Consider the following 142,053-nt stretch of genomic DNA (forward strand, 5'->3'; position numbering starts at 1 on the left):
CTTTTTGCGTGTCTGGGGTGATTCTTCTCAAGGAAGAGACATCCTCGTCTGCATACATTTTAGCATTCCATGGTGGCCTGGATAAGACATTTTTGCATTAAACCCGGCACAATCAAAGGACAACAAAACAAATTTAGATGGCAGAACAAATCATACCTTCGAGGAATACGGAGACTGCTGGCGTGCAAAGCTTCCTCCCTTTTCTGTTGCTCTTTTCTTTTTTCTGGTGTCATATCAATTGTGCTGAAAGTAGAATCCCTGAAAGAAGGCACATACATAATTAAAAAGCACAAACATATAAGAGAAGAAAAGAAAAAACACAAAAAAAATGACCAAACACAATTAGTGACTGAAAGACATGAATATTAACGCAACCAACAATGCAACTACTAATTAATTCACTTTGAAGTTTTTGTCAAAATTCAACGGCAGTAATTTTAATTACCTACTCGACAAAATTAACAATTGAAACAAACTAAATCAAATTATAGTCCTTTTATGGACAAACGTTTAACCGTCTTACCATATTCCATGATTACCTACTCGACAAAGTTAACAATTTGATTAGTATAGATTTGATTTTGCAGAATAATCCGTGAGATTACATGTTACGTGTTACATGTATGTATGTTGTAATTTGTTTTTCTCCCAATGTAAGTTTCCAAAGCTATAATTATTGAGTATTTTAAAATTAATTTTGTGTGTTTTTAGTATTAATTTATTTACTTTTAGAATAGATAATTATAGTTGGTTGTAAAAAAAAAAAAAAAAAAATCAACTGTAATATATTTTATTTCAATAAAAAAGCTATTGATTTTTTGAGTTGTTTAATTATTTATGTTTGTAAATTCCTATATTTTTGAGCATTTAATAGTTAAAGCTAACAAAATGCGTGTACTAATACAACTAATATTCCTTATTTGAAAATGTTAAATACTAAATTGGAATTGCATTAGACAAAGCCACGTATATGTAAACATCGACATTAAAAGAGGTAGAGAGCAACGCTTAATAGAATTAATTATATCAGTTATATGATATAACATAAGATCAGCATCTAAGAACTCTTCAATTTATTGCATTAATTAATAGAAACGTAAATTATAAAGTGGATCGCTAATGAGTTTAATTTTTTTAATGATAACCTATTTAGTCTAGGAAAAATATTTTAGCAGCTGAACAACATTTGGTTTCAAACTTTTCTTTAATTTGATTTGGATGGATTTTATTATGATGTATTAACCTTCATTTAATTTAATTAAATTAATCTTTCTAATTTATATTGTTGAAACTCAACAGTAGAATCCCAAGTTGGCATTTCTTTGATCTATAATATTACTATAAACATCCATCGCTTACAGTGACGAAACCAGAAAATCAAATAAGCCGGGGCTAAAATTTTTAAAATAATAATAATAATATTATTCAATTTTACATGTATTGTCTGTACGACTTTTACGACATACTATTGTTTTCGACAAGTCACCATATATTGAAACAGCCGAAGAATAGTCTCATTTCCAATTTTTTATGAAAATTTTTCTCTCAATGTGTACGACTATGAGAACAACTAAAATATCACTCATCCATTCGTTTTTCATTCTATCACAGATATGTCTTATTAAGTTGAAATGCTACTATTATTTGAAGCACTTGCAGTTAATCATTCCTAAGTTTTTGTGGAAAAATACGGATGCATAACTATAATCGACAACAACAAGATTTCTTAGATAATATATAATACATGTACTACTAAATTTACTAATCAATGTATTTGTGTACGTTTTTTTATTTCGAAAGTTATTTGCTTTTATATTACTATAATAAATTTTTATTACATATATTTATGATTTTAGGTTTCATATAATGATACCGTTTATTATTTTATAAAATTATTTTGGTGTAACATATGTGTGAAGAAAATAAAATAGATCGTGCATCGCACGAGGGTGATACTAGTGTGTATAATAATGAAGTTGATATATAGTGTGTATAATAATGAAGTTGATATAGAAATTATTGTTATTGTTTTAGTTAATTTTGAATAAATAAATTAAATGTGTGTAGATTGTTACTCTATTTACCGATCATTCTTATTCATTCCTACATAATTGCACATACTGTAAATCTACTACAATAATGTCATAAATATGTGTATAATAATGAAGTTGATATTGTTTTAGTTAATTTTGAATAAATAAATTAATGTATTTAGATTATTACTATGTTTACCGATCTCTCCTTCATAAGTGCAAATCCTGTAATACTACTACTATAATAATGTCATAAATATGTGTATAAAAATGTTGATATTGCTTTAGTTAATTTTGAATAAATAAATTAAATGTGTTAAGATTTTTACCTCCATAAGTGCCGAGCTAAAATAGTAAGAAAATTATTTTTCTCTTGAAGGAGGAAAAATGAAACGGAAAGAAATGTTTAATGCAAAAGACTCCACCCCTTTAGAGAAAAATTTTCCAATCCTGCCGAATACTATAAAATACTGCCGCCCCGGCTTATTTTAAAACCATAAAAAATCCTCTACTCATAGCACCGGCAAGTTCAGATGTCAGATTTTAGGAAAAAGGAAAACCGAATAAAGTAAAATAAATCAACGAACGTAGTCCCTAATATTCTCGTGTTGGATATCAGAATTACTAGACAACAATGTCGGTTGAAGCATCTCTAGGTAGTTCTGTGGCGTCTCCGTCGGCAAAGAAGGTTAAATAAATCGGAAAATTGGATGGCAGTAGCCAAGTAAGTCAATCTAGTGATGGGGTACACTGCCGGCAGGTAAGTCCTACTCATACCAAAAACTTTTGATTCTTGTGTACCCCGTCACCAATTCACTAACTTGGCTACCGACAGCCGGTTTTCTGGTTGATTTAACCTTCTTTGCCGACGGAGATGCCACAGAACTACCTAGGGATGTTTCAACCGTCATTTCTGTCTAGTAGTTCTTATATCTAGCAACAGAATATTAGGAATTGCGTTAATTGTTTTATTTTACTTTTATTCGGTTTTCTTTCTTCTGAAATCTGAACTTGTCGGTGCTATAAATGAAGGATTTTGATGGTTTTGAAATAAGCTGTGGCGACAAAATTCAATAATATTCGGCTAAAGTGGAAAATTTTGCCCTAAATCTTTGGAGGAGTAGAGTCTTCTGCACTAAATATTTTTTTCCCGATTCCTTTTCTCGTCTTTATGAGAAAAATAGTTTTCTTACTATCTTCATTTTTATTACTATGTTTACCAATCATTCCTACATAAGTGCCGAGCTAAAATAGTAAGAAAATTATTTTTCACTTAATGGCGGAAAAAGGAATCGGAAAAAAATATTTAATTCAAAAGACTCCACCCCTTCAAAGATTTAGAGCGAAATTTTCCAATTTTGCCGAATACTATTAAATACTGTCGTCGCGGCTTATTTCAAAATCATAAAAAATCCTCCACTCATAGCACCGGCAAGTTCAGATGTAAGAATTTAGAAGAAGGAAACCCGAATAAGTAAAATAAATCAACGAACATAGTCCCTAATATTCTCGTGTTGGATATCAGAATTACTAGACAGCAGTGGCGGTTGAAACATCTCTAGGTAGTTCTGTGGCGTCTCCGTCGGCAAAGAAGGTTAAATCAATCGGAAAATCGGATGGCGGTAGCCAAGTAAGTGAAGTCCTACTCATACCAAAAACTCTTGATTCTTGTGTATCCCGTCACCAATTCACTAACTTGGCTACCGATAGTCGGTTTTTCTTAATTGGAATTGCATTAGACAAAGCCACGTATATGTAAACATCGACATTAAAAGAGGTAGAGAGCAACGCTTAATATAATTAATTATATCAGTTATATGATATAACATAAGATCAGCATCTAAAAACTCTTCAATTTATTGCATTAATTAATAGAAACGTAAATTATAAAGTAGATCGCTAATGAGTTTAATTTTTTTTAATGATAACCTATTCAGTCTACGAAAAAATATTTTAATTAGACATTAAAATATAACAGTTACAAAAACTCCTTGAATTCTCAGCCATTTTTCCTTCTCAAATATTTATTGGCCCTATTAATTTTTTATACTGCTCTTAACTTTTTTTCTCGCTATAAACATTCTTATTTATCGAATCATACATCATCAAACAATTCTACTTTCGTGAATAAAAATATCAACAGAAAAACTCAAGAACTTTCTCCAGTAAATGGTTGTTGTGCTAGCATCATCCACCATGATTTCGGCAAGAAAACTAGAGTTGAGATCGCCTGAAAGTACGACTCAAAATGACGATGAAATGTTAGGAAAAATATCTTGAACAGCACCAGCGGCGTGCCGTTGTAGAACGTCGGTGGCGGCGGCCTTACATGTAGAAGGACTGAGATGGTGGTGTTGTGGCAACTAGGGCATCCATTTCCCACTTTTATATGTACTATTCCCTCCGTCCCAAGATATTAGAACTCTTTCTTTTGAGCACAAGAATTTAGGAGATAGTGTAAAGTGGTGCAGTGTAAATGGAGTTGATAGTAAAATAAATTTTTATCATAAATAAAAATGACTCAAATATGTTGGGACAACCAAAAAGGAATAAGGGTCTAATATCGTGGGATGGAGAGAGTATTATAAAGTATAATGAGTAAGGTATTAAATGTGGTAATTGACATTAAAATAATATTGTGATTGACTAATTAGCGTGGCCGTAATTGATACTCCACTAAATAAGAAATTGTGATTGATTTACTTTTCACACTAATGACTTACCCTTCTTATTGATTTAATTAGTATAGATTTAAGGATTTGATTAGTATAGATTTGATTTTGCAGAATAATCCGTGAGATTACATGTTACGTGTTACATGTATGTATGTTGTAATTTGTTTTTCTCCCAATGTAAGTTTCCGAAGCTATAATTATTGAGTATTTTAAAATTAATTTTGTGTGTTTTTAGTATTAATTTATTTACTTTTAGAATAGATAATTATAGTTGGTTGTAAAAACAAAAAAAAAAAAAATCAACTGTAATATATTTTATTTCAATAAAAAAGCTATTGATTTTTTGAGTTGTTTAATTATTTATGTTTGTAAATTCCTATATTTTTGAGCATTTAATAGTTAAAGCTAACAAAATGCGTGTACTAATACAACTAATATTCCTTATTTGAAAATGTTAAATACTAAATTGGAATTGCATTAGACAAAGCCACGTATATGTAAACATCGACATTAAAAGAGATAGAGAGCAACGCTTAATAGAATTAATTATATCAGTTATATGATATAACATAAGATCAGCATCTAAGAACTCTTCAATTTATTGCATTAATTAATAGAAACGTAAATTATAAAGTGGATTGCTAATGAGTTTAATTTTTTTAATGATAACCTATTTAGTCGAGGAAAAATATTTTAGCAGGCTGAACAACATTTGGTTTCAAACTTTTCTTTAATTTGATTTGGATGGATTTTATTATGATGTATTAACCTTCATTTAATTTAATTAAATTAATCTTTCTAATTTATATTGTTGAAACTCAACAGTAGAATCCCAAGTTGGCATTTCTTTGATCTATAATATTACTATAAACATCCATCGCTTACAGTGACGAAACCAGAAAATCAAATAAGCCGGGGCTGAAATTTTTAATAAAATAATAATAATATTATTCAATTTTACATGTATTGTCTGTACAACTTTTACGACATACTATTGTTTTCGACAAGTCACCATATATTGAAACAGCCGAAGAATAGTCTCATTTCCAATTTTTTATGAAAATTTTTCTCTCAATGTGTACGACTATGAGAACAATTAAAATATCACTCATTCATTCGTTTTTCATTCTATCACAGATATGTCTTAATAAGTTGAAATGCTACTATTATTTGAAGCACTTGCAGTTAATCATTCCTATGTTTTTGTGGAAAAATACGGATGCACAACTATAATCAACAACAACAAGATTTCTTACATAATATATAATACATGTACTACTAAATTTACTAACTACAGCTTGCACAATACAAATAATTTTATACTAATTCTAGTTTCACCAAACTACCAAGTGGGCCAAATCCAATTACCAAATAAATTAAGACGAATTGAGGAAAACAAAATTAAGGAACATGAGATGAACTAACTGCCATAACTAAGATTATTTTATATGATATAATTAACTTCATAATTTTACAAAATAGTCAACATTTACATACCCTGCTATCCATCAAAATAATTACCTTAATCGGCGACGGAGCACAGCTTTAAAACTCCGGCAGCAGGCAAGCGTGCTCTCCTGCCAGGCATGAACTTGTGAGGTGCAATTTTGAAACTCCATCCGTGATTAATGATTTGGCAATTAGGCTAATTTATAAGAGCATCATTAGTTAATTATGTCAAAATGCCCAAAATAAAAAGTAGCCCAATAATAAAATTAATAGCCCAAAATTAGTAAGCCCTAGTCTTTGTCTTCTTCTTAATTCAAATTTCAATTCCAGAACAGTGGTGCGGCGGCATGTGGAGTTGGAGACTTGGAGTGCAGGGCTCGCTCTGGGGCAGAGACTAGTCGGAGTTGGGCTGTATAAGAGGGGGTCGGAGTCTGGTGCCGGCGAAGCCCCCGCTCCTACGTGGTTCCGTCAATGATCGCTTATTATATACTATAATTCACACAATGGCATATCCAGGACATGAAATCCGTGGGATCGAATATAATAATAATAAATACTTCCTCCATTATAAATGAGTTATTTTCATTTTTGGGATATCCCTCTTAAAACAAAAAATCTGTTCTCTTACTTTATTTTCTCAGATATTTTATTATTTTCACTTCTCTATATTAACTTTTAAAAAATTAATTCATTAAATCATATGTCCAAACGAAATGGCTCGTTTATGACAGATGAAGGAAGTATAATATATAAATAATTATTTAAAAATTATTATATTTTAAGTAGTCACTGAATATTTGTATATACAATAGCCATTAAAATTCTTAGTACCAAATATTTTAATAATAGTTTCAAAATTTGAGTAAACAAAAAATATAATGAAATTGTAGCTGATGAAACGAAAATTATAAAAATAATTATGCTTAGTTAATCCACAAAATGAGCCAACCTATTTAGTTAATACTAGCTGCAAACATTTTGGTGGCCCAGCAAATAAGAATAAAATAGGCCCAAATAATTCAATTATTTTTTACCTTATTAAAGAAACCATCGTCTTTTTCATCCTTCCAACATTAGATCTCTGAAATTTCTGCAACCCCTCCTGTATAAATCGGAGAATGATCGATTGAGCAAGAACAAAGGAAAAACAACACACAAGGATTTTACATGGTTCGATCGAATCGATCTACGTCCACGGGCGAGGAAGGAAGTGATGTTATTGATGATAATTTATAGAGATTACAAAATAGAATCCAAGATCAGAACTCAACTCTCACTTCTAATCTAGCTTCTCTCTAAGCTTAATCAAGTGATGATAAAACCCTCTAACTGAATCTTGATTCTAATGAGAATGAACACACGCATACATTGTGAGCTGTTGAGCTCCTAATCTTATACATTGACGTGGCAGCTTTCCCTCTCAACTTGGGGTCCCAGCTGAGGCGCGCATCAACGTAATCCGTTCAGCTCAAGTCGACCGTTGCACTTGAATGTAAGCCGTTGATCTCGGTTGATCAACAAAACCGACGGCTCACACACCTTGATGCATGACTACTTTTATCAATCTCCACCTTAGTCATGACATCAACAACCATCCCTTCCCAGCCTTAATTTCTTCACATCACTCTCAGAGCCCCACCAGCTCTAGACAATACTTGAAGTTCTGAGCTGGCAACGCCTTAGTTAGCATGTCTGCTGCAGTGTGATCTGTTGACACTTTTAACATCTTGATCTCTCCTTTCTGGATCTCATCCCTCACAAAATGCAACTTCACATCTATGTGTTTGGATCTCTCATGGAAGATTGGATGCTTAGTGAGTGCCAAAGCAGTGCTACTGTCACGATCTCCACAGCATCTTGCCTTTCACCAAAATCTTCCAGAATACCTTTCAACCATTTTGCTTCTTTCACTGCTTCTGTGATAGCAATGTACTCCGCCTCTGTAGTAGATAATGCCACAATGTGTTGTAGTCCAAACTTCTAGCTTATGGCGGTTCCATACAATTTAAACACATAACCAGTTTGAGACCTTCAGTTGTCTCTATTTGAAGCAAAATATGAGTCGCAGAAACCAATCAGACCTCCACCTTGCTGATGATCACTCCCACCATATATCAGACCATACTTGGATGCTCCTTTGAGATACCTTAGAAACCATGCGTCTTCAAGGAATTTTTATTGGAAGAATTGTTTTGTTAAGAGTATTTATAGATATTTTATTTTGTTTCTTCTCTTTGATTCATAACTCTTCACCTTTCGTATTCCTATATTAATTTCTATGTTAATGAGATCGATCAATATTCTCATGCCAGATTTGCAAAGAATTCCAAACCAGTAAAAAGTTAGAAGAGGAACAGGCGACTACTCCACTATTTTTACTCAGCCGTTTAGTCGACCCCATCTTTTCCATTTTTTTTTTGCAGCAAAGGTGGTTTGGTCTTGGCCTCTTAAAATGGTTTCTGCTGTCAACTAGTATTATTCATCTGATATTTTTTATTTTATAACTACTGGTTTTTACTAATTTAGGACTATCATTTTGTTGTTAATATTTCATTTAGGATCAGTGGAAACAAATCGAAGATTTTGTATATGTTTTAACATATATTATTAGTTGTATTTATTTTTTGTTTGAAGTTCATACCGATAAATGGAGGCAAACTAGCGCGATGTGGGATGTGGAAATTGTAGAGACCATGATCCGAGGAGGTGAATACTGGAGATAGATAGATGGTCAGAAAAAGTAGGGAGAAGATCAGATGAAGGCATATTGGACTTTATAAGAGCCGATGAAGCCAGATTCATTCTAAATTAGTAATGACTTTTATAAATTAATTCTAATTTGTTTGCCCAATTATTTTATTGAGTATTTTTTGCTAAATTCACTAATCAATGTATTTGTGTACGTTTTTTTATTTCGAAAGTTATTTGCTTTTATATTACTATAATAAATTTTTATTACATATATTTATGATTTTAGGTTTCATATAATGATACCGTTTATTATTTCATAAAATTATTTTGGTGTAACATATGTGTGAAGAAAATAAAATGAATTGTGCATCGCACGAGAGTGATACTAGTGTGTATAATAATGAAGTTGATATAGAAATTATTGTTATTGTTTAAGTTAATTTTGAATAAATAAATTAAATGTGTGTAGATTGTTACTCTATTTACCGATCATTCTTATTCATTCCTACATAATTGCACATACGGTAAATCTACTACAATAATGTCATAAATATGTGTATAATAATGAAGTTGATATTGTTTTAGTTAATTTTGAATAAATAAATTAAATGTATTTAGATTATTACTCCCTCCGTCCCGGCTAAGATGACACGTTTTACTTTTTAGTTTGTCCCAACTAAGATGACACATTTCCTTTCTTAGAAACTTTCTCTCTCCAATTAATACACTCAACCACTTTTTCTCACCCCTATTAAAATATTCATCTTCCTTTCTCTCTCTATTTTAATACTTTCATCCACTTTTTCTCTCTCCAATTAAACACATTAACCAATAACTCCTAAAATCCCGTGCCGGCTAAGGAATGTGTCATCTTAGCCGGGACGGAGGGAGTACTATGTTTACCGATCTCTCCTTCATAATTACACATACTGTAAATCTACTACAATAATGTCATAAATATGTGTATAATAATGAAGTTGGTATTGTTTTAGTTAATTTTGAATAAATAAATTAAATGTATTTAGATTATTACTATGTTTACCGATCTCTCCTTCATAAGTGCAAATCCTGTAATACTACTATAATAATGTCATAAATATGTGTATAGTAATGAAGTTGATATTGCTTTAGTTAATTTTGAATAAATAAATTAAATGTGTTAAGATTTTTATTCTGTTTACCGATCATTCCTCCATAAATGACGAGTTAAAATAGTAAGAAAATTAAATTTCTCTTGAAGTAGGAAAAATGAAACGGCAAGCAATATTTAAGGCAAAAGACTCCACCCCTCCTATAGATTTAGAGCAAAATTTTCCAATCCTTCCGAATACTATAAAATATTGTCACCCCAGCTTATTTCAAAATCATAAAAAATCCTCCACTCATAGCACCGGTAAGTTCAGATGTCAGATTTTAGAAAAAAGGAAAACCGAATAAAGTAAAATAAATCAACGAACGTAGTCCCTAATATTCTCGAGTTGGATATCAGAATTACTAGACAACAATGGCGGTTGAAGCATCTCTAGGTAGTTCTGTGGCGTCTCCGTCGGCAAAGAAGGTTAAATCAATCGGAAAATCGGATGACGGTAGCCAAGTAAGTGAATCTAGTGACGAGGTACACTGCCATCAGGTAAGTCCTACTCATACCAAAAACTCTTGATTCTTGTGTACCCCGTCACCAATTCACTAACTTGGCTAACGACAGCCGGTTTTCCGGTTGATTTAACCTTCTTTGCCGACGGAGACGCCACAGAACTACCTAGGGATGCTTCAACCGCCATTTCTGTCTAGTAGTTCTTATATCTAGCAACAGATTATTAGGAATTGCGTTAATTGTTTTATTTTACTTTTATTCAGTTTTCTTTCTTCTGAAATCTGAACTTGCCGGTGCTATGAATGGAGGATTTTGATGGTTTTGAAATAAGTTATGACAAAATTCAATAATATTCGGCTGAACTGGAAAATTTTGCCCTAAATCTTTGGAGGAGTAGAGTCTTCTGCACTAAATATTTTTTTTCCCGATTCCTTTTCTCTTCTTTATGAGAAAAATAGTTTTCTTACTATCTTCATTTTTATTACTATGTTTACCAATCATTCCTACATAAGTGCCGAGCTAAAATAGTAAGAAAATTATTTTTCACTTGATGGCGGAAAAAGGAATCGGAAAAAAATATTTAATGCAAAAGACTCCACCCCTTCAAAGATTTAGAGCGAAATTTTCCAATTTTGCCGAATACTATTAAATACTGTCGTCGCGGCTTATTTCAAAATCATAAAAAATCCTCCACTCATAGCACCGACTTATTTCAAAACCATAAAAAAATCCTCCACTCATTGCACCGGCAAGTTCAGATGTCAGATTTTAGAAGAAGGAAACCCGAATAAAGTAAAATAAATCAACGAACATAGTCCCTAATATTCTCGTGTTGGATATCAGAATTACTAGACAACAACGGCGGTTGAAGCATCTCTAGGTAGTTCTGTGGCGTCTTCGTCGGCAAAGAAGGTTACATCAATCGGAAAATCGGATGGCGGTAGCCAAGTAAGTGAATCTAGTGACGGGGTACACTGCCATCAGGTAAGTCCTACTCATACCAAAAACTCTTGATTCTTGTGTACCCCGTCACCAATTCACTAACTTGGCTACCGACAGTCGGTTTTCCTAAATTGGAATTGCATTAGACAAAGCCACGTATATGTAAACATCGACATTAAAAGAAGTAGAGAGCAACGCTTAATATAATTAATTATATCAGTTATATGATATAACATAAGATCAGCATCTAATAACTCTTCAATTTATTGCATTAATTAATAGAAACGTAAATTATAAAGTGGATCGCTAATGAGTTTAATTTTTTTTAATGATAACCTAATTCAGTCTAGGAAAAATATTTTAATTAGACATTAAAATATAGCAGTTACAAAAACTCCCTGAATTCTCAGCCATTTTTTCTTCTCAATTAGCCCTATTAATTTTTTATACTGCTCGTAGCTTTTTTTCTCGCTCTAAATATTCTTATTTATCGAATCATACATCATCAAACAATTCTACTTTCGCGAATAAAAATATCAACAGAAAAACTCAAGAACTTTCTCCAATAAATGGTTTTTGTGCTAGCATCATCCACCATGATTTCGGCAAGAAAACTAGAGTTGAGATCGCCTGAAAGTACGACTCAAAATGACGATGAAATGTTAGGAAAAATATCTTGAATAGCACCAGCGTCGTGGGCGGCGGCCTTACATGTAGAAGGACTGAGATGGTGGTGCTGTGGCAACTAGGGCATCCATTTCCCACTTTTATATGTACTATTCCCTCCGTCCTAAGATATTAGAATCCTTTCTTTTGGGCACAGGAATTTAAGAGATAGTGTAAAGTGGTGTAAATGGAGTTGGTAACAAATTAAATTTTTACTATAAATAGAAATGATTTAAATATGTTGGGACACTCCAAAAAGGAATAAGGGTCTAATATCTTGGGACGGGGGGAGTATTATAAAGTATAATGAGTAAGGTATTAAATGTGGTAATTGACATTAAAAAAATATTATGATTGACTAATTAGCGTGGCCGTAATTGATACTCCACTAAATAAGAAATTGTGATTGATTTAGTTTTCACACTAATGATTTACCCTTCTTATTGATTTAATTAGTATAGATTTAAGGATTTGATTAGTATAGATTTGAATTTGAGAATAATCCGTGAGATTACATGTTAAGTGTTACATGTATGTATGTTGTATTTTATTTTTCTCCCAATGTAAGTTTCCAAAGCTATAATTATTGAGTATTTTAAAATTAATTTTGTGTGTTTTTAGTATTAATTTATTTACTTTTAGAATAGATAATTATAGTTGGTTGTAAAAACAAAAAAAAAAATCAACTGTAATATATTTTATTTCAATAAAAAAGCTATTGATTTTTTGAGTTGTTTAATTATTTATGTTTGTAAATTCCTATATTTTTGAGCATTTAATAGTTAAAGCTAACAAAATGCGTGTACTAATACAACTAATATTCCTTATTTGAAAATGTTAAATACTAAATTGGAATTGCATTAGACAAAGCCACGTATATGTAAACATTGACATTAAAAGAGGCAGAGAGCAACGCTTAATATAATTAATTATATCAGTTATATGATATAAAAACTCTTTAATTTATTGTATTAATTAATAGAAACGTAAATTATAAAGTGGATCGTTAATGAGTTTAATTTTTTTTTAATGATAACCTATTTAGTCTAGGGAAAATATTTTAGCAGCTGAACAACATTTGGTTTCTAACTTTTCTTTAATTTGATTTGGATGGTTTTCATTATGATGTATTAACCTTCATTTAATTTAATTAAATTGATCTTTCTAATTGTATATCGTTGAAACTCAACGTAGAATCCCAATTGGCATTTCTTTGATCTATAATATTACTATAAACATTCATCGCTTATTATAGCACTATAATTCACACAATGGCGGATCCTAGATATGAAATCTGCTCCCTCCGTTATAAACAGAGTTATTTTCATTTTTGGAATAAAGAGAAATCTAGTATCCCTTGGAATTCTTGAAGCAAATGGATATGGTTTCAAGTCTGAAGATATATTTTGGTTCAAGAAATATGATGAGTGCAGTTAGAAATAAAAGTCTATACTATCTTGAAGCTCATGCACACTTCCAAAGTTGAATTGGAGAATGTTCATAGTGACATTTGGGGTCAATCACAACCCTCTTTAATGAATGGAGGCAGATACTTCATCACCATCAAGGAAGCTATGGTTTGCATTTTAAAAGAAAAGTCAGATGCTTTCAAGCTTTTTAAGGAGTGGCATGCTATGGTTGAAAGGGAAAAGGGAGTCAGTCTGAAGTGTCTCAGAACAGTTAAAGGATTGGAGTATTTGTCTTCTGAATTGATGAATATTGTAAGGGCAAAGGCATCAAGAGACATAGAACAGCTCCAATGAATCCCCAACAAAATAGAGAGGCCGAAAGAATAAATAGGACCATTCTGAAAAGGGTAAGATGCATGTTGCAAAGTTCTGAGATGGACAAGAGATTCTGGGGAGAAGCTGTCACCATAACATCTCATCTTATCAACTTGAGCCACTCATCTGGTATCAATTTTGAGCAGCCAGACACCCTATGGTATGGAAGAGTTCCAGATTTTGTATTACTTAAACCTTTTGGTTGTAGAGCATATGCTCATGAGAAGCAAGGAAAATTGGATTCAAGGGCATTAAAATGCGTTTTCTTGTGCTACTGACCTGGCTCTAAGGCTTTCAGACTCTGGTGTACTGACTCAGGAAAGGGAAAATTTGTAGTGAGTAGAGATGTGGTATTTGATGAAAAGTTGATGCATTTTCTGATGCAGAAAGATAGTAAATCAGAGACTCTATTAGAAATGGGCCACTCACCCCTTAAAAGGCCTCATAAGGGGAAGGGTTATCCACACTTATATAGAGAAGCTAGGATCATCACCAAGCCGATGTGGGACAAGATATTAGAATTTTAACAGACTCAAGTGGAGCCATCAAGACTAAATGATTCTGAGCCAAGAGAGATTCAAGAGGATGGATCCACATCAGATCCAATATCAGAGCCTCAACCTCAGAAAGAGAGAACACCAAGGCATAAGTTCTCGAATTATGAAATGACTTATTTTGCCTTGTTGTCAAGCACACATCTATTAGAGTGTTGCTAGTAATAGTAGCTCAAAGGTTGCTCCATTTTTATGGAGCAACCTACTGGTTTTGTGATTCCTGGTCAAGAGAACAAAGTCTGCTTATTAAAAAGGAGCTTATATGGATTGAAGCAGAGCAGCCGTCAATGGTACAAGAGGTTTGATGCATGTTTGAGTTCAATTGGTTTCATTAAATCAGCCTATGATAGCTGTGTGTATATAAGATCGGATGGAAGAAAAGCTTCAGCCTATCTGGTTTTGTATGTTGATGGCATGTTGGTACAGCAACCGCCAGTTTAGATGAGATTAACTCTGTGAAGCAACAGCTAAGTAGGGAGTTTGAGATGAAGGATCTTGATTCTTAGATAAGCTAGAAGAATTTTGGGGATGGACATAAAGAGAGACAGAGACAGTAATGAGCTTTAGCTCAATCAGGCAGATTACTTAAACGAAATAATCTAGAGATATTTGTCATCGTAGTTCAACACTCCAAGCTTAGTCTCCAGGAATCACCAGGGGAAAAAGAGATGGAGAATGTGCCCTATGCCAATATAATTGGTAACATCATGTACAACATGATTTGTACAAGACCGGACTTAGCTCATGGAATAAGTGTGAAATAGCATATACATGAAAGACTATGGGAGAGAGCATTGGTTAGCATTAAAATGGATCCTAAGGTACATTAAAGGGAGCAGCTATTGACATTTTCGTCAAGAAGCAAGATGTTGGAAGAAGAGAACAGCTATACTGGCATTTTCGTCAAGAAGCAAAATGTTGGAGAAAATGAAGCACTAGTAGGGTATTTGGGACTCAGATTATACCAGTACAAATCGGTGACCCCTTTGAAAATGTGTTATTTTTACTGGCATTTTCGTCAAGAAGCAAGATGTTGGAGAAAAGGAAAGCAAGATGTTGGAGAAAACGGAGCAGCTATACTATCTTTTCGTCAAGATAATGGACGAAAAGGCAAGATGTTGGAGAAAAGGGAACAACTATACTATCATTTTCGCTTTTCACTGGCATATTCTTTTCGTCAAGAAGTAAGATGTTGGAGAAAAGGGAACAACTATACTATCTTTTCGTCAAGATAATGAAGCAAGATGTTGGAGAAAAGGGAACAACTATACTATCATTTTCGCTTTTCGACTGGCATATTCTTTATATTCTTTTCGTCAAGAAGCAATTGGAAGAAAAGGGAGAAAATGAACACTGGTACTTGCACTGGTACTTCAGGTGTTCCGCTGGCATATTCTTTATATTCTTTTCGTTATTTATAGTATACTATCTTTTCGTCAAAATAATGAAGCAAGATGTTGGAGAAAACGCTTTCTTTATATTCTTTTTGTCAAGAAGCAATTGGAAGAAAAGGGAGAAAATGAAGAAGCAATTGGAATTTATATTCTTTCGTCAAGATAATGAAGCAAGATGTTGGAGAAAAGGGAACAACTATACTATCATTTTCGCTTTTCGACTGGCATATTCTTTATATTCTTTTCGTCAAGAAGCAATTGGAAGAAAAGGGAGAAAATGAACACTGGTACTTGCACTGGTACTTCAGGTGTTCCGCTGGCATATTCTTTATATTCTTTTCGTTATTTATAGCTATACTATCTTTTCGTCAAAATAATGAAGCAAGATGTTGGAGAAAACGCTTTCTTTATATTCTTTTTGTCAAGAAGCAATTGGAAGAAAAGGGAGAAAATGAAGAAGCAATTGGAATTTATATTCTTTTCGTCAAGAAGCAAAGGGAACAACTATAGTACTTCATGTGTTCCGCTCGAATATTCTTTATATTCTTTTCGTTATCCTTCTGGCATATTGGGTTTGAACTCGTGACCTCAAGGTCACCACAGCTCCGTGCTGCCATCTGCGCTACAATCCGTTGGTTGAAAATGTGTTATTTAAGAGGATGTAAGTTTGTTCTTCTAGCAATTTTTCCCAACCAACTACCTACCCTATCACCTTTATTGTTATTTCTGAATTTATAAGTACAGGAAAAGAGACTCAAAAGGGTATTTCCTTATTCAAAGATTTTGGTTGAGGATTCCACAATATTAATGGAGATTTTGCATTGTAAGACTTAATATATACACTATGTATTTGTTCTAAAGTTTTTGTTCTATTTTTTCTTCTCTATTTAAGAATTTTCTATATTTTTCTATATATTCTATTTTTTCTAGATATTTCTATTACAATCTATCTTTAATTTTTAATTATAAAAACAGGCTTATTGTTTATTCAAACACGTTCCGTACAATGAATATAGTAAAATAAGAAGGCGATGAGGCACGACTCTATTAATACAATGTTTTTTCTCCATCCAATAAGTTAAAAATTTCAAGTAATCACGGAAATTGAAAGGAACCATTATTGATCTTCCTTTTTTACATCTTTTTGGAAAATAAAAAATAAAACCTTATAAATTAAGTAGGTTTACAAAAGTATACAAATTTAAGAAGGTTTCTCCCTCAAATGTACGTACCTATCACTTCAATGTTATAAAATTTAACTTTCATCTCATATTTTGGATCCACCTAAAATTTTGGATTTTCATAATGAAAACAGTGACATCTTTAATTATAAATAAAAGGCAATGTAGTAACAAAAATGTAATTAACAATAAAATCAATATAAATAAAACCGGTATAGTATTTAAATCAAAGGGCTTTGTAATACAAATCTTAAGTAGAATGAATGATTATTGAAAACAAGTACTCCTCAAGACATATTCCCTTCCGTCCCATAAAAATATGTGCATTTTCCATTTTTGTCCGTCCCATAAAAATTTGTGCATTCCTTTTTTAGAAATTTATATCAATTTAATAATGTAGGTCTCACTATCCACTAATAGTCTAACACTACTTTAACTAACATTTTATTCCTCTCTCTTACTTTACTATACCATTCTCCTCTCTTTCTCTCTCTCTCTCACTCTCTCTCTCTATTACTTTACCAATTTTTTTTTAATTCTCATGCTATATCCACTGCACTTATTTTTATGGGACGAAGGGAATATTTCATGTATCAGAAAACATTTCAACTCAAAGGAACAATATGAAATTCAAGACTCCAAAGGATAAACATCACAAAGCATAATCGGTAATATGCATAATATTAACTTATCAAATTACTTAATCAAATTTTTTAATAGTGTTATTTTCGAACATTATACTAAGAATTGATTGTCAGTATACTAATATGACCCAACATGACCATTTAAAAGTTGTATACATTAATGACTATCTATTGAAAATGATCTAAAGTTAAATAAATAGTACTCCCTACGTCTTTAAAGGATATTCACTTTAGGTTCGACATGATTTTTAATGCGAAATTATTAAACTAGGTACATGAAAATAGAATACACACATATAGTATTAAAGTTACAACAAATATTGAGTTATTAAAATAAATTTTTATTGAGCTAGAATCTGCTAAATTGATTTTGTTTAGTTTTATCAAATATACTTATCCCCAAAAAAAATATTCAATAAGTCAATAGAAAAGTCAATATTGATGGAGACATTTTGCGGTATCTGACACATTGAAAAAGGTTGTTTCTTGTATAGGGAAGGTAGCATGGCTGCCATTGCTCACAATGGAATTCGATAGAGTTAGTGGCGGACGCAAGATTTTGAAGTTGAGGGGTCCAATTTCCTAATAACAATTGTAAGGTATTTTTTCATGTTGGCGTAGCCAAAAATTGCGACATTATTATGATGCGAAGGAAATGAGTAATGAGATAGATTTAATTAAATGATACAGAAACTAGATATATGTATGTATTTAATATTAAATATGAATAAATTTTAAAATAAGTTAATTAAAAACATGACCTTTTAGTGTATAATTGATGTAAGAGTATAAAAAACATCATAAAAAATAGTAAAAACACAATAAAATGATAAAATCCCAAATGATCTGGTTGGGAATCAAACACAGTTTAGGCAGATGCTAGGCCACGAAACTTACCATTTATGCTGAGTGACTATTTAATTATTTTGAATATAATATACATAATAAAGGTTCGAATTGTTTGGGGTTCTATGGGACCTCCAACCGCCTATGTAGGTCCGCCCCTGGATAGAGCCATTATTATTAATTACTCTATTATTTTTTTGAAAAAAAGAAGTAGACTGTATGATCATATATTACGAATAATGGTGTTTTTAATGGATATCAAAATTAAAAAATTGGTGTCAGGATTACTATTTTTTATGGATGGAGGGAGAAATAAATATTACTCCAGATAAAAAAAACAAGTAATCTTCATTAATCAACAACCTTAATACCTTATCAAGTACTACAAGCAAACACTGTAGCAGACCATATAATGTAACAAAATAGAAATTCATGTAAGAAAATCTAAACCCTAATCCAAATTGAAGACAATATATACCCAAACCTTAGTAAGAGAACTTGGTGGTCAAATCTTCATACTTGAAGCCATCCTGATTTCTCATCATCAATTCATCTTGATTAGCCAAATACTGCAGCTGCGGTTGCACCATCGCCTGGAGCAAGTAAGGACGGGGCAGCAGCGGCGGCACCATGTACTGCTGATAATACCCTGTGGCAGACTCGTAGTAAAATTCGCGCTTGAGCTGCACATTAGAATTGCTAGATGATCCAGCCATCATCATGGAGTTATGAAGCACTCTTCGATGATCGATCACCATTTCGACCTTCGGATTCATGATCCGGTGGTCTTGTTGGTTCATCCTCAGCAGTTGGATTCTAGATCTGACGTAGTTGGCCTTGGCGGTGAGAAAGGCGTGGAGCTGGCGGAGATGGGCCTCGTTGAGGGCGTTGAGCAGATCCGGGCGGGTCGGGTATTTGGCTTCTAGATTCTTGCGGCGCAGCTTTTCGAGTTCCTCCTCGATCTGCTTCTTGCGGCCGTGGAACAAGTCGACGACGCCGAAGGACTTGGTTCCGGCGGCGTCGGTGTTTTTGGACTTGTAGAGGTCGATGATGCGGCGGACTTGGTCCGGGTCGTGGGGCGGCCAGAGGTCGGGGCGGGTTTGGTTGGGGCCGTAGATGATCATGCAGGCGTTGACGTCGCAGAGGGTTGTGAATTCGGTGAGTTTGCGGATTAGGCCTTCCTTTCTTTTTTTGAAGGTTGTGTTTCGTGCTTTCTCATTCTCGATCAGTTCCATCTTCAACTTTGCCCTCCCCATTTTGCTTTGCTTAATAATGTGTTTGTTATTTCTGGTTTTATAAGCATGGGAATTGGGAAGGACACTCGGTGGAAATTTTCCTTATTCAAAGAAAAAGATTTTGGAAGATGATTCTGTGCCTAAATTATGGAGATTTTGTCTTGTCTAAATAATCTTTATTGACAATTACTTCAAACTATTCATGGCACTAACACGTTAATTGATTTACTAATTAATAAGTATTAGTTGTTAGTTCGATTGCTTTGAGTCATTAGCATATAATTATCCATCTAAGATTACGTTGTAAAATTATTTTAGTTATATGATTATCCATCTATGAATGTGTTGTGAGATTATTATATTTGGATGGGTGACTAGCTATATGACTCATTATAATACATATTTAATTGTGAGATATAATCTTTCAAATTGAACGAGCTCTTAAAAGATTGAACTAGACTAATTACTTTACTAAACGTGAACTATGTTAATAGTGCATCCGGACTTGAACTTCTTTTATTCGCGGCCTGTCGCAAATTCCCATTACTAGTTCAAATACATTGCTAATCAGTAGGAATTAGGAAAGGCAGGAAAATAAATACTCCTCCAATAATAATTGTTCTTCAGTTTTAATTCCCAAATAAAAGAGAGAGAGAGAGAGCGCCCAAAAGGACAAATTAAATGAGATTGAGAAAAATGACAAAATCTATGTAGGCCATTTCATAATCGCCAATTCACCATTGAGATCCAAGTTGGTTTAATTACTTTCTAAGGTTTTTATAGTGGTAACAACTTTAAATTAACAAACTATTCATTGTCCAAGTAATTTCAAGCCGCCATGATTAAAAACTATGCATTTTTAGGAAAAGGCAATTGCACATGTTATATGTTTCATGTTGCACGCAATAGTGTGTTTAAAATTTTCGAATAATTAATATTCTCCATAGTGTGGGAAATGTATGCAAAGACTGCAGTGTTTGATGTGTCTATGAAATATACGTAGGGTGTGAAATGTGTGTCGTAGATATATAGTTAAACTATCTAATTTATGACTATTTGAAATTTCAATTTTCTATTTTTAATATAAAATCAAAAGTTAAATAATTTTATAGTACCAAATACTAAATTTGAAATTAAAGCTACAATTCAAATTTCACACTCTAATCCTACGTACCAAACACAACCTAAGTCTTTTTTAAGGTTGACTCATTTTTTGAGCTTAGACAAGTATTGGGAACAAAATGCAAACGCTTGAAATAAGGAACATTCTTGAAACTTTAACAATGATATAAATCATAATATATTACTCCATCCGTCCGTCAATAAATATTCCATTCTACTTTTAGGAGTACTATAAATATTTTGTAAATGAATCATGCATTTCACTAATTCATTCTTTTATATTTTATTATAAAATTAATATATAAAAGTAGATCTCACATTCTACACATTTTTCCACATAAAGTCAAACAATTTCTTAAAATTTGTACTGATCAAATATGAGACATTCAATCACGGACTGGAGGGAGTATTGACTATTAGTATTAGCAACTAATAGCATGTGTCCAGCCAATTAACATAATCAAATAAATATTCTTTCCTTTTTTTGTTCCTTTTCCTATTGTGAATGATTAATCACGCCACGTAATTATATTTCCGAATCATTAAATTTTGGAAACATTACAAGGATTGTTACTTGCAGATTTATGGATATTTTTACACCTAATTAAGTTAGCGTGAATAATATGAGGAGAGAGGGCCTCAAAACGAAGTGAGAGGAGAAAGATTTACTGAAATAATCTTATATTCAAAATTATGAAGACATGACTATATATAGGTCTACCTAAACCGATTATTGGGCATTTCTTTAATTTCTTTTCCATAACCCCTCAACCAAAAAAACAAGAAAACAAAAAAAAAACAAAAAAAAAGATGTTGAATTTAGATCCGATTCATCAGCTTCATTGTTAATTTCCTCTACCAGCAATTCCGTCTTACCCCTCGAATGTGGTGGATCATTAACAGAAACAAAAAAGAAAAAGAAAAAAATATCTGTTGTGGAAGATTGACAATTTGTTGGATCATCTGCTGCATCAAAAAAATTTAAATACATCCAATCTGCATGATTTGTAGAGATCAACCGATTCTTTTCCAACCCTAATTCCTCTCTTCATCCATCCAAACATTTCCTACGCTTTTTCATTCTTTTGTTTTTTTAATTTTGGAGGGAAAATTGAGATGAACTGTAAAGCTCCGGCCGTGAAATTGGACGACGAGCAGTTGGCAGAGCTGCGGGAGATATTCCGATCATTCGACCGGAACAATGACGGTAGCCTGACGGAGCTGGAGCTCGGCTCGCTGCTGCGGTCGCTCGGTTTGAAGCCGAGCCCCGATCAGATCGACGCGCTGATCCATAAGGCCGACACCAACAGCAACGGATTGATCGAGTTCTCGGAGTTCGTGTCGCTGGTGGCGCCGGAGCTCCTGCCGTCGAAGTCGCCTTACACGGAGGAGCAGCTCAGGCACCTCTTCGAGATGTTTGATCGGGACGGCAACGGTTACATCACGGCGGCGGAGCTGGCCCACTCCATGGCCAAGCTCGGCCACGCCCTGACTGCGGAAGAGCTCACCGGGATGATCAGGGAGGCCGACACCGACGGCGACGGCAGGATCAATTTTCAGGAGTTCTCGCAAGCGATCACCTCTGCCGCCTTTGACAATTCTTGGGCTTGATTATTCCATTTTCTCTCGTACAGGTATAAAATCCCTTAGGTCTGAGTGTTGATTTTGGGGGAAATTATTTCTCTAGTAGAAACTCTATACTTATAAGGAGATTCTATGTTTTTGAAGGGTATTTCACTATGCATCTATATTGAAAATATGCATCTATATATGCTTTAGTTGCTGGACTACTTTCTATGTTCTGTGTTGCAGGAATTCCAACTGCTAGATTCTTGTTGGTGGTAGTCTTTTAGACAGTAATTGTAAGTAGAATTTGTTTCCCTTAACGTTTTGTACTCCAGTAAAATATACTACTATTAGTATATATGCAGAACAATGGACAAAGGTTGTGCTAATACTAGTTAATGGAGTAGTACTTATTGCTGTCATTATGTTGTGAAAGAGTCGAACGTGGTTATAACTGCGGACGAGCTAAGCCAAAAATTAGAAAATGAATAACCTGGTTGTCCATCTCGGCTGTGCAGGGCATAATGAAGACCGACGAATTCTAGTTTAGTCCTTTGTGCACACGTGTAGTTGAATCTAGCATTAGCTTTTGTAAAAACTGATTTGCGTAAATTTTATACTTCAATCTGGCTTTAGCATATGATGTATTTTAACCAATGAATGGCTCAAAGATCTGTAGGTCTGATCTATGTGAGTAGAAATACTATGATTCTACCCCTTCACACCTCTAACTATATGAGTTATGTGAAAAAGATGTCTGTAAAGATAATCCAAGATATGATAGCATACTATACCATATTCTATACAAGGGCATTGCTGAGAGTTCCTTAGCTTTGCTATGGTTGTATGGTAGGACTCTTAACCGGACTTCCCATCTGAGATTTTTGTAGTGGCCTTTTTCATCTTCTTGGGGGGTTGAAGGGGAAGGGGATAGGACAGGGGACATGTTTCAACTAAGTGCATTCTACAGCTGCTGCAGTTCAGAATAACCTGTGCAACTGATAAGGGAGGCTGGTAAATAGATTCGACTACACAAATAGTCTAACTACTAACTAGTAATGCCATAAGCTAATGGATGAGTGCTACTTTTATACTACCTCCGTCCACGAAAATTCGTCCCGGTTTGACCGGGCACGGGTTTTAAGAAATGTTATGGAAAGTGAGTTGAAAAAGTTTAGTGGATTGTGGGTCCTACTTTTATATATTAGTTTTATAATAAAATGTGAGTAGGAATGAGTTAGTGGAATATAGGATCCACTATACCAAAAATGGTAAAAGTGAAATGTGACAAATTTTGGGGGACGGACGGAAATGGAAAAATGGGACAAATTTTCGTAGACGGAGGTAGTAATAACTATTGTGATTCAGGAAACTATGCTGACGAGCTCTGTTTTCTCTGATTTTGCTCGACCACAAATTAAATTTGTTTTGTAGAAAGAGTAGGTTTATCCTGAATGAGTGCAGCATATGTAGTTAGGTAGTTGATCAAATATTCAGACATACAAATATCTTATTGTTGGCAAGCGACAACGTGCAGCAGGTCTCATGTTGGGTTCGTTTAGAGCATGTATGATTTGATTTGGGCTGCACTAATATGTAGTGTTTTTGGCTTAAACCAGGGGAGCACTTGTTAGTTGAAGAACAACACCCCCACCACTATTCTTGTTTTAGAAATGACAAACGTGATTACCTCAAATCTCCACTAACATAAAAAAATAAAAAAAATAAAAAAAATAAAAAAAAAAACTAATTGCATACTCAACAATTTTCAAAATTTTGATGTGCAAAGAAATTTTTTCCATAATCTTGGGAGCTATGGTTTTGGCTCTTGATATATGAAGTTTCGAGTGGATCATACCCGTCGATGATTTTCTGATTGTTGCACATGTATTAAAAGACGCTTAGGGCATCCACAATGGTGGCCCTCTTGGGCATGCCCAAGCCACCATTTCTTGGGCATGCCCAACAAACTTGGCCCTTGCCTCAAAACTTGGCCACCACAATGGTGGCCCTCCGGGCCACCATTTTTGTTTCTATTTCAACAATTAAAATTGTTTTTATACATTTTTGGTATATTTTAATATTCCTCTGCGGCTGAAAGGAGGACTGACCCCGGAGTTGGGGTGTCTGTTGCCACGGCGGCGGCGATTGTGGACTCCACAGGTTCGTTGGAGGGGGGGTCGGACTCGATCTCCACGGTTGGGAAGACGAAAATGCGCCAAATCCCGATTCTCCATAGCCGGGAGAATCATCTCCACCTTGCATTTTGTAGACTTTGAAAATGGTAGAAATTTTTGGGGTTTAGAATGGAGGAAGATAAAAAAAATGGAATGAATATAGTATTTATAAATATAATTTTCGAATTTTAAAAAAAAAAAAAAAAAAATGGAAATTCGGTGGGCAGGGCCGCGGCTCTCGGCCCTTGCAGTGGCGGGCCGAGCCGCCTGCCCAAGAGCCTCGGCCCGGCCGAGCGCTCAGCTCTCTCTCGTCCACCCCCCCGAGCCGCGGGCTGCCCTCGCCTCAGTAGTGGGGGGCCGCGGGCTGCCCAAGCCCGGGCCGAGAGCCGCGGCTACCCCACTGTGGATGCTCTTAGGGCATCCACAATGGTGGCCCTCTTGGGCATGCCCAAGCCACCATTTCTTGGGCATGCCCAACAAACTTGGCCCTTGCCCTCAAAACTTGGCCACCATTTTTTTTTCTATTTCAACAATTAAAATTGTTTTTATACATTTTTGGTATATTTTAATATTCCTATAATAAAAATTATATGCATATAATAAGTAAAAAATGCATACTTTAAAAATTACTAAAAACATTTGAAACCAGATTGTCGTAGTATTATAGATAGGGTAAAATTATACAACGACAATGTTTTAAATACAAAAAAAAAATGACGCACACCGCCCGACTACTCGGTGTCGTCATCGTCATCCATCACATCATCGGCACCGCCTCCACCGCCGCCACTGCCACTTGCACCGACCCCACTGCCGCTGGCACCACCCGACTGCGACCATTCCGACCATCCCAACTTCGACCTCAGTCGAATAATGAGGTCGTAGTAGAATCTCTTGGTCTCCGGATCAGTTGACTTCTCGTACAAGGCCAAATTATCCTGAAGTTGCTTCATCATCTGCACCTCTAGGGTATGAGCCAAAGCCGCCCGCGGTGTTGCGGGCATTGCTGTAGAGGTCACAGCGGAGAACTGAGAGCCGGTTCTAGATTCCCGGATTGCGGCACGCTGGCCCTGCGGACGTGAGCGCCGAGAGAGTCTGGAGGGGGGCTCCTCCTCCGAAGCATCATCGTTCAGGTCGAAGGCGCGTGAGTCACTACTACTGCTGTAGTTGCCGGCGACGCCCAGTCTAGTCCGCTTCGGCCCAGAGACAGGATCTTTGTCGATGAGGACCCTGAATTTCGGGCAGTCACGCAGCACGAGGTATTCGTCCCAGTAGGTAAACTTCGGCCACGATTCAGTATTGAACAACTGATGCGACAACGCTCGTACGTCGGCTTCGGTGCGGCCGCTCTCAGCAAGGCGGAGTTGGGTCTCGTATATGCCACTGAACCTCTTCAACACTTTAGTAATCCTTCCGAACTTCTTCCGGACCTGGCTAGCCGTACGCTCGACGCTCCCATCTGGTTTGAATTCGTTGTACACATCGAGAACGCGATTCCAAAAGCAAACGTCGGTCTGATCCGTACCGACTATAGAATCGGTCGTGACCGCATACCAGGCTCTGGCTACAACAATGGATTCTTTATTGCTATAGTAGGTCGACCGCCGGTTTCCACCGCCACCGCCACCGCCATCGCCGCCGCCACCGCCGCCACCGTCACCGCCGCCGCGTCCGCCGCCTCGCCGACCACTTCGGCCGCCACCTCCTCCGGTGCCCTGCTCTCCACGGCGGCCGGCGGTTCGACCACCGCCGCCGCTTCGCCCCCCACCATTTCCGCCATTTCGCCCACCTCCGTCGCCGTTTCGCCCCCCAACGCCTTGATTTCGCCCGCGACCGCCTTGAGTACCGGACACCGGAGTATCTGGTGGTGTTCCCATCAACTGTTCCCACGTGAATCTATCAGATTCAGATAGAGGGGATTGGGTGTATTGGAATTGGGAGGATTGGAATTGCTGAGAAGGGTTGTTTATCGCATCCATATTGGGCCGGTAGTCGCCGAACCCCGATTGGGGACGACCCACGTTCCTCTGCGGCTGAGAGGAAGACTGACCCTGGAGTTGGGGTGTCTGTTGCCACGGCGGCGGCGATTTTGGACTCCACAGGTTCGTTGGAGGGGGGGTCGGACTCGATCTCCACGGTTGGGAAGACGAAAATGCGCCAAATCCCGATTCTCCATAGCCGGGAGAATCATCTCCACCTTGCATTTTGTAGACTTTGAAAATGGTAGAAATTTTTAGGGTTTAGAATGGAGGAAGATAAAAAAAATGGAATGAATATAGTATTTATAAATATAATTTTCGAATTTAAAAAAAAAAAAAAAAATGGAAATTCGGTGGGCAGGGCCGCGGCTCTCGGCCCTTGCAGTGGCGGGCCGAGCCGCCTGCCCAAGAGCCTCGGCCTAGCCGAGCGCTCGGCTCTCTCTCGTCCACCCCCCCGAGCCGCGGGCATGGCTCGCCTCAGTAGTGGGGGGCCGCGGGCTGCCCAAGCCCGGGCCGAGAGCCGCGGCTCCCCCACTGTGGATGCTCTTATAATCAAGTCCAAATTATGTATGGAAACTAAAATATCAATGCATACTGGTATAAAATTTAATGTCTGGATACATACACCGGCTGTCAATTTAATGTAGCCGAATCCATTGCCGGAGGGAAATAATAACCACGGATAAAATTTGCAATATTATTTCCCAAGTTGAAAGTCTTGGGAAAAAATATTTTTTTTTAAAATTTCGTGACAATAGAAGCCAATATCTCAGATAAAAAAATTCCAATACTAAGGATAAAAGATATTTGGTAGAAAAAAAGTTGAGAGGTGTAAATGAGGAAAGCTTTAAGATATATGTATTTATTTATTTATCTGTTTATTATTACTACCAACGAAATTAATACCCCACGGAAATAGCTTATTTCTATGATTCTATCTATCTTTTACAGTACTGTATTTTATATTTGGAGAAAAAAAATATATGTACATAATGAAGCGAACTCTTATCCTTTAATTGATAAATACTACATGTTTACTATTTATAACGACAATCGAATCATTCATGGTGAGACTTTTTTTTCAAAATAGTGCTAATATACATTCACGGTGAGACTTAACCTTGTGCTAATTCTAAGAACTTAATCCAACTAAAAGATGACGTCTTTACAAAATTATAGCGATCTAAATTCTCAAAAGTTAATCAAATAAACAAGTTTATCTTATCAATTAGATTTGGATCGAGAACTAAAGAATTTGGCAAGAGATCAATTTTTCAAGGCAATGAGAATAAAGTAAAGAACAAATTATAGTCACCATTCTTATTTCCTTATTTTTTTGTGTGTGTTTGACTCACTGATGTCAAATAGTATTTATAAATACTAGACTAAAGGCTAAAACTGGTTTTGAATATTATATTCATTTTATAATTTTGGTTCTTTATTTTGTCTTTTGAATTTTTTCATCCTGAACATTTCAACTCGGATTACAATTGGTACTACACTAACAATTTTGTCAATTTTTAAACGGTTTTAACTCGATTTTGACTAATTTTAAACTGTTAAAACCATCAAAATCAGTCAAAATCGGATTAAAACGTTTAAAAATTGACGGAATTGTTAATGTAGGACCAATTGTGATCCAAGTTGAAATGTTCAAGATGCAAAAATTCAAAAAATAAAATATAAGGCCAAAATCATAAAATGGGTATATATTCAGGACCGATTTTGATCTTTACTCTACTCCACTATTATTATTTTTTAAAATAAAGGGATACGAAGAGAACAGAAATGGGCTATGTTTAGAATTAGCCATATAAAATGAGAAAATGGGCCTACAAAAAATTGAAATACAAAATGGGCTTTGGTTTGGACATTGCAGATTTCATATCTTCCACTCAAGATTTATGCTGGGTTTTTAACTTCATTGTGTTGAGGAAGAAAGCAGAAGTATCTGCTTGTGTGTTGTGATTTGGAAAACTGATCAAGGATGTGGAACGGCAACGGAAATGCGGTGATGCAGACGGCGATGAGGTATTTCTCCACGAGCTCGCGGAAGCGTGCCCCCAATTTGAGGAAGATAAACCCTAGGGTTCCATTTCAGGAGGCCGCCTACATTGCCGAAGGTCTCTACGACGTCATCAAGGCTAATGGCCCTCTCACCATCGGAAATGCATGGAATCACGTCAAGGTCTGCTGTTTTCTTGCTCCTCGTCTTCTAATTTTGCGTTGAATCATTAATTTGTTGATCGATTAGGAGGTTTAAATGGCTAGATTTTGTTGGTGGGGAGTGTGTGGAGGCTGAACATCGAAATCTAGCTTCTATTTGGTTTTGGTTTTGGTTTTGAGCTGATATCCTAATATTTGTAGATTTAAAGAATTGAATGTAGACTTAGAGCACTCCCAATGCACTCGGCGTTAAATCCGGCGTTTTATCGCCGATTATCGCCGAAAATTCACCGGCAATGGGGAGGAATCGGCTATAATCCGGCGTTAATTCGGTTAACGCCGAATCCCGAAAATTCGCCGGATTATCGCCGACCACTGTGGGCGATAATCCGGCAATAAAAATAGTTTTTTTTTTTTTAATTTCCCCCCCTATAAATTTAAAATTTAATAATTAATTTAAAATAATTTCCCCCCTATTTTTTTTTTTAATTTTCGTCGTTGTAATTTTTTACTCGTGTTTAATACAACGAACTTTATTACTATTATTTGTCTTGTCTTATAAATTAGCTAGCTTTATTATATACAAAAATAAAACAATTAAATTAGTAATGATGTAAAAATGAAATGTTGAGTTAGGGAGAAATAAGGGAGAAACCATTGGAGCAGTTGGCTAAAAGTTGGCTAAAAACTGGGGATAAATTTTGGCGCTGATGTGGCAGGAGTTAGGGAGAAATAAGGGAGAAATAAGGGAGAGCATTGGGAGTGCTCTTAGTCCCCTACTATTTCTGATGCAACTCTGGAGTCTTAACCACATTTACTGGTGATCTAGTTTTTTGGGAATGAATCAAACATTTGACAATTGTCCATAGGGTTTGGTATGTCAGATGAGCATACATCCCCACTCTTCAGGCTTTTGGCTTGACCTGTGCTGCTTCAGCCATCACTCAAATAAGTAAAAGATTGAGCTGAACTGGAATATGTTTTCAGAAAACCTAAGTTCTAGTTTCACTTACACCTATTCTCTCTGTAATTTGGCAGTATATGAAACATTTACATGGCTTCAGCGCCATACAAGAAAGATTATCCAGATTTAAGTCGTGATTGTTCCTCATTTTTTCTTGTTGAAATAAATTTCTATCCTTCTGTTATTTTGCCTTCCCTCTTGGGACTCTTGTATTGTGGGAAATGATGGGATACGTGTTTAGACCTTATTGTGTAGGATTCTCCTCAATTACTAATTTACTATGCTCTTTTTCGTTATTTCTTTCACTACCACATACGTCTTGGGGGTTTTTAGTATGAGTTTTTACTTAGCTGTTTACAGTATGAGCTCTTTCCCAAATAAAGAATTGTTTTTTAGGCTTGGCATTTGGCAGATCTGGTATGTTTATTAAGACTTAAGAGTTTACCATGTTATAGAAAAATCTCTCTCATCTAAAGTTTTTTCTCCTTTCTTTTAATAAGTTTGATAAGTAGAATAATACTTGTGAAATTTTCTAGAACTAAGATAAGGTCAGTTAAAATCTGCCTTCACAGGAGGCTCTGTGTATCAAGTACATGAGATTGCAGTAAAGATGTTAATTTCACTATTTGGACAGCCTAAAGTAATTGGATGGCTTGAACTAATGTGATCAAGATGTTATTGTCATCATCAGCATCATTAAATTTCAGTATCTATGGTCGCTCACTTAAATGTTCTCATTGAAATCACCATGATCATCAATTAAAACGAGTGGCTACCCAGTTCGTATAGTGATAATTATAAGAAGAATTGAATTAGTTGCCATTAGGTTTAGCTTGTCAAACCAACAGTCTCGTGCTCCTTTCCTTTCAAATGACATAGCCCACGCCAACAAATAAGATAACTTTTCCTCTTCTCATCTCAGTAATTACTAATTATTGGTAAAAAATAATCATTTCAAGAGGTTAGATACCTTGAATATGTTTTGTCCGGCTACCTGTCTTGACACTTATATTGGTTAAGTTGCTGTTCTCAACTTCATTATTGTTACTAATTGTTCTTCATTCATTGACTGATTTTGAGATTATTACGAATAATCAATTAACTACTAATTGTTTAATTAAAATGCCTGTGTACAAATGACTGTTGATCATATCAGCCATGTAGAAAAGACAGATAAGAGAATTGAGAGTATATCAGCATGAAATACATTGATATCTTTTACCTAATATGAATACAACACTGCATACTTTGGCTGCTATGGTTATGCACGAAATGCCTTCTCCTTGACTCTATTATGCCGAGTACATTCAAAATGAGCAAAACATATGTTGTATGTCTTGTATACCTATGTAATTAACATGTACTTATATCAAATTAAAATTTCATATAAGTCATCTTAATGCATTATGCAGGATGCTGGTATCAGTGGTCTAAACAGCAAAACACACATGAAGATTATGCTGAAGTGGATGAGAGGTAGGAGTATGCTCAAACAAATCTGTAACCAAGTTGGATCCAACAAGAAATTTCTTGTCACCACATATCCAGAAGAACCTCAGACGGACCAGGTGATCAACTACACCCCAGAAGTGAAGCCGAAGACTCAGAAACCTTCAAAGTCTGATAGAAAACGAGCACGATAATGGGTGCATGTGTAAGTGTCTGCTGATTGCTATTTTGTTATTTCTTCCCCCTATCTTGGCCTTCAGTGGAAGTGTCGGTGTTGAGCACAAAAATTTTCCCATTCAAGGTATGAATGTTCTTTAGTTCCCTATTGACATGACCTTAGATTTGTTTGGAACATAAATTTGCTACTTCTGTTCTAATCAAAGGCGATATGAAATCCCCCTTCTCCAAAAGAAAAAAGGGATCTTTAGCTGCAATAACTGCTGTAACTTAGGTGTTTTGATTGATTTAATAAATTAGATTTGTAATACGTGCGGTCGGTTTGAAGGATTCCATGATCAAATAAATTAAAAAAAATGTTGAGTCTATAAAAGAAGCAAGCTATTTGAAGTTGCATCTGAAAAAGCTTGTCAGGAATTCGATCGTTTAATAAACTAGACCACCTGAGCTCGACAGAATTTTCAAGCCTGAGTGCTCGACTCGAGAAGCTCATGAACATTTTCAAGCTCAACCTTGTTAGCAAGAGCCTCATAAAGGCGAGTAAAATAATTTCCAAATGTAAACAATTTCAAATGTCAATATTCATGTTCATAATCAAATACTAGTTCAAATAAAATCACTCAGGTTGTAATGGAAGGAGCTCTAGCATTCGAGTTATTTTACGAGCCAAGTTCGAGTAACGTCTTATCAAAATTCAAAACAAACCTTTTTACGAAGTCAAACACGTTGTAGTTGATTACTTGACAAGGCAAGTTCGAGATAGTTTATTATTTGTCAAAGTAGTTCGAGCCTGAAAAGGAAAGGTAGTAGAATCGAGCCCGAGAACCTGCCAGCATTCGGTGACTTGTTTACATACCTACTAAAAAGTGGACAGAAGATCCCGAGTATCAAATTAAAGACTAACGCACACATACAAACATGATTTTATGCACAACCAGGGGTAGATTTTTGAGCAAGAAAAGACTTTCAGCACAAACATCGTTCGAGATATACAATGGCCAAGCATTTTCAAAGTAGTGGCATGATTGTCCAGGCACAACAAGGTTGCCAGTCAAAGGTAGTATGATCTCAAACAAGATTGTCTAAGAAATGCAAACTAGATCACTAAGAATAACAAACAATTCCAGCTTCCAGCTAGAGCAGAACAAAATCCTGGAATTTCGAGTCCTACCTTTTCAAGATTTTCTTCGATCTCAAGTCTTGAAGGATATTATTAGTGATACATACTCCAGTGCCTTATGTGATTCATGAGCACTCCAGTAGGGCCAAAACTGAAAAGCTCTAAACCAGCAGCACCATATTGCCTATATTGTGTTATGTCCAATAGACCTTGCTGGCTGCATCATCATCGCGATGGTAGGGTTTTTAGGTAAGATAGATCGAGAAGCAGTGAATAGATGTCTATCTGATTTTTTATCCGTAGGTTTTGGCTGATTGTTCAACTGATTTGTCGTGTTGCTGTTTATTTTAGGGGGTGGTGGAGATTGTCCTCTGATCTGAGCTTCAGGCTTCATTCTATCAAGCCACCGGAGAATCCGGTTGCCAAGGTTCCGACCAACTTCAATATCCCTCTCTTGTATCGTGCGATAAACACTAACCGCCCCATCAAACACAGTTCGAATTCGTCTATAATGCAAGTCAACATAAGAAAAATCCTCAGTCCATAAACCAAAATGCTCACATCATACTTGTATAATACAAATGACTATCATTTTATGGATCAGCAGAGAAATAACAAATGCACAATAATAATTGGATAAAATTACACGCAAGATCTCATCCAAATTTTCATACAGATTCGTAAAAAACATAAGAGACTATATCGCCAATTAAAAAAAAATTGATACACCAAACAAAAAAGTAGTAATTAAAAAATAAACACCATCACCTATGAAGAAATTGGCGAATCGCAGGGCGTTTGATGAGGTTCCGTTGGATTTTGAGAGCAAGCCTGTAGGTTCGTTTGAGACCTAAAAAATTGGCCGTTCCCAATGTAATTTCCCATAACACCATTTTGCCTCAACACTCTTCTCCTTTGTCGATTCAAAAGTGATAGGCGAAGAAGTTATATACCTAATTGAAAATGTTTCGTTTAGCGCAAGAAATTTGATGCCTCTCGATTCAAAGCAACATGCGAAGAAAAAATGGATCGTTATTCGTTAACGTATGTAATTTTAAGATGCTGTGCAACAAACATAAATCTATTTTGCGTGTGCCATTGTGCATAGTTTTAGTACTCCAACATAATTTTCATAGTGAGGAAATAAGACTTTGATATTTGGTCATAACTAGTTTTCACTCCCATGCAATATACGTTCGCAAGAAATTAAAAGCCACAATTAATCAATCATAGATTTCATAAATATAAGTAAACATTAGTAAGTATGATTTACACACGTTGCTCATTTGTGACTCATGACTAAAGATGAAGGTTTGGGGTTCAATCGAGTAACCACCAATTAAACAACCAAACTAAAATTTGTTAGGGAGGAGTTCATAGTTTTTGGGCTCCTGTATCCACAATTCATAACTAAATCAATTTTCCAAGAACATAAATATGATATTTTTTAATACTAATAAATATGGTTCAAAAAAATCTGTAAAAGGAAAATAAAATGCTCAAACAAGAAAGAGACCAATTCTGCTACTGTCAAGGCAATCAAACTGAAAATTCTGTCATTTTTTCTTGTTATTAACATCGAATTTGGTATCTAGAAATGCATGTGGTTCTTTTATTGACGGAAAATATTTTCAATCCTCGCAATAAATAGTTAAAGGTTTAAGCTGAGAACCATTATTATTATGATTTAGAAAACCATTTTTAGTCCTTAAAATGCGAAGACTCTAAAGCAATATAGTAACTAAGTAAAAAGAGATGGATGGAAACTCTCGTTATGTGATTAATTTAAATTTATTTTCTGCATTACTTTTTACCTTATTAACTAAAAATGTGTTAATTATATGTTTTTTATTCTAACTTCATTATTGTGTAGAAAGTATAGTGATCTATACATACATTAAGTAGAGAAATTAATTTATAGAAGAAAACGTAGAAAATGGCATGGATTAAATTTACGTGAATAAGCGACAATGTCAATATTTGATCGTGTTTACAGTAGTATCTCTGATGACAGAATCATTAACTGATTCCATACATTTATTTGAATAATTGACAATATTCCGTGATCAAATAGATGTCAAACGTCATTTGTATATATTCACTTTATTTCAATATATATGTTTGTTTTAAGATTAATTAATTGTTAATTAGCTCAATAAGTTATGTGATCATATTAGTACTATATATGGAATAAAGTTACCCTCTAAATTCCAAGAGTTACACCATAATTGGAAGTTAAGAAGAGACGTATGTTTTGACTGCTTGATTCGACACTATAGCAAATGAACACAGAGCGAATCGTTCTTTAAAAAATTCTACTAGCTACATCATTTTGAACACCGTGTATTACAGTTATAAAAATAGTTAAAATTTCATGCATTGAAAAAATGGTGTAGAAATTAGCCGCTGTTGTACGCGCATTTTATGTATAGAGTCACACGGTGGCATTTAATTAACTATGAATTGGTCCATTTTATTTAAAACTTTCAGCCTAATACTCTTTGTTTTACTCTATAATGCATTCACTAGTGACATTGTCGCTCATTGAATTTAGCTTAGACCATAAGCTAAGTAATTTCTTATATGGACCCTCGTTTTACCCTTGATTACGCCTCTTTTTGCTTTTTTAACAGAGAAATAAAAAACAGTTCGACTGCCCAATGTCGCTTTTATTTACAAAAGAAAGAATTGTTTGCATACAATGTAGACATAATAATCAAAATTTCTAATCCATGTTAAATTTAATTAGGATTTGTTAATACATAAATTTGAATTATTAATTTAATACTGCATATAATTAAACCTATTTTCAGTTATTTAAAGCACGAGCCTAGATAAAAACTCAATTTTTGTACCCATTTACATTTAATTCTTTAATTCACACTTGATTATTAAGTTGTTACTCATAACAACTATACAGACATCCAACTAAATTTATTGAATGGCAATTTATAACAAGACAGCGTATGCACAATATTTTATGGGACGAATTAAATACATTGGGTTACAGCAAGTCCCTACCAAAAACAAATATAGCTCTCACAACGAAAACAAGAGCCATCACACTCTCTCTCTCTCTCTCTAAAACATGCAGAGGCAATCACTGGGTTCTCCCTCTTCGAAGCTCGTGAAAGATGAATCCCAATCTTCTTCAATTTCACCACAAACTGCTCTCTACGGACAGGAAGAATGCGAGCTCAAGAAGCTCAATCCCAAAACCGCCGCGCCTCACTCCTACATTCACCTCATTCCTCTTCTCACCCTCCTCTGTTTCCTCATTCTCTATCTCTCTTCCCACAACCCCTCTCTCAACGGTATATTTCTCTTCAATTGCTATCCTATTTTTCATCAATTTGCTGCTTTTTTTTTTTCTTTTGTTAAACTTGTTTTTTTGTTTTGTTCAGAGTTCAATGGCGTGAAGACCATTTCAGACCCTGCTGGTAGGCATCAGTGATTTCTCCTTCCATTGTCGATTGATTTTGCTAGTTTGCTCAAAGCTGAATAATTTTGTTGATTTGTGTAGAAAATATATCGGAATTGCAAGGAATATTGGAGATTCAGAAAGGGGATATATTGGCCGTGCGGAGTTTGAAGAACTTGAAGCAGGAGGAGGCCAAGCAGCGGCGCCTCCACCGCAAAATCCCTCATTTTTAGTTACAACGTTTGGATTTTGATTTTGACTACCGTCGGTGCCCTTTTTTTTTCCTTTTTTTTTCGTCTTAATTTCTAATGTGAATTTATTGGCGATTATAACTATTTGTACACGTGTATTTATTTGTTGTGCCTATCTAATATGAACAGTAATTTTTCTATACAGGTGGATGGATATAATTTGAGAGCAACATTATATGAAAAGACAAGGGAAATACTGGTTGTTTAATATTGGAATCTCTTTTCTGCTTACTGATTGATGATCAATAATGTGATCTGTTTTATTCATTAGGTGTAACGACAGCAATAGTTTTATAATTGGTCTCATGATGTCAATTTTTCATTGTTTGAATTAAGTAATTATATTTAATCCGGATTGTAGTAGTACTTCGGATAAAGTATTTTTGCTTAGAAAAGTGAAATTTATGATATGATAACGTGTCTTTCGGAAGAAGCTGCTGGAAAGAAATAAAGAAATATTCAGATAATATTATGATCTGTTCTTTTACAAAAGCATAGGGTGTGACTTTAATACTTGAAGAATCATGTTGAAACATAAAAATAAAGAGGGTGGGGTTTGAAAATGGAAAACAGCTGGAATAGGACCGTTACTCAGTAGCAGAACCTCGTGGTGCGGTTGGACTTTGCCAGTTGTAATTATAAATACAAAAATTTTGCACCAATATTAACGATAATTAACAGTTTGGACCCCATAAAAGTTTTAATTTCTAGTACAGCCCATAATCTTTATTTTGAGTTGTTAAAACATGTACATAAATACTACTTTTTCTTTTCTGGTAAACTTAATGGTGGGAATTAGATCCCTATTAAAATAAAGAGCGAAAATGATATCTACCCATTTAAGAAAAACATATACTCATTTTTATGTATTAAAATAAAGAGGGAAAATGATATCTCCCCAGTTAGGAAAAATATATACACTTATTTTTGTAAGTTATACAGTAGTATAAATCTACATTTCTATTCTACCCACTGTTATCATTTTATCTTTGTGCATACAATAAGATACAATTATTGAATTAGTACACAAAAATTGGGCCTGATTCTGTGGTAGGGCATTGCCCAACTTTGTATGAAAGTGGGCCAAGTATTTATCATAGAATTATATCTGGGCCTTTGACTCGATTTTTAAAAATAGATTTGACTTTCAAAAAGTCAATCAATCTTGATTTTTGGGTGAATCATATAAATTTCGAGGGAGCACAGTTTAGGTACCAAAATGCGTAGTGCATTGTTTTCTCTTTTTCGTAATTACTTTTTTTATGAAATGACTTCTGGTAGTTGCACCAAAATCACAACCAACAAATCAATTCAAGAAATAAAATGAACCAACATATCAATTCAAGAATCAAACTAGTCCATGCATCAACTATTGATATTTTCAGTTTTCACTTGATGTGTATATATGTATGAAACAACAAACGACATATAAAATGAAGCAAAATCCTTCAAGAATGAAGATCACCATTTCAGCCTATTCTCAGAATCAGAACCAGACGGCACAACACAAGGATCACGAAAGTGTTTAGGAGGCCAATCAGAGAATCAAACCTTGTACAGGAGCAGGCTTGGAAGGATGCAGCTCTGCAGAATCAGAAGCTTTAGGAGACTCTGATAAATGAACCTGCGCGAAGTCATCCACCATTTTCCTTCTCTGCTCGTCCTCAACAATCCCAACTTTCTCCTTCGTCTTTTGGCCAACTTCCCCAGCAGCCTTGGTCACTTTGCTAAAAGCACCAGTTACCCATGTAGTGCCGGTAAGAACATATCTATTCTTCATAATAGCAGATCCAGCATTACTAACTGTTTGCTCAGCTGCAGCTAATGCTGATTTTGCTTTCTCAGAAACGTGCAGTTTCTCATCCACTTCCCGCACTTTATCATTCACAATGGAAGTTCCAATCGTTATCTTCTCAGTCAGCCCAATCTTTTTGTCGATTGACGAAACTTTGGCACTTGCTGTGGAGGTCAATTGGTGCTTCTCGTCAAAAGATTTTGCTTGGTTAACAGCATCTTTACCTAAGATGAAACCCTTTGCAAGCATGCTGCTCACAACATCCTCTGCCTTTTGCAATGCAGATTCAGAACCCCCTCCAGTTTTTTTGTCTGATTGCTGCTATTTGTGGGAGGTTAAAAAAGGCTTTATGTAATGTAGTTACAGAGTACACAAGTTGCAAATGCATTAGTCATTACCAGCGGTGGTGCACAAGCAGCAGGAGGAAGCTTGTAATCCGGCTCTGGATTAATTTCCACAGTCATGTCTATGATTGTTGCACCCTGATAACCAAGAAAGAAGATATAGTAACAAATAAAAGGGCATGCTTGTGGAAGAAATTGATGGATAAAAATAGCTTGTGCCGGTGTTTACTGGTTAGTCTAGATACAACATTATGGAAAGATAGAGAAAGTACAAAGGTCACAAGGGGAGAGAGAGAGAGAGAGAGAATCACCGAGAGAAGGATTGCAGTCTCTGCTCCCTGCACATCCTTGAAGGTAACAAATGCAATTTGAGATCGCTCAGTATCACTACATAAGTGTAGGCCATTTAAGTCAATGAGTATTTTTTAACACATTAGAACACCACATACATATAGGGTATGAAAGCACTAGATTAAACTAATGTAACCTTCGCATCTCGACATATTCAATATCACCAGAAAAAGAAAAGAACTCGTGAACATCACGCTCTGATGCTCCAAGAGACAGATTGCTGACCTTGACGGTTTTTATCTGGGACATAAAAAAGTAAACCATATTAGTAAATTGCTTCTAGAGAAACGCGTGATCCCAAAGTGCAGGATAGTAATACCCAAGAGCTGACCATCCATATAGCATGTGACATTGGCATTGTAATTACCTATTCTAGGTCACATTTACGTTGGGTCACAGGCAATATTTCATCAAACCAAGGATTTATATAGTTTAATGAATATTTTATCATTAATGGCTTATAAAACAGTGACTAGTTGGTCTTTTCCATTGACATGTTTGAGCAGTTCATTGTGGATTCCTATACATGAATGGTCAATCATTTAAGAAACTTTTTACCAACTCAAAGATTGTGGAGTACTTAACTCCCAATACTTTTACGATAGGAAGCTATAGTTTTATATACTCGTCATCTTCAGCTGATGACTAACAAGTAGTAATATGAAAAGGAGTATATGCATTACATCTATGAAACTGACTGAAAAGGCCAAACAGCCTTTGAGCTGTTGCCAACTTTTTTAATCTGAAGTGGTAAAATTCTGTCATGGGTCACCCTATAGAAGTACAGAGCATTCTGATGAAACACTAGTTTATATTTAAAAAAGCTACAGCATAGAAATGTAGTTCAAAACTTTGTGTGTATTCTTGCATATACATTTTTGTCCATCACCCAATGCTCTGTTCCTGCTCAAGTTTTTAAGTATCCTATACCCGTGTTACCGTGTAATATTTTTTTTCATAACTAAAATTGGTCTTACCAAAGGACACTCATGACTGATAGGTGCCATGAATGAATAATAATATAAGTCATAATGCTAATGAGAAGCAAATTTTACATTTGCGCAACCATTGGTTATCAACTTAAACCAAAATTATAATTGCTGATGATTCTCAATGGTCCATCACAGCATAAGATACAAAGAAAACTGTTAGAACATGCTTTCAGAAGAATTAGGAGAGGGTGCAGAAATACTAGAGAATACAGCAGTACTAGAGGTGTAAAAGAGTCAATCAGTCTGCACTGTGTTGATAATTTTAAGGACTTGAATCTGAACTGTCTAAAAACTTTTCAAGGTTTTGAAAGATAATCTGCTTGGTAACATCTTTCCCAATTCCCATCCCATTAATAATGCCTTGATGGTTCTGCCTTATTAACTCACATGGTAACATCTATGTTGTGCCCATCCAATGAATAATACAACCTTTGATAACACTGCCTTATCAAGTATTTTAAGTTGGACTACTTTCTTTTCATATCATGACCACTAGCTTCTAACTAGTTACTTTCTTTGGGCCCTAGGAAACCTTACACATAATTAAGTCTGCTGCTACCTTACCTGTTTTGGGAATGCAAGTTAAGAACAAATCTCCCTAACTATCATCAATTTAGTGCTGGCTGGTTTATAGTTGGCACAACAATTGTCTAAATGAATTATAAACCAATGCTGAAAGGTATGGAGGCAATACAAAAACTCCAGAATGGGCAGCAGTGTCTGAATTTAGAAAGGCAATGAATCGTAATTCAGAATCTAAATTTCTCTGCTAGGGTATCCATCCTGAAAAATATAACTGTACATTCATTTTCACCAACCCTAAAAGAGCAACATATCCCAGATTCTCACATCCAAAAAAGAGGGCTTCACTTGCCAAAATGCACATCTAATTGAGTCATTTCAGTGAAACTCAAGCAATAAGGTCAAGGAGTTTTCCGTCAAAGCATGAATCCGAAAATGACATAAAACACATTACACCAGTTCCCTAGCAGATCGAAGTTATTATCAGCAGATCCATATATCATCGTCAAATACAGCCAAATGACGACCACAATCACATCAAATGAACTCAAATTAATCTACATTACAATCGCAATCACATCAAATTGATCCAAAATACAACCACAATCGCATAAAAATGACTTCTGCTGAACACCTCATTAATATCAGCACCTGATTTACATATTACAAGTTCCTAACACATTCCACCTAAACCAGACGAACAGATCGACCGATTCTACATACAATCCAACAGAAATAACCACTTAACCACGAAATGCAAGCAACCGATCCGGATTAAAAAAAACATTAAGAGAAGAATAGCAAGACGAAGAAGCTGATGCGCGAACTTACCGACATGATGGTGCTGCGAGAGAGAGAGATGAATCGAAGTAATGAGAAGAAAAATGTGAAGTTGAGTAGAATAGGGATTTAAGCAGAGATGCCGGCGACAGCTGAATTGATGGGGGCGTTGACGGGAGCTGAATTGCAACTCAAAATTCGTTGATTCTTTTTAAAGACTGGGGCCCGCGTGTTCGAAAATCAGTAATCTTTTTAATTGCCCAAAATGTACGTATTTATGGATTTACATGCATATATGATATCTGAATGTGTTCAATAGTTAACCAACAAAATAGGTTCATAATTCAATTGATTTGATATTTGATTACCAATTAGACCAAAATATTGCAATATACATTCAATATTATCTAAATAGTACAGTAAGTCAGTAATTAAATATAATTAAAATTTAGTGGATGATATAATTTAATCAAACATGTGGTATTGCCGTACAATAATGGTATTCTAAACATTATGGAGATTTATTATTCTCTTAAAAAAATTGCATTAATTTTTTAGAGTATAGTAGAAATCAATTAGTAGTTGATTAGAATGCTATTTACTACAAAATCACATTATTATTTATCGTAATTAGGATTGATAGGATAATATGATATTTACAGTGTTTTAGATTTTGTGGGGTGTGTAGGACAAAGTTGATGCATTGAGTCACCATTTATAATGTATGTAAACTAATATTTAAAGTTTATCATGTTACAAAATGTTTATGGTGAAGTGGTTGGGGTGGTTCAAATATTGTCTGTGGTCAATAGATTAAATTTATTTGGCATAAATTATTTTTTCAAACTAAATATTTAAAATTAACAAAAACGGTTGAATCAAACTAACGATTCACAATCAAACCGGTCATTTGTTAAGTTCATATCAATTCATTTCTCTACTATTTTTATATATGAATCGGATCGAAATAAGGATCAATTTGCGAAACCGACTGATCCGATCCAATTCTGAAAACATAATTTCCCATCAAATTATAATGTAATCTCTCATTCTAAAAATTAGTAATAGGACCCTCTCATTCGCCTTTAATTTCATCTTTTTCTTATTTAATTTTTACACTACCAAATTTGATATTTTGATGTAATTGATATTTTCCATTATTAACGTTAATCGATCAGATTAATTTGGTTGTTAATCGATCGGATTAATTTGGTTTTTTGTGTGCTAGACCGTAGAAAATTATTTCCTTTTAAACCGTTAAGAGTAAATTTTTGAGAAATTAGAGTATTCTTTTGAGCTTAATTGTTACATATATGATGCTATGGCGATTTAATGACTGAACTAGAACATATGAAAAAAGTCATATGAACTGGAGGTAGAAAGAGAGCATGAAAATTGAAAACGCTGCAATGGATACCACCGGCATAGCTAAAAATTCAATCTATTGAACCAGGGAACCAGATCCTAAGCTACCAAGTAGGAATGTGGAAATTGACAGACTGTTATCTAACTCCATATTACATGTAATATTTTTTTCTTGCCTAAAAATGCCTCTTGAATGTTAATTCCTGCTGTCCATATACAACTAATCTTCATGCTTTGTGAAAAGTCATTGGATTAGTTGTTGAGGGTGCTAGTCATTTAGATCGTGGTTAGTGGATGTACGCAGTGATGGAGCCGGTCATTTTATCCCAGAGTCCTAAGAAAATATCTCAAAACTTTTTCAGTAAAAATTCACATGAAATAACAATAAAGTTAAATGCACACTTTAATTTTGTTCACAAATATTGGAATATTCCATTTCTATGATTTTTATGATGTGGGACAAAATGCTTAAGCCAATAATATGAAAATATAGAATCAATTCTTAATATAAGCAACAATATACAATAAACAAGTGAGTTGATTTATCTAAAATAATTATAAAAATAATAAAATAGAAGTAAATAAGTAGCACGATATAGACTCAGAGGAGGCTGGCCGTGGATCAACATCTCCGATGAGGATCGAGTTGCCGCCTAGGCTGGAGCAGGCGGCAACTACAGCAACCACGAGCCGACCGCAAAGGACGCGTGGCCCTCCCAAAGATATGGAGATTTTGTTTAGTTAATTTTTGAGTTAGTTTACTTTGCATATATTTTTAGTTCATTTTTTGAGTTATTTCCTTGTGAGGTGAGCACCAATATGAGCTTCTTTTCGGATTTTCTTAATAGTTCTTTTCCGGATCATATAGAAGTCATAATAGCTTAGAGTCCTATATATATTTCTTGTTTTTATCATTGTGGCAAAAGAAAGAATATGGATTCATATTTCCTTTTCTTTCTCTTTATACGGAAGTTTGAAAATTGCAAAGCTCTAGTCATCTACTTTATGTTCCTTCCTGTGCGCTGAGGATACCTCGGCGTATCATAGCACATGTCTCATTATCTTTCAAACAAATATACTCCCTCCATCCGTAAAATAATGTCTCATTTTGCTATTTTGGAATGTAAGTGATGCAAAGTCTTATTTGTTTTTTTTTATTTTAGGTAAATACACCTATCATTCTATTATAAAAATCAATATATAAAAGTGAGGGTCTATTTTCCACTAACCTATTTTTCTAATTTTATTTCATAAAATTAAACAATTTACCGAGTCAAAATGAGACTATAAATGACGGACTAAGTTAATAAATCAGAATCGATCTACTGTATATCGAGCTCAACTAATGAAGTGATTTAATTTAGGTAATATTATTCTAGTACTCCTGTATATCATTTTGTTGGAATAATTTGTTGTCTCAATACCATCTCTTTTATTTTTCATTTTAAGTGATTATTATTTTCTAATATAGATGTTAAACTCTATTGACATATTCTTTAAAATAAATTAGAAACATTATTAATAAAACGGCATAAAATCATGAACATAATAAAAATAGAGTAATACGTATATTAAAATACAAAAATGGTTTAAACCTGGTTTTGGATCAACAAAGCTCGAGAATCAGTCTTTGTAAGGCGGAGAGGGGGATTGGAGAAAGAGAGAAAACGATTAACAATGTCGCAGATTCCCAATTTAGAGAATGCCCCCATAAATCTCACTGAGATACGGTATGGTATTCGGTTTTTCTGTTCAATGCTTCAATCAAATATCTTAGATTTTGATCAGTGATTTGTTGTGTTTGTTCTTGGAATTCAGAACACGAGCTCAAACGGAGCTGCTAAATATCCTCAGAGATGTGAGTTTTATGCACTACAGATATATTTCAATCATTGTGCAACGGCTTTTCTTTTACGGATTTGTTTTATGATATCAATTTTTCCATTTTATTCCACCTGTTTAGATAAAGGGAGATAAATGTTTGGTAATTGATCCGAAGCTTAGTGGAGCACTGTCACTGCTTGTCCAGAGCTCAGAACTAAAGGTATTTCGCGTTTGTTTGATTTTTTTTTTTTTTTGATTTTAAGAATTAGGATCTTTTTTTGCATCTCCAAAACTGTAAGCTGTCGAAGGTTATGACTTGAATCCACTTTACTCACCCAGAGGGATCAAATGGAACTACTCTGCAGTTTTGTCTTTCTGAATTTGTAATCATATAGTGTATGGTTAGAATATGGTGATTGAAAGCACTGGATGAATCCTTGAGAGTTGATAGCAATTGCGTGGTTGCTAGTTAGAACATTGTCCCAATCAAATACTCCATTAGAAAATTGATGTAGCGGTAACTATTATTACAATCAGGAAAATGGTGCTGAATTGCGGCATCTAACAGCTGAGCCAATTCAAACGGAAAGAACCAAAGTGGTCTTCCTTGTTCGAGCTCAACCCGATTTGATGAGATTCATCTGCTCCACCATTCACAACGATACCTCCAAAGGGCTTCACAGAGAATATTATCTTTACTTTGTTCCACGCAGACTGGTTTCTTGCGAAAATGTAAGCACCATTTATTAAAGCACTAAGTTTTAAGTATTATTTTTCTTATGGCACTGGCCCTTATCTATATTTGATTGTCGATAGGTACTTGCAGAGGAAAAAGTACGCGAACTATTGAACATTGGGGAGTTTTCCTTATACATGCTCCCGCTTGACGAGGATGTTATTTCATTTGAACTTGACCTTACTGAAAAAGTATGGGATTATGTCCAAAAATTTATAATTCGAAATAGCAGTCATTTCCTTCAACTATTGAATCCATGTCTTATATTACGAGTATATGCATAACAGGAGAGTTTGGTAGAAGGAGATGAAACTGCTTTTTGGAATATTGCCAAAGCCATTCACAATCTTGAGGTATTGTTGATTTAATGTTCTAAATGGTTTGTCGGTGTTGGAGAGCCTTCAAAACTTATGGGCATTACTAAGCCTCTTCAACTTTAGTTATTATCATCCTTACTGTTTGGTCACAAGAGCTTGTATCATGGGATGGTCTCACAGAACAAAATATTTAATATGAGAAATCTAAGTAATATTGTGCACAAAAACAATAGTTTTGAACACAAAAATGATCCATAAAGTAATACTTTTGAACACCAAATAATATTTTTGTGAAGGTAAGAGTATAATGTTTTCCAGTGTAAAATATAAGAAGTTCGTTATTGGTAATACTTTTAAACATAAAAGTTGTAGTGGTATTACTTTCATATTCCGTAATATTACTATTCATTGAAAAGTACTCCCTCTGTCCCATTCAAGATGCCCACCTTTCCTTTTTAGTCGTCCCACTCAAGATGTCCATTTTCTATATTTGGAAGTAAATCCCTCTCTCCTCTCACCTCATTAAAATATTCAACTACCTTTTTTTCTCTCTACTTACTCCACCTAACAATTCCTAATATCCTGTGCCACTCAAGAATGTGGACATCTTGAGTGGGACGGAGGGAGTATTACTTTGAGCTTCAGTCTTTTTGGATTATAGTTTGTGAGACTGTTTGTGTTTCTACTATCACCATAAATGTATATTTTTAACTTTGGTTAGGTGTTCTTTCCATTCTCTTTTGCTCTCCTATTTGTTTTGTGATTATATGTGAATGAAAATGCAGTTTTCTTGTGGAGTGATTCCAAATGTTAGGGCCAAAGGGAAAGGAGCTGCACGTGTTGCTGATATCTTGACTCGTATGCAAACTGAAGAACCTGTTAATACTTCAAATGTACTTTCCCTCTGTTTTTATGCCTCTTCAACAGAGTTGGTTGATCATACAAAAGTAAACTACTACTGACTTTTCTTCTAAAAAACCACAGATGGGCATTCCACTTCCAGAAATTAATACTGTTGTACTTCTGGATAGAGAGGTAAACCTTCTTTCCTCTGTTTGTTTATCCTTGTACGGGTGTACCCTCCTCCTATCTCCCAGTTTATGAACGAAAGTTAGAGTCTTGCAATTTTGCAATTCTGAGTAATTTTCTTATTCAACTGATTCAATGATGTCCAGGACATTCTTAGACTTCCTGCTAACTGTCTATTAGTTTGTACACTAAGAAACATATATTACTTGTTAAAAGGTGAGTTGCAACTTGCAAGTGAAGTTACTAATCTTGCTCCGAATAGTAACAATTCAATGCAAAGGTTTTTTTTGCAAAAAATCTTTGGGTAACTTATTATTGCCTTTACTTCATCAAGCATGGATAGTTTCAGTACCTAGGTTTTTGTCTATTATACAAGGAGAGAACAGCTTACAGCTCTCTTTCTTTCCTCTTCACTCTTCACATTTTCCGCATGCATCCATTCAGGATAGTTTGCCACATAGCTTTTCGTATTTAGCGTAAGTAGGCTTGCAAGTGATAAACAATATCTTTTCATTTATTTAGTGGAAGTAGGCTTGCATCTTATATCTTGAAGCAACTTGTTATTGACTTTTCTAAACTGTCCCCTTGTGTTTTTATCAATTAATATCAGTTTAGGTGAATTTATACAATGATACTTGATCGTGTTTTCTCAGTTCACACATATATGGGTTTTGCGATTTTGAATATGTTATTTTCTTCTTGCAGGTGGACATGATAACTCCTATGCTTACTCAATTAACATATGAGGGATTGATAGATGAGGTAATATGGCAAGTGTGAAGGAAATTAGCGACAATGTTCAGTTTTTTAGATCAAGAATAATACACTAGCCCCGGTCTTATATTAATGACCACAACTTGTTTAGCGATACCATAATTAAAGTGAGGATGTTGATGTCTATAGCTTTCATTTTGAATTTTGTAAGACCATGTAATCTGTAGCTTTCATTTTGAAAATTGCAAGTTTATGAAGAATCTTTTTGAAAACTATTTGTTCTTAAAATTTAGAAAGTTTATGACACATGATGTCATTGAGTTAACTTGTTAACCTGAATGTAGAAAGCTTTCATGCTCTATGCGTTTGCTTATCAATAGCATAGCATAGACATTTTTTCTATTTCCTTTCTGGTATTTTTTTATAAACCATCTCTAATAGGTTTGCTGCAGTTTCTTGGTGTAAAAAATGGAGCTGTGGAGCTAGATGCAGCCATTATGGGAAATCAGCAAGAAGGCAAGAAGGTGAAGGTTCCCCTGAATTCTAGGTAACCAACATTTTGTTGTTGATGAAGCTCATGTTCTTGTTATAACATAATTTATTTGGAAATGAAGAATCTCAGTTCAATTTGAAGGGAGATTTTTGGGTGCAGACCCTATCCATATGCTTTTGATTGTTTTTATGTTATTTTCTCTAACTCATGATGTCAATAGTTTAGCTGAACTTATTTCTATAAATTCTACAGTATGCATTTCTTATCCCGCTTTCCTTCTTCTAGTCAACTTCTATTCCTTTCCCACTCATTCTGTAAGACTGTAACTCATTACATTTTCCATTGACTGATATATTAGGCCTAGGTTTGATCTTCTCTTTACCTGCTCCATATTTGTGCATAACTTCACTCTACTCATTTAAAATCTGTATCCATCATGATCTTTTGTGATATGTGATAGTACTATTTTCAATAAACCTGTAAACCATCATGCTACCTTCATTGCAGTGACAAATTATTCAGAGAGACGCGGGATCTGAATTTTGAAGTTGTTGTCCAGGTTAAGCCATTTTTTTATAGCATAGGGGCTTGTGTTTTGCAATTATTGCTCTGACAGCATTCTTTCCTGTTACTAGTGGAGCTCTGCTGCTTAACTTGCAATGTTTAACATGTTTCAGGTTCTTCGTCAAAAGGCAACATCCATGAAGCAGGACTATACAGAGATTTCGACTACTGTAAGTTGCCAAAAACCCCTGTTGAGCTGGTTTTTGTCTAATTTGTTCACTTGAAGCAATTGTTAGCTTTTGTCCTAGAATTCTTATTGATAACTATTCAAGCACAAGAAATGGTTAATCTTTGTCCTAGATTTTAAATTAATATCACATCAAGCTAAGATTGACATTACCTCTAACATCAAGCCAATTTTCCCTTAATTGTTTTTTCTTGAAGGAGGCTTATGCTTATCCTATTCAGAATTAAAAATCTTTGCAAGTGTATAAATATTTACAGGTCACTGTTTCTCATGTTTATTATAGATTAAATCCTTTTTGCAAACTTTCAAGTTTTATGTAAAATAAACTCTCTTTTACCGAGATTCAATGGCATTTCCCTCTCCTTTGGTAGTTTCAAAGTGCAGTTATGTAAAATTGAATATTATAATGTATGTGAACTCACATAAGAAAATGACTGGAGAATGCATGACATGAGAAATGGAGATATGAAATCATAAATCTTTCACGAATGAATACAATTATAAGAAATGGGATATGTACCTCAAATCGCCAAGTGGCACTCGAATTACAATGATTTTTAGGTCTTTTCTGCATCAGACATCATTAGAGATTGGAGTTGAATGTAATTTGATTGTTTTTGCTTTGGGGATTCCTCATTGCTATGTAATCTCCATTTTCTTTCTTTTTTCAATAAAAAAGTTGTTTTATAAGAAAGACAAATATGGAGAGATGGGTGTGGACATACCATGACAATATGTATAATACTGACAGTGTATATGGTAATGTAGAAATTTATCACAACTTTGATCAAATTTGTAGATGTTGCCTTCCATTTTAACAAAGGACTGAGTACATTGCATGAGTTTTTACTAATTTCTGCTCTCTGTATGCAGACACAGACTGTGTCTGAGTTGAAGGACTTTGTGAAGAAGCTTAACTCATTGCCGGAAATGACTGTGAGTTTCTTTTTGACAATCCAAGATTATGTTGAAAAGTCGTTGGATGCATTTGAACTAAAAAAAGTTCTTTGTCGATTCAGAGGCACATAAATCTTGCTCAGCATTTGACAACATTTACATCAAAATCGGTATTTGCCGAGAGACTTGATATGGAACAGACACTCGTGGAGGCTCAGAGCTATGACATGTATGCTATTACCTTTAACATGTTGTGGGTGCTTTTGTTGCTTTACTAAGTACATTTCATAGATATAATCTGGAGTATCAAATAGTGTACCAACAGAGTTCAATGTCTTGGGCAGATCAAGTGAAAAATAAATCATGACAAATGTCAGTTTATCACATTTGTACATACTTACCATTCTGAATCAGCTACTTTCCACTGGTATAAATTGGCACTTTTGAAGCTCATTCCCAGTTTCCGATTGCTTACTGGCACAAAACACTAATCCAGTCAGCTATGGCCATGAGCAACTATCAGATGTTGGGCATTATTTCCTAACATTGAGTGCAATTAGTGGCCCTCTCTCATTAAGTTTTTTAAATCTAAGTCTCACTGGATCCCACCCCTATATAGTATACATATACATTATTTAGGTCCAGATGGAGAACCTTTTCTTTTATTTCAAGTGACTAGATCAGGGTAATATTATGCTCTAAGCCAGCAGACCTCTTGAGCCATTTAAATTTGTAAATCATGTAATTTATTTCAAAAACTAGAAATCAACAATATAAATGCAAGAAACGTTTCCTGTGATTAGTGTTGTTTTATATTACTAATATACTTCTATAATCTATTACGATCATTTGCTTCTTGTGGATGATTTTGGAATGAAACTTTGCTGACCCTTAGTTTTTTGCCCAACAATTCAAAGGCATCTCCACTAGTTCTTCTCCACGTCATGCGCAATTTCAAAGACCCTATATTCCAACTGATCTTACCCGCGTGCTCTCCCCATAGTGGGTCTCGGCCGAAAGGTCATATGTCTAGTTTCTCCTAATTGCAGAATTTCTACTAAAGACGCCTACTTTCAAAAGCATCTCTGCTAGTTCATCTCCACATCATGTGCAATTTCAAAGATCCTATATTCAACTGATCTTACACGCCTGCTGTCCCCATAGTGGGTCTTGGCCTGAAGTTCATATGTCTAGTTCCTCCTAATTACAGAATCTCTACTATACACGCCTACTTTCATTTATCTTTCAATTTGCAGATTTCAACTATACATGCCTACTTCCATTTCTTGTTACCTGAGGCCAATGTGCTACCAATATCTGATTAAACCAAAATAATGATCTCACTGCAGATGCTTTGATTACATTGAAGAATTGCTTTGTAAGCAGGAGCCTCTTGAGAAAGTCCTACGCCTTCTAATCTTATTTTCAATAACCAACTCAGGGTTGCCAAAAAAGCATTTTGACTATTTGAGGCAAGTGGTACATATAGAGTTTTTCATTTTATTTTAAACTTGTAAAGAAAGTAGAAATTGATCTAAAATCTTGAACTTTTGGATCAGGAGAGAGCTGCTTATAAGCTATGGTCCTGAGCATATAAATACACTGGATAGCTTGGAGAAAGCAGGGTTACTTAGGAAACAGGTTTAAATTTGGATTTTCTATCCACACACATATGACCTAGACTAATCCCTCAGTAGAATCTTAAAATGGTTTATTTTCTGTTGTGTCTTCCAGGACTCAAGAGGCAACTGGCTGACCATCAAACGTGCTTTGCAACTTCTAGTTGAGGACACAGATACCACTAAGTACTTTTCCTTCTATATGTGAAACTTCTTGCTTCCATATAAGAATGTGATGTTAAATGTTTGGTGCTGTGTAACCGCTTGTAATCCGCAAACTATGTTTGATGCCTCCTATTATGGACTCTTGCTTATTGATGGTATAGTAATTTAAGTGAGGCTTAAATACTGCTTGTTTTTTAAAATATCAGACTATCAATTTACCGTTACCCTTTAGTTTCTTATTTTTATGGTGAAGATAAGCAAACATCTTGCTATTCTGGGGCATTTGCTTACGTAGTTTCTAGCAAGCATGGCATACATTGCTCCGGGGCATGTGCAGTAGTATCTTTGACTATGTCATATACGTCTTCAATTTTCTATTTTTAGAACCATCTTATGATTCTGTTGTTTTTATTTTCTTCGTTTCCATGTATCTCTAGGACACTTGCTATGTAGTAGTTCCTAGATGGCATGGTACCTTGCTCCGTTGCATGTTTATTACCTCTGCATCTGCAACAGATGTCTTCCATTTTTTAATTTTTAACTGTTTCAAGGATCCTTTTTAAAAAATTTTCAAGTATGGATGCTGATAATGCTAAATGCTTAGCCAAGAGCAATATTGAACATAAGTGCAGTTTAGTGACTTTATTTCCTGACTCGTTCTTCTGACAGTTAACTTGTTTTTGTCAGTCCGAATGATATTTCATATGTCTTCTCTGGATACGCACCCCTCAGCATTCGACTTGTACAGCACGCAATACGATCTGGATGGTGAGCTTATATCCCAAGTTCTCCTATTTTAGAAAAACATTGGCATGTTATTATGCAGGCTATGTTTCTCTCGTTGTTGGATTTTCTCCCCCTCAGTTGAAATATGATAAGGAGTATACTAAATATGTGCTTACTATGTTCACAGGGGAATAAACAAATAGTGAATGATATGTTTTTTTATATTTACAATGTTTTTTTCTTCAGGCTTCATTTGTCTAGTTTCCCGTGGTTTCTGGTTCTTGTAATGATAAGTTGCTCAATTTACTGCCACCTAGTTCATATCAAATGGTTTTTTGAATACTTCCTATTTTTGAGTGAAGATGACATCTGATTCTAACAATATTGATTCAACTATGGAGTTATGTTGTACTCGGCACTAATTTATTTCCTGCCCAGTTTTTGTTCTTTAATAGTCTCTATGCAAAATTATCTTGTAGGCGCTCCTTAGAAGAAATACTGAAACTGCTGCCTGGTCCACAGTTGGAAACCAAGAGAGTGAGTCATCTTCTCGTATCCTCCTTGTCATCTCTCGGTTTTGCTATATCAAAAATAGCTAAAGTGATTCCTCTATACTTGTCCAGGGTGGATTTTCTAGCATCCCATCATATGATACACTACCTGGATCGCTGAACAGTTCGGAGAAGTATTCCTCAACCTCTAACTAACAACATTCTTGTTTGGCATAACTAAGTCGTTGAATAGTCAAATGGCAGAATGCAAATGCTCGATGTGCTTCTTTATAACTAACAACATTTTTTTTACCTCCTCTAGACTTTCAAATGGAAGGCGTGATCTAGTCCTTGTAGTTTTTGTTGGTGGAGTAACATTCGCTGAGATATCTGCGCTCCGTTTCCTCAGTTCCCAGGTATGCTTTCTGCAAAATAAATATGTAGAGCTTAATCATATTTAAAAGTTTAAACCTGATTTGATTCATTTCCTGCAGGAAGGAATGGCGTATGATTTGATTATAGGAATAACCAAAGTTGTCAATGGACGCACCTTGATAGAGACCTTCATAAGTGACTGGGATAAGTAGTGCGACGTGCGACGTTCGACACGCCGGAGGAGTGTCTTCCATCTCAAGACGGCTTTGTTTGTTTATACAAGTTGTAGATCTGAGCTTACATACTATGATGTGTGTGATTGATTATCTATTGAGTTCTGCATATATGCTTCTTTGCCATTCTGCTTAGGCGTTTTTTGGTGTCAAGGTTTTGGTACTATGATTACCACTAATCAATTTTACTATGATACTTGCATTGATATCGTTTTAACATAATACTAGATCTTGTAATTGTAATTTATTGGATATTAATGTCTAAAATCACAAATTTTGGACGGAATTTGGTATTTTTTACTAACTTTAAATTTGGTGTAATATTACTCCATGAATATGCCTTATACCGAATTTCCCATGAATTACTCAAATTTGTGGGAAATTAATTCATTTGAAAATGTTTTTTACTTATTTATAGATTTCTCGATGGATTATTGGTCAAACTAACTCGTTGGGCTTATATTTCGAATAACATTTGACTAAAGCTCAATCAAATACTCCCTCCGTCCCATTAAAAATGCAACGTTTACTTTTGCGCACTTGTTTTGAAAAAATTATAATAAATAACTAAAGTGGTGAAAAAATAAAGTAAGAGAGAGAATAATGTAAAGGAGAATCCCCTTTATATTATTTTCTTTTTTACTTTATTTTTTATCCATTTTAATTATTTATTATTATTTTTTCAAAACATGTGTGAAAAAGCAAACGTTTCATTTCTAATGGGACAAAGAGAGTATATTGGACCATTATAGAAATTATAAAATTTTCAACTCTCACTATAAATAACTTTTTTTTCTGTTTATTTTGGTTGATTTAATTAGTTAATATTACAAGTGAGAACCCAATAGTAGAGATTTGTAGTAGTAATTAAATTAAATTTACCGTATAAACTTACAAACTACGGAAACGGTGTTACGACTAGGGTTACGTATTTCTTTGCCATTCCTACATTTCTATTCTTCTACAACAACAATTCACAAATCCTTCTTGCCATGGCGAAGAAATCCAAAAATCCTCTTAAAAATGAGGAATCCAACGATGTTTCCGAATCCAACGATGCTTCTACTTCCTCCACCGTTTTCAAGACCTTGTTCGGCGATGTTCCCGGGCCAGACCCAGCTGCAAATTCTCTCTTCTCCGACAACAATCCCTTCCACCGGAAATTTATGAAAACACAGCCGCCAATTGAAGAATCGAAATTAGGGCTTGCAGGAAAAGAACCTATAGACGCTGAGTACGAGGCGAATTTGGAGGATTCCGATTTTTCTGAGGCGAAGAAGCCAAAGAAAAGAAAGAAAGAAAAAGCTGAGGGAGAAATTTCAGGTATTGATGGTGAAGAGGTTGAGGAGAAGAGCAAGAAGTTGAAGAGAGCCAAGCTGAAAGAGGGTGAAAAGAATGAGAACAGCAATTTGGTCTCTGAATCAGGAGAAATTGTGGAGGAGGATCATGGGGGAAATGGTGATAAAAATGAAAAGAAGAAAAGGAAGAGGAAGAGAGATGAGGTTGAGGCGGAGTATGAGGCGAAGCGATACGGTGTAAATGATGAGATTGATGAGAGTAAGGGCTTGGGTAATGTGGTGGGAGAGAAGAGGAAGAAAATGGAAAATCCAGAGGATATGATGGTGTCAAAGGAAGGTTTTGATGATGAAGGTAAGCTGTTAAGGACTATATTTGTTGGAAACTTGCCGCTGAAGTTGAAGAAGAAGGAAATAGCCAAGGAGTTTAGCAAGTTTGGTGAAGTCGAGTCTGTTAGGATTCGATCAGTTCCGATTGTTGATGTGAGCCTGCTGCCTTGGCTTTGTTATGGTTTGTTATTGGGATTGTTTTGTGTGTAAAAGTGATGGTGGTCTTCTCTTGTTTGTAGGGAAAAATGCCGAGGAAGGGTGCTGTAATCCTGAAGAAAATCAATGAGAATGGAAACAGGTTCGCTTCTAAGTTGAGCATATACTTGTATTTTGCCTGTTCATTTTTTGTATTTGAATGGTTGTAATTGTATTGCATGTGCTAATGAAGATATTTATGTTCGTAGTATGAAATAAGACTTTAAAAGAACTAGTGGTCTCCTTACCTCACCAGAAAGAAAGAAAAAGGAAACATTGAAAGTGAGCTCAAATATTTTATGTGTGGATTCTGACAGTATTAGTTCTTGATTTGGTCTTGTCTGTGTCTATCAAATCTGCCTCACATACATTTGCTATCTTAGTTGACACTGTGGAAACATTGCACTGGACTCTGGTCTCTGTTTGAGATCACCTGTTTCAATTAGTGTATCATTTATGTCCATCAATGAAGCTGAGTTTGATGGTCCTGGCACGCGTATGTGCTTTAATCTTATCTGTTTCAATGTAGTAGAAATTCTTTCAAAATGTTAGTTGACTTCTCTTACTCTACAAGAAATTACCTGCTTATGTTTATGAGGGAAGAGGTGGTATTTGGTGCAGAATCCAAGAAACAAGCATAAGTCGTCTATTGTTTTTTTTGCAGTGTCAATGCTTATGTTGTTTTTAAAACTGAGGAGTCTGCTCAAGCATCATTGGCCCATAATATGGCCGTGGTATGTTCCACCTTCACATTCTTTCTGCAAACACACTTAATTTATACGACATGGTGGGCATTGGTTGTTAATTTACTTGTGTTCAGGTTGGTGGAAATCATATACGTATTGACAGGGCATGCCCACCACGCAAGAAATTGAAGGGAGATAATCCTCTATTATACGAAAACAAAAGGACTGTTTTCTTGGGAAATCTTCCTTTTGATGTCAAGGCAAGATATTTCATCTTCAACATAGCTGCTTCTTTTGTTTTTTGTTTTCATTGTTGTAATATTGTTTGAGTTTCTGCTTTTTCCAGGATGAAGAGATCTATCAGTTATTCTCTAATATAAAAAATCTTGAAACAAGCGTTGAAGCTGTACGGGTTGTCAGGGATCCTGGGTCGAGCTTGGGGAAAGGAATTGCATATGTGTTGTTTAAAACTGTGGTAAGAACATTATATTTTAATTATTGGTGCATTTTGCTTTCCATAACTTAAATCTTACTGATAATGCATATCTTTGATTGAAGTAAACAACATATCAATTTTACTGCATCCTCGTAGTTTGTATTTTCAATCAACTGCTGGATAGGGGTAAAGTTACAAGGCAAAACATGAATAATGTATTGCAGAGTTCTTATATGTTTTGCACCATTTAGTATTTCTCAATGTATATTGGATTTTGCTTTTATTAGTAGAATTTAACGTGCCTGTCATTTATTGGCACAACAGACAGTATCTTGAGGATTCTAATTGTTTTAGTCATCATACTTAGATGCGAAACCATGGATATTCCTTTTAATTTTCAGTGAAATAATAATTTTTGTTAAGCATCACTTAAAAGGAAGTCATTAAGAATAATTTACAGCCAGTTTCTGCTATTCTCAGCCGTCTCTCTAAAAAGATAAAAACTAAGAAAATTGTACAGCGGTATTCGTATGAAAATGGATATATATGTGATTCTACATCTGCAATCAATTATGAAACTGCTCGGTGCATGTTTTGGGCCATTTTCCAACCTCTGTTTTCCTATTATCTCGCTGATTGCTTCTCTTTGTCCTTGTTGCCATATGTTTTTTCTGTATCTTCGATTTTTTTTATGTTATCTAGGTAGAGTGATTAGGGGCGAATCTTGAAATTATGCTTATTAAGAATAACAAGATACATATATCAGTACAGTTGTAATAATGGATCTCTTGTACTGTGTATCTTTATCCAGTATTTGCTCTGGATATCTTTTAGTCGTAATAAGGGTTCCAATCTCTTTCATGCAATATGATTGCACTTGATGAACTATGACATCTGTGTTAGTCTAAATCTGAGTATATATCACAAAAGAGATGATAGTCTTTCACAACTTCATCTGCTTAGTGGTTACAGAATCATCTTTTGCCTTTCCATTCCAAGAATCATGTTCTATAACTTGTATCTTGAAGTGTTGGCTCTCAACTATTTTATATGTTTTGCGCCTAATCATTAACTTGATTACATGAAGGATGCTGCCAATATGGCCCTCAAGAAACGTAACTTGTGGATTCGGAACCGTGAACTTAGGCTCAGTCATGCTAAACCGGCCGACTCTTCTTCTAAGAGGGTGAACACTTCAGAACCACAGAGCAATAGTGCTACGAAGTCCAGAAAAATGGATGGTGGTTACAAGGAGCTAGCAAAGGCAAACGTCTCTTACCAGGGCTTGCATGCAAGCAAATCCGGCGGACAGAAGAAAGTCCGTACGAAAGTAAATATCCTCTCTGCCAAATCAAAGCCTCAACCTGCGAAAGAGAAGGGTTCTGGGATGAAGAAACGGCCAGCAGTGGCTGCAAGGAAGGAAAAGGCCCTACGGGCTGCTAGTGCTTCAAAAGTAGCTGGAACGAAGCGGAAGCTAGGTAATCCAAGTCCTCAGAGTGGTGGACAAAGGAAGAAAGCGAGAACGTCCAGGTAGAGAAATATTAGAAGACAGGCCATGATATGGAAACAGAAAAAAAAATATTAGGCATACGAAGATAGATAGAACTGTGTGTTTACTGTTTACTGGATACAGTTGTATATTACTCCGGCTTTACTGCCGATTGAACAGTAGAAATATCAAAGGAATACTTGTTTTAGTAGTTATTCAAGGTATTTAATTAGTCTGTCTTTAATCCATATATGTTGAGTTTGATCAAGGAAACCTAGGTAGGTGTGTTTTGGAAAAGTGTCACGTACACAAATTTTTCACAAATATAGCTCTCTCTTATGGTCTAAAATCATCATATATACTACCTTGGCATAATATTGTCAATCATCTTTTAGCCAAATAAGTAAGTTGCAAGCGATAAAAGAGCTTTGATCAAATCCATGCTCCCACTTCTCACACTCACACTTCATTTATGTGAATATTACAAACCAAAAAAAAAAAGAAGAAATAGAAACTACACAAATGAAACATATCAACAGATGGCTAGTTTGAACATATAATTACATAGACAAAGAAGGAAAAGATTCAGATAAAATATCCTTCCAAAAAGAGCGGTTGTTTTCATCATCCACCAACAACTCTTCGTAATTTTGATTCAGCGGTGAATAGTCACAAATGCTGCTGTTGCCTACGTTGCCGGAGGAAATTTCTGAGGTGGCTGGAGTCAATCCAGGAAGACAGTATTCCGCGTTAATCACATGTTGCTGAACTTCCGGTGGCTGGAACCTGTTACAAACCGGTTTATAATCACTGGAAAACGCAACGTTGGCAATCGAAGATGGGAGATGCAAGGCAGGGTTCAGAATCCCATCCAAAGTTGCATCGATTCGGTTAGGTGAGAAAGATGGCAACGGATTCGAGTTGAGAAGTTGGATTATATTTCCGAGTAGTCTAATGTTGGCCAAGTTTTCGAGGCAACTCAACGGGAAATTGTTTAAATTTGGAGGGAAGTTTAAATCAGTTAAGAGTTGATGTGTTTGCGGATCAATGCCGTTGCACAGAAGTGTTTTCCTAAGATGAGTGTTCCAGTAATTCTTGATCTCGTTGTCGGTCCTTCCTGGAAGTCGACTTGCAATCATAGCCCACCTACAATTTTACAGATAACCAACCAAATCAATATACAGACGTGAACTCTGGTGGTATATGATATAAGACAAAATAAATATAAATTTTCATTTGTCCTACGAAATTAACCTTCCATTTCTTTAGGGGATGTTAATTTAAAATGTATCTCAATTTATTAATTTGAATTATTTTAATTCTTTATTATAATTATATAAACAATTCTCCTATCAATGTACGGCCACCATTCTTGCGGATCGGGTAGGCTTTGGATCCGACCCACCAAATCATGTCGGATCATACCTACGCCCGACCGAGCAACGTCCGAGTCTGATACTCGCAAAAGTAAAGCAATTGCATATAACTTTTATATTTTAATTTAAATAAAAGATGAAAGACAGTACTATTCTAATTGGACGAAGTATAAATTAATCTCCATTTTTTCTTGATAGATTGAATATTTTTTTTAATATATCTTATTCTTCAAATATATAATTATACAGTATTTATTATGAGTCTAATGAAGATTAAGTGATAGTCAATGCTCGTCTAATTTAGTACTCCATCCGTTCCATAGTAATAGAGACATTTCATTTTCTGCACTCGTTTTGGAAAAATGATTTTAAATAATTAAAGTTTGAGAGAGTAAATTAAGAGGGAGAATAATGTAGAGAAGAATCTTATCTGCAATATTCTCTCTTACTCTACTTTTTCTCCACTTTAACTATTTATAATTATTTTTTCAAAATGAGTGCGCAAAATGAAATGCATCTATTACTGTGGAACGGAGGAGGAGAACTCAATTGCACGCCACCATACACAATGAGTGTATTAGACGGTTTGATACTCGAAATTCAGACAATATTAATTATTTGATTTATTAAGTGAGAAAATTAAATTAGGTGAACATACTTATTTCCGAGGGTGGAATGGAGGTCGATGATGGTCTGAATTTCTTGGGGAGAGAAGTTTCCACGCTTGATGTCGGGCCGGAGATAGTTGCTCCACCGGAGTCTGCAACTCTTCCCGCACCTATTAAGCCCGGCTCTCCTCGGGAGCGACTGCCAACTGCCATGCCCATGTTTATCAATGTAATCTTTCAGCTTCTCATCTTCTTCTGGTGTCCATGGCCCTTTCTTTAACCCATCATTTCTTTCATCCTTCAACGGAGGTCTTCCCATTTCTACTTATTTGTATATGATGAGCTCAAATTAATTCTAAATCGGAAGATCAAGGGAGAAAATTTGGAGGATAAGATCATATATTATGTAGTACTGTTATTTAATTTGGATGTGCTAGATATGGATAATGGAGGGTTGAGATAATAGTTTCTACCATATTATATATAGAGACTCAACAACCCACTCCATGCATTTTACTTTATTTAATTTTATGTACTTAGAGTATCTATTTTATGCGTTTATCTAATTATATTTGGGGAGATATAATACCTATAAATTTTATAGAAATTCGATCAAATTCCTGTCAACTTCATAAAATTTGAAAATGAAATATAATTCAAAGAAATTTTATTTTTGTCTATTGTCTTATCCGTATACAAAATATATTTTTTTGGTGATGCTCAAACCGTAATCGTTTCATCACTTAAATATGATGAGACAATTGTGGAAAAATGACGCCGGTTTCATTATATTTTTATAACAAAACGACGTTGTTTTGAGTGTTAATTAAAACAATGCCAATTTATCCGAAATGGCATTTTATCGCCATATCATATTCTACAACAGTTTCAATTTTAATCATGATGGCACAATTGTGAAAAATTATTATATTTCAAATTTCAAAAATTATGAAATTAATCCAAAGTCAATGCGGATTATTATTTAAATGACAATTATTTTAGTAAAATATTACTCTTTCTGTTCTACTAAAACTGTTCTACTAAAAGTGACATATTTTTTTGTTTGGATTATTCTATTAAAAGTGACATATTTCTTGAAATGGAAATAATATGGGCATCTTTTTTTACTTTCTCTCTTTTTATTTAATTTATAAATAATAGTTACATAAAATACGTGTAGAAATTAAATGTTTCATATTTAGTGGAATGGTGGGAATATTGAAAAGGAAAATAATTATTAAGTGAAAGCAAGCAGTGGATAAGAGATTCATTTAAATCGATTTATGGTTTGCCAATGTGTTTTCAAAAGTAATTTTATAGGACTTTGACTGTTGTGCTCATAATTATGCTATTGCTTCCAAAGTAAAATGATTTAAATGTCAAAGCCATCTATACAAGCTACAACCTACAGCCTACAAGGTTTTGCACCTTTTTAGGGGAAAATAAAGAAAGTATACATAAATAAAATTTGTTCTAAAATAAATTTGTATTAGGTGTTGATTACGGATCTCCTACCAATCCCATGAGCGGCAGTGTAGTATTCGTTTACCTATAAACTCTTATTTTTATACATATATTAAGACTATATTCGTCGAGCATAGTGCTAGCCAAAGTCGTCGACTTTCCATAGTTTATTGACTTTATTTTGATCCAAACAATTAATGATGCATGTAGACTTTAATTAATATTATATCAAACTTTATATGTGTCTGATTGTGACAAAACAATCGAATTATTTATATTATCTTTCAAAAAATAATACCCCTACATTTAAAAACCTGCTTAAATTATAAAATACAAAGTAATTTGATCTTATACTAGCATATCAATGGATGAAGTTGGAACCATTTCAATTTATGCAAACAATATTGTTCATTAATAAGTCTCTTAATTTATGAGTTTTTATTTTAAATGTTGCACTCATCAAGCTAGTAGATTCATCTGCTGTAGTTCTTCGTGATTGAGTGTTTAATAATTCTCTATTTTCACAATCATTTGAAACTAATTAATTAAATTTGCCAACATTAATAAACTATTCACATTATACGTATGTATTTATATGCATACTGCATACACTAATATGTTGACATAATAACAAGAACTGTTGGACATGAAAGGGATAGTCCAAATGTATACGAAGATTTGTCCACCACAAATTAATTTAATACTATAATCTGTCCAAACCAGGGTGGTTATTAGGTTAGACTATTACATGGTCAATCCACGCAACTAGTACGTATAACAATCTTGCACATTTCAAATACGATTTACTTCATCAATTTCACCGTCTCATAAAGTAGCTCTTTTTTTTTTGAAAGAGTGGTATCGAATTGATATATTAATCTTCCACATTTAACTAATTTTCCATACAGCATATCGAAAATGCGGTACAATTTCAAAATTTTTGATAAACTATGTAAATATATTGTTTTTACTTATTCTGAGTTTTCAGTACGGTATGTAGTATGACAGTTTCAGTACGGTAACCCACTTCTCGAAGGATTATTTGAGAGTACTACTAATTAAGTTTAGCTTTGATACGATTGCGACAGCTTTGAAAATAATTTAGTGAAACGTTTTCTTGTTACTTGTGTCGATAAAAAGTGGTTAATATAGTCTAATAGGGAGTTAGGAAAAGAAGGCTGCTGAAGTTTTTTCCTTGAATCTTATGTCACTCTCTTCACCCAAAGTCTACTCGAGTAAGTAGTCACAAAAATTATAATAACTTCGGTTAATGTTGTCACATAACTAAACTAGCATCAGAAAAGACTATGTTCCTAAATATATAGTTAGATTTTACTTACCAAATCCGATTGCTTGAGTATAAGACTGAACCTCCTAATTTTTTTAGGGTTTAAGGGGATGAATAATTATAGAATGTAACACTGCTAGACGATATAGCTGACGACCAAATACATTTTCGATATATTTTACAACAAAGTTATTTATTAAAAAAAGAAACACAAAATTGGTAGTATCATAAATTGAATAACCCAATTAATCTAACTTCATTTAGACCTTTTAGCTATACGATTCTAAGAAACGTTACACTACTAGACGATAGTTAATTGGTGAAGACTATAGTTCCATTAAGATATCACCCTTCGTCCATGAAATATTGTCCAAGTTTAACTCGGCATAAGTTTTAAGAACTGTGAAAAAAAGTAAGTTGAGAAGGTTAGTGGAATGAGGGTTCCACATTTATATATTAGTTTTATAATAGAATGTGAGTATGAATGAGTTAATGGAAAATGTGGACCATTACCAAAAATAGAAAAAAGCAAAGTGAAAAACTTTTTATGGACAGATCAAAACGGAGGGAGTAAGAAATAATGTGATGCAATATTAGAAGAGCTTTATTTTTGGTTTTATTTATTTCCTAGTTAATATAATTAGTAGATGGAAAATATTAGAAGTAATTGTTTTTCCTTCTACAAATTAGGTTTTCTTATTTTACTTATTTTCCTTTTAGTTATTTTCCTTCTAGTTTTATTTTCATAAGTTTAGGATTTCCCTTTATCTATATAAAGGCTTCATTGTTGAACTTAGAAGACAGACTTTGATTATTGATTATTAATTCTACCAGTTTTGCATCATAATGTCCTACCGGCTGAAGTAACACATATACAATAATATCCTACGTCCAATGAAACTTCTTGCACAAATAATGTGCACAATGTCAACCTCAAAGCCACGTTAAATACATTTTTATTTTAATAAGAAACCTCTATCACGAGTAGTTTGGAAACTTAATCATACTAGTATTGTTAGTTAAATATCATTATTAATTTTTATCGTAATTTTAGGAATATATTTTAACTCAAGTATACTTCGTTGTTGCGTGTTAGTATATTAAGCTATCATGTAATATCGTATCTTCTATCGAAGCATACAATTCGTAGATTGCTACCTAGAACCCAAAGTCTTTTACTAGAACTAAGATAACAACTTCAAAATATTCATAATTAAGATAAATTACTTCATTCAAAAGCTCAAGTCTCTCAACTAATATTGGTTAAGATGTCAATTTATCCTCTTTCAAATTAAGCTACTCATCTAGATCGATTATTGTACTAGTAAAATCCACATGCATTCATAAGATGATCAATCAAACAAACATACAAAATCAAGATAAATTGAAAATTTGAAATAACTACATGAGTCAATGCATATAAAAAGAAAATCAATAAATTATAATAATCATTGTATCTCCTCCATAGAATTCTGTGGAGGAATTAACTACACATGTTCATAGCAAAAGTCAAATAAATATTCAAGAAAATATTCAACTATATTGTTTAAACAAGAGCAAACTAAAAATATGAACTCCTAGAATTGAATTGGAGGATTAGAGGCCTCGTATTCAATCTTGCGATAAATACTCGTCCTATGCTCGTTTTTCTCTTATTCCAAGGTGAAAAACTGAGTTTTGGAACTTGGGGGCGTAAAAAGGTGCTTTGGGAGGTGTGTAACATCCTTTTATACCTAGGGCTTACTTTTTCAGCGTGGAACAGTGTCGGTGGATTCTGGCGAGTTGTCAGGTTCATGATGAGGCAAAGCTGGCAATTCGCCAGTCGTCTATAGTAGAGGTGCCCACGGTTCCGGAATCGCAGTTACGGTTCGTTACCACTGGTTCCAGTTTTTGGAAATTGCCGAATCGGAACCGAACCGCGAAGGTGTTTCGCGGTTACGATTTCGAACCGCCGATTTTTTGCGGTTCCGACTCGGTTTCACAGTTTTTTGGCAAGTTTTTCACGATTTCGGTTTGGAACCATCTGGAACCAGCGATTCCGGCTCGATTTTGATTTGAATATTTTTGAACCTAAACTAAACCACAGTTCTATAATCGACGGTTTCGATCAGGGTAAATTCTCACGGTTCCGGTAACCACCGGAACCGTAAACCTTGGGCACCTCTAGTCTATGGTGGTATTGTGCAAGGAACCCAGCGAGTCAGCGACTTCGTCATGTTGCGAAGCTGGCAGATCGCCAGCTGTGCCGACTTCGTGCCCCTTTCAACTCTGGATTCTTCTTTTCGCCTTTTAAACCGGTTTTCAACCCATTTTCTACACATTCTTCACAAAGTGTTCAAAATATCAATATGATAGAGATATATAACAATGTATATATAGAATATGATCAAAATCATGCAAAACTACTCTCTAAAACCGTGCAATAATCAAGTACATCATTGTCCTGTTTCTTGTGAGTGAATCTGATGTATTTTGTAATGTTATAAAATTGTATTGTTGGATTGATGTTTACAGTATAATTAATTTGTACTATGTGATTTTCTTAACATAGAATGGAGCCCAAAAAACAGGGATTGAAGAGAAAAATTTCTTATGAAGTAATGGTTGATCCTAGGACGTGTTTAAAAATAACCAAAATATCTACTAACAATATGTGAAACTTAACAACTCCGTGCACCATTTTCAAGAATGAGTATGATCATTACATTGTTCTGTCACATTTCAGTGCTATAGAAAATTCCAATACCCTTCTCATTTTGTGCTATGATGAGGAACATAAGTCTTTCCAGCCAGATGATTTTCTTTGCACTCTAGATGAGTGGCTAGAGCATAAATTAGTAGGAATGGAGTGGAGTAGTAGGAGTAAAATAATCCAAAACTACTGTCATGAAGGTAATCATAAGCGTTGGTGAATGAACATCATAAAATATTTTATAAGAATGTTTTTGGCCCCATCACTAATGGTCTCAGAGTCATACACCAAGCAAAAGCCTTTCACGGGAATATGTTGAACGGGGTTGCCATAAAAAGCACACGAGACAGTACTCCGATAGGAATATTTTTCAACATGACCGGAGATTTGAGACAAGAGGTTCCAAATGAGGATATAACACGCCTACAATCAAAAGAGGTTGGTTCTCTAAAGGGTACTTGGGGTCTAAACTTGACAACTTTTTGGAAGGAGAAAGAACAAATAGTTTTCATAAAGATGATGTATCTACTATATGATTTACTGTCAAAACCAAAATATGGTTCTAAAAATTTTGATATTCCCTTTTTTCACGATTATGATTGACTAGAGAAAGTTGAGAAACATGGATCTCCAATGTTGAACAATGTCTTGAGTGTCAATGATGGAAAGGCTTACAACAAAAGTGTTGTAAACGCTTACCACAAAAAGGCTACGAACTATCTGATGGATAAACTTCGATTTTGGAGATATTGTATTGAGCATGTAAATAAATATATCTATATATATAATTATAATACATATTCTGATTTTAATGTTAGTTTTGTATTTAACTTACGGATGGACTTTAAAAATAGTAGCAATATCGACAACCATGTAGAGGTTATGGAGATCATTCGGTGAATTATCCGGTGAAAGTTATGAAGAGACCAACAAGAGAAACTTCCGGTGAATTTTCTTTCAATTTATAGTGTTCAATTTCAAAAGTAAATATTATAATTGCATGTGTATATGGTTAGTCATCAAAAACTAAAAAAAAAATCGTCATTTTTAATTCATCTATCCAGTCTTCTCCCCTAATTGTGGCTATCGTTTTCTTCTTCTAAAATGTATTTTTATTAAATAATACTCCCTCTGTCCCAGTTTTATAGTCACATTTTGCCATAAAAGTCCGTGTCATATTTATAGTCACATTTAGAATTTTCCATATTTGGACATAAAATTTTACCCCATTATTCACTAAAATTACACCCAAATGTCATTATCAACATAAAAATAAACCAAAACAAAAATCAAAAATCAAAAAGTCAACAAGGGACCCACCTTCAACCAACTCACTTAATTTATTACACACTCTTTCATCTCACTTCATTTATTACACACTCCACCATCTCACTCTTCCATCTCACTTCATTTATTACACACTCCACCATCTCACTTCATTAATTACACACTCCACCAATTCCTTAAAACTCGTGCCCTAACTAAATGTGATTATAAATGTGGGACGGAGTGTGTAATTTCCATTCATAATTGAATCATAAATACAAATTAATATAATCAAACAAAAAAAATATAGTTATTTACACATAATTAACTTAATATACCAAATACCGAACTTTAATCATTTAGTTAACTAAAATTAATTGCATAATAATCTAATATATCAAATACCAACTACTAATAATTCAGCTATCTAAAACTAATTAATTTAATATACTGCCTCCGTCTGCGAATAGGAGTCCCGGTTCATTTTTACCATAATTGGTAATATGGTTCCACCTTCCACTAACTCATTCCACTCACATTTTATTTAAAACTAATATATACAAGAGAGACCCTTATTCCACTAACTTTTTTCCATTAACTTTTCTTAAAACCCGTGTTGCCTATAAATAGGTATCCTAATGGCGGACGGAGGTAGTAATTGTTAAGTACTTAGACAATTTTAAACTAAATAGCAAATGAACACTAAAAGGATCCTAGTCTTATGTGAGTGGCCTAATTAAAAATAATCTAAATGTAGATCCCTGGTTTCTTATTACTTTTTTGGTGTATACTTTCTTCTCAATTGCAATCAATTTGAGAAGTATTTTGCGTTGGTTTTGATTCAACAACATAGGGGGTGGTGTACGTTTGTTTAGCAAGAGGGATTTAAAGAATCTAATAGACCTTGTAATATCATGAATTTCCACTCTTTCTTGTGGAAAATGCGTGTAAATACTTTCCCACGATGATGAAATGTTGCGTTTCAATGTTTCCGTGTTGACGCATGTGTAGATCAATCAGACACGAGTTCTGGTCTAAGGCGTCAGACATAACCGAACCGATGCAACCATATACAACAAGCATTGTGCTTGCCTGAGAAGCTAATGCTTGTTGACGCACGTGTAGATCAGTCATGTATTATTGTCCGTAACACTTAGGAGCCGAAGGCTATGAAAATTTTTTGGACATAAGTCTCTCCTTGTGTTTAAACTAGTCCACAATTTGTCCAAAATAGTTCCCTACCAGCTAAACCGATTAATCTTATTGCTCACCTCACCAGGTGTGGCATTGGCCGATGAGATGGAATATATCACAATGCACTGGGGGAATACATTCGAAGTTAGGATTATGACTAGGGATGTCAATTCAACCCGAAACCCGTGGGTCGGCCCGAATAGCCCGGTAAAATGAGCAGGTTAGGGCTGTAATTTTATAATCCGAATACAAAACGGGCTAAACAGGTTGGCCCGAATGGGTTGGCGGGTTAAACGGGTTGGCCCGAACGGGTTGCGGGTCGGCTCGACGGGTTGCAACTTTTAATTAAAAAATATTGAGTTTTTATATTTTTGAATTTAATGTGGCATAATCATAAGTCTTCTTCGATCTACATTCTACTACACTGTTCCACTCAATCCCACACTATCAACTTTAAAGTTTCACCTCAACTTATTATTCCATCGCCCCATCATCTGTCACCACTGTCTTACTACCAACAAAGCAAATCAATACAAAATTAAGAATTAATCCATCAAAATCTCAATATAGTTATCATTTTAATAATGATTCATGTAAGATATGATTTTTAATTTTCATAAAGAATTAATTATGAAACAATGCCAAAATAATAACACGAACACAAGCTTTAATTGAAATTAATTGATTTAATTTTTCTATCTTTGCTTAGATTGTAGTTGATCGAGATGAAATGCTTCTTTCCAACTATTATTGAGGAAAACTATGAAAAATTTTGAAGATTTTATATGATTCTAACACTAAGAAGAAAAAATATCTAAAAATTAAAATTATTTTTTTGAGGAAAATTTGATTACAAAAGATTATTTTTGAAAGTTTTTAGGCCCGAATAGCCCGATGGGTTAGCCCGAAATCCGGCGGGCTAGGGCTAGGGTCGAAAATTCATGACCCGAAAAATTCATAACCTGAATAGCCCGCACCCGAATAGCCCGACAACCCGAGTGGGTTGGCCTGAACCAGAACGGTTTAGCCCGATTGACATCCCTAATTATGACGATATGGGGTTATGCATTATTGGCAGAGGCGAAGGCAAGGTGGGGCCAGGGGGGCCCTTGGGCCCCTCACCCAATTGATTATTTACTATGTACTAGTATAGTATATGTAAGTAATATTACAAAAATGAAATTTTAGTGCAGTTGGGTAGAATTTTGGCCTTTTAATGAGGTACCTAGTTCGAGTCCCACTTGGGGCTTTTTTGAAAATTTAGAATCTATTTCTTCTATTTTGTATTTGTTTATGTTTTATTAGGTTTATAGGTAGTATTTTGTGTAAATCATATTCCCTCCGTCTGCCATTAGAAGTCCCGGTTCACTTTTACTATAAATAGTACGTACTCCTCCTCACTTTCCACTAACTCATTCCACTCACATTTTATTATAAAACTAATATATAAAAATGGATCCCACATTCTACTATCTTTTCACACCCACTTTCTTTTATATTTTTAAAAACTTGTGCCGAACTCAAATGGAACTCCTAGTGGCAGACAGAGGGAGTATATGCTCCAAGACCAAGTATAGTCTTTTTGTGACTTTGCGCATTTGTTTCAGAATTACTATGATATACTCCTACTTACATAGTTACATGCGAAGACCAAATCCGCTAGGTTTTACACTTTACCGGTATCTCTTTGTCTATGTAGAGATCAATTTCAAGTTTTAAGATATTATTAAAGGTTTTTCTAATAGTTATTTATATATTAAATGAGATGGATTTCATTTTTTATTACTGATATTTTAATTATTTTTTTATATCGTTTTTATTTGATTAATTTTACATTAAAATATGTGATTTCGTCACAAACGCAACTTTTGTCAATGGATATAGTGGTAAATCATATCACGTCAATTAAAGGCTACCTCTAAGACCCAAAATTTCCAACAAAATTGGCAACATATATTGGACCTTAGAAACAGGAAAACATATGCGTTTGTTAATTGGCTATCCCTAAAAACTAAGGCCCAAAACTCTGCACATAATCTATTTAAATTATTATTTCAAATTAATCTACAGCCACTAAATGCATAATTCAAAGAGTAAAGTCTAATATATAATATCAACATTATACCTCATTTAAAGAGCCCATAAACTGAGTTGTTTAAAAACCCAGAGAATGTATAAATGGGAGTTCTATTCGAAATGAACAACATGTACATTTCTTAAATTAGATTGAGGTGTAACATAGATATAGATATAATATATGAAACTAAGGCCCATATTTTGGCCGTCTTAATTAATTAAACCTTTTTCTTATTTTAGGCTTTACTACGGGGTATTTATTTTAAAGGTGTGATGTTAATATAAATCAAATATGTCAAACAAAAAGAGACTTATGGTCGAACATTTAGAGTTTGAAAATTTTTAGCACGAGCAACGCGTAGTGGCGTAGAGGATAACCCGATAGGATTGGCTGTAGCCGGAATCCGGTAGGTTAAGCATTGATGACAACGTAAAGCTTAGAAGAGCATGTTTAAATGAAAAGTATAACTTAATAATCTTTGAGGATTTTCGGTTTGCAAGATTGTATCTCAGGATTAAATATATAGTGTGTTTAGTTCACGAGATTCAATTCCACAATTTAATCCTAGATGGATAATCATGGAATAATTAGTCAAGCTAGTAGTACTATTTTATCTAGAAAATGGAACACCAACTTCATCTCATTCTCCAATTTATTGAACATATAAGACTAATACTTAGTAGTAAAAATGATTCAATCAGACATTTCATTCATAAATTAATTTATTTCATGTATACAATCACCTAAAAATATGTCGAATCGTGCTTTGGTTCTCCAATTCCTATCAACACCACCAAAAACAGTGTTAGTAAAATTTTAGCTGTCCCTTCACCAAAGCTTTTGGTTAGTCATTATTTGTTTTTTATGGATAAAGCTAAACATAGTACTATAATACTTGGTATTTACGTAATTCATACAAAAAATACGTATAAAGAAGAAGAATTAATGAACACCCAAAATTTGATCGAGCTAGAGTTGAGAAATACACATCAATCTAAGGAACGGAATAGATGAATCTAATCAAAGTGGAACAAAGGAAGATCAAATATTAGCACATAAATTTCAACGGTTCATATTAATTTACCCAAACAAACATGAGCCAGGTAAGGCTAGTTAGATACATTCTCATTTATTATGGTTAACATACAATTCGTATAGTCGTTAGAACAGCTCCTCTCAATACTCTCTCCATATATATATTCATGCATACAAAGTCAGAAAGCTGAGACCATGATTGGTGGAAGTTGAGTCTCCATTTCTTCTTCATCCTCTGCTTCCCACAAGAAATGCGCATACGAACCCAAAACCATACTGTAGAAAGAATTCAAGAGCACAACATATATAAGAGCCAATAAAAAACAATCAAGTACTTTTATGAGAGAGAGAGAGCATACGAGTCGTTAGGGGACGCTTGAATGGCTTGAGTGAAATAAGAATTGGCTCTGCTCTCATCTCTATGAGTCTCCCATATTAAGTTCCCATATAGAGATAGCACTTCTCCATCTCCTGGGCTTGCCAATATTGCCCTCCCATAATACTCCTCCGCTTTCACCACATCTCCCACCACCTACATCAATCATATCACATATTCAACCACATATATTACCCATTTTAATCACAATAAACATGCATTGTTGAAAATAAAATATACTCCCTCCATCCCCGATTAAGAGCACACTTTTCTATTTCAGTTCGTCCCCAATTAAGAGTCATACTTCATTTTTACAATAAATAGTAACAATAAATAGTAAGTAAGTCCCACATTCCACTAACTCAATTCACTCACATTTTATTATAAAACTAATATAAAAAAATGGGTCTCACATTCCACTAACTTTTACGACCAATTTTTCTTTACATTTTTTAAAGTTCGTGCCCGATCAAAATGTGACAATTAATCGAGGACGGAGGGAGTAATTGGTATAAAAAAAGATGGAAAGAAAAATTATTGAAGTCTTGTGAATAAAAAGCAAGATCCACCTTGTTAAAATGGAAAACTTAGTAAAAATAGATAAAGAGTAATTTTGATAAACAATCCAAACGAAGTATACTAAAAAAACAAGAATATTTTTCATAGACGAATATAGGAGCACTAGTTACCTGATGCAAATATCTGCCGTAGTTTCTCAAGAGCAAAGAGTTGGTGGGATTGGACCTAATCATCTCTTCGTAATAAGCCCCGATGTCGTCCCCCTCTGCGCCGCCGTTCCCTCCGCCGCCCCCAGAGTTCCGGTTCTTGTTCATTCCCCCGCCGGGGGTTCCCAGCTCCTCGGGTATCCGCAGTGAACTGAAGGAGCGGGAGCGCTGCCGGCTTGGCGTCCTCGTCTCCGATCGGATGACGTTGGACTCCGAAGAGGACCGGCGGATGCTGGGGCGGCGCGGCGACGGTACGGAGATGGAGGGGCGAGGTGAGGCTGAGGAGGGCGGAGCTTGGACAGGGATGGGGCCGGAACCTGAGCGGAAAAGCATGGAGTTCATGGTTGTTGGTTGAAGTAGAAAGTGTTGAAGATTTGTTTTGATGAGATCACAAGAAAGTGGAAAAGCGAGTGAGATTTGGGCTTTATGTATGTGTACGTGAGCATTTAGAATTGGGACGCGTGGCGGAGATGCACGTGCTGGGCTTGGCAACCGCCGCTGAATGGGTCTGGGCCCATGTGTCACACACTTAACGTGATCTCAACTCCACACACATACACTGCTACTACTAATTTTGCTTCTTTTGATACGTGGCTGATTACAAATTAGCTTATTTTCATGAATCGAGACAATATAATTAATTAATTTTACCTTAATCAGATATATGTATTCATTTCTGTATCATTAATTAAACCACATCCTGAGAACCAATAGGATGATTTGAAAAGTGGGCTGGATACACCATACTACTACTTAGACATAGTAGTAAGAATGAAGCAAGTCAATATAGTAAAGAGGAGACAAGAGTGAAGAAAAACAAATTAAGTAAAATGATGGCATCGGAAGCTTCCCCGCAACGGTCGCTATAAATGAGACCATGACCATCATCACATCATATTCATTCCCCCTACCATTTCTGTGCATTGCCCTCATTTCATTTTTATTATATTATCATTATTATTATTAATTCATTACTATAAATATATATATATGCATTAGGGAGACTTATGTTTGCGTGTAATAATTTTTATACTAAAAACTTTGTAAAGAGAAGTAAACAAAACTTGTAAAACAGTAAAAGCAAGCGTGATTCAGTGAGATTTTATAATTGGACCATGAAATGTTCCATAGACGTAGTTACTTAAATTTTAACGGAAACAATATTGAGCTAGATAATTCAAGTTAAAATGATACTAGTATAATTCAATAACTGAATTCATTGATTGATGGTCCGTACAAAAGTTTTTGTACTAATTTGATGAGAACGTGTTGCGACTCAAGTTATACTCTTTTTACGATTCAACAATTGAGTATTGGGGCCATGTGATTTCACGTGTAATCACTTTGTCTTTTGTGTGACATGGGATTTCCATGCAATTCTTCTAGTCAATGTTTTGATTTGGCCGGTTTAACAGCAAACCGATATTTTATCCGTCCGATTCATATATTGAAATCAAAAAATTTGGCCGATTCAACTCATCAACTTTGAAGTAAACAGGTTGAATTTGTTTTGAATTTTTAAGTATTTCTCAAAAGTAATTTAATTTGCGTCTAATAATGATTGATTCCTTGACCAATAGATAATTAAGGCACTACAATTTTTTTTTACATATTATGAATTTCAAATATTATCATATACGTATCTAATATTTTAACTAAACTAGTTATTAATTTTGTATGATAATATGGAGTACTATCTCATAATTTTTCCACTAAATACATGAGTTTTTATTTACTTTTTGTCAATGTTGTTAGTTACCTAAAAGAGTATTTGTGACAATGGTGGTGTGTATTAAATTAATATGCATAAATAAATTATTAACTTCAGAAACGCTCATCAAACGCGATACCTTTAACTGGCAATAGTTTTTTCGTAATAAAAGTATAGAGCTCAAATGGGCTTGAGATTGGGTTCTATTTTATAGCGTTGCAAATTTAGGGGCACGCAGGCTGCGCATAAATTCTAGGGCCTTGCAAATTTGGATCCACTGAAACTGGATTCAAATGGGCGGGCATCAGGAAACCACTGCATCGGAATGTGATTAAAAATGAACTAATTACTACAGAACTGTTTCAAAAATATGGAAAATATTTATAGACAGTTAACAATCTCAAATATTTAAAAAACAGAACTGTTTCAAAAATCCTAATAGTGGACGGAGGGAGTAGTAAAAAATGAGTTATAAAAATTAGTATAATGTGGGTACTATTTGTATATACTCCCTCCGTGTCCTAAAGTAGAAACTATTTCCTTTTTTGTCCGCCCTTAAAAAAAACTTTCTATTTTAGGAAAGCTCTTTCTCTCTAATGAGATAGGACTTATTTTTTACTAACTCACTTTTCTGTCTATCTCTCACTTAGTTTACTAATTTTGCATTAAAACCGGTACCGTTTCAAAAGTTACTATATTGAAGGAATGAATGGATTATTAGTTTTATACTACCTCCGTCTCACAATAAGTCACATTTGGTTGAGTTCGAGTTTTAAGAAATGCGAAGAAAAGTTGGTTGAATAAGTTAGTGAGTGGAATAAATTGGTGGAATGTGGAGTCCACTTACCATTTATGGTAAAAGTGAAATATAACTCTTATTATGGAACGGAGCGAAATGACAAAATGTGACTTTTATCGTGGATGAAGGTAGTAATAAAATACGAGTGAGAATGAGTTAGAATGTGGGTCAATTCCAAAAGATAAAAATAAAATGGGACAATTAGAGCATCCAGAATAGGGACGGACGTCCTGGCGGACACCCCAAAAACACCTCTTGTCACGTCATAAGGACATCCCACAACACTGTCATGTCATAAGGACATCCCACTGCACAATAGCGAACATCCCCAATGACATCCCGGCAGACAAGAACAATAATAAAAATTCACAAATTCACCAAATTTAAACAATTTACAGAATAAAAATTTCAACACGAATACGGGAAAAATGCAACCATTTTATTTCAAAAAAAAAAATACATACTCCCTCCGTCCTCCATTAGGAGTCCCGGTCACTTTTGCGCACCCATTTCATAAAAATGATAATAAATAGTTAAAGCGGAGAAATAGTTAAGTAAGAGAGAGAATAATGTTGACAAGAGTCTTGTTATCATTATTCTCTCTCCTACTTTACCATTTCTCCACTTTAACTATTTATTATCATTTTTATAAAACAAATGCGCAAAATTAACCGGGACTCCTAATGGCGGACGGAGGGAGCACATAAATAAAGAAAAAAAATAAGTAGTTCATAAAAAAAAATACACCCCAAAGCTTCGACACACGCGGCCCCCTACTCACTCCACGTCGTCCCCTTGGCCAGTCATGGCGTCACTCTTGGGCAGGGGTGGGAGGTCCAAATCGCGCTTCATACTGTCGATGACCCCCTTCAGCATCTCCCTGTATAGGGGGTCAGTCGCCCCCCCGCCACTTTTCAATGGTGTCTATCATGCCCTACTGCTGCTGCATGCGCGCGAGGTGGGCAATGCCTGGGTAGGGGTTGTCGATTTGACCTTGTGGGACCTGCTGTGCTTTTCCTCGCCATCCGTATCGAGGTATTTTGCCCAATCGGGCGACGGCGGCGGGAAAACGATGGAGTGGTGGGGATCTCTGCGGCGGCGTCGGGGAGGTCGTGGGAACTGGCACTGCAGTTGTATTCGCCGGAGGAGTTGAGCTTCGTCCACTTCGGTCAGCCAGCTTCAACACACGCACAAAACTTGGTGGACTCTTGCAGCACAACATATACTTCCCAATAATTGAAGACGCCGAACTTCTTCGACTTGTCGGGGTACTACTGCATGGACAAAGTCTTCACATCCTCCATGGACATGTCGTTGGTTGTCGTGCGGACGTTGTTTTCGTAGATGCCGGCAAATCGGCTTATGGCCCACCTCAGCCGCTCCCACTGTTTCCGGCATTGCTCCCCATTGTGAGGCTTCCCACCTAGCGGGCAGAATTTGATGTAGTTCTGGCTAATGCGCCACCAATCTTTCGATAGTTTGGTTAGACCCGATGTAGAGATCCCCGACTATATTGACCCAGGCCTTTGCCAACGCGACAATTTTCCGCCTCGCTCCAGATGGTCCTTTTTCCCTCGCCGGCCTCCCCCTCGTCCCCCGCACGCGAGGACGAGGTAGTGCCCTTGCCCTTCCCTTTGCCCTTCTTCTTCAACTTTTCTACCGCCGGTGTTATCTCAGTGGGAGACTCCCTGACCGGAGATATCCCCAACTCTTCAAAAGAGAAAGTCTCAATGCCGGTGAACTGAGTCTCCAGAGGAGTACTCTAGGAATTGCTAGACAATAAATCCACGAAGGGGCGATACACATTGTCCCTAGATGGTTGGGTGACCCCCACTCCGCTATCCCCCGCAGCGGCAGACATGCCCTGCATCATACCGAGCATCATCCCGCTCATCTCTAGCATCATTCCCCCCATTTCGGCCGCCATTACGGGCATCATTCCCCCATCATACCGGGCGACATCCCTGTCATCTCTCCACTCACCCCGGGCATTCGGGGCACCATCCCACCCATCCCTGCACACCAAGGGTACATATTATAGTATCCGGGCATCATCCCCGCCATTTGGGGTTGGGGAATCATTGGCACCATTCAGGGCATCCTGCAGTTACGCTGGCGTTTCCCCCACCTTCAACGGGAAACGTCGGCGTTTGTGACTCGCTCGTGGTGGGAGAATCACTGTCGTGCTCCATTTATCTTAAAAAAAAATGAAAGTAGAAAAATAAACTCGTTAATACAAGTGGTGCAAGTGAAATGAAGTTCAACGAACCGTATATATAGAGTTTTAAAAAATAAAGAATAAAAAAAATATAAATAAAAAACTGGGACGTCCGCGCACACCTGCGGATGACCGCTCGTTCGCCGCCGACGTCCGCATCCTCCGAAAACGTCGCAATAGCGGACGTCCCGCACGGCACGCGGTCAGACGTCCGCTGGGACATCCGCTATTACGGATGCTCTTAATATTAAACAGATCAAAATAAAAAATCGGAACACACAATGGGGAATGAGGGAGAATAAAATACCGGGAGAGCAATTTTGAAGTAGTTAATTTACTCTGATCTATATCTTACACTAAAATCGACAAAAAAATGACAAAGCTCTTCCAACTAAAACCTAACACCAAAATGAAAAACGATGAAAATTGGCTATACTATGTGGTCTGATTCAGCAGGCACCCCAGAAGACTCGGCCTCGGCTACTCTCTCGTGATTGTCAGCACTCTTATTATTATTACGTTTAAAATCACCGAAACTCGTCCAACTCTTGCTCGAGTTATGCCTACTTATGATGCTCGACTTCACCTCCTCCGGCAATATCAGCGTATACTTCTCCTCCCCTTCCCTATTCCTCTTTATCGAGTGTCCCGTCGAGTGCGATCTCGAGAACTTCTCCCTCTCCGTCTCCATCTCACCGCCCTCCTCCTGATTCCTCCCCTCCTCGTCTTCTTCTTTGATGGTGACGCTGCAGCTGTCTACTTCTTGGCGGGTCCCCTCGTCCTCCTCGTTGACCGACACCCTCGGCGACTTGACCGGTGACTGCAGCGGCGAGTTGAGGTCCCGGCGGCATACCGGGCACGTCTTGTGCGACTCGAGCCAAAGGTCGATGCACTCACGGTGGAACACGTGGCAGCAGGCGGTGAGGAGGCGGAGGACGTCGCTGCTCCGGAATTCCACCAGGCAGATGGCGCACTCCACGCCGTACCTCTCCTTCGTGTAGTCCTTCACCGTCGAGTACGTGAACGTCGGGAACGACTCCACGATCGACGGGTCCAGCCCGGCGCCCCCCGGGGCGGCGCCTGCAGCCCCGCCCGAGGGGGCCGCCGTGGTGCTGCGGCGGAGGTGCCACGTGCAGAGGAGGTTCTGCATGAAGCAGCGGCAGAAGTAGATGGAGAAGAATCCCGCGAAGAAGAAGATGAGGAGGACGATGGTGAGGATGATGATGACGGGAGGGTAGGAGTAGGTCGGTGCGGTGGAGGTCGACGGCGGCAAGGGTTCGGCCACGCCTGTTGCCATTGCCCCGGTGGAGATGGGATTCCGATTTGTGGCTATACAATTGCGGTCTTGTTTTTGATGATGATGATCTGCATTTTTAGGGAATTGGTTTTGGATTTGGGGAATGATTTTTTGTTTGGGAGAGTTAGAGAGTGTGGCATTGTTGAGATGAGAGAAACGAGGAGAGGCACTCGTAAACTTACTACTTCTGTCTAAATTTGTTACCTTAATTTTATCATTAAAATTTATTAATGCAGCTAATATTATGGCTCTGTGTGTTTGTATGTATGCTGATTATCAATTTCTGTGGCTAAATTTAGATTCAATTGAGCGAGTCTCACTGATTCCCAACATTAATATTGCACATGAATTACTATTTGACAATATTTTCTAAAATTAAATATTTTAATTTGAGGCTTTTTATCTTCATTTACTAGCTACTTGATACATTTTCTAAGAATTGTGATCTATCTACTTACAACTATGAACTGCATGTAGAATGATTAGAAAGTCTGTAGCATAAGAGGGAAAGTGGTTTCCCTAATCTTTTTCAACATTGCGACGACAAGCAAGTTGAGCAACTCTTTGTATTTGACAAAAGCATACTAGTTGAATTAATATTTGATCAAATATATATGGACTTTACTAAATATAGTTAAAACTATTATTTTCATGAGCATATACGTGAATCAGATTGGGGCCATACGAGATTCCTAGAATGCTAGAAAATTGAGAGTTCAAAATTGACATATATGACAACAGTCACAAATTCACAATATTAATAGTTTAAAATTTATATAAGGAAAACGTGTACCCTAACATTTGAGAATCTGTACTCTTACCTATTACCACTTGAATATTGTTTGATTACCAATAGAGATTTTATATATGGAAATCTAAGATCTTAAAATTGCCAATAGAGATTTACCATTGAGTATGATTTTTGAACATGGGACTTAATAATTTAATTATAGAATTTTTTTAAAAAAATCCCTAAGTTGTGTAAAGGCAACTCCCGTGACCTAAAATTTAAAAGAATTAATGATCTATGCTAAATTGCTAATCCACCTTAAGAACAAAACTTAATCAACTTGATCGACTGCATGTAACATAAAATTGATTGACCCAAAAATTATGCATGCTTTCATGAAATCAAGAAGGCCCCAATAAAGTTTTACCTGAATACTGACTAGTAGTAAAACAATTTCAATAGAGACTTGGGTGTGAGACTTTAAGGACTTTTTATAGATAACAATTCATGAATGTATATACAAAGAATTTCAATCTATATATGATTCCTTTCTTCATTCTTGGAAATATATACGATTGTTTCTACAAGAAAATTTCTCCTTCTTCTGGATTAATCTTCTTTCTCATATACTTCATCTTCTTCCACATAGTTTTGCTTCAAGTAAAAGCCAATTCTCTCCAATGACTTGGGGTTTGAATAGCAACCAAATAGAATATCCATCTCTCTCAGCAAGTTTGGAGGACTATCGATCTCAACGGTCTTTTTGATCTGCAATACGAAACAGTTTCCGATTTTGGTTAGCATTAACTCAAAACTAACATTAAAAAAAAAGATTCAATTTATCTGTTCAAATGTTATCAGTCAATGAACTACGTACCTTCTCTAGTGCCATCCTTGCAGCGTTTCTTTCTCTCTCACGAGACGCCATTTTAGCAGCTTCGAATTGTTCTTCAATCCCTGTTTTTTCATACTACACCAGTAAAGAAACACACAATATTAGTATTATGCATACTGATATATACAACCAAGTATACAATAGAGTGTAGTAGAGTGTAAGTTTAATGTATATACAAGTTTCTGATGTGCTTTGAAGATAGTATCAGCGAAACGTCTTTTGAGCATTGCAGCCCGCAAAGCATTCTTTGGCGACATTTGGTCACCTTCAGCAGGAGTTGAGCAAGGACTCTTTTCTTCATTTGGAACCACCCCACGAGTACGAGCATCAATAGCTGGTTCTTGACAACGGTTCACACCTTTGTCCGCAGTTTTGCTCAAAGATGTGCTGCCATTCAGTGTTGCTTTTCCAGGCTTGATCTGTTCACATTGATAGAGAATTCAATTAGTGCCAAATTTTATGAAAGTGGAAAGCTGAAGGTGTGAACAACCATACTTACATTCTTAATCAATCGTCCGAGCTTCAATTTTTTCTCTGCTGATACGCGCCTTGAGCTGCCACGTTTTTCAGCTATGGGAGCTTTGATCAGGCCAATTGTTGGCTTCATAACTTGATGACTGTTTTCTACAACTAGCTTCAATTTTGCAGCCAATATTCCCCACATCCTCCTGAAATTACAATCCAATAGCCTTGCAAAGCGATAAACTTCAGATGAAGGAGGGTGATACAACATAGCATTCCCGAAAGTCAGCACAATGTCATCAGCAAACTGATTTGCAGCAGAGTACATATTCCTCTCCAATTTACGTTTTATTGTTCCTAAATCCATTGGATTCTTGATCATCTTGAAGTAATCAGGAGGAGTCTTCAATGGATCGACTGGCCTAGCGAACCCCTGTGCTATTCTACGATCCATCAATCCTTTCGGAAGCTGAGTGCACTCAGCTGCCACTTTGCAGCCCATCTTCTGCTTTTTCCACCATTGGTCATCATCAATGGACATCTCTGAGCGCCGTTTACGAGATGGATTCACTGCAACGTTTGCCTCGGAAGTTACTGTGAACTTCAAAGAACAACGAGCTGTGTTGTTCGTAGCAGCCTTGTGAGGCAGTTGCATCAGATTGCACCGCATTGTTTGAGTTCTGTTTCCAGCCATTGAACTTGTAGTAGTACTTCAATTACACTGAGAAAACACAACAAAAACACAGAAATCATCAGAAATCACCATGTTTCATAGTACATTCTCTCATATGAATTGAATACATCCAAAACATAAAGTTGGCCAAGAGAAATAGCTTAAAAATTAAATCGTGAACACACGTTTGATATCATATAAGATTACAGTACAATTTATATAGAAATAATCAGAAATCACAATGTTTCATACATTCTCTCATATGAATTGAATGCATCTAAACCATAAAGTTGGCCATGAGAAATAAGACAAAATCAAATCGTGAACTCAAGATATCAAATAGAAGTATAATTTAAGAAAACCAAAAAACACATTCGAACAATAAAAGCGAACAGTTAGAATTGTGTCGAAACAGAAATTCAAGTAGATTAGGACAAATATTTGGAATAATATTTACTACTACCAACTCTAATTAAAACTTAATATCCCTATTTCTACAATCAATTTGTGCATGCCTCTTCATAAAACAAAAAAAGCACTTCGTCGAACAAGAAAAGTTGTTTGATTTTTGGGGCTCACAGAAAGTTTATCATGAATAAATGGAACACGATCATCGAATTCTTCAGACTTATGAATGTACAAACAGCCAATTAAAGAATTTACCGACTGCAAATCAAAGTCTAGGTTTTGTAACCATACTTACATGCTGAGGAAGTTCGTGAGATAGCAGAGGGCTTCGAAGATGAAGGAGAGCAGAGGGCTTCGAAGAGATTTAGTTTGCGTAAGTTTTAAGTGAAATTATCTGAATCTTGAGTTTAAATAGGGTTCGGAGGGTTAATGAAAGCACCGACCTTTTGTTAGGATATTAAGACTTCACGCTGACTAGGAATTTAGAAATAAGGAAATAATGATGTTATCTCGTCGGTTAATTAATCTTAAACTATTGTTAGTGATACTACAAGTTAGTTAGGTACTCCCTCCGTCCCCCATTAGCAGTCACAGTTTGACCGGGCACGGGTTTTAAGAAATGTAAAGAAAAGTTGGTTGAAAAAGTTAGTGGAATGTGGGATCCACTTTTTTATATTGGTTTTATAATAAGTTGTGAGTGAAGTGAGTTAGTGGAATGTGAGACCTACTACCATATATGGTAAAAATGAAGTGTTATTCTTAATTGGGGACAGACCGAAATGGAAAAATGTGACTCTTAATCGGGGACAGAGGGAGTACTTACTACTTAGGTTCAACTTTTTTTCTAATAATCAATAATTATCCAAATAAATTTTAGTCAACTTAAATTGGTCGTTCTATTCTATTGAGTTAATAAATTAGCTAAGAATTACTTCATCCGTCCTCGATTAAGAGTCACACTTTTTCATTTCGGTCCGTCCCCAATTAAGAGTTATACTTCATTTTTACTATAAATGGTAAGTAGGTCCCACGTTCCACTAACTTTTTCAACCAACTTTTCTTTACATTTCTTAAAACTCGTGCTCGGTCAAAGTGTGACTCTTAATAAGGGACGGAGGGAGTATAAAATAAGATGTACTCCTACAAAGTTATAGTTTAAAAACCACATGTAAAAATTAAAATTTTTAAGCCGTGGATTATGGGACAAAAAAAGTCAACGTTATAATAAAAGTTTTCTAAGTTACAGATTATCACAATTTAACTAAATTTGATGATTTTCTTGCAATTTGCCTCAAAATTTATGCAAAAAGATAAAATTACGCAAGATGATAGAAATGTAGACATTATCACCCACCAATTAACAGTTAGGAAAATGTTGTGACATACTGACATTAGCTAGTCGGCTACAAACAATTAGATTAACAGTGAATTAATTACTAGTTAGGGTGCTTAATCTGAGGCAATGTATCAGTTGAATAGCTATTAGCCTATTACTAATATTCTTCTACAAATAGCATTCTAATCTTCTTCTATGAATAAATGAAATAATGAATCAGTCTTATCCTAATCATGCCACGTAAGTTATACTTGTATTATTACGAGCCCAAAAAAAGTATTTGGCTTTGCCAACTAAGTCTGGAACTAAAAGTAATAAACATTACCATATGTTAAAATATAGAGATGAGATAATTGGGTAGTGATAAAATGCAAACTTATATATTGTACAAATTTAAAACTCTTTAACACAGCTTCAACACAGTTTCAATACAATATCAACACAATGTAAAATTTCAAGATTTTAATGTCAACACAGTATCAACAAAATATCAACACGGCATCAATCCTTGACTACTGTTGAAATTCTGTTGACATTTTTCTGTTGATGTTTTTTTTTAATCTGTTGATATTTTTTAATGATCCGGATCATAGTTTTGAGTTTGTACAATATTTAGAGTTTTCATTTGATCACGTCCCTGAGATAACTTGTGTAATTGTTTTCTTTTTTTTTCTCACTTCATCCCGACATTGGTGGATGAGAGTATTTCCATATGCAGATTTTCAAGAATGTCAATTAAGGAGTATTAATATTTTTTTATTGGTTACATTAAGCAGTATTAATTTAAATCCCATCGACCAATTAACTAATTTTAATTGTAAATAAATCAATAATGGAGTAATTAAGAAACTCGTCTCTTTCATAGAACTATTAGAATAAAATTAATGTAATTGCCATGCATACCTTTTCTATCATATTCGTCTCCTGTAAGCTTTTATCCCAATTCGTAACACTTAATCATCATAATTTAAACTTAATTATTCTATAACTACAAAAGTCAAAAGTCCAAACTTTAATTCAATGTTTCACGTTTCAACAATTTTACATTATGGAGAATTCGTACAACTAGGAGATGTAATCAAACTAAATGATTTGTGCATTATCTCATTGCTTATCATGGAATCCTTTTTCATCATTAAATTGTTTTTATTTATTTATTTCTACTTCTCTTAATTCTAACAATATAATTTTGAAAAATAGAACCACTATATATAATGAAATATAGGATCATCCAAATTTTATCAAGTTTAAAACAAAGTAGAAAGAAATGGTTCGATCCTCTTATCTTATTTTCCCGGGCCGACGAGGAATTTATGAATCGAGATCCTAATGCATATAGATATAAATGGTGGAATGTGATCAAATGCAAACTCTAAATATTGTACAAACTTCAAACTATGATCTGGACAGTTAGAAAATGTCAACATATGACAAAATATTAGCAACAAAAAATGTCAACACAGTGTCAATGGTTGATGTTATGATGATATTGTGTTGACATTTTCTATTACTACTATTTTGTTATCTATGTTCAGATCATAGTTTGGAGTTTGTATAATATATGAGTTTGCATTTTATTAGTAACCTGGTCCATTTGGAACAATAAATTTCAGGGAACATATAGAACCGTTTCCAAATAGATATTAAATTCTTTTATTTATTTATTCCTACTTTTCTTAATTCAAACAAGAGAATTTTGATAATGGAACCGCTATAATGAAATGTTGGATCATCCAACATTTATCAAGTTGAAATTAAAGTAGGAAGAATTAATGGTTCGATCCTCTTATATATCTTATTTTCCCGGGCCGCTGAGAGATTCATGAATTGATCCCAACGCATATGGATATAAATGGTCCATTTGGAACAATAATTTTCCTGGAACATTCCATTTTTTAGTAAAAGAACTGTTTTCAAATAGTGTTTGATAGATTATATATTAATCAATACTATCGATTATTTGTTTGAGGTCGTCGACCAAAAAATTTGAAAGATATGCAATTTGTCAATAGGGGAAAGTGATACAGCCCCAAACATTACAGCAAAATGGCCTCATGAGACAAGTATACCATTTGCCAAATTTACATTTCCTCAATTTTTTACTCACAAACAACAACCCCCCTCACATCACCAATTATATACACAAAGCCCAAAGGGGATAAAGAATCGATGAAATTTGATGAAATTTAATAAGAGTGGCATCAATTAAGATCCACAGCCAGTTTCTGCCCAAAGGGGATAAAGAATCGATGAAATTTGATGAAATTTAATAAGAGTGGCATCAATTAAGATCCACAGCCAGTTTCTCAGCTCTCGTAACGAGCTGCAGATTAGGCCATATATGTCTCGAACAAAGGCATTAGCTCTGTTGTAAAAATCGAATGCTAGTAAAAATCTAATGCACGTACATCGGATATTCATTTGAATTTTTTTTATTAATGTAACACCCTGACTTTTTTTACCTTTTTATTTGTCATCGAAAGACATCGTTTGTGCACCTGAAAAATTTCTACCTTTATTTCTTTACATTTTGCGCCAAAATAATTATTCTTTCGAAGACCAATTATTCATATAAATAAAACACTTTTGAAAAGGCCCATATACCAAATTCTTTTTTCCAATTATGCAGTCAAATAGTTGGTAAAATATATCTCAACTCCCTTCCCACGACTATTCACCCATCTTCCCCTTTTATCTGAAAAATCTCCAACCAAAATTAAATAAAATCTTTGAGATATATATATAGATATCTTTTTCCCAACTATAGTATAAGTAGTCCATGTTTCCACGTTCTTCCACGACTAAAAATCTGAGAGAGAACCACCAATCTACTGCAGTTTTCTACCCTTTCACAAAGTTGAGAAGAAATAGTTTGGAGAGAAGAAACCGAGAGTTGAGGGAAAAAAAAAGAGTGAGGCAGCGACGATTGAGAAAGAAAATAGACGATGTTAGGAGCGTGACGGCTCCCGTTCAACCGAACGCAGCGGCGGCGAGGCTGCTGAACGACGTGCTGGAGGAAGGCGGCGCCGGCTCTGTGCTGGCAGCAACGACCACGGCTGCACGGCGGCGTGATCCAGCAATAGCATCAGCGAAACTTGCTTACGAACAGTGATGGTGATTGTTTTGAACTGCGAACTACCCCGATTGGGCAGGAGATCGACGACGCTGGTTGAGAGAGGGATGAAGGGGATAGACGGAGGCGGAGCTGTGCTTGTCAAGCTCACTGCCCGATGAAAAGAACGGTGGCAGCGGCGGTGCCGAGTTTTGAAAGAGATCGGAATCTGTTTCGGAGACCGCGTGAGCAAGAGAGAGATTGAGAGTTCTATTTTGAGGTGATTTCCGAATGGTGGCAGCGACGAGGCGGTGCTGCTCAAGAGTCACGAATGGCAGCAATCGGGCACCGAGCAGCAGGGGCTCATGGCGGAATCACGAGCATCGGCACATAGTGACAGCACTGGCCATGGCGGCAGCTATCGGCTCGACGGAGAGACTGCGGCGCTGTAAAATCAGAAAGAGGAGATGAAGGGAGAAGCTAGACGGAGAGAGTAGACGACGGAGGAGAGAAACAAGTGAAAGGGGGAGGAAGATTTGAGATTGCAGGCGCTAACAAATTGAGAGATGGGAGTTCACGTAAGGTAGAAAAGATTTGAGGATTTAGTCTTGTTTTGTTTAATGTTTTGGGCAAATGAATTAATTTAAATATTTGGGCCTTTTTGCATTAATAAAGGAGATAGATTGGAGTACTTGGTATGAGCCAAATTAATTAAATGAAGATTGGGCCGGAGTATACTAAACCAATAGGTGACTTCATGCACGCTTTTCGAGAATGAAACGTAAAGAAGAATTAAGAAGCTAAATGAACGAGGTGGGCTTTCTTTTTAAATAAGGGCAATGCCCTAAGTATATTTTTATGTGAAAATGAATATTTGTCATGCCGTGTTTTGTTTTATTCTATGGAACCTATTTGATGTGGCTTTTGCCATCTATGGATAATCGAATTCGGGTCTGACTAGGGAGTGAGTCCCTACTCAGGCTAGTGTACACCAATGGGGATCGTGAACCATCTTTTGGGTCGGCCGGTCAAGTGACTTGGAATGTGGCCACATTCCTTGTCATCAATGGATCAGATATGGTAGACATCTATGGGAAAATGGTTGATCAACCGACTTTTACAATGGAAATGATTTTAGTGTCTCGGGCATTTTCAAAGTTAAAACCCCGAGGCCACTCAATGGTGGCATGATAAATACTTTGTATAAAATGTTTTCGGCATGAGTCCACTGAGTGCATCAAGTACTCAGCCCTGCATTTCTTTTTTAAAATGTGCAGGTTGAGCTGTGACGAGCGCGATGGGTGTTGAGCAGAGCTGGTGAAGATTTGTGTTTGCTTTTAAATGTTCCGAATATATTATGTCTTCATACATAATATTATTCTTCTCTCGAATGCTTCCGCTGAATGTTGTTTCTTTTGAGATCATTTATTGATGAGATATTGTATCCCTTTGAGTTGTCAATTATTGAGATGATACTCTGATTTTATTCGAACTATTCTCATTTATATCAAGCTTTGGTCGAGTTTTGTTGTTTTCCCCTTTCTTCTCCGCTTCTTTAACCCACCCCTAGTCGCGATCAACCATGTTTTCTATCCTTAGAAAATGTGGGCGTGACAATTAAAGTGTTGAAAAAGTTGTCAACAAGCTGCATGAACAGGCAATAGTTGCGTCGAGGTTCAGTCCATCCAGTTTCAAGTTAGTCCTACTTGCAGTGGCGAAGCCACATTTGGGCCGGGGGCCCATGGTCCCCCTATCAATTTCTATTTTACCTATATATTATACATGTAAACTAAAACTAATTGTAAATCGGAGAGTACAGTTGGTTGGGATTATGTCTCCTATTTGCTTGGCTTGAGTTCAATTCCCATTGGGGACGTTACATTTTATTCTCTTCTTTCTTTCTATGCAACTTTTTTAGTTCTATTTATACAACTTAGTTTCCTCATTCTTTCTATTAATGTGCAAACTTTTTATTCTTCCATATGTTAATATTAATTCTTTATTAGTTCATAATTGTTTTCTTCCATTATTATACTCATAATAAAAAAAATTGAAAAAATAATTATTATATTCTAGTGGTTATAATTAGATTTTCATTGATATTTGCTATGGGACATTTCAATATTATTAAAAAAATCATTTTCTTCCATTATACATATGTAAAACTTAAAAATATCAATTATTTCGAGCTTCCGACGTCACGAACACCAAAAAAATCCTATAACTAATAACAGTAATTTGGCCCCCCATCGTAAAATTTCTGGCTTCGCCACTGCCTACTTGGATTGCGGATCAAGAGTGCGGACTAATAGGATTAAAATTTTATTGAGTTAGAAATTTCATAAGAGCATCTCAAAGAAAAGGGGTAAATGGAAAGGTAAAGGGAAATAACTACCATATTTCCCTTTTCTTCATAAAAATTCTTGCTCCAATGGAAAGGGTATATGGGGAGGTATTATACCTTCTTTCATTTTGAGAAGGTATCTTTACCTCTTTTTGGTAGAAAGGGAAAAATGTTAGTTATTTTTATTTGGTTTTTTAATTTACCTTCTTTCCTTAGAGTACATTACTTTTTAAGAATGTATAATTATCTTTTGAGAAAGTAAATAAGAAATATACCTTTTCAATTTACCATTCTCCTTTGAAGATGCTCTAATCTAACATTCTAAATTTAGCAGATTGTTTAAATCGGCCCACGAATTTTAATTAGAGCCGACCTTCTCACTTTTAAGTACTATGATTTTGTTGTCTCCTACTACCTATGTCCATAAAATAATTCTATATTTTTTTTGTGCATCAAAGTTAATCTCTAGCTATCTATTTATAGTAAAAAAAAAAAATTCTAACAAGGTGACTCCCATTTTGCCAGTAGCAACACTTCAACTAATATTTCTGCCTAACCTTCTCTTATTTTCCCGAATCTTGCATTAAAACTCGCCATACACAACTAATTTTTTTTGGATGGAAATAGTACTAATTATAGATTGCGTCCATATTTGATATGGCAAATATATAGATAGATGCATGGGCTTCTATACACCGAACATGTGGTTCATGAAATAAGATATTGCGTCAGAATGCTCTATTCCTCCTCTCGCATTTGAATCTGTAATTGGAGTTATTTGAATCTAAATTCAATAAGAATTTGATCCAATTAACTTGTTTTCATTGACATATCAATGTTGGACCTGAGACCTGTTAATATACTGTTGATATATCAATGTTGGACCTGAGACAACTGGACTTGCCGGTTTGCTACTTTGTTAGATAATCTTCTTGTACCGATAATAAAATTGGCATGGAACTTATATGTCTGTACATTATTTAATGATAAATGGACTCTATCTCAATTGGCTACAGAAAACATATTATGCAATAGAATAAAATATCTTGTTTTAAAAATAAAATACTCCATAGCAAAATTTAATTTATAATGCTTGTTAGAATCGGTTAATTAAGTTTTAAAATAGTACAAATCGATCTTAAAATAGTATAACTCGGTTAAATTCTACTGAATATAACCATATGAACAGAATTCCAATTGATATAATTACACCACCATTTTTTACAAAATTCCATCATTGTTGAAATGTGGAAAATAAATAGGAGTAAATAAATGTAGGGGGATAATTAAGGTACAGAAAGAAGGCAATCGATTTTATTCCAAGGTAGCATTCAATATAGACACAAAAAAGAACAAAAAAAGATGAATAAAAAAACAAAAGGGGGTTGAGAGTAGAGAGTTGAATGTGCATGATTGTTGTTGTAGTGTAGTTTCCGAGGGGTCAGATTTTGTCACATGGATTGGGGCGCTTGACAGATTGGAGCATGGTCCATCTGCACCTTCCCTCTTCTCCAGATAACACTACAGTCCATCCTTTTTTTTCACCCTTCTTCAAATTCAAATACAACCAATTCATATATACCATAACGTGCATCGTACCTTTTATGTACATACTGTGAATTCAAACCCCATTTATAATTAAGTACCCATAGTAAATATTTTCAGCCGGTTGGCCCGTGTCATTTTGGTCTTGGCCCGTCTCCACAGTATCAAAATTCACGGTTGAAGTGTGATTCTATATGTTTGATTTTGATGACTCGATCGTTGTTCTTTGTTCAGATTAATGCAGCTGCGATGTTCCTCATTCAAGCGAGTTTTTATCATAAAAAAGCTCGGCGTGTATATAGGGAAAGTTACTCGTATGACATGTTCATAGGATGCAACTATTGATGTGTATTGCATGGCATGAATGAAACACTATTTGTTTCTTTATCTTAATTTGGCCGATTGATGTGTTTCTTTGTTTTGATTTTGAATTTGGCTAGATTGTTTTGATCATGACATTGTCGATTGCTCTTGGCTTGATATTTTTTCCCATTGTTTGGCTGTGCCATGTTCCTATATTTCGAATGGCTGATTTTGATTTTTTCGAGTTGACCTAGATGGCAAGTTCCTGTGTTTGTAATTGGTGTTTCTTGTTTTGATTTTCGATTGGATTTTATTATCATGAGCTGGTGTTTTGATGTTGACTTGATTTTTTTGGCTGGAGTGGAATTTGGTTTGTTCTAAATTGGATGACAAAAAATGAATTTACATACATGTAGCCAACGAAAATATCTAACATAAAAACCAGTGAATTTCAAGCATTTCAAAATGCGATTTTATAAAGAAGGGAATCAACACAAGTGTTAAAAGATTTTATAGAGCTTAGTTTCTATTATACCTCGATAAATCAAACTAGCATTCCCTTAGAACTCTAGCCTAAGCATATAATAGTATCGAATAAACATTAATTCTTGGGAATAGTTTGTTATTTAGTAGTTGGAAAGCAAACAAAACCCCATTTAAAACTATGTAACATGTGTTGAAAAATAATGCAAGTGACTACATAGTAGAGTTGGTTGTTGGTACTAAAAGCAAAAAAAGAAAAAAAAAAGCAAACTAAGTTAATTTGTATAGTAAATGTGTTACGTTACAATTGCACCGTTGGTAGTTGTAATCCTATGCGCAATTGTATGCAGTCATGAATATGTTGTAATCAGTGGCGGACGCAGAAATATTTCGTGGTAGGGGCTGGTTGTACATTAAATTTTTTGTAGTTAACATACAACTCCCTTCGTCTTTTAAAATAGAGATTTCTGCAGCGTCACGAGTTTTAAAGTGAAATTGGTATAGTGTGACGTATAAAATTTAAGTATAAATAACATAAAAAAATATTATAGAACTCCCTCCGTGCACGACTAATTGGCATGTTTTACTCTACTCAGATTTTAAGTAATATAGTGAAAAATAGGTGGATAAAGTTATTGAAATGTGAGTCCTATTATAATAAATTTTTAATGGAATGGACTAGTGGAACATGAAAATCATTATCAACAGTAATAAAAAGTACTTCGTTCGTCCCACAAAAAATATGCATTTTTAGTTGGGCAGGAGTTTTAATATATAATTGGTAAAAAAATAAAAGAGAGATATAAAGAAAAATTAATTAAAGTATTGTTATAGGAGAATGAGTCACACCTCATTAGAGAGAAAAAAGTTTTCAAAATTAGAAAGTGAATATTCTTGTACGACTGACTAAAAAATGTATATTTTTATGAGACGGAGGGAGTAAATTAGACAATTAATCATGGAAGTGTGAAAAAGAAAATTTATGCCAATTAATTGTGGACGAAAGGAGTACTACTTTATTGAAAAATGTCCACCCAATAATAATATTACTACTATAATTTTGTGATCAACTCTTTTCAAATATACCAAGAAAGAATATTACTAATAAAGCTGAATGAATAAGGCATCGCGAAGCTGAATAACCTTTCCAGTATAAACATTTGAACTTACTTTATACAATAAGTCTTAAATTGAATTAAAATAATTAAACTATGTTTAATAAACTAAAATTACTTTATACAGAATTAGAACACGTGATATAGGCATAGCCTATCGGTATGTGACTTGACATTTGCCAATTTGAGTATTATATTAATTTAATTAGTCTTTTTTTATCTCATCTTCTTCCTTAAAGTTGCAACGACGGCCATTTTTTTCTAAACTTTCTTCTGCAGTTTCAAATTTTCAGCCCCTCCTTCTTATTCAGTTTTTTGCATTTTAGACTTCATGTATAGTAGTTTGGTGAGGGTTGAAGGCATTTTTCAGAAATTTCAAAAAAATTTAAAGTACAAAATCTTTAAAAAAAAAAATTGGGGGAGGGCTTAAGCCCTTCCTCCCTTGGCTGTGTGTCCGCCACTGGTTGTAATCCTAGTTAGTATTGTATTTTCAATTTTTTTGTGGGAATCATAGATCATTTGAAAATTAACGGTGCATATTAATTCCCAATTAATTAGAATGACATTGATATTATCCTCCCATTTAAACATAAACATTTTGTAAGAGTTGCTAATAACAGTGAAACCTGTTTGGGGGAAAATGAAGTCTGTGGATTTTGGCCTTCTAACAAACAACAAAGGTGGGACAATATTGTTTCAAAAGGGAAATTATGGATTACAGTTAGGGGCAGGGCATTTAATGAGAATCAAATTCACAAGAGACCAAAATTTCAAGTCAATTTGCAAACAAAAGATCACGAGCAGCACTTTTTTATTTAACATTTTGGGCCATAATTATCTAAATTTAAAATGAAGTCATCCATCCATTCACCTTTTTAAAACATTCACAACCCTTAAAGCACTAATTATTTGAGCATTATATTCACATGCATTTTCACACTATTTACTGCCATTGAAAATTAAACTATTTATGTACTTTTCTTCTTTCTCAATTTTCATTTTTTAAATCATGCAATAATTTCTAATTAAATTAATTTATAATAAGATAACATTACAAAATTTCATTCACATAAATAAAATTACATTATTGATATTAAAAAAAATACATAAATAATTATTAAATAAAAAATACACAATTTAAACAAAATCGAAGACAATTCTTGCCTTTGGTATAATTGCTTTAATTCCATTTTCTGATTATAATAGAAAAATAAATCAATCAATATGTGTCACAATATCAGAGGCGAAGAAAGCATGTGCATCAATGGGATCAATAGAATAATATGCAAGCATGCAAGTGCGTGCTCGAACATCCATACTGATGCTAATTTAAAAATTCAGAAATCATTACATTAAAATTCAAATGTTACATTAATTGAATACAAAAAAATTGCATAATTTAAATCCCTAGTAGTATTACTTAAAGAAATAAGCTTTAGTTGTTAATTGCTCAAATTTGTTAGATTACATAAAAACATAATGGTTCGCATCAGATGAATACAAATCGTTTCAATGTGTTTGTATTCACTCGTACACTCCTCAATAAACTTTTTATGGAGTCACCTATATTATAATTATCTAAGGCTTATACGCACCTTATTTATTATTGTAGACTAAATTTTAACTTAGGTTTCTGTATAATTTAAATTTAATCAGAATATTTCTTAGGGATGGTATTAAATTATTAATTGAAGCTTTGCCGATTACAACACTAGCCATTCTCATATATTGATAACTGCACCCCAATGCCATGATTATTGAATTGCAAAAACTGCACACATATTGACTAATATCCTATGACCAATCTCAATACAACTTATATACATTTAAAAATAAATGCTAATCATTAGCATCATTTAATTCATTTAACTAATACTATAAAATACTTATTTTAATGTAATCTATATTATTATACTCCAATATTAGCAAGATAAAAAATAAAAATAGTACTCCTGCATAATGTTTTTTTTACCCCATCACAAACTACTGACCTATTCCATTTTTAGTAATAATACCCCACACAACCAATATAACCATTAATTACAACTATAACTATTCGTTTATCACTGTTTACCATTACTGGACCCAACATAATAAAATTTAACCGTATAGTGCATCCTATTAAATAAATTAATTTAATACTCTTAAAATATAGTGACAGATCAGTAGTAGTAGAATTATTTTATGAATTAATGGGGTATTTTATATGGGCTTGGCAATATTTTTTGTTTCGTAATATATTCAAAGCCATCATTTATCATTTATGGGTGTTCACATATTTTTCTAAATTTGTTTTATAGTTTGATTATATATATATCAAATTTAGAACTTTTAAGTGAATATAGAGAATTTCAAATAATATAATCGAATCTAACATTGATATATTATACTCCATCTGTCCTATTATAAGCGTGTCACATTCTTTTCTGGAATATCCCACTATAAATGAATCATTCCACCTTAAGTGAAAAATCCTCTCTCTTACTTTATTTTTTCACATGTTTTATTTTTTTATTCCTCTACTTTTTTCTTCTCTCATACTTACTCTCTTTACTTAAACTTTTTAAATATTAATTCTTTAAATTTTTATGCTAAAATAAGTGGTTTGCTTGTGGTGGAACTAGGGATGTCAATTGGGCTAACCCGCTCGAGTTCAGGCCAATCCACTCGGGTTGTCGAGCTATTTCAGTGCGGGTTACTTGGGCTGTGAATTTTTCGGGTTATAAATTTTCGGCCCTAACCCTAAATCTTCGAATTTCGAGCTAACTCATGGGCTATTCGGGTCAATAGTAATCTTATATGTTACTTTCTATTCAATCTAATATTCTAAATTATTAAAAAGCAGATTGTCGCAAAGAGTAAAGTATTATCAAAGTGATCAAGAGAAAGAAAATATAGCAATTGAAAATTGAAACAAAATAGATAAACATATCGTTTAATTAATAGCACATGTGAATCTTACTACAATTAACTAGAAATCATGCATTTCATATAACCCTAACTTTCAATTTGAGAGAAAAGACATAATTACCATATATTCTTCATATCAATGTTGTATTTAATATTGATATTACCAAATATACTTCGTATAAGTATATATAATCCAAAATTTTAATTATATTTTGATATTAAATGTTCAACCCGTGGGCTAACCCGGAACCCACTCGGGCCTGCTCGCATAACCCGCGACCCGAGCGGATTAGCCCGTGTAGCCCATTTCTAAATATGGATTGCGATTTTTCGGCCTTAACCCTATAATTTTATCGAGTAGTTCGGATTGACCCGTGGATTTCGAGCTAGTTTACATATAAACAGAGGGAGTACTAAAATCTTGCAAGTATATCAGAATAGAGTATAAATGTGCGGAATAAAGCAGAGTAATTGCATATAGAGGTATTGACATACATGTAGAGACGGGTATAAACGTATAAAACAAGTGAATACGTGTTAAAATTGGGTGAGCGGTGAGTCTGATTTTTACAGATTCCAAAACGAAAATTAGAACGTGAGAGGTATCTCTTTGGACAGCTCGATCTGTTGTTTTTATCCATACTTCAAAATAGATTTGGGTCCCACTCCCCCCTACATTTCAGACATTGTCTTTGTGTTTGACACCATTCATCGTCTGTCAAAACATTTTACATACTCCATAATAACACCAATTTTCAATTTTAATGATCATAACCATAAAAATCCGAAACAATCACAACTAAATTATTCCAGTTTTGGATTCGTAAATAAAAATAAAATTAAACTCACGCGGTTGAGGGAATAAAAAAGAAGAAGAGGATGTCTAAGATATTTTTTTATAATTAAAGATGTAAATTTATATTTATAATTAAATACGTGCATTTTATAAAACATCTTTACTATTAATGTTATAATAAACTAATATTAAGGGTCTCAAACAAACACGTCAATGAAGGCAAAAGATTAAGATTTAATGAACTATAATGTCCTTCAACTTAAGAATGGTTTTATTTGTGCTTTCAATTTCGAATATTTTTAAGAATTTTCAATGCAAATAATTACGTATCTTATTTGCTGTTATAAGATAAGTTTGTTAGAGCATCTCCAAGGGGAGAGGTAAATGAAGGGGTATAGTCATATAACTACCATATTTACCTTTTATTCATGAAAAATCATTCACAAGGGGAGAGGTATTTGAGAAGGTATTATACATTTTCCCATTTTGAATAGGTATCTTTACCTCTCCATCAATGAAGAGGTAAAATCATATAACCACCATATTTACCTTCTTTTCATAAAAAATCATTCTCCAAGGGGGTAGGTATTTGAGAAGGTATTACACTTTATATTTTTTTTAATGCATCTTGTACTATTTTTTTTTTTTTAAATGATATACCTTTCTATATACCTTTTATCCTTGGAGTTGATTACTTCTTAGAAAAGTATATTGCACTTTTTGGGAAGGTACAAGCATGATATACCCTTTTCATTTACCTTCTTCCCTTGGAGTTGCTCTTATGGAAGCATGTATAAAATGCAAGAATTAGTTTTACACACGATTTTTAATTGGCTATAAGAGTATATGAATTTTATTGCAATCGAAATATATATTGTACATTTGCATGTAAACATAATCTCGGAATACTAATGATCTAATGTTCTAGTATTATATGAGTCAAGAAAGCAAGCCCGATGGTTAGAGCACTCGTATACTTTGTAAACATGAAATAAGAACTATATTTGAGACAAACTTATTTTCTAGGAACACAAAATTAGAGACAACTACCTGCGGTGTAAAAATTTAAAAATAGACAAAATTGAGGGTGAAAAAAAAAGTGTCCTTAAATTGAGGATGCAATTGTTCACTAATCTGGTACGAATTTTAAGAAATGTTAAGAAAAGTAATTAAAAAAAGTTAATGGAATAAATATCTCACTTGTATATATTAGTTTTAAATGATATGCGGGTAGAATGAGTTAGTGGAATGTGTGGCCTTTTTACCATTTATAGTAATTATGAGCCGGGACTCCTATTTGCGGACGAACCCAAACGGAAAAAACGAGACTCCTATTCACGGACACAGGGAGTACCTTTTAACTTTTTTTAAGATAATTTAAATTAGGATACTAATGTTGAAGACATTTTTAAAGCACATGTGATTTTATTCGAAAACACAAATTAATATCCCTAATTGACTGGACAAAATATCCTTAATCAGACATTATTTTTTTAGGGACTACAATTCTGAACACACAGAAACACAAGGATTTTTGCAATTCAAGATCAAATTAACTAGATTGCATTCTGGAAGTTTTGTTTCAATTTAAATTGGGTTAGGTCGACTGATTTAAGAGTAACTAAATTAGTACTCCTACTTATGTTAATTATTGCAAGATATGTTGCGACAAAGTATCGGCACACTAAATAATAAAGAAGGAAACGACACAGTATTTATAGTGATTCGGATAGCTCTCCTACATTCTGTTTGACTATGTCACAGAGAGGTCCTTTAATTATTACTAGGAAACACGACCCTAATTTACAATTAGAATCAAACTAATTTGAATCAGTGTGGCAAATTCTCCAATTAGAATCAAACTAAATCTCTCGCTTTGACTCTACTACGACGATTCTCTTTCTAACAATTAACTGCGCTTGATTAGTGATTACTCACTCACTTTTTTCAATACTTTTACTACACTTTTTTTTTTTTTTTGGTTAGATAGATTTGTACAAGAAAAAGTTATAGTTGTTACTATCGAAGCGAATCACTATTTATGACTAAATTAATTATCTATACCGAAATATTGTGTTAGAGTTTGCAAATACTCCTATAATTAAAACATTGAATTTTATTTATTGGGAAGGCCCTAAATAGAAATTGCGTCTTTCTTAATTCTTCCCTAAAAACCAAACTATTGACCAGATACCGTTTAATTTTAACCAATTAATAATAGTTTAATTAACATGGAATCTTTACAATTCTTTTGTTCAGATAAAGTTAAAAATGAAATCTGGGTCAAGTATTGCGTTTTTGTTAGTATACTATAACTAATGAACCATGATTATTGAATATTGTTTGCTCTGCTATTAAAGAATATTGTAATCCGTAAAAATTATTTCTTGGATGCGGTGTTGTTATATTAGTGCAAGATCAGATCTATGACACGAACTAAGTTCACTATCCACCAGGGTGGATATTGTTTTTAAGTTAAAGTTAATTAACTTTAAATATAATTACGTTACGAATTACTGAAAAGAATTGCCAGTGCAATTTAATTAATTGTAGTATTTGTAATTTTTCCACCGGTAAAATTGCACAACGGCGTTTTGAATTCACACATGGGACCAAAAGGAATTACAATCATGTATTAATAAAAAGTTAAACTGATTATTCTGAGAATGGCACTCTAATCATATAAAAATTGTTAAAAAAATGTTTAGATTAGTCATATTAAGAAACGCAATCATGCACGTGAGAGGACACTATAGATGTTGTGCCTTTCTGCATCAAAAAGTTGGTGAAAAAGGAAAGAAACCTCTCTCTCTCTCTCACCTCTCACTCTTGCTCCTGCGCTTTCTCTCTCTCAAAAGTTGAAGAAGACAATAAAATGATTGAAGGCTTTATAATCTAACAAGAGTCAATAGTATTGGGGCACTCAAATCTCTACTATAAAGATGAAAGCAACTCCTCAAAATCAAATATTAGCAAATTAAGAGAGAAAATGGCTCTCGAAGCACTTTCTTCAACTGAGCTCCTCAACTTCATCATGTTTGACACAGCCCCATTCCATGACTCCTCCCAACCCAGCCCCCGCGACTTCTCCAGCTGCTCCTCCATGCCTCCCCCGCCTCCCCCGCCGGAAACCTCCACCGCCGCGGCGCAGGGCCGCAAGAAGCGGCGGCGGAGGCCTAAAGTGTGCAAGAACAAAGAGGAAGCCGAAACTCAGAGAATGACACACATTGCCGTTGAAAGAAACCGCCGCAAGCAAATGAATGAACATCTTGCTGTCTTGCGCTCTCTCATGCCGGAATCTTATGTTCAACGAGTAAGCTTCTTTATACTTATGTTTATGTTAAAATTGAAATTAATTATTGAGGAGAGAACCCAATTAAGTACTATTCACTTCATGATAATAATGTGATTTGAATTTGCACTGTTTTTCTACCGAAAAGAAAAAAAGTCACAAGATTTGAATTTCAGTAAGGTACAATTTGATTCCGGAATAGTTCTTGCACTCACTCATCTTCTTCATTCATCTCTCTGTCTGTTTTGGACATATGTTGTTGTCTTTGTTCGCCTCGAGTATAAGCCAATTAGATGTGACACATTATAGCTCTACCTATATATATGAGGCAAAATTAGCTACCTATATGAGTGCTATACCACAGGTGCTTAGTCTCTAATTCATCTCAATACTTTCTCCAAATAATCTTTTAGTTATAGGTTGCATTAATTTTGCTCTTGTTGATGTTTGTGATGCAACAGAATATTGTGACGTAATACTCTCAACCTCCCCATGTCTCTTATTGTCTCTGTCCTACTAAAAATCTCATTCTCATCTTATCAACTTTCACCTCACTTACCTCATTTAATGATTCTAGTACTATTTCTAAATCATTGTTTTATATTTTATTTAATTTAATTTCAGGGTGACCAAGCCTCAATTGTTGGTGGTGCAATAGAATTTGTGAAAGAGCTAGAGCACATTCTGCAGTCACTAGAAGCAAAGAAATTTGCATTATTGGAGCATGGAAATGTGACAACAAATGATGAAAGTGATCAAAAGCCAAAAATAGGCAGCCCATTTGGTCAATTCTTTGCATACCCACAATTCAGCTGCTCGGAAAGCCAACTAGGCAACAAATACACATCACAAAGCAAGGCAGCCATTGCGGACATTGAGGTCACCCTAATCGAGACGCACGCCAACGTCCGAGTCCTATCGCGCAGGCGCGTCCGCCAGCTCTCCAAGATGGTCGCCGCCTTCCAATCCGTCTTCCTCACAATCCTCCACCTCAATGTCACCACACTCGACTCGCTCGTGCTCTACTCCATCAGCGCTAAGGTACGTGTGGACGTGCACCGGATAAACTTATTATCTCGAACGTGGTTCACTCACTCGTTCGAGATTTATTTTGTCTCTACCTAGCTAAAATCACCCAACAAAATAATGTTGGTCTCTAGATCCATTAATTAGGAATGTCACATACCACACCAATTATTAAAATTTTTGGTCCCTAACTTATATCGTTACATTTCAGCATTTTTGGTCTTATACATTGGCACGGTTTATTTGATGGTAACAAAACTAGGACTGTCGAAAATGACCTCAGCATGCAAAAGAATCTACTTTTTGGCACACAGCCTGCACCTACTTCCACATCAAACTATGTGCACTGTGCAAAAGATTCTACTGTGTGTAAATAGTACTTTTTCTTGAGGGCAATTTGGGAATTGATGTGAAATGTGATTATTTTTGCCCCTTTACTTTAATGGGTGATTTTCTAGACATAAGTAGATTGATGTTGTCTTTACACATAGATTTAGTGAACTTTTTGACGTATATTTGGGGATGAACAATTAATGAAAAAATAACTTTGCATGGTTGTTTCTTTATATAGGTGGAAGAGGGTTGCCAACTCAATTCAGCAGACGACATAGCCGGGGCAGTTCACCACATGCTGAGAATAATTGAGGAGGAAGCTATCCTAGGTTGTCACACCTAGGGTTAATATATATATTTATCAGTAAAAATTATTGAACCTTTTTCACGTTCATTGTGTTTAATTTAGGATTTAATTGCAAAATAATTCACTCTACTTTTGGTCATTAATTTTTACCAATCTAATTTTTTTTTTGTTTCAGTATTTTTCATCGACCTTTTCAGTTTTTGCACTTTGGTAGTACTACTTATTTTGCAAAATTGTTGAATCTTGATCCTGGACTTTCTCTAGTGGCTAGCTGGTCATGATACCATGTATTTTGCAGATGTAAATACTTTAATAAAAAGAAAAATAAACGAGCTATCACATTATTGCAGCACTGCAACCTTGTAATTCGATTTATTGGATGTTGAGTCTGTGTTTCTTGTACCATAAATTTCGTGTTTCTTGTAGTAGCTTCGGATTAGTAAGTCGACGATAAATTTGCAATTGAAATAATGTTGGCAAACCAATAACTAGTAAATTTCTCCCTGGATCAATATTAAGTTACACAATGTATAGGAGGATCATTGTGGTTTTGGTATCTAATCCAAGCTGTTTTAAATTTCCCAACTATTTCCTCAATTTTGATGATGCCAAAATCTATCTATAACATATACTCCTACTAGCGAATTCTTTGAGTACTGAAGGTTCTTTCTATCCTTGGCATTTCAAAACAAGATAAGTCCTATAAATAAGAGAAAAAAGTTTGCATATAAGTATGAATGCAATGAGTAGAGAGCCTAGACAAAGTGATACGATCATTAGGTTGTACATATTTATTAGGAGTAAATTTTAAATTTTAGAAAATTTTACTTATATTGTGCGGTCCATTCACACACACACACACACACAAAAATTATTGTACTCCAATGTATACGTAAATATAGTAGTAGTAAATCTAGAAGGTAAAGATAAGCTAAGATTTTGGAGAGTAGGAGAGGTGAGGGATCGCTATCCTGAATAATCCATATGCCAGGCAAGCTAGGAAATTGAGCCTCTAGATTATAGTGTTATCATGTTATGTATGTATGCTCAATATCTTCATTGTTTTATTATATGGGTAAAATGCCATTTGCATTGAATTTTGGCCTCCATTTTTGTTTTTTATATGTATCCCAAATTAAGAATAGTGTCATTTTGCGGGAACAAGATAGAGACCTATTGGAAACTTGCAACGGTGGGGTTTATGGTGTGCCGCTGCACCTGATTATTTTCACACTCGAATATTATTGGACTTGGATATTGTTTTTCTTTCTTTAAGGTTGGATAATCATAAGATAAAGCATCATTTATCTATCCTTTAATATTTTTTCAAATTTTAAATTAGTGATGCGGCGTAACATCAAACTAAAATGTCCTATTCTCACCAAGTGTCTAGCTAGAGCTAGATAACTTTTTTTACGATTAGTGGTGGATGTGAAAGTGCAAATAAATTACTTATATGGAATGTAAGGTAATCAAGTGTGTTAATTAATTCGCTATATTATGTAGTACCATCAATTAGTATGGTAAACTTTCAAATAGATCCTCATGAAAACTCTTTAATTTGGTTTCGTGATATATAACTCTTTAAATTGGTTTCGTGTATGTATCATCAGGTGTAGGTATAGCCGTATAGGTGTTTCGTCGAAGATATTATATTAATCAGTTTTAAGACTATTGAAAGACTAATATTCCCTCCGTCCACGAAAAATAGAACACTTTTAAGACTATTGAAAGACTTTTTACTGTAGAATTGATAAAGTAAGACATAAGGGGAAAAAGTAAGCTAAGAAAGAAGTTGTGTTAGTGGAATGTGAGATCCATATTATTTAAAGGTGCCCTATTTTTTGTGGACAACCAAAAACGACAAGTGTGCTATATTTTTCGTGGACGGAGGGAGTATATAACGGAGTGCTAATTCTAAAAGAAAAGGCTAATGACACCTTTTAATGCTAAGGACGCTAATTTGTGTGTTTAATTATACCATCAATATTTCATAAAGTGTCATAAAACAACAAAAGATTAAGATTATTTGCTCTCCGCTTAAAAATGCTTTCTTTTACATCCTAGGTAGTTATTTCTAATTAATTTAAATGCTAGTAATTCCGTCCCAATTTTTATATCCTTAAAAGAGTAAGTTTTTAAAATGCGAAAAGAAATGCAGAATCCTAACATGAAAGGAAAAATACAGAGTGCCCTGTAAGAACTAGTCTTTAAAGAGTAGAAGCTCAAAATGTTACTGTAAAAAAACAGAGGCTTTTAGAGTGAAAAATAGAGTTGAGTGATAAAGATGTTTACAAAAATAAATGAAATAAACTTGTTATTTCCCTGGAATTGGGCTTGAATAAAATATGATTTCGACAAAAGATTAAGTTGGGCTTAAATTTTTAAATAATTAATTTGGGAATTACTGAATCGTATATATTTAATTTGTGTATTACTGAAATTTTATTTATTTAAATGTATATCCTCCTAATTGTGAAAGTCACACACGTTTTCCCGTCATTTCTCCATTTCGTATCCATTTTGTATGACATCTAAAAGTTAACAACTGATTCGCAACCATAAGAATTAGTAAATAATATAAAAAATAGGATTGAGCTTCTAAACATGTAAATTAAAGAAAAATAGTATTGAACATTCATTCACAAATTAAGTGTAATTTTTTAGTTGTGGTGAATGGGGGTTAAAATCATAAACAATCGATATTTTCAATTTTTTTCTTGTGTGAATATGAACTAGTTTTAATGGTTGCTATCTCTATTGGGAAATATCTAAAGTCTACTTTTATATTTATACCCCATGTTTTACTTGTTTAACTTATTCACGCAGTGTTGGTATAGAAATTGTTTCTTAATGTGGATCCTTGCTCTGTATTTCAAAACTCAGCCCATGTTAAGAGAAAGCCACATCTGTCTTAGCCCAAATAAATAAATAAATTAAATATTGGGTCTGTAAACCACACTTATTTATAGGCTAAAAATTTATGAGTTGGATAGTTTTAATTACTCCCTCCGTGAAATGTTGTTCAGTTTTGTCATTTTGATCCGTCCGTAAAAGTTTGTCAACTTTGTCTTTTTTTATTTTTGGTAAATGGATCTCACTTTCCACTAACTCTTTACATTTACATTTTATTACATAAAACTAATATAAAAATGTTGGACCCTCATTGCACTAAATTTTACAACCCACTTTTCTTCACATTTCTTAACATGGCAAGTCAAATATGGACAATATTTCATGAACGAAGTGAGTACTTAATTTTTAAGTACTATTCCATTAAAGAATGTGTAGTTAAAAGGGTAATAATGTAAACTTAGTTAACAATAAATAAGATAATTAAATTGTTCATATCCATAATATCCATATTTACTAGAATCCCATTTTATGGCTAGCCATATTATGAGTACAGTATATTTAATGGACTCTGAAATATCCCACAAATTATCCGAAAAAATTGACCTTACTTTATTTGTGATCTTTTCACACAATCTACTCCCTATCTCAACATACAAATCTTACCGCTAAAAACATTCCAAGAAAAAATATAGTTTTGGGTTGATTTACCCTATTTAGAGACGAACCACCTTCCACTTGAATGTGATCTCTTCATCTCACTACATCTACTTGCACTACTCGGATCATCTATCATCAAACGCCGTTCGAAAACCGAATCCATGGACACCGATCTTCTAACCCTTCCATCCGTTTTCGCGCCCTCTCGTTGATCTCCAGTGCCAATCTCCACATTCCCCCCCGCACCTTGTGGCGATAGCGAAGGCAGAGAAGGAGGAGGAGGAGGCGATGAGGCCGGGCCCGCCACATTGGCTCGGCAAAGCGGGCAGTTGGAGTGGCATTTGAGCCACGTGTCGATGCATGTCACGTGAAATGCGTGACTACATTTGGGGAGAAGCTTAAGCCTCTCCTCTTCCACAAACTCACTTAAACACACCGAGCACTCCGTGCCTTCCACCAGCCTTTCCCTTCTCCGGTACTTGAACGTAGCCATCGACCTCACCAGCGCCTCGTCCAGCCCGCGGTTCGTCGCCACGAACCATGTCCCCTCCTGGCCGCCGTCCTCTCCGCTCTCCACGTCCACGGCGCGGCTCGTTTGGCCGCGCCTTTGGATTCTTCTCCCGCGGCAGTAGTTGGAGAGGATGGCGTGGTAGCTGAGGAGGAGCAAGGCGGCGGCCAAGAAGCCGATGATTGTGATGATGAAGGGAGAGAAGTCGGGGCCGGAGCTTCCGTCGTCGGGGAGGTATTCTGACGGTGGCGGCGGCGGAGGAGGAGGGAAGACTATGTAGCACCACTGCGGGCAGAAGAAGCTGCAGAATCCTTTAGAACAATCCTTGATGCGGCTGCCGATGGCTAGCGTATTCATAATTTTCTACGGATTATGATTTGAGAGAGAATTTGGTGTTGATTTTAGCTTATGTTGAGAGGAATGTGGAGCTGAAAGCGTGAGGGGAATGATAAAGGAGTTTATAATGGAAAGGAACAAAAGGGAAATTAAAGAGTATGTTTTGATTGGTATACCTTATCATTGACTAACCTTTATCTTTTCCTCTTTATTCCTCCATTAATCTCTCGCCCCAACCATTCAATGTCACTTTATATGACGAAATAAATAATATCAACTGAATAACGTCTTTGTTGCAGCAACCAAGTTAGTTGTACCAATCGAGATAAATCAAATTTAAGAATATTGATTATGTGGAGTTTGCGAATCTTTAAAGTTTCTTTGGAATTATTATATTACAGCGCTAAAAGGTCATGCTTGGGCGTATATTTCATTAACATATGCTTGGAGTATGAAAACGTATAGCTTTTTGTATCAATAAACTAATTCAATAGTCATGTAATCTGAAGTTGAAACTCAAGTCAACTAGAAATACTCCGGTACTAGTAGTGTAGTACTCCGTCCCTCCGCATTAGTTGAGTCATTATGCCATTTTAGTATGTTCCATAGCAGTGAAGTTAGTTCTCTTTTTAGTAAAAGTCAACACATTTTCCTCGCTTACTTTACTCTGTTTTACTTTATTCTCTCTTCATCTCTCTACATTTTTAATTTCCTACTTTTTATTCTTCTTTTACTTTACTTACTTAATACAATCTTTTCTTAAGTCGCGTGTCGAAAAGAAAATGTCTTCACTATTATAGAACGGAGGGAGTATGATACGACCCTGATCAACGAGACGGGGAGCAATGATGAAGGGGGGTTGCATGAACCCATGCAGCGACAACCGCCAGGGATAGGGGAGACGGCGAAGACGGTTCAGAGGGGCAGGCCGAAGACCAGAGCAGCCAAGAAGGATCGACCACAGAGGAACGCTCCCCGTCCTGCCAAATATCGAGACTATGTCTGATATTAGAGATATGATTATTTTGATTTGTTTTTTATTTGTTTTTATTTTGTTTCCTTATTTCGCATGAACTATTTTATTTCATGATAGAGTCAAATCTTTTCGGGTTTTATTCTTGATTCTTTCCCGAATCGTAAGTCCGAATTAAGTAGGGGGAATTCTATAAATTACAGAATTCTCATAGATCGAGTCATTGAGAATTAAAGTAATAAACACACTTTTTCTCATCTTGGTGCTCTCGAAACCCTAGCCTCGCGTTAGGGTTGATATTTTGCTTTTTGTTCACAAATTCATTGTTCGCGTGTCCTCTTCTACGCCGATAGGATCTTGTTTCCTATCAGAGTAGTATATTAGAGACTTCCAACATATTCTTGAGTCCACAACTTTGAACCAACGGACACAAATAGAAGCGTCCTAAAAAAAGCAAAAGATTAAGATAATTTGCCATCAACTTAGTGATGACGTTTTCTTTTGCATCCTAAATTATGATTATTTTTAAAAATTTCCGAACATTAGTAACTGCGTCTCAATTTTTTTGTCTCTAAATGATAGGTTATTTTGCATTGTCGCTAATTCGATTTCAAATGCAGATATATATCATATGGATTAGTCTTTTCAATTTAGTTTTAATTCTCATATTAAAAGAGAAGTGAGAAGACAGTAGCAACCTCATCCTCTTTGTTGTACATGAAACAAAGAGTGCATTGCAACAACTCCTCGTGGGCTCGAGTCTATATACTTACCAATTGTTTACCCTTGTGGTAATGTTTAACAGCGTTAAGCCTCTTTCTTCTTCATTTTCCATAGCCCATATCAGTTCCCCAGATTTTGATTTTTGTAATAAAATCAAGTAAAAGTATATTTAGAAAAACAATAATCCTCCGAACTTTATGCTCCAAGCTCTAAATTATGTATATTAAAAATAGAAACCTTAAATTCTAACCTTCTTTACTATCATAATAAATACAAATATACATGCTAAGTATTACCAAAATTTGAATAAAATGCATTGACTGAATATAAAATGGGAAATATATCATACTATTATACTCTCAAATTTTTGAAATGTGGAACAAGAAAAAGAAGCTCAAATATGACAATCGATAAAATTCATGGATGAATGAGTAGAGGTATAGCTGTGCAACTCCAGACAAGGTTGGAAAATAATAATCTTGTTTATTATTACTATGTCAAATTGTTAATAACGAATCCAATGTGATTATGCTCAAAAAATTTCTTTCTTGTAAATGTGATTAAGCAATACGGATCATATCTAGTCAAATCCTTTTATCATCTCACGCACTTAATAGAAACAATTTACAATTCCCTTCTCCATTTCACTCTCTGAAACCCTACAAATTAAAAAGAAGGATGAAGTTTGTCAACATAGTTATCTGCATCTTCAAAATGCTGCTCTTGATCCCAGTGATCAGGATCGAAATATCGCTGTCCACGGAGGAGGACAACTCCTGCATCAAGATCTTGCAGTGGCCGCTTATCCTCTACGGTGTCCTCATCTTAGTGTTGCCGCTGGCCGCTCACTCGGACGACCCCTCGAGCTCTTTTTGGCTGCCGATCTCCCAAATATTGGCTGTCTTTACCCTCATTGTATCTCTTCCTTGTTTCATTATACTTAGTTACAATATATGTGTTCACGACTGTTTAATAAATTCCACTCGTTAACAAGTTTGGATGCATCTGTTCAGTACAAACATATCACACATCGGGTGTTTGAGGGAAATTGAAAGGCTATATAATTCATGCCCAATTCCAATTAATTTGAGGCCTTTTGGAAGTGACCAAGAAATAAATCCGTACAGGCTTGAGTCAAAGCGGTCAATATCAAACTACTGTTGCAGTTCACGATCCAAACAACATCAAAGATATTTTACGATAACAAACTATATATCAAAGATGACATATTTTTTCAGGTGTTTTCATTTCAAGCATGGTTTTGTGACATCGTTGATAAAGCTTTTACTATTATAGTTAGGGCTGGGAATACGGGTATCCGTGGATATCCGACCCGAAAAAGCTGGGTACCCAAACCCGAAAATCATCGAAATGTCTATCCAAAATCCACCCCGATATATTTTCAGGTACTCCAATATCCGCCTCGGGTATCCATACCCGACGTATCGGGTATCCAAATGCCCGACTCTTTACATGCGTTAATAACTAATAAAAAAATTCAAATTTTATATATTAATATAAATATAGAAATATTTAAATTGACTAATATCTTTAATGTTTCATTTATTTTAAAGTATACGATTATATTTTTGGGGATTGGTTATGCAATATGTAAGTAAAATAATAAGACTTACACATTTAATATAACTGTAGAAGCAACCAATAATATAATTCAAAAGTCAAAATAATTAAATAAAATATAAAAACCACATGAGTTGATTGTGAAATACTGTTAAGATATGATTTCTCTTAACAAGATTCCAGCGTCGCGGAGGCGATCGTTGGAGGGATAAAAGGTAGACGAGGTAGTCGCGGGAGCTTTGCCCGTCGATCAAACCAAGATCAATACCGAATTGAAATAAGCAATAAAAATAAGATAAAGGAAATAGGGATACTAACTTAATGAGCAAGACAAAATATCCTAAGAGATATATTGTAAAATATGGGAAAGATATGATAAATTAATAACTAATTAAATAATAGGGTAGAGGGAATATTCATAGAGATATCTCGTATCAACTCCCCCGCGGTTAAAATCCACCTTGTCCTCAAGGTGGGAACCACGACACAATGAAGAGTATCACGAACACAAGCTTTGGCGAGACCTCCCCTCCTGGATCAACTGCAAAAGATGGCTGTTTCGTCCGCCAATAACCCACTATCGCATACTCGATGTAAACATACCAGAGAGAAAATTGGTCTCTCATTTCTCCTCCTAGCATCTTCCCCGTAGTGCTGATTTCTAGTCTAATAGGTACCTCGATAAATGACCCAATAAGAAAAGCATCGTTAGTATCCAAGATCTCTGGTGCATCACATGAAGGGGTTGGCAGCGGAAGCGCTCACATAAATCAATTACATAATAATTCTGATCCATTTAGCAGATTATTTAGACAAATTCTATTCGCGTAATTATCACATGTATCATGCTCATAACTCAAATAAAACATGCTTTAAATTAATTGAAACCAAAAACATGCTTTTCTAGGGTTTAGCCATTATACCTTGATGATTCTCCAAAGAATCGAAGATGGCTAGCGCCTTCTCCACGTGAAGATCTTTAGTACAAAACCACGGATCTTCTGTCTGGTTCCCGGACTGTAAAATGATATCAGGGTGGGCTGATCTCACCAGTATACTAGGACTTAAATAAAGAAGACAGAAATCCTATCCCACAAAGGAGAAAAATTCGACCACTCCTAGGAATAGGGGAGGCAAAAATTTTGAGTATAATTAAGTATATATTCTGTCTCCTTTATTCTCCTATTTATAATAAGTCACATATTGGGCCTAGACAGGGATCTATGGAAGGCTTTGAATATGGACTCCTCCAATTAGCTTTTTACTAATTAAATTAAACCCAATTTAATATAAGCTTAAAATTAGAATATTACGAGCAGCCACTACAGAAATAATATTGCACTCCCCATCCAAATCCGAAATTATAAGTACTTTGGGTTTCCATTACTTGATATTTATTTCCCGCGCTTAAGATAGAAACATACATTAATTAATTATTGTCTGTTATGGACTTAATTAATCAATATCTCATTTATTCCAAGAGAGGACTTAACAAGAAAAACTTATTTATTATTCATAGATTAATTAAACTCCAACTAGCTAAGTTCCGAATAATAAAACCTTATTTCAAGCTTCTCTTGAGGATGTTATCAAACGAGACTCACCTCGCGCACGATTCAACATAATAGCAATCCTAGCACCGCTAGATATTAATCACCAAAATACCAGGCTTATTGGGTTGCGAAAAACCCGCACCATTTGGTAAGTCAAAGTAGTGCATAATCAATACCGTATGCTCAATGCTAACGTACATTGATTGAGAAATAATTTACGAGACCCCGTCTTTCAGTAGATAGCATAAAGACTGTCTCGCTGTTAGATCCATTTAGTGCTATACCACACCAATGTCATCTTATTTCAGTAAGGCTTAGAAATAATCGGACTGATATTGCAACCTTTCACGATAGGTAGTCTAAGCCTATCTAGGTTGTGAAATTATTCTTTTTCTTTGTTTAGAACTGACCGTATTACCTTAAAGTGAACGACGCCCACAACCGGTCTACTAAAACAAAGACTTAGACTTTGTTAAGTTACTTATACATTTAAATATGTAATAAACATCCATTAAATGTAAAACATAACAAAATTATGACAAAAATAATCTGTTTATTCCTTTGGAAAATAAAATAAGAGTTTTAACATTATTCAATCACTCGAAAGGTGATTTCTGGTATACAAACTCTAACATCACATTCATATTTCCTCTCCCAGAAAAGCTTGACCTCTCTCCTGAGTGTCATTGGCGATAGCATAGGTAACTGTTCTCATTGGTATTCGGGTTCAGAATTAAATTTTACCGGATCGACAACTTCATGAGTCTACCTAGAGAAATTAGCTCTATCCTCCTCATCTACTTGCTCCTTTATTGTTTCCATAAAGTCATCGTCGTCTGCCATCCCTTTACCCTCTTGGCGATCAGCAACAACACTAACATCATCATCACTAAGAGAAATATCTCCTAATGAGGGTGGGACAACGGTTTGCACACAACACTCTTTCTGGAGCTCTATTGAAGACCGACCTGATATATCACCTCTAGACCAGATATTATCAACGAGATCATTCTCTGAGCATGTGATGTTGGGCGGTCCTTGTAGATCCACTTTTGTATTAACACTCTTCTCCACATATGATGTCAAATGTGGCCTAATATCAGGCCAAGTGATTCTCTTTCCACCAGACACATCTGCCTCAACAATATGTGTGAGGCGTTGGGAATTGACATATTGCGTTGTGCTCTATTCTGGTGGGTCCCAACAAGAATATGGTCTCGGCGTTGTTGGCGGCGACGGTGAATGCAGCGGAAGGTCAAGGGAAGGGGAGCTGCTGTGATGGGCAATATTCCGGCTGCCACGAATGATATCTCGAGGAGCAATTTCTCTGCTGCACATGTGATTCTGAGTCCGTATATGGCGGCCGCGGGGGCTGGTAGTCAGGCTGCTCTCGATGGTTTCCGGAGTAGGGAATTTGCAGCGGCGAGTATGACTCCATGTAGGTGTTGGGCGGTTGATCAGAAGTCGGTGTTGGCGGGTACCAACAAGGTCTTGATGGATTCGGTGGATACCAACAAGAGTCGGCAGTTGGGCGATGGGGCTGCTGCGGATGAGGGTACCAGTGCGAATTAAGGCCAGAGCTCGACGGTTGCTGCCAAGTGTAGGGCTGGTAAGGCTGCTGTGTGGCGGTGTACAACGGGGGCCCGTCGGGTGGATCAGGTTCTGGGCACAATGGAGGGAGCATGGCAGGTGCCCTACGCTCATGCTCAATCAACCGGGTCTCGATTCGGGTGAACCTAGCAATAATATTCTCCAACATTGCTGCTGTTGAAGTCAATTGCGAGCCTTCATATGCTTGCGATATTACCGACCAAGAAGAAAGATTGACTTCAACCATGAGTTCGAAAATGGAAGCACCAATTGTTAAGATATGATTTCTCTTAACAAGATTCCGGCGTCGCGGAGGCGATCGTCGGAGGGATAAAAGGTAGATGAGGTAGTCGCGGGAGCTTTGCCCGTCGATCAATACCGAATTGAAATAAGCGATAAAAATAAGATAAAGGAAATTGTATTTCTTGATTGAATAATGATAATAACAATAGCCCTATTTATAATAGGGATACTAACTTAATGAGCAAGACAAAATATCCTAAGAGATATATTGGAAAATATGGGAAAGAGATGAAATTATGGGTACGGCCACCGATGGTGATATAACAGCGGATATTGGTCGTACGGCATGAGCCCCGATTGTTGGCGGTAGCTGGGAGGGTCCCAGCTTGTTTGACGTCGCGTGTGGGGCTGATGTTGTTGCCACCGCCAATCTTGCATCTCCGGTTGCTGCGGTTGCTGCCATTGCAAAGCGTCGAGTGGAGGAGCAGGCGGTTGGTATGGTTGTTGCGGCTGCAAATATTGTTGGGCCAGCTGTGCAGCGTGCGACTGCTGAAACGTGGTCGCCGGATGGTGCGGAGACACTGGTGATTGGTAGGGTAGTTGAGCGGCGGTGTACAGCGTGGCCGTGTCAGGTGGATCAGGTTCGGGCTGGAGCGAAGGGTGCGTGGTTGATGCCCTGTGCTTAAGCCCATCCAGTCGGGTCTCAAATTGGGAGAGCTTAGCAAGAATGTACTCCACGACTGCGGGATTCAGTTGCAAGCCGTCGGTTGCTTGCGATATCTCCAGCCATGAACGAAGATTGACTTTGGCCATGAGTTCGAGAATGGAAGCACCAATTGTTAAGATATGATTTCTCTTAACAAGATTTCGGCGTCACAGAGGCGATCGTCAGAGAGATAAAAGGTAGACGAGGTAGTCGCGGGAGCTTTGCTCGTCGATCAAACCAAGATCAATACCGAATTGAAATAAGCGATAAAAATAAGATAAAAGAAATTGTATTTCTTGATTGAATAATGATAATAACAATAGCCCTATTTATAATATGGATACTAACTTAATGAGCAAGACAAAATATCCTAAGAGATATATTGGAAAATATAGGAAAGATATGCTAAATTAATTACTAATTAAATAATAGGGTAGATGGAATATTCATAGAGATATCTCGTATCAAATACGTAAAAGTCATTAAACAACTAAGCAAAATATAGAAGCAAACATTGCTAAACGACCAAACTAATTTAAAAAATGCTTTTAAATGATATAAATTGGATATTCGGGCAATACCCGTTACCCATTCGGGTTATCCAATACCCGATTTATCTCAAATTTCAATACCCAATCCCATACACAATCCCATAAAATTGGATATTGGGTATCCAAAACCCTGCAGGTTTCGGGTCGGGTACGGGTAAATCCAATACCCGATATCCGTATTCCCAACCCTAATTATAGTGATCAAGTCGCCACCTCCCCCCAATTTCTTGTTCTGGTTCCATTTCTCAATTTCTAGTTTTAGAAACTATAAATACAATGTGACGTTAAAAGAACTGACAGTTCAATATAGACAATAACTATACTAGTAAAAGCTTTATTGTGTGGTAATCCTATATAGAAATAATGTGAGTTCCAAAGAATTTTTATAATCTATGGATTGAATTCACCATATTGGCCTATTGAAACTAAATTCAGGCCCAATGATTTTATATTAGTAATCTATAAGTCTTGCAGGCCTTGTGGCCCATGGAAAATGGGAAATCTAGCTAAATCAAATATTGTGTCTTCATATTGAACAAAGTTACTAGTAATGGAAAGAGAAAAATTTCTCATATTCAAAAGTCACGTTGGCTTTTTCTTTTTCTTTTTGTTGAAAATTATTTTACACGTGTATTAACGTTTGTATGATCATAGAAAGTATAGAAATTATTTTAAAAGTCAAGAAAGTCAAAAACATCCAAAACATAGGGACACATCGTGTATGTTAATTTGCTATACAAAGTAGATGCAGTGGTTCAACTAATAAATTAGTCAACTGATTATTCTTTTATTATTGTCGATCGACGACTACCATAGTAAATATAAAGGCCATTATCTAAGTGACATCATGGCTTAAGCAAAATATTCTAACAATATAGATTATTCCACTAGTTATCGTATTTTATTTAAAGGAAGTTTCATAGTTCTAACTTCTAAGTGTAGTAGGGCGTATATATTCGTCATCATCTAAAACATTAACATTTTATTTATTGACTTATTGACTACCATATTAAATAATTACTTGAGTGGAGACTGATTCACATATCTATCACATTCCTCTCTTTTTCCAGTGCTCTCTTACTTGGCTTTTTCACTATACCCACAAAGTGAATACTACATAGTTTCACTTATTTTAAGCAAAGCAATTTTGGACATGTTAGCTAATTATAAAAAAATTAATTAATTACAAGTGCATACATAAGTAATTATAGTATAGCAAACAACCAGATAAATGGATGTGTTGCATGTAAAATACACTGTATTGTTTTGGAAATGTCTGTAGATTTGGTAACATGTCTAATGATGTTGACTCCATTGCATACTATATGGTGATAACTGGTAAATTTGAGTTATATATATATAACAAATTGTAAATGATAGCATAACATTAATCATGTGACAGTTGATATTATAACAAATTTATGTTTCAAATTTTCAGTACTCAATAGTGACATGAGTTTTAAAGAACTGTGAACATTAAAAATGTAATTAATCAAATAAAACCGTGATATCTTGTAAGGGGTAACTATGCGTGTTACAAAATTAATCACGTAAGAAAATTTAGTGACAATAATTAGAGGCTGTATTAATTTTTGCAAGTAAACAAATTTATGTAGTAGGAGTACTACATTTTTTTTTTTATTCTAATAAAATATATAGACGCATAGGTTGAAGCAACTAATATTTATTTACCTAAATTTATAACAGTTTTTTGACACGTGATATCATTAAAAGTCAATGCTATTTTTTTTTGTGTGATGCTAAAATACCACAGTAGTGGGTGATACAGTGATTGTACTTATGGGCTGAAATTAATTACTTGGTGTATTTATGTTTTTATCGTTTATCGGTGTCGTCATGCAAAGATATTGTTATAGTAGTGAGTAATACTGTGATGGTTCTTTTGGATTGGTAATTATTTACTTCATGTTTCTGTTTTTTGTTATCATATCTTTAAGTTTAATTGTAGTGATGCCTATTTTAAATTATACACGTAAATATATTAGGCGGGTGTGAATGTAATCTTAACTAAATTCATACTTAATTAATCGAAAATAAGAGTTTTATTATAACACAAAAATTACTTGATTTAAACAAAAAATAGTGATACAATTTAAATTTAAAATTTTTTATTCATTTTTTAAAACATATACTCCCTCGGTCCCGCTGTAGTAGTGACATTTCATTTTGACACTCGTTTTAAATAAAATTATAATAAATAGCTAAAGTGGAGAGAGAGTGAAGTAGGAAATATATTACTGTTAGTCTATAGCGACTTTAACTATTTATTTCATTTTTTAAAACAAATGCTCAAAGCGAAATGTCTCTACTATAGTGAGACGGAGGGAGTATAAATATATAAATATACCATAAAAATTTATAAAAATCAAATAAGAATTTTAAATATACCATTAAAAAAGTAAAAAAAATACTCTATTTGTCTATAGTCAGAAGTCTTATTTATTTTTTATATGGATTTTACAAAATATAAAAAATATAGTAGTTGACGTAAATTATAATAAAAAAATAGTACTCTTAGGGCATTGGCAATGGGGGCCAATAGCAAGAGCCTATTTATCGGCCCCCTCATCGGCTCTCCTAGGTCATCATTGTGGGGGGGAGGGCCGATTCCCCCACCCCAAAGCCTCCGGCCTTGAGCCGATATTAAGCCTCAACCGATTTTATTTTTGTTTTTTTTTTAATTCATTTTTTATACTCTTTATACACTCCATTTCCCACCAATTATTCACATTTAATCCCATTTTATTTCATCTCACTGACTCAACTTATTTTTAACACAAGTATACCCGCAAGTGTACGGGGCTAATGTAGCAAATAGTAAGCAAAGAGTATCATATCCACAGAGACAATGAGTGTCAACCTAATTACCACGAACCAACCTCAACTACTATCTAGATGAATCGGAATTTTGGTTTTTCTAAATCTATTTAAAAGCAAGGTAAAAACAATTAAAAACAACTAGAGAACTAAAAGCAAATAAGAAAACGGATGTAGATCAAAGATGAGAAGGGTAGAATCCTACGGGATCGATAACAACTATCCTATGCCCAACTAATTTCCAAACTATGCCAACAAAGGGTCTCAAGGGTTATTAAGCTATCACTAAGGTAAAACTATATCTTTTCTCAAAGCATATAATTTGTAGATTGCTACCTAGAACCGAAGTCTCCTTCCTAGAACTAAGGCAACAACTCCTAATAGCTCCTAAGATACTTAGCTTCATTCAAAGGCTCAAATCTCTCGATTATATTGGCAAAGACGTCAATTTCTTCTCTTTCAAATTAAACTACTCACTTCTCAGTTCTTGTAGTAAAATCCACATGCATTTATACCGTGATCAGTCAAATAAATGTATAAGCACATAAGAAATCAAAATAACCACATGAGCCAAGGCATAGAAAAAGGAAATCAATTAAACATAAGAATCATTGTATCTCCCCCGTTGAACTCTACGAAGGATTTAGCTACTCATGTTCATCACAAAAGTCAAAGAAATATTCAAAGAAATATTCAAAAACATTGTTTGAACAAGAATAAAACTAAAAGTAGAAACTCCTAGAATTGGATTGGGCGGATTGGAGGCCTCGTCTTCAATCTTGCGATGAATACTCGTCCTCTGCTCGTTCTTCTCTTCTTCCTAGGTGAAAAAGTAGTATTTTTGGGGTAGGAGACGTGTAAGTTGTGTTTGGAGGCGTTTCCTAGGCATATATATACCTAGGGTTGACTTTGGGCCCGAAATAAGTTGTCCGACGAAGCTAGCGGGTCGCCAGGTTGGGTGTGCGTCGAAGCTGGCGAGTCGCCAGCTGCTTACGGCGTTTTTTTCGTGTTTTGCTGGCGGGTCGCCAGGTTCGTTTGCATGCGAACCTGGCGGGTCGCCAGCTATCTACGCAGTCTTGGTAAAACGGTCATAACTTCTTCTACCGAACTCCGATTGAGACGTTTAAGATATCCACGTGAAGCTCTTTCGAAGACGAAGAGAATGGTATACATTACATGCGAATTGGACTTCAAAATCTCCAGAAAAGCTGTCTCGAACATTGAGCAGCTGTACATCCACATATTTTGTACATTTTTCTACACATTCTTCACAAAATGGTCAAAATACCAACATAATAGAGAAGTAGCTATAACCATGTCTCAAAGTTCACAATATATGATCAAAACCAAGTAAAACTACCCTCTAAAATCATGTAAAATCCAAGTGAATCACTCACTCTACATTTTACTCTTCTCTAGTGACAATATTTTTAATATTTTTTGTTAATATTTTTAGTTTATTTGTTTCTGTATTTTTTATAAATGTAGGTTATTTTCTTTTTAATGAAATTTGTTTTTTATTAATTTATTTTTCTTGCTATTTTATATCATTTTATTTCACACTAACAACTAAAAGTAAAATACAAAAATAGTGTTAAATAAAATGAGATAGGCTTTGAGATAGACTCTGGGATGGACTTTCTATTACAGGGAGATAGACGCTGGAATAGGCCTGCTGACGTGGTAAAACAATAAAGATAGGCTCTGAGATGGATTTCGGAAAAGGGCCCTTTAAGATGGATTCTGGAAAAGGGCCCTTATTGCTAATATCTTTAGCGCCAGGGAGCAATTAAATGTGCAATAAAAAATGTGAAAAGTCGGTCAAGCACATTTTGCTTCACAGCAAGCAGTACTAATATCATGGTGACTGGAAAAAATTGAAACTACCATAAGTTGAATTAAAAAACAATTAAAGAATTATCACAACAATTATTCTTCTTATTAGAAGAATCACATTATTGCATCATAATACTCCCTCCGTTCCACAACAGTAAGGGCATTTTTTTTTTGGCATTTTTCTTCGGCACGGAGATTAAGAAAATGATGTGTAATGTACTCCCTCCATTCTATAGTCGGTGAGTCATTTTGCCATTTTGATACGTTCCATAGTAGTGGAACCATTTCTTCTCACTTACTTTACTCTATCTCCATTTCTCTACCTTTTTCATTTTATACTTTATTATTCCTTTATTTAATCAACTTAACACAATTTTTCTTATATTCCATGCCGAAAAGAAACGTCTTTATTACTATGGAACGGAGGGAGTATTAAATAAAAAGATAATAAAGCATAAGAGAGGAAAAAGTAGAGAAAATAAAGAAAGAGAGAGGGAAAAATAGCTAAAAAGAAATATATTGACTTTTACTAAAATGAAAATGACTTCATTGCTATAGAATATATTAAAATGATAAAATGACTCCATTATTATTATTAGACACAAGGAGTAGATATTTCTGCAGCCGAACAAACATTTTATTTGATCAAATGTGTAGATATAGATATACATAATCCAGTCATTCATTCAACCAAAGTACGATAATCCAATCATATGAAAAATTCAGTTGCTAAAGAAAAGTAAGCCTACCATTTCCAAAATAATGCATTATTTGATCAAATCAACGGCAATAAATGAATATGGCCCTACTTTAAATGCAACTTGAGAAAACCAAATTATAACCAAGGACGGCGTGAACCTAAGTCTGGATTCCGAGAATCAAGACACCTGTCACACGTACCACCAATCACCTATTGACACATATCCATCATCAAAATTGTCACGACCACAAACTTCCTAATGATAGTGACTGCATCTAAACGTGATTCAATAGCACCTTAGAGTCAAGGGATGAAAAATAATCATGATTTAAAAGAAGAAGCCTAGGACAAAAGTCCCGCAGGTGAAAGTGAAATGGGACAACATAAAGTCAGAGTGCGGTCTAGGTTCACAATCCTTCTAACATAGAATCCTATTACAGCGGAAACGTCCAAGACAAGGCAGTATGTATGGAGACATACTACCCTGGGCTACCTATTGACTTATGCGAGGATTCATGCCCAACACCATCGCCTGCCCGTCCACGTTCAACCTGCACATTTAAAAAGAAACATGCAGGGCTGAGTATTTGATATACTCAGTGAGCACATTGCCAAAAACAGTTTTAATTTTAATTGTCAAGCCACAGTTGAGAGATTCACGGGGTTTTTATTTAAAAGGCCCGAGTCTCTAAATACTTTTCCTTTCATAAGAATTTTGATTGCGCAATCACGTACCATAGATATACCATATCTGAACCTTGTGTGAACCGGGAATGTGGCCACATTCCACGACGGTCACTGGACCGGCCAACCCCTTTTGTTAGCTCACGGTCCCCTTATGTGTACACTAGTCCGAGTAGGGTTTGCGGCCCTACTGGGACCCGAATTCGATTTAACATGAATTGGCATAGCCAAGCAGATAGGTAATCATAAAACAAAACATGGCATGACAACATATTTAAACAAGGATTTCACATTTTCATACTAAAATCACATTTCGAAAGGATGCCCACCTCAAAAGCTAAAGCTCCTTCCGGAAATTCCTTAACTTGGTCTTAGATGACGTTCGAAGACGTCCCTTTAGGAAATAAAAGATACTTAATTAGACTTTTGAAATATCCATTAAGCTTAGACATGAATGCATCCTAAGTGCGATGATCATTTTATTCTTCCTTTAAAATTTTCTAGAAGAGTCCTAGAATTTTTGAATATTAATTAAATCGGTAGATTTAATTAAATTAGAGGAATTGTTCACTTAACTAGAGGGTGCTACCTCACATGCCATTTATTTAAGTACTAAAAATTAGGCTCGAGGTCTATTCATCGTTAGCGTATTATAATTTCTTAAAATTAATCATCCGAGCACTTAAGCTAAGGTCCGGAAAAAAATTAGACTTATCTTCGTGGAATTAAATTGCGGACTGTTAATTAATCCATAACATATAAAGGCCCATGATTTAAATAAATTCTTAGTCCATACTTTAAATAATTGGTGGCCCAACCTATTATTAAAGAGGCCCAAAGATTTAATTAGCTTCCTACTATTTACTTCCATTTAGTTAGTGGCCCAAACATTAATTAAGAAAGAGGCCCAAAACTCCCTCATTCCATCGGTCTCTCCCCCTCATTCCATCACAAATTTCCCAAATTCCAAACACCAACCCTAATCAACTTCTCTCTCTTCTTCCTCTCGGCGGTATCGCCGCCAACCGCCATCGTCCGCCGCCGCTTCGTCCTCGTCCGCGGCCGCCCGACGAGCAGGGCTGCCGCCTGCGGCGTCGCTCGGCGCCGCTCCACCCCTCTCCGTTCCCTTATCTTTCTCTTTCTTCCTCCATCGGCGAAATCGCCGCCTCTCTGCCACCGGTGCTCCCTCGTCGCCACCGCGGCTCCGTCTTCCTCTCTTTCTTTCTCTCTCTGTCCCGCTCGTGCCACCGCTGCAGCAGCGAGCGCGGCGGCGCACCGCCGCTATGCACGACCGATCTCCTTCTCCTCCTGCTCGGTCCGCCACTACCGCGGAGTCCGCCGGCATTCTTCCCTTTTTGGGGTCTGTCGCCGCCGCCGTTGTGATAGCACGGGCAGTGGTTACGCTGCCCTGCTTCTGCCCGGAGGTCGCCTTCACAGCAGCCCGGCCTTCCCATCACCGGACGGCCGGAGAGCCCTCCGCCACTGTACTCTCTCGCCTCGCCGTTATTTCGTCAGGTAAGGTTATTTATCATTTTTCCCTCTTTTGTTCTTATTTTCTAAGGTCTTGTCCCTTGAGATTAAAGATTGGTGTTTTAAACTTGTAGCTTTGCAATTGCTAGGTTGTAGTGGATGGATCGGAGCGTGGGGCTGTCCATCGGAGAGCCGAAGCTTGCTGCCGGAAGTCCGGCAGATTCACCTCCTCCAGATAAGTTCTCCAGTTGGCTTAGTCATTAGAGTGTCTACTTACTTCTGTTACTTCATGAATTCAGTGATTTTTGGAGCATTAGTCTTTTTGTTAAGGATGGCTTAGTGGTGGAAGGAGATGTTAATTTGTTGTGTATTTATTGGTGTTACTTGGGCAGATTCTACTAACAATCATATATACACATGCTTGAGAAAAAAAACAAAAAAGAAGAAAAGGGAGGTTTGGGGGAGGGTTTACTGATCTTACTTATGTTGATTGAGGCTTCTAAGTTATAGAGCTTCTATATGATGACATGAAACTTGATTTGAAGGAGAGAAAAGGGGTGGAGGTGCATTACCTCTGGAAAGGTTGAAGGAGTGGCTGTCTTTGTTGAAATTCTCGGCTATGTGCCACTCTTCACTCTCTATCTTGCTGAAAATTTGAAGTGTGGGTGAAAGGAGTTGGTGTGTGGTGTGGAGGGGGATTTATAGGCAGATTGTGTACTCTTGAGCCTTAAATGGCTGCTGCATCGTTTGTTGTCATGCTGCAGAAAATATCACTTTTAGTGATCTCCTTGTCTCTCCTTCATGGCTGCAAAACTTGCATCTTTATGAGTAACTAGTACTAGTTATAAATTGGGGTTTGTTGGGATTTTGGCAGAGATTGAATCTGGACTCTTTGGCTCCTTGCTAGCTATTCTTTTGGTGGTTTATGGAGTAGGTACTCGTGAGAAATAAATGGCTGATGTGTAATAGTTGTTGCAGGGCTGACTTGCCTTCTATGGCAAATCCTTGGTCCTCTATCACTAAAGGAAAAGTTGTTCTTTTCTTCAATTAATAGCCCCCTTTATTTTCTTTTGTTTCCTAGCCACTAAACTTGTTTTTTTTTTTTTACTTATTTGTAGGTGAAAGAAAAGGCTTGGCTGCCTTGCTGCTGCTTTGAGACGTGGGCCATGCTATCCCGGGCTCGACGGCTCGTTCGGATATGGCGCGGTGGTAGTGCGGCGTGGGCTCGGGAAAAGAAATCCAAGTGCAAGCTACCCTAGACTTTATTTCCTTGAGCTTTCGGTTCATTCAAGAGTATTGTAACATTAATATCCCATCTCATCCTTTTGTAAGACCATCATGAACTTCCAAAGAAACAAATTTTTGGGCATTATGTGGACCTTTTCTTTCGGGAACACTTGAATAGCATTCCTTTTTTTATTCCGCAGCGTACATTAGTTGGTTTAGTTCGTTTGATTATTTCTTTAACTTTTACTTTGCAATTAACACTATTAAGTTCATCAAAGGCTCGAGTTCCATTTATTTTCACGAAACAAGAGAACGATAGATTTCTAGTTCGACGTTAACATATATGAAAAGATAATAAAAGAAGCGGGTGCTACATTCTACCCTCCTTAAAGAAAATTTCGTCCCGAAATTTTGCTTATGTTACTCAAACAGTCCTGGGTACTTTTCTTTCATCTTGTCTTCCAATTCCCACGTAGCTTCCTCGTGACTATGATGTTTCCATAGAACTTTCACCGTTACAATAGATTTATTCCTCAATTCCTTGACCTTCCTATCCAAGATTGCCTCTGGCTTCTCTTCATAGCTTAAGTCTGGTTCCAACACCATCTCCTCTTGGTGGATTATATGTTTTGGGTCGAACACATATTTCCTCAATTGAGACACGTGAAAAACATTGTGCACGTTCCCGAAACTCGGTGGGAGTGCCAATCTGTACGCCACAGGACTCACTTCTTCTAAAATTTCATAGGGTCCGATGAAACGTGGTCTTAGCTTGCCCTTGACGCCGAATCTCGTAATTCCTTTAGACGGGGATACTTTCAGAAAAACTTTGTCTCCCGCCTTGAACTGCAGATCGGTTCGGCGAGCATCTGCGTAAGACTTTTGCCTATCTTGAGCTTCCTTGATTCTCTCACGGATCTGGCGGACGATCTCTATCATCTCCTCTACTGAATCCGGTCCCAGCGTCTTTCTCTCACCGACCTCATCCCAATAAAGCGGTGATCTACACTTCTTCCCATACAGTGCCTCATATGGGGCCATGTTTATGGTTGCCTGATAGCTGTTGTTGTACGCAAACTCTATAAGTGGCAATACTGGCTCCCATTTTCCTCCGCGGTCGAGCACTACGGCCCTCAACATATCTTCTAAGATTTGGATTGTCCTCTCAGACTGCCCATCAGTCTGTGGATGGAATGCCGTACTGAAATTTAACCTGGTGCCTAGCTCTCGCTGCAAGCTTATCCAAAACCTAGAAGTAAATTTTGGGTCACGGTCTGATGTGATCGTCACCGGTACTCCATGTAACCGTATGATCTCTTGCACATAGATCTGAGCTAGCTTGTCCGATCCGTAAGTGATACGAACTGGTACAAAGTGGGCGCTTTTGGTGAGGCGATCTATAATCACCCAAATAGCAGTATTCCCTCGTTGTGACTTTGGCAATCCTGTCACGAAGTCCATTGCAATGTGCTCCCATTTCCACTCGGGAATTTCCAGGGGTTGCAATTTCCCATAGGGTCGTTGATGTAGAGCCTTCACTTGTTGACATGCTAGGCACCTTTCTACAAACGACGCTATGCTCCTCTTCATGCCATCCCACCAAAAATGCTTCTTCATATCTTGATACATTTTTGTACCTCCTGGGTGGGCGGTATAGGGTGTCTCATGCGCTTCGCTCATGATCTCTTTTCTAAGAGCCTCGTCATTGGGCACGCATATTCTCCCTTCAAAAGTGAGGGCGTTATCCGCTTCTTCGCGGTAACTCACCTCTTTTCCTGTCCTCACCTTAAGTCGAATTTTCTCTAATGCTTCATCACTCCTTTGAGCTTCAACAATTCTGGCCCTTAAGTCTGGTTCAATCACTAGAGTGGCGATCCTACTTTCCACCGTCTCTGGTGCTCCCACTATTTCTAGCCGCATCTTGGAAAATTCTCGTATGAGCTCCTCATTCTGTGTGAGGAAAGTGGCCACTTGGGGAATGGTCTTCCTGCTCAAGGCATCTGCCACTACATTAGCCTTGCCTGGGTGGTAATTTATGCCACAGTCATAATCCTTGACTAATTCGAGCCATCTACGTTGTCGCATATTTAAATCCTTCTGCTCGAAAAAGTACTTAAGGCTCTTGTGGTCCGTGAAGATCTCACATCGAACTCCGTAGAGGTGATGTCTCCAAATCTTCAGGGCATGTACCACTGCTGCTAATTCCAGATCATGAGTGGGGTAGTTTAACTCGTGTGGCCTGAGTTGGCGTGACGCGTATGCGATCACCTTGCCATTCTGCATCAATACGCATCCAAGTCCGACTTTTGAAGCATCGGTGTACACTACATAGCCTGCTTCTGGTGCTGGCACGGCTAGGATTGGTGCGGTGGTCAATTTTTCTTTTAATAATTGGAAACTTGCTTCACACTCCGGCGTCCAATTGACCTTAGCTCCTTTCTTGAGCTGTTGAGTCATTGGTCTGGCTATTTTAGAAAATCCTTCAATGAACCTCCGATAATATCCAGCCAAACCTAAGAAACTTCGAATTTCACTCGGTGTTGTCGGTGACTGCCAACGTTGTACTGCCTCCACCTTGGCAGGGTCCACTCGGATCCCATCTGCCGTTACTATGTGTCCGAGGAAATTCACCTCGTTGAGCCAGAACTCACACTTGCTAAACTTAGCATAGAGCTTCTCGGCTCTCAACGTCTCTAAGGTGGTTCTCAGATGTTCCTCGTGTTCCTTCTCGTTCTTCGAGTAGATGAGTACATCGTCTATAAAGACTAGGACGAACTTGTCCAAGTATGGGTGGAACACGCGGTTCATTAAGTCCATGAATACTGCCGGGGCATTTGTGAGTCCGAATGGCATTACAGTGAATTCGTAATGGCCGTATCTGGTGCGGAATGCTGTCTTGGGTACATCGTCATGTCGGACTTTCAGTTGGTGATAACCTGATCTCAAGTCCATTTTCGAGAATACACCAGCCCCTCGAAGTTGGTCAAACAGGTCGTCAATCCTTGGTAGAGGGTACTTGTTTTTGAGCGTCAGTTTGTTCAACTCTCGGTAGTCGATACACATTCTCAATGTTCCGTCCTTCTTCTTCACGAAGAGCACTGGTGCGCCCCATGGTGACACACTAGGTCGGATGAAACCAAGATCTAATAATTCCTGTAGTTGTATTTTGAGTTCTTCTAACTCTTTAGACGCCATTCTGTATGGTGCCTTTGATACTGGGGCCGATCCTGGTTCGAGATCTATTGTGAATTCTAACTGCCTGTCTGGCGGCAATCCAGGTAGTGCGTCTGGGAAGACATCTGGAAATTCTCGTACCACTGCTACATCCTCAATCTTACGGTCCTCTTTCTCTTCTCCATTCAGATAAACGAGGTATGCAGGGTATCCTTTCCTTATCATAGTGGTTGCTTGTAGTGCAGAAATTATGGACTTCCGTCGCCTCATGGAGATTCCGTGGAAGATTGCGGGTTCCTTTCCTGGGTTTTGCAGCGAGATCTGCCTTTCCTTACAAAGAATGGTAGCGTAGTTTGCAGCTAGCCAATCCATTCCCAATATGATGTCGACGCTCCACATCAACATCACATGCAAATTGTGAGCCACTAACTTAAGGTTTCCCATAGTGAATTCTACGTTTGAGCAAGTTCGTGTGATGTCTATAAGGCCTCCTACGGGTGAGGACACCCTCATCTTATGTTTTACTTCGCCAGTAGGCAGTTCTAAGGTATCCACACAAGGTGCTGATATGAACGAGTGTGATGCACAAGTATCAAACAAAATGGCAATAGGTATGTTGAGGAGAGTTCCCATACCTGCCAGATTGCCCTGCTCTTGGTTCCCTGGCTCCGTCTTAGGCTGCCTCTGTCTCAGTGCAAAAGCTCTGGGCTGAGTGGGAAGCCTCTGCCGTAACTGCCGCTGGTGTTGCGGAGCTTGGGGTAGGGCCGCTTTTCCTTTCGGCTCAGCTTGAAGTGCCCGCAGTTGTGGACGCTGCCCTTGGTAGTTCTGTCTCCCTCTGACTCCAGCGTTCCTATCCGGGCATTCTCTGGAGAAATGTCCGCCCTTGCCACAGTAGAAGCACCTATCAGTCCCAGCCTTGCACTCCCCATGATGATTCTTCGAGCACTTGGCACAGGCAGGGGCTCTAGGTCGGTACTCCATCATCTGATTTGGAGCAGTTTGCCTTCCACTATTCTGCGGTGGCTTCAGAGCAAGTTGTGGTCTCTTAATTTCATTTGGAGCACGATCTCCATCCCACCTCCTTTTCTCTCGGAAGTTTTGCTGTTGTTGGGGTGGTGCTGCGGCAACAAGTACAGTTGACTTCTCTTTGGGCATGGCTGCCTCAATGTCCAAGGCTCGACTCAATGATTCAGGGTACGACAACCCTCCAAGGCTTGCCAAGGCCATCTTTATTTCGTACCTCAGACCGGCACAAAACTTCTCAGCCATCTTCTCATCAGTATCGACTTGGTCAGGCGCATAGCGAGACATGTCGCAGAACATTCTATCATACTCAGTAACGGACATCCGTCCTTGTTTCAGATTATAGAATTCCACTTCCTTAGCCTTACGGTAACTCTTCGGGATGTACTTGTCATACATTCCAGTTTTGAACTCATCCCAAGTCATTTGAGCCAGTTGTTCCGGTGTTAAAATTTTCTTTCGTGCCTCCCACCAGAAATCAGCTGATCCTGTCAGTTGGAAGGTCACACAAGTCAAGCGTTCCTGATCGTTGCAGTGCAGGAAGTTGAAGATACGTTCCATGGCGCGTATCCAGTTTTCAGCCACAACTGGGTCCCCTAAACCATTGAAAATCGGAGGGTTTTGTCTCAGAAAAAGTTCCTCTACTCGCCGCTCCTGTGGAGGTGGAGGCGGCGGAGGAGGTGGTGGGGTCATCCCTCTTCCCGCTCCATTTCCTCGTGGTACATTTTGTGGCACCTCGCCATTCCTTCTTGGCCGTCCGGCACGTCTCCTTGGTGGCATTCTGTTCTAAGGATAACAAGGTTAACATGGATTTATACTCGTCGAGTGTCATGATCGCAAGCATTAGGTTCATTAAATGCACCATTCTTTTGAACATAAGGAGTAAAATCAAAAAAATCGAATAACATAGCCAAGAAACATCACATGTCATAAGTTAAGGGAAAAATTGCCTCTAGCGAGGACTTAAAATCTGATACATGTGAGGGCAATAAGGAAAATAAGAAAGCTCCTAAAAGGTTCGATACATGGAAAGAGAAAACATGATGCTAAACTACTACGATAAACACGCCTGAGGCCTGCTCAATCAGTCCTGCTCAGAGTCGCTGCTGATCCACATCGGGTCGCCATGACTAGTCCCCTGATGGGACGTCTCGATCGGAGGCACCGGCTCCTCGGGGTGCTCCGGCACTGCCACCGGCTCTGATGGCCCCGGGGCTGCCACTGGTGCAAAGGGAATATCGGTCCCGGCGGCCAACTCTCTGCGCATACGCCAAATGCGATGATACAGCTCGCTGAAAGAGGTCAAATCTATCGGTTGCTGGGACAACCGTAGTGTCTCCGGGTGGGGCTCCACCGGGGGTGAAGGTATCTCTGGTGGTGGTCCGGCTGGTGGTGGGGGAATGAACTCCAACTCCAAATCAGCGAGGCCGCCAATCTGTGGCTCCTCCTCAGCGGAACCATCCTCCTGCATCTCGCCCCACTCCAAAACTTCCTCGGGCTCCTCATCCGAGTCCTCTTCACTGACCTCATCGTCGTCTACGCCCTCTTCCTCCGAGTTCTCGTCGTCATCCTCATCTGCCGCGCTGCTCCCCACAGACCCGGTCTTATCACTCGAGTCGGGCGTAACCTCTACTCGGCCCCTCTCGCGGGCGGGAGCTCGAGACGACTGCCCCTCCTCGAATACTCCGCCTGCACCCCGCATGAGGGCCAAGGGTGGCAACCTGCGGAATCCCTCGCTTCCGGGCGCCTGCGTCCCTGGTGGGGGCCCATCACCGAAGTGGAAGCACCCTGCTGAGACCGCACTCAGGAAGCCGGGCATATCCCCAATAGGCTCATACGTGGGAGGCGGGGACGACGTGTACAACTCGGCAGTGGCCGTCATCCAACTCTGCCACTCCTCAGGAAACAGACCGACGAGCCTCATGATACCCTCATAGGGCTTCACCCCATGACAGTTGGCCTCCTCCCATAACTTCGCGTAGTGTGCCACGAATTCCGCCAGCGTATCCCCATGGCAGCGGCGGTAGGACCGGAAATAGCGAACCACTGCCTCGGAATCCGCGCCAGCTCGGAGCGGCCTACGATGGGTGTAGCGCTGTCGTGCCATCTGTACGAAAGAATGGGCTCTCAAAACGCGAAAAGAGAGAATAAGGTATAGAAGTAATATGCATAGTGAAATATATATAGTACTAGCCGTCGTATCGATAACCTATTAGGGTTTTTCTCCGATAGGGTAGATCGTATTAGCATTCGTTTTGAGTGACTCGTGGGCCCCTCATAATTTTTTTGGACGTTCTTCCTCTTTTTAAACGTAAAGGTCGTAATACAGTACGCCGTAGTTCGCATTTAAAGTTCTATTTTCAAGACAAGTTAGGGGTTCGCCCTATCTTGCATCTTTCCGTTGATTTCATCGCTCTTGGAAGCGGTGTAAGAGTCGTCATTCACGACTATTCGTTCATAGATATTCTAGCCTAATGTACCTCCTTAGGCGTTCTAGGTTTGCATGCATTAGTCATTTCGTAACTTTCTAAAAACTTCCTCGAGCTATCATCATACTTCACATAATCAGGCATGCATAACTAATAATACTTTAGCATTTGTAAGACGTCCTTATGCTTAACATTTTAAACTTGAAATTCTTTGGTTCGTAGAAAAATGAAATTTACATGCTTTTCCTTGAAATCCTTGAATATTTTTGAAATATCTTTAAAAGAAATCATTTTCCCTTTTATCAAATCCTTTCGTAAATAACGGAAAATTTTCTGGTAAGAACTTCTTTCTTACCTCATTGCTGCGGTTGAACGTGACGAGTCGAGGTGTTGGGTCCTTTAACTTTCCATTTAAGTCATGTTCTAGCCTAGTGCTATCATTCTAGACTAAGGCTTGAAGGAAGGTTCTTGGGTCCAGAGCGAAAGAACGGTGCTCTGATACCACTCTGTCACGACCACAAACTTCCTAATGATAGTGACTGCATCTAAACGTGATTCAATAGCACCTTAGAGTCAAGGGATGAAAAATAATCATGATTTAAAAGAAGAAGCCTAGGACAAAAGTCCCGCAGGTGAAAGTGAAATGGGACAACATAAAGTCAGAGTGCGGTCTAGGTTCACAATCCTTCTAACATAGAATCCTATTACAGCGGAAACGTCCAAGACAAGGCAGTATGTATGGAGACATACTACCCTGGGCTACCTATTGACTTATGCGAGGATTCATGCCCAACACCATCGCCTGCCCGTCCACGTTCAACCTGCACATTTAAAAAGAAACATGCAGGGCTGAGTATTTGATATACTCAGTGAGCACATTGCCAAAAACAGTTTTAATTTTAATTGTCAAGCCACAGTTGAGAGATTCACGGGGTTTTTATTTAAAAGGCCCGAGTCTCTAAATACTTTTCCTTTCATAAGAATTTTGATTGCGCAATCACGTACCATAGATATACCATATCTGAACCTTGTGTGAACCGGGAATGTGGCCACATTCCACGACGGTCACTGGACCGGCCAACCCCTTTTGTTAGCTCACGGTCCCCTTATGTGTACACTAGTCCGAGTAGGGTTTGCGGCCCTACTGGGACCCGAATTCGATTTAACATGAATTGGCATAGCCAAGCAGATAGGTAATCATAAAACAAAACATGGCATGACAACATATTTAAACAAGGATTTCACATTTTCATACTAAAATCACATTTCGAAAGGATGCCCACCTCAAAAGCTAAAGCTCCTTCCGGAAATTCCTTAACTTGGTCTTAGATGACGTTCGAAGACGTCCCTTTAGGAAATAAAAGATACTTAATTAGACTTTTGAAATATCCATTAAGCTTAGACATGAATGCATCCTAAGTGCGATGATCATTTTATTCTTCCTTTAAAATTTTCTAGAAGAGTCCTAGAATTTTTGAATATTAATTAAATCGGTAGATTTAATTAAATTAGAGGAATTGTTCACTTAACTAGAGGGTGCTACCTCACATGCCATTTATTTAAGTACTAAAAATTAGGCTCGAGGTCTATTCATCGTTAGCGTATTATAATTTCTTAAAATTAATCATCCGAGCACTTAAGCTAAGGTCCGGAAAAAAATTAGACTTATCTTCGTGGAATTAAATTGCGGACTGTTAATTAATCCATAACATATAAAGGCCCATGATTTAAATAAATTCTTAGTCCATACTTTAAATAATTGGTGGCCCAACCTATTATTAAAGAGGCCCAAAGATTTAATTAGCTTCCTACTATTTACTTCCATTTAGTTAGTGGCCCAAACATTAATTAAGAAAGAGGCCCAAAACTCCCTCATTCCATCGGTCTCTCCCCCTCATTCCATCACAAATTTCCCAAATTCCAAACACCAACCCTAATCAACTTCTCTCTCTTCTTCCTCTCGGCGGTATCGCCGCCAACCGCCATCGTCCGCCGCCGCTTCGTCCTCGTCCGCGGCCGCCCGACGAGCAGGGCTGCCGCCTGCGGCGTCGCTCGGCGCCGCTCCACCCCTCTCCGTTCCCTTATCTTTCTCTTTCTTCCTCCATCGGCGAAATCGCCGCCTCTCTGCCACCGGTGCTCCCTCGTCGCCACCGCGGCTCCGTCTTCCTCTCTTTCTTTCTCTCTCTGTCCCGCTCGTGCCACCGCTGCAGCAGCGAGCGCGGCGGCGCACCGCCGCTATGCACGACCGATCTCCTTCTCCTCCTGCTCGGTCCGCCACTACCGCGGAGTCCGCCGGCATTCTTCCCTTTTTGGGGTCTGTCGCCGCCGCCGTTGTGATAGCACGGGCAGTGGTTACGCTGCCCTGCTTCTGCCCGGAGGTCGCCTTCACAGCAGCCCGGCCTTCCCATCACCGGACGGCCGGAGAGCCCTCCGCCACTGTACTCTCTCGCCTCGCCGTTATTTCGTCAGGTAAGGTTATTTATCATTTTTCCCTCTTTTGTTCTTATTTTCTAAGGTCTTGTCCCTTGAGATTAAAGATTGGTGTTTTAAACTTGTAGCTTTGCAATTGCTAGGTTGTAGTGGATGGATCGGAGCGTGGGGCTGTCCATCGGAGAGCCGAAGCTTGCTGCCGGAAGTCCGGCAGATTCACCTCCTCCAGATAAGTTCTCCAGTTGGCTTAGTCATTAGAGTGTCTACTTACTTCTGTTACTTCATGAATTCAGTGATTTTTGGAGCATTAGTCTTTTTGTTAAGGATGGCTTAGTGGTGGAAGGAGATGTTAATTTGTTGTGTATTTATTGGTGTTACTTGGGCAGATTCTACTAACAATCATATATACACATGCTTGAGAAAAAAAACAAAAAAGAAGAAAAGGGAGGTTTGGGGGAGGGTTTACTGATCTTACTTATGTTGATTGAGGCTTCTAAGTTATAGAGCTTCTATATGATGACATGAAACTTGATTTGAAGGAGAGAAAAGGGGTGGAGGTGCATTACCTCTGGAAAGGTTGAAGGAGTGGCTGTCTTTGTTGAAATTCTCGGCTATGTGCCACTCTTCACTCTCTATCTTGCTGAAAATTTGAAGTGTGGGTGAAAGGAGTTGGTGTGTGGTGTGGAGGGGGATTTATAGGCAGATTGTGTACTCTTGAGCCTTAAATGGCTGCTGCATCGTTTGTTGTCATGCTGCAGAAAATATCACTTTTAGTGATCTCCTTGTCTCTCCTTCATGGCTGCAAAACTTGCATCTTTATGAGTAACTAGTACTAGTTATAAATTGGGGTTTGTTGGGATTTTGGCAGAGATTGAATCTGGACTCTTTGGCTCCTTGCTAGCTATTCTTTTGGTGGTTTATGGAGTAGGTACTCGTGAGAAATAAATGGCTGATGTGTAATAGTTGTTGCAGGGCTGACTTGCCTTCTATGGCAAATCCTTGGTCCTCTATCACTAAAGGAAAAGTTGTTCTTTTCTTCAATTAATAGCCCCCTTTATTTTCTTTTGTTTCCTAGCCACTAAACTTGTTTTTTTTTTTTTACTTATTTGTAGGTGAAAGAAAAGGCTTGGCTGCCTTGCTGCTGCTTTGAGACGTGGGCCATGCTATCCCGGGCTCGACGGCTCGTTCGGATATGGCGCGGTGGTAGTGCGGCGTGGGCTCGGGAAAAGAAATCCAAGTGCAAGCTACCCTAGACTTTATTTCCTTGAGCTTTCGGTTCATTCAAGAGTATTGTAACATTAATATCCCATCTCATCCTTTTGTAAGACCATCATGAACTTCCAAAGAAACAAATTTTTGGGCATTATGTGGACCTTTTCTTTCGGGAACACTTGAATAGCATTCCTTTTTTTATTCCGCAGCGTACATTAGTTGGTTTAGTTCGTTTGATTATTTCTTTAACTTTTACTTTGCAATTAACACTATTAAGTTCATCAAAGGCTCGAGTTCCATTTATTTTCACGAAACAAGAGAACGATAGATTTCTAGTTCGACGTTAACATATATGAAAAGATAATAAAAGAAGCGGGTGCTACAAAAATGCTTGTTACTAATATTTTCTCAACCATGGGTCCCTTTTGAAAGTTACCTTAGCTAGTAACATCACTCCAAATTTAGCATTTCAATATAACAAAGTAGTATTTGTTATTTCATTTTTTAATACTATAGGATAAGAACGTCCTATCAAATACTCTACATTTGTTATTATTTTAGTGGCTAGAGTTGTTATCTCTAATTGTTGTTTGTAACGAAGGAAGTTAATTGTTTATGTGCCGGTCACAACAAAACCTCATTAATCAACAAAATTAATAAAAAAATCTTTCAAAACAAATCCACATTTCTAAGTCAAAAGGAAGTTTCTCCCTAGCTAGTATAGTATAGAGTGGTCCTATTATTTTCACATAAAAATTCATCCAAAAAGTCCAATAACTCCAAACCAAAATGTACACATTATTTCCCAAATCATGGACCATTAACATGTGTAACAAGATCAAATAGTGCCCTACTATTCTTGAACACATATCAACGCAATTAATTGAAATTACAAAACATGACAATATCGCCATAAATTAGATATATAGACACATATCTCTAGTTTCTATGAAATGTCTCTTGTCATTTCGTACTTGCCCAAAAAAACTAAAAAGAAAATACCCATTTTGTGGCAATTTGAGTTCAACAAGATTTTGTTACTTCCATACCGATTGACGCTTAACTGAAATTTGGATTCAATCAATCCAAATTTGGAGTACTCAATCCCCAAAATATACAAAGTAGAGTATATATTTCTCATAGAACTCAAGTTCAACACTAAACTTTACACATTGTCTTATTTTTTGTTTCTAGTCTGGTCTATATTTCACATTTCTATACAATAGTTGCTTCTATTTACAATGTAGTAGGAAAACTACTAATACTTGAGTATCACAAACACACCTATCTTTTCTTCTTCTTCTTCTTCATAAGGTTAAGCAGAGTTTTAACTTTAAGTTACCCTATATTTCTACCATGAGACCCATTGGAGACCTATGAGGAATACCCTTTCTCCTCTTCGCAGACCGGAAATTCAGCGCCGTACGCGGCGGCGTTGATGGCGTGAAGCTGGGAAACCTGCTCGTATTCCGGCTATGGCTACTGCTGCTGCTGCTGTACGAGTCCTCCGATGACTCGGAGGTCACCCTCTTCTTCTCCGTCCGAATCTTTGGGAAGTTCTTCGATGTCCCAACAATCTGAAAATCAATAATCAATAATCAATCAAGATAGCCAATTATCACTGAATGCAATCAATCAGTCAAACCCTCATTTGACCTTTTTTCTCAATCAATTTTAACAAAAAACTTAAAGCGAATATCACGACTAGGACAACACACGCACACATTGTTACTACCTTGCAGCCGAGGGAGCAGAAGCGGAAGGAGTCGAGGAGGCTGCGATCGCAAACTTGGCAGGTGTTGGTGACGCCTTTGCCGGGGCGGGGCTGAGGGCGCTCGTTCAAGAAGACGACCTTAGCGCTGTTGATTATGTATGTCTGAACACAGCTTATGTCCAAATACTTCTGGATTTCATTCACCCTGATCACGTCGTGGTACGAAGACCTCCTTATCTGCGATCCATCGATCAATCCATCATCAATGTCATTAAGTCAACGCCATTCAAAATCAAAAAGGGGATGGATTTATACCTGAATAGCGCGGTGATCGCGGTGGTGAGACAAACAGAGAGAGCAGAGGGCGCCGTTCATACAATCCAAACAGTACATGTTGCATTCGCTCTTGTGAGAATCCGCGTGGAATTTGCATTGGACGAAGAACTGCTCCTTCAGCAGAGGCTTCAGCCATGGCGGCCATCTGTTCTCCTCCTCATCGCCTCCCCCCTGTTCAATCACACATCAACAAAATGGAGATACAAACAAAAAGAAAAAAAGAAAAATTGAGCATTAGTTTACCATGATTCTCTTGTTTTTAGGCTTGACTTCAAAAACAGGGGTTTCTTGGTTCTCAATCGCCATTATATTTCCCCTTTGAGAGAGATACAGAGAGAGTGTTTATCAGATGAATTGCTTATTACTGTGGGAAAATGGTGGTGTGTGCGTGCGTTTTGTATAGGAAAGTTAATGCTATATTGGAGGAAAAAAAGGAAAAGTGGAGTCTGGAAAGTTTTCAAGTGGAGGCGGTGTATGAGTATGACTGTGTGCGCAAGGGTGGGTGGGTAGTTTGGGGGTCTCAAACTTGTTCTTATCTTTTAATCTTATAAATAATGTCTACATACATACACAAAGTCCGGACCTAGCTCCGACCCTGAGCCCACACCTTACTTTCTTTTATTATACTCGCTCCGTCCCACTTTACGAGTCCCGGTTGAGTTCGGCACGAGTTTTAAGAAATATAAAGAAAAATTAATGAAAAAAAATAGTGGAACGTGAATCATATTTTTATATATTGTTTTATAATAAAATGTGAGTGGAAATAGTGAGTGGAATGTGAAGCTTATTACCAATTATGGAATATTCTAATCGGGACTCTTAAAATGAGACACTCAAAAATAGTAAATCGGGACTCCTAAAGTAGGACGGAGAGAGAGTATTCTAAATTTCTAATACCAATATTATATAGATTGTTAGTTTGCTGCCTTTCATTTTCATGGCTTGATATATATTCTCGACTTGATCTTATCGATTAAGACGATAAGTGTTTATTATGTCCAATATATCATGATAAATGTCATATCATTGTTAAAGAAAATAGGAATATTATGTTACTGAGCATAATATAAGATCTTTCTAAAGTTTAGTGCTCAATAAATTAAGTATTAGGTGATTAGATTAGTGAGTTGGGGTATTATGTTGATTCCTTTCTTAGTTGTACTGAAGAATCTATTCATTTTATTTTAATGCTTATTATAGAAATGATACTATTTTAAATAGGTTCAGTTGACAATAATCATTATTTCCAGTTCAGCTTTATTATTGGTAGTTGGGGAATCGAGTCTTAAATTTTTTCCATTTATCAGTCTGGACTTTTATATATTGACCATAAGATAAAGTAGTAGTACTAAACTAAAATTCAGATACCAATAGTAATTTAATCAGTAGCTCAATAAACTTAGGATTGTGTTTCTTTCCTAAATTTTTAAAAGAAATTTTGTTGTAGGTTTGATTGAGCTCATGAGTCATGGACTGATAGTTAAATTCAACTTTCTTTGCAATGTATCTTTCTCTGTTCTTTTCAAGATTTTTTTGGTTATTTCAATTCTAATTTCTGAGACATTTCAGTTTCGAATTACTAAATTGTAGTAATTATTTATAAATTGTTGTTCTTCAGTTTATCGCCTAATCATCATTTGTTAGGACTAACAACTCTCCACAATTAAACTTTTAGCTGTATTCAAACTAAACAAATGTCTTTTTTTAACTAGCTAGGTTGGCTTTATTTAAAAGAAAGTTGTATAACGACCAGCTGGGGCCTGGGCTATCTATAAATATGAGGTGTAAGAATTGTGAAGTGATATGTAACTCATTTTCCACGAGCATCCCCTCACATTTTGTTCATGTTGGGATAATAATATTTTTACATAAATTTCCACATGTATTTAAATTTCGATATATTAAAAATTATGATTGAAAGCGTATCGAGATGGGTTATTGAAGTGGAATTCAATATAAATTCAACATCCATTCGCTTTAATATATTGATGAATAGTGAATTAAAAATTGAAAGGCACTATCTTAATTAGTATCTTTCAGGAAGCCCACTTAAGTTATTCATATATTTTTCTTCTTAATTAATGATGTTATTTGGCGGGGGTAGGCCAAAAAGAATGCAATGGAGTGCAAGAAACAACTTTAGAATAGAATACAAGTGGGAAAACACTTTGTGTTGCTATTTATTATAGTATTTGGTTGTGAGATTATCTTAATTAGGGGTTATAGTTAGTGTGACCGGTTGAAATTAAGTCCATTTTCTTGGGAGTTTTTTCTCATCACAAAGCCAGTCTATAGCATGTAGAGAGTGGAGGGTAAGTGTGTTTCATCACTGTTTGGAAGGTATATATGAGTGCATATGTTAGTATCTTATTAATTGTGACTGACTATATATGTAGTTTGTACTCAATTTTTTTAATCAAGCTTTCATACCCAAATTTGTTAGGTGGAGGCAGTCGATAAACGTATCTATATTTTGCATTGATCCCTTAGATGGCTCATCAAATGCTACAAGCCACCAGAAAAGCAGTGAGCCAAAATGCGGCGCCCACAGTACAAACAACAAAGACAAAACTTATACTAATACGAGCAAAACAGCAATTTCATTACATATAGAAAAACAACTAACGGCAAAAAGGCGAGCGCAGCCAGCAAATCCACACGTGGTTACACATGCACGACACCTACATACGTCACAACAAATACATTGCACAAGGACACAAAATTGAAGAAGCACTTACTTGCGTTGAAAAGTTTTGATGAATGGCAAATATTTGGACACAAAGAAAAGCGACGTTAAGTTCAAGACAAATATGTCGATTACATCTTAATATTTTTGCTTATTTGGGACTCTTCTATTTGTGTTCTTTATTTTTAGCCGAGACACCAAAAATTAATCATTTTTTAAACATAAATGATATATTTAGAACCACATAATTAATGATTTTGAAATACTTCTAGCGCGTCTTCTCTCGAAGTACCCTATTTCTCTCTATGCTACTTGAGTCTTGCCATACCCTAATGTCTATAGCCGATAGCCGTCACAACTCACAATAATATTTTGTTTTTAACATTTCAGTTAGGAATGAATCCTTGCCATACCCTAATGATTAGTTCAATTGTATAAAATGCACTTTGTTTAATCGGCTAACTGATTTTAATTATATATATTATTCTAATAAAGGACTCATACATGATCTTATTATAATCCCTAATTCCATTTCAGACAATGTTTATGTCAAACATGTGATAAAGTCTAATCACGAACCGCCTAATTAATGATAGTTAGATGTTCATTATTTGCAATTAATAATACATAGTTTTTGCCCCCTCAAAAGATCTTTATTCATAATGCCGAGGCCATTCATTCGCGATTTGATCTATAAAATATAAATATTCGGTGAGAATAATTTAAATCACAAGAGAATAGGATTAAAAAGGAAAGCTTGGAATTCTCGTTATCATAATATAAATAATAATCTCAATTTTCGTTAAATATGAAAAAAATCAATGCAGTTGAACTAAATATTCCAAACTTAATCGTAAATGCTTTATCTTTATCATTTGCGATTTACTTTGGAATAGTCAATACTGTATATATATTAAGTAAATCCTCGATGATTTAATTAATTAACTTAAAATATGCTTGGAGAGTTGAATTTGAAATATTCTCATGAATAATCTAACATAAGTATAATTCTTATCAATTTCCCATTTTTTTTAAATTTTTTAAATTCCTTTTATTTTCTTTTTGGAAAGATTAAATCTCAATATTAAAGGATTAAAATGAGTGGTCGAACGATCCCGTCAGCATGGATCAACCACCATTGGTGATATTAAAAAAATAATTGTTATTTTGTCTTCTGATGATAGAGAAAGTAATTGACTTCAACCTAAACGCCATTACTCATGATACAACAGATTATAATTATTCAGTGAACTGAATTACGGAAATGTAGTTAGCGTGATTAGGTTGTCTTTGATTATTATATAAAAAAATACTTATAGATAAGTGCAGCAAATGTTTCTTGCAACTTAAAAAAGATTATGCTGAGAATATTAAATACTTTAAAATTGTATTCTTATGATAAATTAATTAGTCCTAGTCAAATACTATGTGTGTTAGCTAAGTCACTCGATGTAGACTACCAGTTTTCAAGGAATACTCATGTAATCAAATTGAATTCAAAAATATAATGTTAACATGATAGGCCTTTTCTGGCATTCGTTTGGGCCGATCCAACCCAGCACGGCCCAGGCCAATAGTGATAAAAAGTGGGTATGGATTGAGATTCATAAACTTAGGCTCATAATTATATATATATATATAAAAAATACAGTTTTAATTTATCTCATTTTCATATCTTTTGTCATTTTTCCTTCTTAATCCTAGTGACTCAATTTATTTTTAACACAAGTATATCCGCAAGTGTACGTGACTAATGTAGCAAATAGTAAGCAAAGAGTATCGTATCCACAGAGACAATGAGTGCCAACCTAATTACCACGAACCAACCTCAACTACTATCTAGATAAATCGGATTTTTTGGGTTTCCTAAATCTATTTAAAAGTAAGGTAAAAACAATTAAAAACAAATAAAGAACTAAAGCAAATAAGAGATGTTATGAAGTATGGCTGAGCGTAGCAGTGAGGGTGTATGGGAGCTAAAGTTGGGGATTACACCATAGGATCAAGAAGCTCAAAAGTTAGTTGAGCCACTAGCCATTTGAGTTGTTGTAACCGTTTCTGAGTGAAGCTCTTCACTTGGTTTTCTTCTTGATAGTATAAGTAGATTAGTTGGCTCATTTGTTGAGAGTAATCTAGAATTGTAAACTTCCACTGATATTGAATAAGATTTCGGTTCTCTCTCAAATAGACTATCAATCTTCTCTTCTCTATCAATCCTCTCGTTCTTGATCATTCAAAGTTACTCTGTTCGCAACAATTGGCGCCGTCTGTGGGAAGCTTGATTGATCAACGTCGCAGCCATGGCAGCAAGGCTCGAGGCAGAAAAGTTCACTGGGAAGAACGATTATGGCTTGTGGAAGATGAAGATGAGGGCGGTTTTGGTTCAGCAAGGCTTGGCAGCAGTTCTGACTTCTGCGGATTCAGAGGAGAAAGGGAAGACACCGGCCTTAGATGAGAAGGCTCAAGCAAAGCTCGATGAGATGCAGTTAAGGGCTCATAGCGCGGTGATTCTATGCCTTGGGGATAAGGTATTGCGCGAAGTTCAAGGGGAAACAACCGCATCTGGAATCTTGAAGAAGCTTGATGAAGTGTATTTGGCCAAGTCTCTAGCCAATCGCCTCTATATGAAAAGGAGGCTCTATTCATATAGTTTTTCTGATGATAAGTCTATTGTCGAACAGTTGGAAGATTTTAGTAAGTCTATTGATGATCTTGAGGCTGTTGATGTCAAGATCAGTGATGAAGACAAGGCAATCTTGGTACTCAATGCTTTACCAAGTTCATATGATCAGTTAAGAGATGCCATTCTCTATGGAAGGGATAAGGCTATTACACTAAATGAAGTTCATGCTGCACTCATGGCCAAGGAGTTGCAGAAGGGAGCTTCGAAGGTTAATGATTCTCACCCTGAGTCTCTCAACATCAAGAAATTCAACAAGAAAAAATTCAAGAAGAAAGTTGAGGAGGCCAAGGTTGAGAATTCTGGAGCTAAAGAGACTCGTTCTTGCCACTGGTGCAAGAAGCCTGGGCATCTAAAGAAGGACTGCTATGCTTGGAAGAAGAAGCAGGCCTCAGAAAGTCAATCCCATACCAATGTAATCAGCAGTGATGGAGATGAAGCTGCTGAAGTGATGAATGTGGTAGACAGAATTGAGAAGAATTCTTGGATCATGGATTCTGGATGCTCCTTCCATATGTGCCCACACTTAGAATGGTTTCAAGATTTGGCTGAGTTCAGTGGATCAGTACTGCTAGGGAATGAGAACACTTGCAGCATCAGAGGAGTAGGAAGTATAAAGCTCAGAATGAATGATGGTTCTCTGATAATTCTGTCTGAGGTGAGGTTCATCCCTGAAGTCAAGAGAAACCTTGTGTCTCTTGGGACTCTTGAAAGAAAGGGCTATTGTTTTGTCTCTGAAAATGGAGAGATGAAAGTATGTAAAGGGCAAGATGTCAAGATGGTAGCCAAAAGGGCAGGTAGCTTGTATTATCTGCAGGCTACTGTCATTACTGGAGAGTCTCACTCTGTTGTCAAAAATGATTTGAGCAGCTGGCACCAGAGGCTTGGGCATCCTGCTGAGGGTACTCTTAAGGCCATGATCAGCAAGAAGGTGATTGAAGTAGGAAGCACAGCAAGAATGGAGAAATGTGAGGACTGCTTGCTTGGAAAGGCCAAGAAACTGTCATTTCCAGCAGGTAATCATACTTCAACATCACCTCTTGATTACATACATTCAGATTTATGGGGCCCATCTCAAGTTAAGAGTCTAGGTGGAGGGAAGTACTATATGTCCATAATAGATGATTTCTCTAGGAAAGTCTGGGTATATATCTTGAAAGAAAAATCTGAAGCATTCACCACTTTTAAAACTTGGTGCAAAGAAATGGAGAATGAAAAGGGAATTGCTCCTAAGGTGCTTAGAACAGACAATGGCTTAGAGTATTTGTCTAAAGATTTTGATGCCTTCTGCCTAGAAAAAGGGATAAGGAGGCATAGGACAGTCCCTGCAAACCCACAACAAAATGGGGTTGCAGAAAGAATGAACCGCACATTGTTAGAAAGAGTAAGGTGTCTTCTGTCATCTTCTGGAGCTGGCAAGCATTTTTGGGCAGAGACAGTATCCACAGCAGCCTACTTAATCAACAAATGTCCTTCTTCTGGGATTGGAGGTTCAATACCGGATGAGAGATGGTATGGAACTAAACCAGACTATTCTAGATTGAAGCCTTTTGGATGCAAGGCTTTTGCACACTTGAAGCAGGGAAAGTTGAATGCAAGAGCACTGCAGTGTGTTATGATTGGGTATCAGAAAGGAGTAAAAGGATATAGGCTATGGTGCATTGAGCCTGGAAACAATAAGATACTTATCAGCAGAGATGTTGTTTTTATTGAAGACAACATGCCATTATTAAAGAAAAAGGCTGGTGTGGAAGCTGCAGATTCTGGTCACACTCAGGCAGAGGCTTTGGCTGATATTTTCCCAGATGATGGAAAGTCAGCCTCTGATGAGGATGATGAAATTCAGGGAGATCAGATAGGTACAGATGGGACTCAGCAGCATCATCAGAGCCCTTCCCCGCAGGAATATCAGATAGCTAGGGACAGGCCTAGAAGGGCTAATGTCAAGGTTCCAGCTAGGTTCAATGATTATGAGATGCTATACTATGCTCTACATGTTGCTGAGGAGATAGAGCTTGCTGAGCCTAGTTCTTATGCTGAGGCAGTAAGTGGGCCAGAAAGGGAGCTGTGGATACAAGCCATGAAAGAAGAGTTTGAGTCACTAATTAGCAACAAGACCTGGGTTCTGGTGGAGAAAGCTGAATTTAGAAAAATCGTTGGGTGCAAATGGGTGTACAAAAAGAAGATAGAGTCAGCTGGATCTCAGAAAATAAGATTTAAGGCTTGGCTTGTTGCAAAGGGTTTCAACCAGCAAGAAGGGATAGACTTTAATGAGGTTTATTCTCCAGTTGTGAAACATAATTCCATTCGAGTGTTGCTAGCAGTTGTAGCCAAGAGAGATTGGGAACTGGAGCAGTTGGATGTGAAGACAGCCTTCCTTAATGGGGAACTGGAAGAAACTATATATATGGCTCAGCCTTTGGGGTTTGAAGTTCATGGCTCAGAACATAAGGTGTGCATGCTTAAAAGGAGCATATATGGCCTCAAACAAAGCAGCAGACAGTGGTATATAAAGTTTGGTGAAAGTTTGGCAAAGTTGGGATTTTGTAGATCTCTTTATGATAGCTGTGTCTTTGTGAAGAAGCAGAACAAGAAGGCACCTGTGTATCTGCTTTTATATGTCGATGATATGCTGTTATCTGGTCCAGATGTTGAGGAAGTCAGAAAGGTCAAGATGCAACTGAAAGCAAATTTTGAGATGAAGGATCTTGGCAATGCAAGAAAGATCTTAGGGATGGATATAGTCAGAGATAGGAGTAAGAAAAAGCTATGGTTGTTCCAGACTGATTATATTCAGAAAACCTTGAAGAAATTCAGAGTTGAGAACATGAAGAAAGTAGCTACTCCAATGGCAATGCACTTCAAGTTGTCAAGTGATCAGAAGGCTAAGACAGATGAGGAGAAGGGAGAAATGGAGTTGATTCCTTACTCCAACATTGTTGGCAGCTTGATGTACATGATGATATGCACAAGGCCTGATATAGCACATGCTATAAGCACAACAAGCAGATACATGGCCGGTTTTGGGAGACAGCATTGGAGTGCATTGAAGTGGACTTTGAGGTATCTAGGAGGTGCAGATAAGCTGGCTATTTTGTTCACTGATGAAGGTGGAGCTGATGGGGAACCTCTGGTTGGCTTTTGTGACTCTGACTATGCGGCAAACCTTGACACAAGAAGGTCACAAACTGGGTATATTTTCACCTTGTTTGGATCAGCTATTTGTTGGAAGTCAAGTTTGCAGAATGTGGTGGCACTTTCAACAACGGAGGCTGAGTATATTGCTTTAACTTCAGCAGTGAAAGAGAGCAAGTGGCTGCTTGGACTTGTGTCTGAGTTTGGAGTGGAACAGAAAAGTGTGGCAGTGCACTGTGATAACAGTGGTGCACTGTGTCTTGCTAGGCACCAAATGTTCCATGAACGCAGCAAACACATAGATGTGAGGCTGCATTTTATCAGAGATGAGGTGGAGAGCGGAAGGGTGAAGGTGATCAAGATTGATACGGCTCACAACCCTGCTGATATGCTCACTAAACCTCTGAGCAAGGACAAATTTGATTACTGCTGCAGACTTGTGAGTTTGTATGCAATAGACTTCTAGCTTTGCTATCTCAGCCAAGGTGGAGATTGTTATGAAGTATGGCTGAGCGTAGCAGTGAGGGTGTATGGGAGCTAAAGTTGGGGATTACACCATAGGATCAAGAAGCTCAAAAGTTAGTTGAGCCACTAGCCATTTGAGTTGTTGTAACCGTTTCTGAGTGAAGCTCTTCACTTGGTTTTCTTCTTGATAGTATAAGTAGATTAGTTGGCTCATTTGTTGAGAGTAATCTAGAATTGTAAACTTCCACTGATATTGAATAAGATTTCGGTTCTCTCTCAAATAGACTATCAATCTTCTCTTCTCTATCAATCCTCTCGTTCTTGATCATTCAAAGTTACTCTGTTCGCAACAAGAGAAAACGGATGTAGATTAAGGATGAGAAGGTAGAATCCTACGGGATCGATAACAACTATCCTATGCTCAACTAACTTCCTAACTATGCCAACAAAGGGTCTCAAGGGTTATTAAGCTATCACTAAGGTAAAACTATATCTTTTCTCAAAGCATATAATTTGTAGATTGTTACCTAGAACCGAAGTCTCCTTCCTAGAACTAAGGCAACAACTCCTA

At 36.3% G+C, this 142,053-nt stretch overlaps 15 protein-coding genes, 4 long non-coding RNA genes and 1 pseudogene across 25 annotated transcripts; 8 read left to right on the plus strand and 12 right to left on the minus strand.

Annotated features, from left to right (window-relative positions):
* Positions 1-18,938: 18,938 nt before the first annotated feature.
* On the minus strand, positions 18,939-19,716 carry LOC125218569 (floral homeotic protein PMADS 2-like). The gene has a single exon (XM_048120254.2). The coding sequence runs from the start codon at positions 19,707-19,709 to the stop codon at positions 18,939-18,941; it is 771 nt and encodes a 256-aa protein (XP_047976211.2). The 5' UTR covers positions 19,710-19,716.
* A 1,873-nt stretch (positions 19,717-21,589) lies between these two features.
* Positions 21,590-23,014, plus strand: LOC125224110 (putative calcium-binding protein CML18). 4 transcript variants are annotated; one of them, XR_007176826.2, is made up of 3 exons: positions 21,590-22,444; positions 22,623-22,672; positions 22,895-23,014. XR_007176826.2 is itself a non-coding variant. In XM_048127455.2 (2 exons), exon 1 carries the CDS (start codon positions 21,927-21,929, stop codon positions 22,419-22,421), a length of 495 nt encoding a protein of 164 aa, XP_047983412.2. In that variant the 5' UTR covers positions 21,590-21,926; the 3' UTR covers positions 22,422-22,444; positions 22,623-23,014. The 4 variants fall into 4 exon arrangements, 2 of the variants coding, with proteins under 2 accessions (XP_047983412.2, XP_047983413.2); XR_016130740.1 differs by having other exon boundaries at positions 21,590-22,672; XM_048127455.2 differs by having other exon boundaries at positions 22,623-23,014.
* A 5,410-nt stretch (positions 23,015-28,424) lies between these two features.
* LOC125219435 (tumor necrosis factor receptor family protein) lies at positions 28,425-31,598 on the plus strand. The gene is made up of 2 exons (XM_048121411.2): positions 28,425-28,720; positions 31,075-31,598. The coding sequence occupies exons 1-2, from the start codon at positions 28,520-28,522 to the stop codon at positions 31,303-31,305; spliced, it is 432 nt and encodes a 143-aa protein (XP_047977368.1). The 5' UTR covers positions 28,425-28,519; the 3' UTR covers positions 31,306-31,598.
* Positions 31,599-32,246: 648 nt separating this feature from the next.
* LOC125218427 (uncharacterized) lies at positions 32,247-33,332 on the minus strand (annotated as a pseudogene).
* A 2,082-nt stretch (positions 33,333-35,414) lies between these two features.
* On the plus strand, positions 35,415-36,222 carry LOC125223451 (uncharacterized). 2 transcript variants are annotated; one of them, XM_048126608.2, is made up of 3 exons: positions 35,422-35,722; positions 35,813-35,848; positions 35,932-36,222. In XM_048126608.2, the coding sequence occupies exons 1-3, from the start codon at positions 35,497-35,499 to the stop codon at positions 36,060-36,062; spliced, it is 393 nt and encodes a 130-aa protein (XP_047982565.2). In that variant the 5' UTR covers positions 35,422-35,496; the 3' UTR covers positions 36,063-36,222. The 2 variants fall into 2 exon arrangements, with proteins under 2 accessions (XP_088914966.1, XP_047982565.2); XM_089058840.1 differs by having other exon boundaries at positions 35,415-35,848.
* Positions 36,223-37,420: 1,198 nt separating this feature from the next.
* LOC125218475 (binding partner of ACD11 1-like) lies at positions 37,421-41,073 on the minus strand. 3 transcript variants are annotated; one of them, XM_048120147.2, is made up of 5 exons: positions 40,916-41,073; positions 38,707-38,810; positions 38,531-38,606; positions 38,274-38,357; positions 37,421-38,196 (listed from the first exon to the last, which is right to left on the minus strand). In XM_048120147.2, exons 1-5 carry the CDS (start codon positions 40,919-40,921, stop codon positions 37,618-37,620), a joined length of 849 nt encoding a protein of 282 aa, XP_047976104.1. In that variant the 5' UTR covers positions 40,922-41,073; the 3' UTR covers positions 37,421-37,617. The 3 variants fall into 3 exon arrangements, with proteins under 3 accessions (XP_047976104.1, XP_047976105.2, XP_047976103.2); XM_048120148.2 differs by lacking the exon at positions 40,916-41,073 and having other exon boundaries at positions 37,421-38,193; positions 38,707-38,849; XM_048120146.2 differs by lacking the exon at positions 40,916-41,073 and having other exon boundaries at positions 38,707-38,849.
* Positions 41,074-43,812: 2,739 nt separating this feature from the next.
* ATVPS33 (Sec1/munc18-like (SM) proteins superfamily) lies at positions 43,813-52,805 on the plus strand. Its single transcript, XM_048120181.2, has 22 exons — positions 43,813-43,959; positions 44,048-44,087; positions 44,193-44,273; positions 44,591-44,785; positions 44,870-44,980; positions 45,077-45,142; positions 45,892-45,999; positions 46,091-46,141; positions 46,841-46,897; positions 47,302-47,396; positions 47,850-47,901; positions 48,020-48,076; positions 48,967-49,029; positions 49,113-49,219; positions 50,340-50,462; positions 50,550-50,631; positions 50,725-50,795; positions 51,462-51,542; positions 51,980-52,037; positions 52,124-52,185; positions 52,314-52,407; positions 52,486-52,805. Exons 1-22 carry the CDS (start codon positions 43,907-43,909, stop codon positions 52,576-52,578), a joined length of 1,800 nt encoding a protein of 599 aa, XP_047976138.1. The 5' UTR covers positions 43,813-43,906; the 3' UTR covers positions 52,579-52,805.
* Positions 52,806-53,520: 715 nt separating this feature from the next.
* LOC125222428 (uncharacterized) lies at positions 53,521-57,245 on the plus strand. Its single transcript, XM_048125029.2, has 6 exons — positions 53,521-54,377; positions 54,464-54,522; positions 55,084-55,153; positions 55,240-55,365; positions 55,452-55,580; positions 56,629-57,245. The coding sequence occupies exons 1-6, from the start codon at positions 53,592-53,594 to the stop codon at positions 57,073-57,075; spliced, it is 1,617 nt and encodes a 538-aa protein (XP_047980986.1). The 5' UTR covers positions 53,521-53,591; the 3' UTR covers positions 57,076-57,245.
* Positions 57,246-57,457: 212 nt separating this feature from the next.
* Positions 57,458-59,451, minus strand: LOC125218419 (transcription factor MYB53-like). The gene is made up of 2 exons (XM_089069943.1): positions 59,065-59,451; positions 57,458-58,176 (listed from the first exon to the last, which is right to left on the minus strand). The coding sequence occupies exons 1-2, from the start codon at positions 59,331-59,333 to the stop codon at positions 57,591-57,593; spliced, it is 855 nt and encodes a 284-aa protein (XP_088926069.1). The 5' UTR covers positions 59,334-59,451; the 3' UTR covers positions 57,458-57,590.
* A 10,592-nt stretch (positions 59,452-70,043) lies between these two features.
* LOC125223315 (Tetratricopeptide repeat (TPR)-like superfamily protein) lies at positions 70,044-71,536 on the minus strand. The gene is made up of 3 exons (XM_048126399.2): positions 71,096-71,536; positions 70,390-70,562; positions 70,044-70,306 (listed from the first exon to the last, which is right to left on the minus strand). The coding sequence occupies exons 1-3, from the start codon at positions 71,471-71,473 to the stop codon at positions 70,210-70,212; spliced, it is 648 nt and encodes a 215-aa protein (XP_047982356.1). The 5' UTR covers positions 71,474-71,536; the 3' UTR covers positions 70,044-70,209.
* Positions 71,537-76,179: 4,643 nt separating this feature from the next.
* LOC125218408 (RING/U-box superfamily protein) lies at positions 76,180-77,270 on the minus strand. The gene has a single exon (XM_048120066.2). The coding sequence runs from the start codon at positions 77,154-77,156 to the stop codon at positions 76,290-76,292; it is 867 nt and encodes a 288-aa protein (XP_047976023.2). The 5' UTR covers positions 77,157-77,270; the 3' UTR covers positions 76,180-76,289.
* Positions 77,271-78,468: 1,198 nt separating this feature from the next.
* Positions 78,469-79,955, minus strand: LOC125218403 (transcription factor GTE12-like). Its single transcript, XM_048120063.2, has 4 exons — positions 79,281-79,955; positions 78,958-79,200; positions 78,764-78,856; positions 78,469-78,654 (listed from the first exon to the last, which is right to left on the minus strand). The coding sequence occupies exons 1-4, from the start codon at positions 79,935-79,937 to the stop codon at positions 78,496-78,498; spliced, it is 1,152 nt and encodes a 383-aa protein (XP_047976020.2). The 5' UTR covers positions 79,938-79,955; the 3' UTR covers positions 78,469-78,495.
* A 17,040-nt stretch (positions 79,956-96,995) lies between these two features.
* On the plus strand, positions 96,996-99,518 carry LOC125223769 (transcription factor bHLH71-like). Its single transcript, XM_048127062.2, has 3 exons — positions 96,996-97,521; positions 98,125-98,541; positions 99,098-99,518. The coding sequence occupies exons 1-3, from the start codon at positions 97,198-97,200 to the stop codon at positions 99,200-99,202; spliced, it is 846 nt and encodes a 281-aa protein (XP_047983019.1). The 5' UTR covers positions 96,996-97,197; the 3' UTR covers positions 99,203-99,518.
* A 2,989-nt stretch (positions 99,519-102,507) lies between these two features.
* On the minus strand, positions 102,508-103,732 carry LOC125223167 (E3 ubiquitin-protein ligase Os04g0590900-like). Its single transcript, XM_048126179.2, has one exon. The coding sequence runs from the start codon at positions 103,542-103,544 to the stop codon at positions 102,732-102,734; it is 813 nt and encodes a 270-aa protein (XP_047982136.1). The 5' UTR covers positions 103,545-103,732; the 3' UTR covers positions 102,508-102,731.
* Positions 103,733-117,128: 13,396 nt separating this feature from the next.
* Positions 117,129-117,904, minus strand: LOC148934399 (uncharacterized). Its single transcript, XR_016134956.1, has 2 exons — positions 117,831-117,904; positions 117,129-117,368 (listed from the first exon to the last, which is right to left on the minus strand). It is a non-coding gene; the product is annotated as an uncharacterized LOC148934399 (long non-coding RNA).
* Positions 117,905-118,417: 513 nt separating this feature from the next.
* Positions 118,418-120,066, plus strand: LOC148934400 (uncharacterized). Its single transcript, XR_016137722.1, has 2 exons — positions 118,418-119,016; positions 119,121-120,066. It is a non-coding gene; the product is annotated as an uncharacterized LOC148934400 (long non-coding RNA).
* Positions 120,067-120,622: 556 nt separating this feature from the next.
* On the minus strand, positions 120,623-125,088 carry LOC148934401 (uncharacterized). Its single transcript, XM_089062291.1, has 3 exons — positions 124,008-125,088; positions 121,180-121,973; positions 120,623-120,685 (listed from the first exon to the last, which is right to left on the minus strand). Exons 1-3 carry the CDS (start codon positions 125,086-125,088, stop codon positions 120,623-120,625), a joined length of 1,938 nt encoding a protein of 645 aa, XP_088918417.1.
* Positions 125,089-127,405: 2,317 nt separating this feature from the next.
* On the minus strand, positions 127,406-128,181 carry LOC148934402 (uncharacterized). Its single transcript, XR_016135165.1, has 2 exons — positions 128,108-128,181; positions 127,406-127,645 (listed from the first exon to the last, which is right to left on the minus strand). It is a non-coding gene; the product is annotated as an uncharacterized LOC148934402 (long non-coding RNA).
* A 513-nt stretch (positions 128,182-128,694) lies between these two features.
* Positions 128,695-130,343, plus strand: LOC148934403 (uncharacterized). The gene is made up of 2 exons (XR_016137731.1): positions 128,695-129,293; positions 129,398-130,343. It is a non-coding gene; the product is annotated as an uncharacterized LOC148934403 (long non-coding RNA).
* Positions 130,344-131,579: 1,236 nt separating this feature from the next.
* LOC125223168 (protein RGF1 INDUCIBLE TRANSCRIPTION FACTOR 1-like) lies at positions 131,580-133,020 on the minus strand. The gene is made up of 4 exons (XM_048126180.2): positions 132,760-133,020; positions 132,496-132,687; positions 132,202-132,417; positions 131,580-132,043 (listed from the first exon to the last, which is right to left on the minus strand). The coding sequence occupies exons 1-4, from the start codon at positions 132,820-132,822 to the stop codon at positions 131,810-131,812; spliced, it is 705 nt and encodes a 234-aa protein (XP_047982137.1). The 5' UTR covers positions 132,823-133,020; the 3' UTR covers positions 131,580-131,809.
* Positions 133,021-142,053: the final 9,033 nt, after the last annotated feature.

The sequence above is a fragment of the Salvia hispanica genome, chromosome 1 (assembly GCF_029641045.1).
Source record: "Salvia hispanica isolate PSC_SH4W2 chromosome 1, Shi_PSC_v1, whole genome shotgun sequence".
Classification (NCBI taxonomy): domain Eukaryota; kingdom Viridiplantae; phylum Streptophyta; class Magnoliopsida; order Lamiales; family Lamiaceae; genus Salvia; species Salvia hispanica.

Bases quoted from the DNA above. Each gene is read 5' to 3' on its own strand.
- LOC125218569 (XM_048120254.2), bottom strand. From the start codon at position 19,709: ATGGGGAGGGCAAAGTTGAAGATGGAACTGATCGAGAATGAGAAAGCA.
- LOC125224110 (XM_048127455.2), top strand. From the start codon at position 21,927: ATGAACTGTAAAGCTCCGGCCGTGAAATTGGACGACGAGCAGTTGGCA.
- LOC125219435 (XM_048121411.2), top strand. From the start codon at position 28,520: ATGTGGAACGGCAACGGAAATGCGGTGATGCAGACGGCGATGAGGTAT. The intron at 28,721-31,074 runs GTCTGCTGTTTT...TGCATTATGCAG, and splicing joins ATGCATGGAATCACGTCAAG to GATGCTGGTATCAGTGGTCT.
- LOC125223451 (XM_089058840.1), top strand. From the start codon at position 35,497: ATGCAGAGGCAATCACTGGGTTCTCCCTCTTCGAAGCTCGTGAAAGAT. The intron at 35,849-35,931 runs GTAGGCATCAGT...TGATTTGTGTAG, and splicing joins GACCATTTCAGACCCTGCTG to AAAATATATCGGAATTGCAA.
- LOC125218475 (XM_048120146.2), bottom strand. From the start codon at position 38,834: ATGGTTTACTTTTTTATGTCCCAGATAAAAACCGTCAAGGTCAGCAAT. The intron at 38,607-38,706 runs GTTACATTAGTT...ACACTTATGTAG, and splicing joins GAATATGTCGAGATGCGAAG to TGATACTGAGCGATCTCAAA. The intron at 38,197-38,273 runs GTAATGACTAAT...TCCCACAAATAG, and splicing joins CTGCTTGTGCACCACCGCTG to CAGCAATCAGACAAAAAAAC.
- ATVPS33 (XM_048120181.2), top strand. From the start codon at position 43,907: ATGTCGCAGATTCCCAATTTAGAGAATGCCCCCATAAATCTCACTGAG. The intron at 44,088-44,192 runs GTGAGTTTTATG...CCACCTGTTTAG, and splicing joins TGCTAAATATCCTCAGAGAT to ATAAAGGGAGATAAATGTTT. The intron at 44,274-44,590 runs GTATTTCGCGTT...TATTACAATCAG, and splicing joins TCCAGAGCTCAGAACTAAAG to GAAAATGGTGCTGAATTGCG.
- LOC125222428 (XM_048125029.2), top strand. From the start codon at position 53,592: ATGGCGAAGAAATCCAAAAATCCTCTTAAAAATGAGGAATCCAACGAT. The intron at 54,378-54,463 runs GTGAGCCTGCTG...TCTTGTTTGTAG, and splicing joins GATCAGTTCCGATTGTTGAT to GGAAAAATGCCGAGGAAGGG. The intron at 55,154-55,239 runs GTATGTTCCACC...ACTTGTGTTCAG, and splicing joins TGGCCCATAATATGGCCGTG to GTTGGTGGAAATCATATACG.
- LOC125218419 (XM_089069943.1), bottom strand. From the start codon at position 59,333: ATGGGAAGACCTCCGTTGAAGGATGAAAGAAATGATGGGTTAAAGAAA. The intron at 58,177-59,064 runs GTATGTTCACCT...GTAAAATTGTAG, and splicing joins CATTCCACCCTCGGAAATAA to GTGGGCTATGATTGCAAGTC.
- LOC125223315 (XM_048126399.2), bottom strand. From the start codon at position 71,473: ATGAACTCCATGCTTTTCCGCTCAGGTTCCGGCCCCATCCCTGTCCAA. The intron at 70,563-71,095 runs GTAACTAGTGCT...TGATTGATGTAG, and splicing joins ACGGCAGATATTTGCATCAG to GTGGTGGGAGATGTGGTGAA. The intron at 70,307-70,389 runs GTATGCTCTCTC...TTCTTTCTACAG, and splicing joins CAAGCGTCCCCTAACGACTC to TATGGTTTTGGGTTCGTATG.
- LOC125218408 (XM_048120066.2), bottom strand. From the start codon at position 77,156: ATGGCAACAGGCGTGGCCGAACCCTTGCCGCCGTCGACCTCCACCGCA.
- LOC125218403 (XM_048120063.2), bottom strand. From the start codon at position 79,937: ATGGCTGGAAACAGAACTCAAACAATGCGGTGCAATCTGATGCAACTG. The intron at 78,857-78,957 runs GTATATACATTA...TTACTGGTGTAG, and splicing joins TCAAAGCACATCAGAAACTT to TATGAAAAAACAGGGATTGA. The intron at 78,655-78,763 runs GTACGTAGTTCA...TTCGTATTGCAG, and splicing joins CAAGGATGGCACTAGAGAAG to ATCAAAAAGACCGTTGAGAT.
- LOC125223769 (XM_048127062.2), top strand. From the start codon at position 97,198: ATGGCTCTCGAAGCACTTTCTTCAACTGAGCTCCTCAACTTCATCATG. The intron at 97,522-98,124 runs GTAAGCTTCTTT...ATTTAATTTCAG, and splicing joins CGGAATCTTATGTTCAACGA to GGTGACCAAGCCTCAATTGT. The intron at 98,542-99,097 runs GTACGTGTGGAC...TTCTTTATATAG, and splicing joins TCTACTCCATCAGCGCTAAG to GTGGAAGAGGGTTGCCAACT.
- LOC125223167 (XM_048126179.2), bottom strand. From the start codon at position 103,544: ATGAATACGCTAGCCATCGGCAGCCGCATCAAGGATTGTTCTAAAGGA.
- LOC148934401 (XM_089062291.1), bottom strand. From the start codon at position 125,088: ATGACCCCACCACCTCCTCCGCCGCCTCCACCTCCACAGGAGCGGCGA. The intron at 121,974-124,007 runs GTATGGGAACTC...AGGTGAGGACAG, and splicing joins AGAGCAGGGCAATCTGGCAG to GAAAAGAGGTGAGTTACCGC. The intron at 120,686-121,179 runs GTCGGTGAGAGA...GAAACATCATAG, and splicing joins CACCGCTTTATTGGGATGAG to TCACGAGGAAGCTACGTGGG.
- LOC125223168 (XM_048126180.2), bottom strand. From the start codon at position 132,822: ATGGCGATTGAGAACCAAGAAACCCCTGTTTTTGAAGTCAAGCCTAAA. The intron at 132,688-132,759 runs GTAAACTAATGC...GTGATTGAACAG, and splicing joins CTAAAAACAAGAGAATCATG to GGGGGAGGCGATGAGGAGGA. The intron at 132,044-132,201 runs GTAGTAACAATG...ATTGATTTTCAG, and splicing joins TCTGCTCCCTCGGCTGCAAG to ATTGTTGGGACATCGAAGAA.